This window comes from Myotis daubentonii, chromosome 9 (genome assembly GCF_963259705.1).
Source record: "Myotis daubentonii chromosome 9, mMyoDau2.1, whole genome shotgun sequence".
NCBI lineage: Eukaryota > Metazoa > Chordata > Mammalia > Chiroptera > Vespertilionidae > Myotis > Myotis daubentonii.
The window spans coordinates 29,787,681-29,931,859 of NC_081848.1; the positions used below are offsets into that span (position 1 = coordinate 29,787,681).

The window sequence follows — 144,179 nt, forward strand, 5'->3', positions numbered from 1 at the left end:
TATATGGTTCAGACAGCCAGAAAGCCTTCAGTGAGATTCTTGAAATGATCTTAGAACTGCCAATGGAAGCATCACCCACTGCGTAGTAGATGCGTCAGAATGAGCTCAACAGAGGATATGGGGAATGCAATGCACACTTCAAAGCATTAACATCTAAAAGGAAAGCCTCTGTGAATTCTTTGCATCTCTAAGTATCACATGAACAGTGCAATTTGACTATGGTGATCTTAGCTGTTGAGAATTGGGGTGGGGGGTGGGCATTTGGGACTTGAAGACCAGCTGAAATCAGAGGCCTGTGAAATGGGGGTGATGGCCAGATAAGGCAAGGATACATCAATTAGAAACTCCAATGAGTAAACAGTTACGACTCCTGAAATGAAGAGTAACCTTGGGGCTTTGTGTTCCCCTCCCAACCCACGTGTCACCAAGTCAGCTTTTTCTACTTCTCTCTTCCTGAATTTGTGTTTATGTATGCCTATAAACTTGTAGGCCCAAAAAAGAAAGTTTCCTTAGCCTGTTTGCCTCAGTGGATAGAGCATCGGACCATGGACTGAAGGGTCCTGGGTTCAATTCTAGACAAGGGCACATACATCTGTTGCAGGCTCGAGTTCCAGTCCTGGTTGGGGCTCATGTGGGAGGCAACCAGCTGATGTGTCTCCTTTTTCTCTGTCTCTCCCCCTCCCTTCCACTCTGTAAAAATCAATGGAAAAATATCCTCAAGTAAGGATTAATCCTGTATAATTAAAGTCTAATATGCAAATTGTCCCCTCTACCAGGAGTTTGACCTGGGGGCGGGGCTGGCTGGCCAACCATGGGGAGGCCCAGGCCGGCGGCAGGCAGATGGGGAGGGGATGGGAAAGGGAGGTCCCGGCCAGCAGCTAGCAGCTGGCAGCCACTAGGGACCCTACCCATGCACGAATTTTGTGCACTGGGCCTCTAGTAATAAAATAAAAAGGACAGTTGAAAATAACCAAGAGAGAAGAAGCTGACTCCATTTCCAGTGACACAATTAGGCTTTCTCATTTAAAAACAGGAAAGTAAACAGCACTTTTGGCTTTTAGTTTTGTAGCTTGAGGGAGGAGAGAAGGAACACATATCCACTAGGATCTCGAAGTAAAGGGCAGGGGGAGTGCAGGTCAGAGCTGGGCCCGCTGGCCTAAGACCACTGTTTGAAGAAGTACATGGTCTTGGGTTAACTGTGAGGGCCTGGAGTCCCCTAAGAGCCACCCTTCTAGGCAGAGAGCTGGACAAGGACACTCCACTACAGTTTAGAGCTGAAGAGGTAGGGTGGCCACTGCTCCTTCCAGGCATCACACAGCCTCAAGGAGCAAGGGCAGCAGAGACACACACCCAGTGATCTTGCTTCCTCCTGCTTAAGATTGTGATGCTCAGTAGACCTATTTCAGGTCTGTATAAGTCCCACCTCCCTCCTGTCCTGCCAGGTGGTTCTTGTAACATAAGAGGGAAGAGAGAAAGGAACTCCTCCAAATAACCGATAATGGGTGGGCGGGGGAGTCTTGAGTGAATCCTATATAATAAAAGCCTAATATGCTAAATGTCCAATCAACTGGTCGGCCATTCAACCAATCAAAGCGTAATATGCTAATGATATGCTAAGGCTGCTCAACTGCTCACTATGACATGCACTGACCACTAGGGGGCAGACGCTCCAACTGGTGGGTTAGCTTGCTGCTGGAATCCAGCCGATTGGGACTGGTCAAGAAGGGCCGAACACACCCTAGAGCCCTCCAATGGCTCCTCCCAGGCTGACCGACTTCCCATGTCTCTCCCCAGCCCTGATGTTGCAACAGTGGAGTCCCTTGGCCTGGCCTGCACTCTCTCACAATCCGGGACCCCTTGGGGGATGGTGGAGAGCTGGTTTTGGCCCAATCCCACAGGCCAGGCCGAGGGACCCCACTGGTGCATGAATTCATGCAAAGGGCCTCTAGTCTTAAATAAAATTGAGAAATGTAAATACATGTGATATCACTGCATTGGGAATATTGAGGAGAAGTTTGAGCTTGTGTTCTAATTTTGTCACACTTGCCTAAGCTGGCAGACTCCCAGGCTTTGATTTCTGCCAGAAACTGGAACAGAATATAGCAGGCTCTAGAACAGCCATGGGCAAACTACGGCCCACGGGCCGGATCTGGCCCATTTGAAATGAATAAAACTAAAAAAAAAAAAAAAAAAAAAGACCGTACCCTTTTATGTAATGATGTTTACTTTGAATTTATATTAGTTCACACAAACACTCCATCCATGCTTTTGTTCCGGCCCTCCGGTCCAGTTTAAGAACCCATTGTGGCCCTCGAGTCAAAAAGTTTGCCCACCCCTGTTCAAGAATAATGTCTTTTCATTCAATGTCATTTTGTTATAACATTGATCAGATGTCTAGGAACTTAAGTGTTGTTTATATCAATTAGCCTATGGTAAAATTGCTTTCATGATCCATCATTTCCTTTCATGTCTTAGAACCTATTCATGACTTGAAGTGAGTACTGCCTGTGCAAATATAAGGCAAGACTGTTCCATTCTGACTTAGCATTGCTTGGGGGAAGTCAATTGCTACAGTCATCTTTTCTCCAATTCCAGAGAATGTAGGAAGTAAGAATGGGGCTCAGATTTGCCTTCACTTCCTTTCCTCTGCTGCCCTTGTGGGAGCCAAATCTGAAATCTTCCATCGCTTTTACCACTGTGAGTGAACTGGATTTTCATTTAGAGTTATGTTCAGTCATTATAAGCATTTGTGAATATCAGTTGTCCTTTATTCTTCCATGAACTACCGCCTGGAGCAGAGGCTGTTGGTTGCCCCATTCTTCATCCTTGCCTCTTTCTGACACTCCCCTTTCTAGGACATGCCTCTGCAGGTCTACCCAAACACCCTGAGATTCTCACCTGAGGACATTCTCTAGGCCCCAACAGGCTGGAAGTGCTAGGAGTTGGTGCACCAGGAAGCAGCCCTAAGCCAAAAAGAAATGGGAATAAGCAGATAAACATACATCGTCCTTATCCGTGAGGACGGGAGGTGAACAATTCTGTGTCATGTTCTACATCGTGTTTTTGGGATTAGGCCTAGTTGCCTTCAATATTGCTTGATACAATATACTTTACTGGCTTTTCCCCATTTCTTGTTTCCTGGCTCCACTTTTGTATTGGTGATTCCTGAACCACCTCCCAAATATCTTATTTGCACACATCTATTCATCTTAGTGGCATCTTCAGGGAATATCCAACCAAAGACACCTTGGAATAGGAAAGAGAATGACCAATACTTAGTGGGTGACTAGGATGGAAATTTAAAAGATTTAATGTAGCCATAAGGTAATGGTTGTCCCACCAAAGGAGGCTTCCAGCTACCCTCCAAAACACCCTGGCCAGGGGATATGTATTGTCTTGATGAATTTTCTCCACTCTGAGGGCTTGCTGATCTTGTCAAGACAAAGAGCAGATGTATCCCTTGAGCAGGGTCATATCTACAAAGCTCATAGAACTGAGATCCAAAGCTCAAATATCAGTTTATGAATTTACCATAAGAAGTAATGACCACAGGGACCGGAATACTCGACCTCTAAGTGACCACTGTATACTGTTGCTAGAGGCTGACCTACATGGAATTCTAAATAAACAGCAGAGGTGGCATAGGTAGCATATAATTGCTGCAATGGAAGCCAGGGGTACCCAAGGCATTAGTTTTAAACACTCTGATCCTCACATCTGCAAGTAAGGGTAATAGTGCCTATGAAAACAAAAAGCCAACACTCCTTTGCAGGAAATCCCTCCAACCTTCCACCTTGGAGATCCTTTGTGCATAGGACTTGGAGATTATGGGCTTTGCAAATGCTTCCTTGTGGAATGCCTCTGAGATTCCCAATCCGTCCTTCAGAGCCTCACATTCTTTCTTTAAATGTTAATAAATTCCATCAGACTCAAACCAGTTTTGCTGAACTGTAAACTATTCAGACTTATGCATTGATTTTGCATATATTGCAAAATTTCCAAGGGGCAATCTCATTTCCCTAGTTTTTAGTTTTGGAAGGGCTAACAAACTACAGCACCCACTTATGAATATCATCTATATATCCAGAGTGCATTTCATTTGTTCTCACGACCAGTCTTTGAAGTGGATGTTGTTATTTTTATTTTCCTCACAGGGAAACAGAGATTTGGGTAGGCCTAGTTATTGTCCAAGGATGGAACTTGAGTTCAAGCCTGGGTCTGTCTAAGGTTATAACTCCTGGTCTTTCTTTGTCTTGCTACTGAAAAGCTGTGAATGGTATCAAGCTTCTCTATACAATATTGATATGAATACAGGCTTTTACAACTAGCACAAAATTTGAGAAATCCTAAGGGTCCATCTAACTCTAAAAGTGTATGATTTTTTAAAAATGTACCTGGCTTTTTTAACCCTCAGAATGAAGACCTTTTTTCCTAAATAATTCTGACAAAAATTACTGCTCTTGGTTATTCAGGGGCAAGAAGTTGTGTCTGAGTTATCTTTGTAATTGCCTCACTTTTTTACTTCACTGACCTTAGGATCATGTTATTCATTCCTGTTACTCACCAAGTCTCTTTACTAATGCGCATTGCATCTGGTATAGATGTTTCACAAGGAATGAGAGTAACTTTCTAAGGATTGTAAAAGATCTAATTACCTTTATTGACCCTGCCCAGAAGCAACAACAGATAATGCTGTAATTAACTGAGTTTCGCTATAAATGGGAAACATGTGGGTGATTTTTATTGTACAAGAAGAAAGGCCAGCTCAGTAAGTTGATGGGTAACTTATTTAGCATCCTGAAACTTGTTCAATGCTTCTGTATCTTTTTTTTCCTTTATTTTATTTTTTCCCATCACCAATTATCCTCCTTATACCTTCTTCCACCTCCTCCCCTAATCTATTGTCCCTGTCAATGAGTTCTTTCTATCTTTTTAAAAATTAAAAAAGAATTTTAAATTGATTTTACAGAGAGAGGAAAGGAGAGGGATAAAGAGAGAGAGAGAAACATTGATGAGAGCGAAACATCAACTGGTTGCCTCCTGCACACCACCTACTGGGGATCAAGCTCACAATCTGAGCATGTGCCCTGACCAGGAATCAAACTGATGACCTCCTGGTGCATGGTTGACACTTAACCATAGCCACACCGGCCAGGCTAAATATTTTTTATTGTTGACAGTATTACAGATGTTCCCCATTTCCGCCCCTTGCCTCTCTCCACTTAATCCCCACCCCACCCCAGGCCTTCATCAGACTATTATCTTTCTCCTTTTTTTTTTTTCTTCTTCTTTTGTGCTCAATCCCTCCAGCCCCCCAACCCCATCCCTGGACAGCTGTCAGCCTACTCTCTAAGAGTCTGTCTCTAACTGAACTAACAAGCTTCTGTATCTTTCTTTTTCTTCTTCCTTTCTTGCTTTCTATCATTTTCTCATCCACCCTTCCTAATTTAAAAATGTTTATTCTTCCAATTATGAAGTTAAATAGATGATCATCAAAGAAAATTTTGAGAATACAGAAATATGGAAAGATAAAAATACACACATTTTTGCTGTTCAGAAATGACTAAAGTTAACCTTGTGGTGTGACTTCTGTGTGTGCGTGTGTGTGTGTGTGTGTGTGTGTGTGTGTACAGACATGTAACATAAACTGATTTTCTGTTTTTTGTTTGTTTCTTTCTTTTAAATGTTATGAGGGTAGATGCCCTTTGGCCCTTTGGGGGATTCTGTCTATTTCAGTCTTCTTTTCCCAGAAAAGGTGAGTTTAGACAGGTGAGGAGGAGACAGCCAGGTTGAAGAAAGACAAATATTCATGGCAAGGTTGTGAGGAGTGTGAACACCGGGGACCGGGAGAAAAGCAAGCAGTGCAGGTATGAAATGCTGAGAAAGGAGTGGTCAGGAGGTGAGCAGGACCCAGATAAATGTGAGCCCTGAATGCTAAGCTAAGGAATGTAGATTCCAACAGGAAGGCCATGGGGAGGGGGTAATGCCATGATCAGAGCTCTGGAACAGTACCTGGCACATAGCAGGAGCTCAGTATATCTGTATCGAATGAATAAATAATAGTCATGTAGAGATTGGGGGACAATGACATGAACTAGAGGCAGGGAAGCCAGTGAGGAAATGCTCATTTCCTAAATTACTGAGGATTGGAACTAAGATTCTGGAAATGGAGATAACAGAGATAAAAGAATGAATTATGGAGAAATTAAATGTTTCCTCTTGCCCTAGCCAGTTTGGGTCAGTGGATAGAGTGTTGGCCTGCAGACTATAGGGCAGCGGTTCTCAACCTGTGGGTCGCGACCCCTTTGGTGGTCAAACAACCCTTTCACAGGGGTCGCCTAAGATCATCCTGCATATCAGATATTTACATTACGATTCATAACAGTAGCAACATTACAGTTATGAAGTAGCAACGAAAATAATTTTATGGTTGGGACACAACATGAGGAACTGTATTTAAAAGGCCAGAAGGTTGAGAACCACTGCTATAGGGTCCTGGGTTTGATTCTGGTCAAGGGCATTTGCCTCGGTTGCAGGCTGTGGGGGAGGCAGCCAACCAATGTTTCTCTCTCTATGTCTCTCCCCTCCCTTACACTCTGCCGGGGTCCAGCCCCAGCGGGTCCAGGGGTCCCCAAAGGTGTGGACGGAGTCGGCGAAGAAGGAATGACATGGAGACAAGCGTTCAGTTGATCAGAAGCCTAGCCAGGATCTCCAGCCAAGTTCTGGTCTGGATCTCCAGAGAGGTTCTGCCTAGGTTCTGATTCTGTTCAGGATCTCCGGCGAATTTCTGGTCAGGATCTCCAGCGAAGTTCTGGTTAGGATCTCCAGCCAGGTTCTGTAGCCATGTTCCCTCGCTAGGTTCTCCAGATTCTCCAGCCAGGTTCTGTAGCCAGGTTCTAGTCAGGTTCTCTTGCCAATTTCTGTAGTCAGGTTCAGTCCAGGATCGTTTGCCATGTTCTCTCCAGTGAAGTTCTTCTGTCTGTAGGTTCTGTGTAGGTTCTGTCTGTAGGTTCTCTCTTCTTAGTTCTGTGTCCTAAGTTCTGTGTTCTAAGTTCTGTTTCTTTCTGTCTTGTTACATCTGTATTTATACCAGTTGATTCAATCCTATCAATCTCTATTACAAAGGTTAGGGCGTTTCTTATCTCCATTCCAGGGAGTAAAGATTATGTAGCTTAAGCATGATTGTTCATAGTTAAAGTGATTAATTACCCGCCTGGCACTTAGTTGAGCGGTTTTATTCCCTCCCTAACTTCAGGGAAAAATCCCTACCTGGGGAAACAACCTTTCTCGGAGAGGTGACCTTGGTTAAAACACAGCACCAAGAAGGTGAGCAAACATATTAAGAACCGTATGCCATATATGCCAGGTCCCTTGAAACAGCAAGGATGGACCGGCTCCCAGCAACACTCTCTCTAAAATTCAATGGAAAAAATATCCTCTCTAAAATTCAATGGAAAAAATATCCTCGGGTGAGAATTAACTAACTCACTAAATAAATAAATAAATAAATAAATAAATAAATAAATAAATAAATAAATAAATAAATAATTCCCCCCCTCTCACCAAATGTTTCCCTTTTGCCAGATGGGTAGAATATCTTTGCTTCGTGCCTCAAGCTACTCTGTTATCTCACTTCTCAGACTGACTGTAAACTTTGGTTTAATTGATGATTAGTTGAATTAGCAATAAATTAACATGGGGAAAGTACTGGTGGCTTTAGCACATACACATAAGATAAATTTCTATCCTCTACACATCTACTCTATTATATTCCTATGTATGTGAGTTACCTGCCAGGGCAGTGCGTGAAATGGAAACACTCCTACAAAATGGAACTTGGAAATTCTAAGTAAGCAAAAGCTTACTCTTGTGCAATACAGATCTTAAAACTAATCCTAGACATTTCAAGCCATAAGGTCATGTCATGCCCTGTGTTTATTTTAAATCCAGTTGGTGGGAGAATTGTGAGCAAGCCCACGGGCACAGCATTTGCGGGATAAGTCTGCTCTAAACCACTTAGATCACACACACCTTTTTGTATTTTTGTTTTGATGATTCTGTCTTGTAAATCTGTATGAGTGCTTTGGATAGGATATTATTTCATATTTTGTAACTTCATGACTGATATGGCTAAGTAGCAACCAACTTAGTTGAGTAAGAAAATAGCAGTACAGGTAATACTCGCATACAGCAAAGGTTATGGATGTGATGCATGAATGTTAGGAAACAATCACTGTTCTCAAATGTAGGAAGTGGATCTGACCCTTCCTGTATTTCTTAGTTAATTCCAGTTAACATTTTACAAAGAATCAAAGTAACTTATTATTTTTTTTTAATTTTAGGCAGTTGGAAAGTTTTCATCACTAGGATTTGAGTCTGTGCAACCCTTAAAAGTCTCTTTCCTCCTCAGTGTGCACCTACTAAGTACCTACTATGGATGGTCAAGGAGCTTATAGGCTACATTGTTAGATTTTCACACGAACCTGTAAGAAAGGCATTGGTATTCCTGTTTTGAAAAAAGTTGAGGAACAAGAATGTTGGGTAAATTTTCCAAGGTCATGCAGCTAGTAAATAAAGAAGCTGAGATTTCTGCACAAATATGAATCAAAAGTCCAAGTTCTTTGCACAACACACCCTCCATCCCAACAACTAATCCTGTGGATTTCCCAGGATTTGGAGATAGAAATGCTATAGCTGAAATGGGGAGAAAAAAAATTGACCTGAGAAAATAACCAGGACTGGATACATAAGAATAAAAACAACATTTAATAAGACTTTTAAATCTGTATCATACTTCATTGTTTAAGAGCCATGTCACATACAGCATCTTTTTTTAAAAAGCACAGTTTATTGATTTTTTTTTAGAAAGAGAGAGAAACGTCTATGTGGGAGCAAGAGCACAACATCAGTTGGCTGCCTCCTGCACGCCACCTACTGGGGATCCAGACAGCAACCCTGGGCCTGTGCCCTTAAGTGGCAATCAAACCTGCAACCTTTTGATGCATGACTTGATGGGCAACCAATTGAGCCACACGTGCCAGGGCCATACAACATCTTTTTAACATAACCACATGATGTGGAAATACAGACCAGGGTTAATATTCTCCATGTAGATGGAGAAATAGAATTTTCTCAGGAAAATTACAGAGACTTGCCCACAGTCACAGGCTAATTTAAGGCAGGATTCTCTTTAAGAATTTAAAGCAGGATTCTTCTGAGAAGCAGAATCCAAGATTCCTGGTTTCTGACACGGTGCATCCTTCCTATGCACTGAGCAACCTTCAAGCAGTTTATACTTCAGTAGAAGGCTGGGCTGCAGACCCTGTAGGAGCAGTCGACTCTACAACCAGGGAGACAGCACAGGGGGTTGCACACAGGCTATACCGGCCCCCACAGGGGGGCAGATTTTAGGTTGGCAGAATTTCAACATCTTACCTATTGTAAGTGTATGCCCTTTTATTTATTGATCTATTTATCTATTATTATTACTATTATTATTATTATTCCTCTTCATCACCATCAACATCACTATCACTATTACTGTTGAAAAGCTAATTTGTGGGGGTACTATGCTAGTTATGAAGTTATAAAGTCAAATTATTATGTTATACAATGAACAGTGTGATATTGTTATTAGTATTTAGTCAACAATTTCACAGTGGTAGAAAGAGGTTACTGAGCCTTATGTATGAAACAAGCCACTAATAGGGAGGGAGAGTGTGATGTAGAGAAGGTTCCATGGAGGAGGAGTCACCTAAAGAATAATAAGTAGTTTGGAGTGAGGAAGTCCAAAGGTCTTTTCGGAAGTGAGGCTTGTACTAAGGCACAGTTACTAAACATTCTGTATGTTTGGAAAAGTGCATGTGCTTCCAAATTACTGGAGGATAAAGTATGAGAAAAGATGTGTAGAGTCAGGGGCAGAGATAGTCCAGGGTCAGAAGAGATTTCACAGCAAGAGGGAATCTAGGAGGAGGGCTGATTCAGTTAGAACGTGCATTATTAAATAGAAAGTAGGACAAGCGGCAATATTTGTGTGTGTGTGTGTGTGTGTGTGTTCGTGTGCGCGCGCGGGGGTATGAGCTCCCCTGATGTCAGTGCTCTAGATTCTGAGAATGGAGATAGAGAAAGAAAGGATCTCAGACCTCTCAGTAAGTAGAGAGATACATTGCTAGCTCTTTCAATATTCTCGGGTTCTTGTACATCAGCTGCTCTCCTGGCTCCTTAATGTTCGTCTTCTTCTTTCTTAAAATATTTTTTTAAAAAATTTCTTTTAGAGAGAGAAACATCTATAAGAGAGAGTAACATCTATCAGCTGCCTCCTGCACTCCCCCTCCTGGGGATTGAGCCCACAACCCCGGGCATGTGCCCTGACTGGGAATCGAACAGGGCCTTTTGTTGAATGGGACGGGGCTCAACCAACTGAGCCACACTGGCCAGAAGCTTCATGTTCTTCCTTTAAATAAAAATTTCAAGTAATGTAACTACTTATGGAAAACAAAACAAGACAAAGAGGCATATACACACATATATCACCTATGATCTGTTCTTGTATAATGTTTACTATCCTGGTAACAAGTTTGTGTATTTTTTGTCTTGTTTTTATATTTGTTGATGGTAATTTAAAGTTTGGGGAAAAGAGTCCTCCATAATCTACTTCTATGGAAGCAGTTAATCACTTGGTTCTTAAAAAAAAAAAAGAATGAAAGAGAGAAGGCAAGGTACAGGGGACCTAGAAGAAATCGGCAGCATTGACTGCACCCTCTCTGGCTCAGGACACATCTTCTCAGGGTCCTGGGATTACCCCACAAGAAGTATGGGACTCATGATGGGTGTGATATCCGTATTATTATTTAGTCAATAATTTCACATTAAGGAACTTTCTTCTTTACTTGGTGTTCTTAAAGGAGAGGCTACAGAGTCAGATTTTAGTGCATCCTTGAAAAAAGCAGGGTGTGCCCAGCAGCAGAATTGCCTCTTCTGGGCTCACCTTCCATCTTGTCATCCATGTTTGGGGGGGGGCGGCTGGGGGGGGTTCTCTTCTCCAGCTTAGGTCCCCAGGTAGGGACATCAGAAGCCCAGGTTTTATTCTTACTGGTTTCATTACTTCTAAAACCTTCTTATAAAAAACAACAAGAGCATGGTGATTATTGTCTCAAATGCTTGATCTTGCTTGGTGAGACAAAGCTTAGTAACACTAGGAACTAAAACATTCTCATATTCAGAACGTACTGACAGAATGAATATATGAGTTTGCTTTCTTATTCTGATGTATTTCATGCATAAAACTTGACATTTGTTCTGTTTTCTTTATCTCCCAAAAGGGAAGCATCCACAAAAAACATACGGATTTGTTTTTACCTATTATATGTATACATTTATATTTATATATATATTCTTTCAGATGACTATATATTGCTTCATAATTTACTCTATCACTCTATGACCTTTATATGGCTTCCAACTTTTCACTATTATAAATGAACCTCTATGTGCAAGTAGTTTTAGCCATAGTTTATTTTCTTAGCTTTGAGTCCAAGGAAACAAATAATGAACCTAAATATGTAGTGGTTAAGAGTACAGGTTTTGGAGTCAAATACCAAATATAAAATGATATGTGCAATTATTACACAGTCTCTGGCATATAAACAGCAGTGTTCAAATTCCCACTCTGACATTTACCTGTGACACACTTTATTTTTATTGTTGATCTTGACATTTTCTTCTGAAACGTTGGTGTAATGTTACCTAACTCACAGAGTTGGTTGTAACAAATAAGTAGAATAATCATTATATATAGCAATTTGAACAGTGCCTGGAATTAAGTAAATGCTTTGTTGTTGTCTATACTTAAATTTTACTAGGTTATGGAAATGTTTCTCAAATGATTTTAACAATATAAAGTGATACTAAGTCTGAGAGAGCCAACCTACTTTGAGTGTTATTCTTTCTGTAAATCTTATAGTCAGTTTCTTTTTTTAATGGACTTCCTTTCACATTCAGTTTACAAATTTAATAAATGAAGATACCAGAAGCCAAATTAATACTTATATATGAGCACCTCTATTTATTGTGGTTGCTACACTTTATATATAAATATAATGGCACGGAGATTCTATCAGGAGGCCAGATCACTTTGGCTCTAGAGATGAAGAGATGTTTTCACTGTAGTTATTTTTTTAATGTGAATATATCTGAGAGGAGTGAAACAGCATAGCCATAGCAAGCATTTTTTGAACACCATTGTATATATGCCAGAGATTGTGTAATAATTGCATATATCATTCCTACTATTCCAACCATCACTACCCGATGCATTATTCCATTTCTCAGATCACTGTACATCATTGTGGTTTATTTGCCTCAGTCACTTCTAGGACACAGGGCTGGTCGAATGAGGACAACTGTGGGAAAAGGGACCTGATGGGACTGAAGGGGCAGGGAGGCTACCAATGATATCCTGTCGCGATCAGTTTTGTCCCACAATCGGCTGAAACCAAATCCCCATAACTCCTTGTGCTGATTGCGCCCATTTGGGCAAAGCAAACTGTCCCATTTTACCATGGACACAGTGGGCTGGAAACCCGCCTCCAAGATCACATAATTTGTCCATAGAAAAGCTGCAGACAATCCTTCCCACTCAGTCTGCTCACACCCCTTCCTGTAGTTGATTCAGACCCACTCAGTCTGCTCACACCCCTTCCTGTAGTTGACGTAGGCCTCTTTGATGATCTAAGAAGCCTGGAAACCTCCATCCTCACAGTCACTGTTGCAGACATCGTCCTGGAAGCCCGCTTCCTCGGGCTGTAAGCGTGTGACCCCAGAACACGAGCTAATTAACGTTAAGCCAATACTACTTTGTCTCGCTGTAGAGGAGACTGATCAGGCCTGTCTCCTGTTATTTAATCTGTACACCCTTTCCAGTCATAACCCCGGGGCAAAACAATTACTATGACAAATGCAGAGACATAGGGCAATACCGACTCTGGGTGCTGATTTTGTATTAACCACTAATTCAGTGTGTGACCTCACTACTACGTTCCTTGACTGGCCTTCACATTCCTCTTCTGTGAAAACGAAGGGATTGGTTTCCTGCTTTCTTTTCTTTTTTTTTTTATTGCTTAAAGTATTACAAAGGGTATTACATATGTGTCCATTTTATCCCCCCGCCCTAGACAGTCCCCTAGCCTCCCCTATCCCCCAGTGTCTTATGTCCATTGGTTATGCTTATATGCGTGCATACAAGTCCTTTAGTTGATCTCTTACCCCCCTACCTCCTGCCCCCCAACCCTCCCCGGCCTTCCCGCTGCAGTTTGACAATCTGTTTGAGGCAGCTCTGCCTCTGTATCTATTATTGTTCAAAAGTTTATAATGGTCTCTATTGTCCATGAATGAGTGAGATCATGTGGTATTTTTCCTTCATTGACTGGCTTATTTCACTTAGCATAATGCTCTCCAGTTCCATCCATGCCGTTGCAAACGGTAAGAGTTCTTTGGTCCTTCCCAGCATCCGCAGGCATCATAAGGGCTGAAGTAATTCATGGGCAGGAGGCAACCTTCAGTTATCTGGGGTTCCACCTAGTGGCTGTGTCCCTTATTGCAGCTCTAAGTTCCACAGGGTATTCTCGGGCCTTCAAAGTTTTCTAATGGTTTTCTGTGGTTAGATGCCCCTCACAGAAGTTTTTGGTTGGTACATCATACAGTCCGTTCATAATCAGCAGAACAGAGGAGAATGGAGAAGGGCGGCGAGGAGCAGGGAGGCAAGACAAATACTGGAGCCTCACATTTAGTGAAACCTCAAATTTAGATCAAAATTAGAGTTCGATGTTATCTCTAATTGAGGTTTTAGACAGCCATAGAGTCGGTGAATGTATGCATTTAAGCATGAACTGGTTAAATGTGAACAGTTAAAAATATATACTTCAGTTTTTGAAGCCATGTGTCAGCATTTCTTCATTTAAAATAGAGCCGGAGCCTTAAATGACGGAAGTAGTTTAGATCATTCTTTTTGGGGGCCAATTTTATATGTAGAGAAAACTGTATGCCAAGCAAAGTTCTGCTGTGGTAAATTCCTTCAGGGAAAGATTCTTAGGGGAGATTAGAAAAGCATGTAAATCTAATTAGTCCTATAGCATTGACCATCATGGTTTCCCTTTGCACCTCCTTTGTGATTATGTTAAACGCCGGGGATAGAAATGCAGGAGACATGGTTCTGACTACTTTCAAGTGACAGATAATTCCGTAGGAGAGGACAATGTTTATAAACATATTTACAATGTTATATGTAAATAGATGAACTACAACAGAGGGTTTTTTAAGATGACTACAGTGGCAATATAAGCAGAGAGATCTATTTTGTTGAGAGAGTTAAGGAATCATTCACGGGATTGAAGACACAGAAGAGAAGAATAGAAGGAATCATCACTGAATAGAAGCTGGTACTTACAGGATTATCCAAAGTTTTCTAATAGAATGGGGAGAGCTCTTTGTAGATACTGAATAGCACATAAAAGTTCGTGGAAAGTGGAAAATGATTCAAATAGTAGTGTGGTCAAACGTGTAAGTGTTTAGGGACTGAGGAAAAGTTCATTTATCTTTTTCCTAATCCATTTTCTCTTTTTCTTGGACAAAAACCCTGCTCCCATATGCATTTTGTTTTCTAAAAAGACTAACATCAGCGTAGCCCTGGCTACAATGGGTGTCTGCAGTGAGTGTGCTGTGGTTGTGAAGAATATGGGCTTTGGAGGCCACAACCCTTGCTTTGAGTCCTGGCTCTGAGCTTACTAGTGAAGTAAACCTGGGCAACTACCTTGCTCTTTAAGGTTCACTTCCTCATTTATATATTTACTTATTTAAAAATATTTTTATTGATTATTAGAGAAAGGGAAAGGGAGAGAGAGAAACATCAATGCTAGAGCAAAGCATCGATTGGCTGCCTCCTGCATGCTCCCTTCTGGGAATCTAGCCCACAACCCAGGCATGTGCCCTGACTGGGACTCAAACTGGCAAACTTTCGGTGCATTTCAGTGCACGGGACTACACCCAACCAACTGAACCACAACAGCCAGGGCTTGTTTCCTCATTTATAAAGGTGAGAAAATAGTAATACCTACAACAAAGAGTCATTATGAAGATTAGATGTGAGCACAAATATTATCTAGAATGCAATTGAGGGCATTGCTATTATAAAATTTTGATAAAATGACCAAGCTACATTTAAATAATTTTTAAAAAATGTATTTTATTGATTTTTTTACAGAGAGGAAGGGAGAGGGATAGAGAGTTAGAAACATCGATGAGAGAGAAACATTGATCAGCTGCCTCCTGCACACTCCCCAATGGGGATGTGCCCACAACCAAGGTACATGCCCTTGGCCGGAATCAAACCTGGGACCCCTGAGTCCACAGACTGACGCTCTATCCACTGAGCCAAACCGGTTAGGGCCCAAGTTACATTTAAAAGCAATTTATTAAAAACATGTACAAGATATATTATAAAAATTTTTAAAATGCCTATATTTAATAAAGATATGTGTCTGAAACTTAAAACCTTCCCACAATGGAAACTTCAGGTACAGATAAGTGTAGTGGTGAAAATTACAAACATTTAAGGGAAAAATAACACCAATCTCATCTAAACTTTGTCAAAGAATAGGAAAAGAGGGAACACTTACAATTTTACTAAGCCAGTATAACCTTGATAATGAAACCTAATAAAGACATTATAAGAAAAAATATTACAAGATATAATCTCTCATAGACACAAACACAGAAATCCCAAATTCTTTTAGCTGAAAACTGAGTCAAGTGAGATCAAGGTGAGTTTGAGATTGTTTTAATATTAAAAAATCTATATAATTCACTACAGAAAGAAAGTAAAGGAGAAAATTATAGAATCACCTCAATAATTAAATAAAAGACATTGATATTTCTCAACATCCATCCACATTATAAACTCTTAGCACACTAGAAATAGAAATAAACTAATTTAATCTGTTAAAGAACATCTACCAAACCCTCACTCTGTGCCTCATGATTAATGGTAAAATCTTTTAAGTTTGCACCATGAGATCAGGGAGGAGATTAAGATGCCCATTATCACCTCTTCTAGGTAACATTATGCTGGAGATGCTGGTTAGAACAAATGGCAAAGTATTGCAGAGGAAAAAAGGACTGTCATTGTTTATAGAAAACATGGTTATAGAAAGAATCTCCAGGTAAACTATAACAATTAGCAAGTGAATTTAGTAAATTGAGCATACATATATCAACTTGCATTTTATATTCCAGCAAAAAGTGATGAGAAAAAATTAAAACTGCATAATGAATAATGTATAAGGTCTTCCTCTATACAGAACACTGTTTAAACATTGAGAGATTTTACACATATTGGGATGGAATCCAGATCAAAAGCAAAGCATTCATAGATTCCCATAAAACGTTAGCACTAATTTCACGTAAGCCCCAATAAGAAGGTCACAACCTCTTAGCTGCTCATCATAGGATGGTTTTCAAAAAACTGCCATGAAAACTTCAATGACTTCAAAGCTTTGATCATGCCCAGCAAGAAAGGTCATGGTATGTCTATGAGTGTCTGGAACATCAGAAAACTAAGGAAGATGATGTTAATGGTGATCTTCAAACTACAGATGACGGAGGGTGATGAAAAGGGAGAGGGTCAGGAGAATAAATTAATTCATGCATATAACGCTGCTATGCGGTTCCAAAGACAAGCAGCAGGTCACCTGATTTGCTTTTATAGCTATAGTCAAGGATCTGTATTAACTATAATTTCTGTCTTGTGATTCAACATTAATGTGTACCCAAATATGACTTTTTGTATACCGAAAGTCATTTTTCAGTCTGTGTTATAGCTAGTTTTACTTATCAGTGAAACTAAGGCCATGTAGTAAGAAATATCAGGGCAATGTTATTTAAAGCATGGGTAAATTTTCTGTGCCTACTGTTAGGCTTGTGAATTTATTGAGCATGACTGTGTCAATTGCTATAGAAGAGGCTTTACATATTTAATGTGTAACATATTAGTATACTGTTCTTAAAAATAAAAGAATGAGACTCAAAGAGGATCTGCAACTTATTTAAGGTACCCACATAGTTCAGAGTAAAGAGTCAGCTTTGAGCACAAGCCTACCTGACTCTAAGACATGAGCTGTTTTCATTATACAATGATGCCTACAAACTTGAGGTATGTGGTAAACTGTTCAGCTCAGTATCTGATACATCATTAGTATTCAATAAGTTTATTATTATTATTATTAAAATATGATTAAGTCTTATGGGAAGTCCCTCTTTTTTTAATGAAGTAAAACCTTAACCTCTTATTCAATAAATGATTGCTCCTTCTGGCAGCTCATCTTATGAAAAAGTATAGGATTGAGAATACAAAACATGGTAGATACAGATTTATGTAAGCTTTAGTCTCAAGATGTGACGGTTATGCTAGTAAGTTGACACTCAAATTGGTGAGCACATTCTGTCCAGTGGGCTATTTTTTCTCTGCTGTATCCCTTGGTGATAAACCCTTGCAAAATCTGTGACACTTCAAAGAGAAAGATATTTTGCTCCAAAACTTTGAGGACTGGTTTATCCCTGCAGTGTATTAGTCATCTGATAAGACCTTAATTTATTTACTAGGTAGTAATCCTGACAGCACCATAAACTACTAGTAACTGAATTAGTTCTTTCATGATTGGCTTACATTTCTGTGGTCAATAGATTTGCAATAAAGGGATCTTTTCCTGCCTTTTGAGTAGGTGACAGATTGTGCAGATCAAAGATTATTTCCTTTTAATCCTATACTAATAAAAGAGAAAAATGGTAATTGGCGTACAACCGATACCTTTTTCATTGGCTAATCAGCGAGATATGCAAATTAACTGTCAGCCAAGATGGCGGCTGGCAGCCAGGCAGCTGAGAATAGGAGGCTTGGTTGCCCCAGGGATGGAGAAAGTCAAGGATCCCCGCAGCTGCAGGGCTCTGAGCTCCTGAAGCAACAACTCCAAAAGATACAATGTTTCAATTATAGAAGCTAAAAGATGGCGGTTAATTTGCATACTCAGGCTCCAAGCAGAGCGAAGCCAAACAGCCCTGAAGCAGCAGGGCAGAGAGGCCTCAGGGCCTGGGATCAGCAGCGTCGAGAGGCCTCCCGGCCCCGGTGATCAGCGGAGCCGAGAGGCCTCCCGGCCCCGGTGATCAGCGGAGTCCAGAGGCCTCCCGGCCCCGGTGATCAGCGGAGTCCAGAGGCCTCCCGGCCCGGTGATCAGCGGAGCCGAGAGGCCTCCCGGCCCCAGTGATCAGCGGAGCCGAGAGGCCTCCCGGCCCCGGTGATCAGCGGAGTCCATAGGCCTCCTGGCCCCGGTGATCAGCGGAGTCCAGAGGCCTCTCGGCCCCGTGATCAGCGGAGCCGGATGCCCCGCAATCAGCGGAGCAGAGAGGCCTCCCGCCCCAGTGATCAGCGGAGCCGAGAGGCCTCCGGGCCAGGGATCAGGGGAGCCGAGAGGCGTCCTGGCTCTGGGATCAGCGGAGCAGGGAGGCTTCCCAGCACCGGGATCAGTGTGACAGGGTGCGGAGCTCCAACCCTCTGATCGGCCCTGCTCTGTGCATGACAGGAGTGGCGCTGCAACCTCCCTATGGACCCTGCCTTGAGTGTGCCAGGGGGTGGTGCCCCAACCCCCCAATCAGCCCTACCCTGAGCATGACTGAGGGTGGCATCGCAACCTCCCAATCCGCCCTGCTCTGTGCATGACAGGAGGCGGGGCCCCAACTCCCCAATGGGCCCCGCTCTGAGCCCGATCAGGGGTTACACCTAGGATTAGGCCTGCCCTCTGCCACCCGGGAGCAGGCCTAAACCAGCAGGTCCTTATCTCCTGATGGGTCCCAGACTGTGAGAGGGCACAGGCCAGGCTGAGGGACCTCCTCTCCCAACCCCGAGTGCACAAATTTTTGTGCACCGGGCCTCTAGTACTTGTATAAACTTTAGAGTTATACCTGAATAGGTATATTTAAAACAGTAGGATGATTATGGAAAGTTGCAACTTGTCTTAAAAATTTTACATAAGCTTAGAAGTGGGATCGCTGGGTCAAATGTAAGTTACGTTTTTGATCCAACTTCTAGGAATATATCCCAAGAAACCAGAAATAGCAATCAGAAAGGATATATGCACCCCTATGTTCATAGCAGCACAATTCACCATAGCTAAGATTTGGAATCAGCCTAAGTGCCCATCAGCAGATGAGTGGATTAGAAAACTTTGGCACATCTATGTAATGGAGTACTATGCCACAGTAAAAAGGAAGGAACTCCTACCATTTGCAGCAGCATGGATGGAGCTGGGAGAGCATTATGCTAAGTGAAATAAGTCAGTCAGAGAAAGATAAATATCATATGATCTCACTCATTTGTGGACTATAATGAACAACATAAACTGATGAACAAAACCAGATCTAGAGATAGAGAAGCATCGATCAGATGCTCAAACCTCAAAGGGAAGGTAGGGGAAGTTGGGGTTGAGGGGGAGAGATCAACCAAAGGTCTTGTATGCATGCATATAAGCATAAGTGATGGACTCAGACAACAGGGGGTGAGGGTGAGAACAAGACTGGGGGATGAGGGGGACAATGGGGAATAAAGACACATTTATAATACCTTAATCAATAAAAAATTTTAAAAAATTACATAAGCTACTACAGTGTTCAATATGGTTCAATAAAAAATCAAAAGGGAAAGGAAAGACATGTTATTTGATATTTGTTAATGCAACACATTGAAATTATACATTAGCTTTGTTCAAACAAGACCAATAAAATCTTCAAATTTAATACTTTATAATTACTCAGTTTTCCAGCAATGTTTCCTCTTTGTCACTTCTCATTTCTACCTGTTCTGATCCCATATATTTTCACTGCTTAGCTCTGCATCCTTAGAAATAAGTAGTAATTTTTTTCATGACCTGAATATTAAGGCTTGATTTTTGGTGATTTGTATGCATATCGTCTATATAAATATCTTTTGTTTTCCCTGAAAGGTACAGGCCTTAAAGACAGTGATTGTTTTTAATTTAATTTTTGTAATCCCATGAAGCCTAACACAGTGCCTTTAAAGTGCTCAATAAATGTTTTGTTATGGAATAAATAACAGAAATTACTTTTGAAAAAAAGCAATGGAAATTAGAAATTGAAAAGACAAGGTAGTCTTAAATTCTTCATGGGAATGAACTATTTTTCTTTTTGCTATTCTAGGGGGAAAAAAAGAGTCCAATGGAAATGGAAGAAGCCATTTAAGATGTTTGCATGATTAAAATGTAAAAATGTCCCTAGTTGGTTTGGCTCAGTGAATAGAGCATTGGCCTGAAGACTGAAGGAACCCGGGTTTGATTCCAGTCAAGGGTACACACCTCGGTTGCCAGCTTGATCCCAGCCCTGGTGCATGTGGGAGTCAACCAATCAATGCGTCTCCCTCACATTGATGTTTCTCTCTCTGTCTCTCACCCTCCCTTCCACTCTCTTTACAAATCAATGGAAAATACCCTCCAGTGAGGATTAACAGCAACAACAAAAAAAAGTAAAAAATGAATAACACTTCTAATTTACCAATTATTTTCAAGAAAAGGAAGAGGTAACTTTTATTTAAAATACAATTAAAAATATTATTCAGATATAAAGTCATATTGTCGGTTGTCTGTGACAAGTATTTAATCTTTAGCAATCTTTTTATTCATGATGCTAGGTATTCCAAGTAAGAGATCATTCCATTAGTCAGCCCATTTACCTGTAGGAAGTGCAAACTCTTTTTAGTTAAATTTAACCAAACTCACTTTCTATTTCTCTGACCATTTTTTTCTGGATCTGTTTCATCTCCCACAGCCTAACAGCCACTAAGAGCCCCATTCCCTATTTCTCATCCACTGTTGAAAACTCAATTAACACATTATATAGCAGTGTTTCTCAACCTGTGGGTCGCGACCCCTTTGGGGGTCGAACGACCCTTTCACAGGGGTCGTCTAAGACCATCGGAAAACACATATATAATTACATATTGTTTTTGTGATTAATCACTATGCTTTAATTATGTTCAATTTGTAACAATGAAAATATATCCTGCATATCAGATATTTACATTACGATTCATAACAGTAGCAAAATTACAGTTATGAAATAGCAACGAAAATAGTTTTATGGTTGGGGGTCACCACAACATGAGGAACTGTTTTAAATGGTCGCGGCATTAGGAAGGTTGAGAACCACTGTATAGGTAGCTGTTGCTTCAACACTCACCTTTATCCCCAGCTCCAGTCAAATATCTGCAAATGTCATCAGGCAGTGCCACATATAATGCTGCACTATTATAAAGTCTACTATGTATTGAGCCACCTATTGTGCTCTATGTGCCTTACAAGTTACCCTTTATACCAGAGATTTCTTTAATTAAAAATAAATAAATAAATAGAGGTAGGTGGTATTATCTTTACTAAAAATCTATGTATTTTTAGCCCAGCCAGCCTGACTTAGTGGTTGCGTGTTGACCTATGAACCAGGAGGTCATGGTTTGATTCCCAGTCAGGGCACATGCCCAGGTTGCGGACTTGATCCCCAGTGTGGGAAGGGGTGTGCAGGAGGCAGCCGATCAATGATCCTCTATCATCATTGATGTTTCTATCTCTCTCTCACTCTCCCTTCCTCTCTGAAATAAATTAATAATATATATATACATATATATATATATATATATACATATATATATATATATATATATACATATATATATATATGTATGTATTTTCATACTCAGAAAGTTTTGTGTGGCCAAGACTTCACATGATAGAGAAAGGATTCAAGCCAAGATTATTATGATTTCAAAGTTAAAGCTCTTTCCAGTACTCCTCACTGCCTCCAATTCTCACCTTCTTATTCTCAAGATAAAGTATAGTGGTTAAGAGCATTTACTGGAGTCAAACTACCTGAGCCTGAATTCTGGATGTTACACTCACTATGCTTTTTAACAGATCAAATTACCTTCTTACCCTCTGCCTCAATTTTCATATTTATAAAATGAGACTGTAAAAATACATGCATCACTGGATTATAAGAAGTAAATGAAATATAAAGCTCCTATTACAGTAACTGGCACATGGTAATATCCATATATATAAAACCCTAATATGCAAATAGACCAAATGGTGGAACAACCGAACAACCAGTCACTATAACATGCGCTGACCACCAGGGGGCACATGCAGAACATGGTGGGTATTGGCCTCGGTGGGATGGTGGAGCAGGTGAATGGGGGCTCGGAGGAAGGGCCGAGACCCGCCCTTGTAGACAGCCTCGAGGTCTACAGTTCTTTTCAAGGTGCACAAATTTGTGTACTGGGCCCCTATTCACAATATATTATCCCTGGGAATCATCTAATAGTCAAATTATGCTATCTTATCAATCCTTTATTCAAAATTCTTCCCTAAACCCCTTTTGATCTTTTCAGTCTTAATATCCACGGCCCAAATGTTGGGATCTATCATGGTTAGTGACTGGTCCATTTCCTATGCTTGTAACACACTCATTCCTGTACCTGCACCCTTTGTTTGGGCTGCACGTCCCTCCTGGAATAGCCTCTCTGTCCTCTGTCTAATCAGATCCTACCAACCTCTCCAGGCCAAGCTCAAATTTGTGCATCACCAAAATCTCTCATTAATCTAATTAGAAGTTATATACTTTTCTTCCCACTGAGAAATCAAGAATTGGCCTTGTTTTAGGATTGGGCAGGGTTTAAATTCTCAGCTCATCTTACCCATTCTTGTGGACCTCAGATAGACATACCCTTCCCTTCCGTCCACATAACAGTGTTATGACATTGTTCACTAAAGAACAGATTTGGGTGATTTTGTGATTCTCATCTGGCTTTAAGGAGAGATGCCTGTATACTTGATTCTCCAAGGAAATTATTCTCTACTTAATGTTAACACCCACTGATTAATCAGAATCAGTTGTGGGAACTATGCATGTAATTGCTAATATTGTCAGAATTTTATGGAAAGAGAGTTAGGGCTGTGTTGAGGAAAACAAACTGAAATCACAGTGGGTTAAAAAAAAATTAAAAGTTTATTTTTGCTCCTGTTACAGTTTGCATATGGTCAGGTGATTTGCTGAGTTTGGGGATGGTGCTGGCTTCCAAGCAGTGACTCAGGGATCTTGATTTCCTACCATGTAGCAAGATTCCCATCATACATAATCTCAGAGGCCCTCACTTTTAGGCATGATGTCAGGAGAAAATTAGGGAATTATTGGGGTGGTTTACTAGTATAGCCAGGTCTACATAGTAGCACATCTCCACTGACAGTTTATTGGGCAGATCCCAGTCACATTACACCAACCCAAATGCTACAGAAGCTGGGAAATTACTTTACCTATGTTCCCTGGAATTGATCAGCATCTAGCTGTCTTGACAGGATACCCACAGAAACAACTGTCTCCCCCTACCAATAGCAGCTCTTACAACTGCTACGATGCAGTTTCTCCCTGCTCCATCTGAAAACTAGCTCATGTGTTAAAAGACTATTTGAGTCACTCCCAGATAATAAAACATTATTTAGTTCTGAGAACACATTCAGTCTAGTAATTGAGATGTCCACTCTGAAAAACAAACAAACTATGAAATCCACTGGAAACCTAAGGTTTCTTCTCCAACATGCACCGACATCACGTTGGGAAGCCAGTTAATGGGGTAGGAAGCATGATGGACTTCTTCTCATGAACTCTAATTCTTGAATTCTCTAGGAACAGGGTAGGAAGAGAACAAAGGTTAGATTCAGGAAATGCCAGTCTTCAGTTGTGTGGTTGTGATCTGGAGCTAGTGATTTGGGACATGGTGGATGTTAAATGATTTTTATTTTTTCCCTTATGAGGCACATTTGTCAGTTCCTTGGGGACTTCCCAGTTGGGATCACCTGATTTCTACACCCTTGATGTCAGCAAGGTCTTTCTCTTGGCTGTTCACGCACAACCCCACCCCTTTCTTTATGAATCTAATAAACACATTTATAATGAGGCTGACTCTTGGACAAACACTATTTAAAACCTTTTTATTGATTTTATTTTAGAGAGAGAGGAGAGAGAGAGAGAGAGAGAGAGAGAGAGAGAGAGAGAGAGAAGAGAGAGAGAGAAGAGAGAAACATGATCAGCTGCCTCCTGAATGCCACCACAGTGGGTGGAGCACAAACCCAGGCATGGGCCCTGACCTGGAATCAAACTGGTGACCTTTAGGTGCATGGTACAACACCCAACCAACTGAGCCACACCAGCCAGGTCGACAAAGTCTATTTTTAAACAATTGGCTGGCTTCCTATTACACAATCCTTGTTGGATCTTTGACACATTTGCATCTTCCTCCTGTCATCAATGGAAACTAAGCTGCTTCCCAGTGTAGATATGACTTTTCATTCTGGAACTAGGACAATAGCCACAGCCATTCATCAGAGATTTCTCAGGCATTAGTTTCCACACTCCAGGGGTTGTATATCAAGTTGTCCAAGTGGTCGCCTTGAAACCTTTCTCAATAGGCCTGATGGAAAGAGAAGTACACCCTTTACTTTATTTGGGAGCAAGTGGTGAGGAAAATATATTACAACATTCTCAACTACTTTCCTTCAAAAAATTTCTCATCCTTCAATCTCCACTCAGGAGGTGGCTTTTTAGCCACATTTTTTGGAAAAAAAAATCAATCTACACAAATGGTCTGCTATCCCTTTGGAATTTGGGGGGAGTGGGTATTGGCATATATTGTTTTGTTTCAGTTATGGATCTGCCCTCAATCAATACTGAGAAAATTACCAATTTAAAATATTGTTAGCGTAATAAGTAAATTTTTCAAGGAATGGTTTATGTTTAAAAAATAAATCGTAATGGATTGACTAAATGACTAAATATCATCTCTCAATCATTTGCATTCTGATTGGGAAATAAAGAGGAAGAGTTAGAATATAGTGTCCTGAGAATTGTTGAGCATCATCATGAATGTAATGAAGACATTGTTTTGATTATAAGAATCTCATTGGTCATATCTATTTTTGCAAAATTGATGTTGAGAGTACATGTTGAAGGGACATATAAATTGCACCCTACTTTATGCTTTTCACAACATGGCCATCACACATATCTCTGAATGTAATTTGAAACCTTTTTTGGTCATTTAACAAATGAAGGTACCCTCCCACACTATCAAAAATATGAGAGAAACTGCTATGGGAGAGAGAGATGTGTACATATTTATTTAACCTAAAACTAGTCAAAAGAGCTGCTGTTACTACAGTAATGCAAGGTCAACTTTAGAATGTGGAATATCACCATGGATCAGGAGGGTCATCACATGACAATAAAGAAGGCACATCACTAGAAGCACGTAACAATCCTGATCTTGGGATTTGGATTGAGAGATTGGCACATTTTTGTCTCTTTAGTACTGAAAACCCATGGGAGATACAACTATGTCCTTCAGAGGTTTTCACACAGCTCTTCTGCCACCTACTTCATACAATTGCAAGATCTGGCCAATGTCTTGAGGGAGAGGTTGGTTGTGTATTTGAGACCAACCTCCTCTCACTGGTCTTTCTTTATATTCTAATCACCCTGAGACCAAGGAAGTTTCTACTTTTTCTTATAGAATCTTTTGCATCACTCCCAGCCTCTCTTCTGTCCCCAAATTTAGGAACTATTTTATGAGGGCCTTTATGACATTGTGATTTATAATAAGAAAGAATATATTTGGTCTTCCTCCCCTTTTCTGGCACAGAGCTCCCCAAACCCTTGGAATTTGTTAAGTGCTGAGAACAATTAAGGTGCCTTTTGTTGTGTTAATAGGGTGGCTTGGAAAGCACCTAAGCATGGGGGCGGGGTGTGGGGGTGTGAGGGTGTGGCTGGTTGCCAGAGAAGCCAACTGTGTGCTTTGAGGGTTGGATCAGTTCCACTCTTTTTTTAAATATATTTTATTGATTTTTACAGAGAGGAAGGGAGAGGGATAGAGAGTTAGAAACATCGATCAGCTGCCTCCTGCAAACCCCCTACTGGGGATGTGCCCACAACCAAGGTACATGCCCTTGACCAGAATCGAACCTGGGACCTTTCAGTCTGCAGGCCAACACTCTATCCACTGAGCCAAACTGGTTAGGGCATCAGTTCCACTCTTGATCACACAGAGAGAGAAGAGGATAGGGACTGCAGATTGAGTTCAATCAGCAATGGCCAGTGATTTAGTCAATCGTGTCTAAAGTAGTGAAGCCTCTATGAAAACCTGAAAGGTTGGGGTTGAGGGCTTCTAGGTTGGTGAACATGTGAAGGTACTGGGAGAGTGGTATGCTTGGAGGGGAAATGGATGCGCCCGACCCTTTCCTCATACCTCGCCCTGTGCATCCCTTCCATTTAGCTGTTTCTGTGTTATATACTTTTATAATAAACTAGAGGCCCGGTGCACAAAAATTTGTGCACTCAGTGGGGGAGAGGGGGTCCCTCAGCCTGGCCTGTGCCCTCTCGCAGTCTGGGACCCCTCAGGAGATAATGACCTGCTGGCTTAGGCCTGCTCCCAGGTGGCAGAGGGCAGGCCCAATCCCTAGGTGCAGCCCCTGGTCAGGCTCAGAGCAGGGCCAATTGGGGAGTTGGGGTGCCGCCCCCTGTCATGCACAGAGCAGGGTGGATCGGGAGGTTGCGATGCCACCCCTAGTCACACTCAGGGTAGGGCCGATTGGGGGGTTGGGGCACCGCCCCCTGTCACACTCAAGGCAGGGTCGATAGGGAGGTTGCGGCGCCACCCCTTGTCATGCACAGAGCAGGGACGATCAGGGCATTGGGGCGCTGAACCCTGTCATGCACAGAGCAGGGCCCCCAGGGGGGTTGGGCCTCCATACCCTGTCACGAACAGAGCAGGGCCGATCAGGGGGTTGAGGAGCTCCCCCCTGTCACTCACAGAGTAGGGCCGATAGGTGAGTTGGGGCACCATCCCCTGTCACACACAGAGCAAGGCCGATCGGGTTGGGGCGCCGCCACTCTCACACTCAGGGCAGGGCCGATGGGGAGGTTATGGCTCTACCCTGTCACACACAGAGCAGGGCCCGTGGCCGGGGGGGGGGGGGCGGGGGTGGGGGGGTTGGGGAGCCACACCCTTTTACACACACTGCCTCAGGGCGATCAGGGGTTGGGGCGCCTTCCCCTGTCATGAACAGAGCAGGGCAGATAGGGAGGTTGTGGCCCTGCCCCCTGTCACACACAGAGCCGCAGGGCAATCAGGGGGTTTGGGCGCTGCCCCCTGTCACGCTGATCCCGGTGCTGGGAGGCCTCACGGCTCCGCTGATCCCGGTGCTGGGAGGCATATTACCCTTTTACTATATAGGATAGAGGCCTGGTGCACAGGTGGGGGCCGGCTGGTTTGCCCTGAAGGGTGTCCTGGATCAGGGTGGGGGTCCCCACTGGGGTGCCTGGCCAGCCTGGATGAGGGGATGATGGCTGTTTGCAGTTGGTCACACACCCTTCAGGGTAGGGGTCCCCAGTGGGGTGCCTGGCCAGTCTGGGTGAGGGGCTGAGGGCTGTTTGCAGCTCGTCACACACCCTTCAGGGTGGGGTTCCTCACTGGGGTGCCTGGCCAGCCTGGATGAGGGGCTGAGAGCTGTTTTCAGGCTGGCGGGTGACTGAAGCTCCCAACCTGTCCTTTTTTTCTTTTTTCTTTTTATTCTGGGCCAGCTTTAGCTCTGAGGCTTGGCTCCAGCTCTGAGGCCTCTGCTGCTGAAAGCAGGTATCTGGTTTGTTTGGGTTCTATAATTGTAACACTGTTGCGGTCCTGCTCACTCCAGCTCTGAGATCCCGGGTGGCTGAAAGCAGGGATCTGCGTTTGTTCTATAATTGAAACAATGTAGCGGTCCTGCTGGCTGAAGCCCGGCTGGCTGAAAGCAGGTTTCTGGGGTTTTGTTTAGCTTCTATATTTGTAACAATGTTTCTTAAACTGTAAGCTCAGGGGCCGGCAGGGCAGGTGGGGAACGTTGAAGTCCTCCGTCACTGAAGCAAGCAAGCCTCCTGTTCACTTCAAGCTGCCTGGCTGCTGGCCACCATCTTGGTTGGCAGTTAATTTGTATATCACCCTGATTAGCCAATGGGAAGGGTATTGGAGGTATGGCTAATTACCATGTTTCTCTATTATTAGATAGGATTTGTGATCTAGTATGTGAAATGTTTTCCTCTGAATTTGATGAACTAGTCTCATAAAGTAATCAAACCCAAATTGGGTATCATTGGGACCTCCAATCTCTAGCTGCTTGTCAGGAGCACAGCTGATAACCTGGGCTTGTGACTTGTGTCTGAGTGGATGGAGGCAGTCCTGTGGGACTGAGGAATCTGATGCTATCTTAGGGTAGCATTGTAAGGATTGAATTGACTTGTCAGTCTGCCCAGCTGGTATCAGAGAATTATTGGTGATGTGGAAAACCCCCTCCCACACATTGGAAATTGGGAACTAATCTGTAGTCTTTGAGCTCCCTCAAGTTTCCAGTTCATTTTTATACCAGTCCTGCATGATTGCTAAAGGCTTTCTGATTTCTCTTTCCCCAGCAGAGATCCTAGGCCTGGGCTAACCCCAGTCCTCAGCCTGAAGTTAGAATGGGCAAATGCTCTTAGAGGGGAAAATGATTTGCGGTCAAGAGCTCACTTACTCAGGGTACTTCCTTCTCTGAAATTTTAATCTAATTTTTGTTTTCCATGGCACCTTGATGATGCCTTTAAAAATAATTAGGATTTGTAAAATTTATCTGACTTTTTTCTAGGCTTGATTATTTATGCCCAGTGGGAGTATGGGTAATATCCAGCTTATTACAGTTGAAAGTGGAAATCCTTTGCTTTATTAATTTCTAACACTTAAACTACATTTTATTATATTAAATCTTTTTAATTTTATGAATGTTCTCTTGAGTTTAGGAATTTCTTATATTTAGAGATACCACTGAAACATGGGGTTTGGGGTGCAGACTTTCTTCCCGTGTGTCCTCATGAAGTTTGAAGAATTAACTCATGGACAAAAAGGCTTCTTTAATAAAGAATGTAGAAGTTTATTGGAAGAAGATACAAACTCCATCAGGGCAGGGGTGTCTCCTGGGAAGACTCCCCTCTACCCCCCATGAAAAAAGCCTTCTCTCTCTCTCTCTAATGGGAAAATCAATCTAAAAAATGTGTCTTGTGTCCCTTAGTTCAGTTCTTTGTCTGAACCTGACCCTTTCTTACTGGTCCCTTTCCTTAATTTGGGACCCCCATGTTTTCCTCATTGGTCATTCTGCTAATGGTATTAGTTTCAAAGCTCAAAGCCCATGTGTTGCACCCCTCTTTCCCCCTTATCTTGCTGGTTGGAGTTGCCTTTGATCTCCCAGCTGCTCAAGCCAGAGATACTCCTGTCCATCCTTGGTTTATGGCTGTTTTAATTTCTCAGGTCAGAAATGTTTCCATCTGCCTGGACCTCCTCTTTCTGTGGCATTTCTCTATCCTCTGTATAAGATAAGTACCCTGGAGTCTTCAAGTCTCCATCTGTGCATTCCTCTCCTATGGACCCTCCTCATTCCTAAAACTCCCCAAACCTGCCTATTTTATCCCTAAAACTCCTTTCACCATCATTGATCCACAGTTTATCTAAGTAGATTATTTTCATTGAGGAGCAGTATGAAATTAAAAGGATTTCTTTGAAATTCAGTCTTTTTATATATAAACATGAACTTATATTTGCAAGATTGTGAAAATAATGCAATTTATATGGAAGGGCTTAGATAATGAAAAGGAATATACAAAGTGGGAGTGGTATTTTATTTCAATGTAGAGTTAAGGAACAATCTGAAAAGTAGGATGGTTTCCTGTTATATTATTTATTTTTGTAAGATCTGTAGAGATATGGTATCTAAAGTACAGTTCAAACACCCTTTTCCTAAACAAAGGCTTCACAGACGTATATTTAAGTCCAAAAGAGAAGAACACATGCCATTTTTTAGTATACATATTTTATTTAAATTACCTCTGAATTTTCAATGTCAAAGATATTACCTTTTACGTTCTAAAAATAAGACAAATTCACACTTCAAATGGTTATGAATCTTACATAGAGTCACACAAGTAGGAGACTGAAGGGCCAGCATTCAAACCTCTGGAAGTGAGTACAAACCTTGGCTCTTTGGGCAATACCAAAGACTCCCTGCCCCCTTTTTTTCTTAATCACAGTTCTAGTGGGAAGAGACATGAGATTAGAACTCAAAGATTCTCTGTAGTCTGTTCCAGTTGGAGCATAAAATAATACCCAGGGAAGCTAGTTTCTCCTATAATTGCATGGCCACCGAAGCTCATTTGCTTGGAGGTTGAAAGAAACCATTCTGGAAGTCCCCCTGTGATCTTTTGTCTCAACTACTAACCACATATTAATGATTACAAGGGGCATGTTAGACAGTCATGGGGAAAGCAGGATCCTTAGCAAAAGTTGGTTTCCAGAAGGGATAGAGACTGTTCAGAGACAATGGTATGGAAAAGGAGGATTTTGCTGGTAACAGAATGCATATGACTTCCTGAGGGCATAGTGGAAGGATTTCAAAAGTGTGGTCACATTAGGGGTCATAAGGGTGAGCGTTTCAGAGATTGATCTGGGAGTTCTGAGCCTAGGGAAATGACAGAAAAGAACAGGAATAAAGACACCGTGGAATTAGTTCTGAAGGGCCTCAGGGCAGATGGTGCAGGTGGAGCTGTGACAGTTGGTAGAGGGAGGAGTGGGTAGTAGATGAGAACAGGAACTAAGAAAAAAAGTGTGTCCCCCTGTAGGGAAGCCATAAGTGTTTGGTGGTACACAGACCACGGAATGCTAGGAAGACAGCCCCAGTGAGAGGGCAAGGAACCCATGTTCACTCATCAAAGAAGCTGGATGAGCAATGCCCAATTTGTCAGCCAAGATCCCTTTTGATTATCACTCAAAAGTCCTTACATTTGGCAAAATGTTGCAAGGTTTCAGTTTCATAGTTCCGGTTACTGGAGCTAAAGGACCGTCACATGATTTGTACTTTCTGGTTACTTTGTATTAAGGCCCTATTTTTCTTTAGCAGATGTCTACTAAACTGCATTCATCTCAGTTTCAATCCAGACACTAAAGCTTTGCTGAGTAATTTCATGAGCTCAAAGCTAAGGAACCAATTATTGGGATATTAGTTTAACTCTATTCACTAATAGTATGTTTTAAGATCCATATCTTTGCATTATTTGTGGTGAGCCTATTTTATTACACTAACTTTTCTGGTAACAGAAAAGTACAGTTCAAACACCCTTCTCTTAACACAGATATAAAAATAAATATGGCCTTAGCTGGTTTGGCTTGGTGGATAGAGCATTGGCCTGCAGACTGAAGGGTCCCGTATTTGATTCTGGTCAAGGGAGCATACCAAGGGAGCATAGGTTACAGGCTAGATCCTTGGTCCTGCTTGGAGCTCCTGTGGGAGGCAACCAATCGATGTGTGTCTCTCACATAGATATTTCTCTCTCTGTGTCTCTCCCCCTCCCTTCCACTCTCTCTAAAATCAATGGAAAAATTTCCTTGGGTGAGGATTAACAACAACAAAAAAGAATAAATATGATCAAAGTACCCAGCACAGAGGTAACCAGATGTGGTACATGTATATGTTAACTTCACTGTCCACAGAGTGCCCAGATTATACATGATTCCTGGGTGTCGCTGTGAGGGTGTTTCCATGTGAGATGAGCTTTGAATCAGTGGACTCAGCAAAGAAGATTGACTTTCCCAATGTGGATGGCTATCACCCAGTACATTGAGGGACTGAGTAGAACAAAAGGCAAAGGAAGGAGGAATTTGCCTCTCCCCCTTTTTTTCCCCTCTCACTGTTTGAGCTTACACATCTCTCATCTTCTCTAGTCTTTGGACTGGGATTTGCACCATCAGCTCCCCTAGTTCTCAAGCCTTCAGCCTCAGACTGAATCGCTGGTTTCCTGGGTCTCCAGCTTGCAGATAGTAGATTGTGAGACTTCTCAGTCTCCATAATCACATGAGCCAATTCCTGCAATCTCAGTCTATCTATCTATCTATCTATCTATCTATCTATCTATCTATCTATCATCTATCTATCTATCTATCTATCTACCTACTAATTCTATTCTGTTTCTCTGACTTGTACACCAGGTGAAGTGTAAAATCTTTTTTTAAAAATATATTTTATTGATTTTTTACATAGAGGAAGGGAGAGGGATAGAGAGTTAGAAACATCAATGAGAGAGACACATCCATCAGCTACCTCCTGCCCACCCACTACTGGGGATGTGCCCCCAACCAAGGTACATGCCCTTGAACAGAATTGAAACTGGGACCCTTCAGTCTGCAAGCTGACTCTCCATCCACTGAGCCAAACCGGTTAGGGCTGAAGTGTTAATCTTAATGTCCACCTTCCATATGAGAATATCTTGTAATAAAAAAATTTTCTTTTTTGGTTTCAGGAAGATGAGTTTAGTTAAATAAGTATAGTATATTTAACTAGGTAAAGTCCAATATATTATTCAATTTGAGTGAATGTAACATATTACTTTTCTAGATAGTTTATTTTGTCATAAAATTCACTGCTTCATTCAGTTAGATTTTTTAGAATCTACTATCCCTTGGCCTAGAATGATCTCCACAGGCTATACCACTTAGAAAAGTACTTTCAGTAATTAAAACAGATCTCAACCATCTCCTCTTTAAAAGTTTCCTTGACCCTTCTCCTTCTAACCACTACCATTCTGAAATTAATTATTCCATCCTTGGAATAATTCCTGGACTATATGTATATATATTTACCATATATAGTATATTTGCCATACTGTTATATAATTTATTTCTATATTTCTCAGTGATTATTCATGGGTAAATATTATATTATTTTCATTTGTACATCCACAGCATCTAGCGTAGTAACTGTTCTCAATACATAGTCAACAAATTTTATTCAATTGAAATATGTATGGCTTATGGACTAACTTTCCACTTCCTTAATTTTGACCAATTTTGGCTTGTATTTACTTAAATGCATATTGTTAAATAAGATGGAGTGCAAGAAAGTGGTGAATAAGATATGAAAACTTCCTTAAGGCACTTTAAGTCTAGGGTATCAATGAAAGGAACAATGCCAACCCTGAAGGATTCCCTTTCATTAAGGGTTTTTATGAATTGTCTAAGGCAGGGGTGGGCAAACTTTTTGAGTCGAGGGCCACAATGGGTTCTTAAACTGGACCGGAGGGCCGGAACAAAAGCATGGATGGAGTGTTTGTGTGAACTAATATAAATTCAAAGTAAACATCATTACATAAAAGGGTACGGTCTTTTTTTTTTTTTAGTTTTATTCATTTCAAACGGGCCGTAGTTTGCCCACGGCTGAGGTGTAAGGAATTTCTGGGTGGTCCATTTTCATCCTACAATCCTCCTCTACCTACTTCTCCCATTTCTCCTGGTACTTTTCCCATCAACTTGAGAATATCAGAAATGTAGAAGTAGCCCTCTAATTACACATATAAGAAAATGTTCTATATAAAATTATTTCTCAAACTTGAGTATAATATAGACCTCCCGTAAAATGAAAAAATTGTCATGGATTCCTAGTGTTGGTTTAACTTATTTTAATTACAATGTTACCAAAATATGTATAACAATAAGACTCGTTATGAACTCCCTAGCTCTTCAAAACTAAAAATCAAAACACACTCATAGATTAGATATATAAATCGAGGACTTATATAATTAAAAATTAAAATATTAATTAAATGTGATAGGTGATGTCATTTTTTTTGAAATTTAAATTCCAGTGTTGAGTTTAATCATACAAATAGGCATTTGCTTGGTTTATGTTTTAATTTTTGTGTACTGATTTTGTTCTTTTGAATTGCCATGGCCTATTCTTTGGATATTTTTCACTGTCACTATCATTTTAATTTAACTTTTATTAGAAATATTCTTGTAACTGCTAAAATACTATTTTAGTGGGTCAATACATTAATCAGTCATTATAAAATACAAAAGTGAAAAATTTAAAGAACCATTTAATAAAAATCCCTTTATTTTATATTTATAACGGTACACACTGCCAATGAATTTGTACAAGATGGTGGGTACAAACAAATGACCTACCCAATAGATTTGCTTATAATCTGAACTGACTGTCCTCATACCAGTCTAGTTTGAGTTCAACATGATGCTATAATTTTCAGCCATCACATAGCACCGAGGTGATGATAAACCCACAAGCATGCCAGGGCACATAAATCCGCAGTTCTGCAAATGATCCACTTCCTGCGTTTGCTCTCCCAGATTTAATGGGACTTCATTGCCGAGTCTTGGAAGTGACTAGGAAACCTGCATCCATTCAGACATTTTCTTACTCTTTGTCCTTGTTGGCTATAGCACACCGATGCTTAAGAAGCCACTTTATTTATTGTCTTGAAAAAAGGCTAGGTGGCATAGTAGCATTTGCCACCTGGTTATTATATTCCTGAAAACAGCCTTGAGCTTTGTTCTTGAATGCTGTTATGTTAGTTATAAACATTTTCATCTTTTCAGGACTTGCTTTCATTATTTATTAGGCAAGAGTAGAGAAACATTTAGTCTCTTCTAATTTTGACCCATACTTGAGACAAGTTGAATAGTTTCTTCATGCACATTTGCTAATCAGTACTTTGCAAAAAACACTTAAGGTGTAATCTCAGCATGTCTTCTGATTCCTCTTCCTGGGCAGCTCTTTCCTTTATAGTGAAGTTGACCCTTGACTGATGCAGGGGTTGGGGTGTTGAATTGCCCTACAGTGGAAAATCCGCATGTAACATAAGTTGGCCCCCCCAAAAGGTGACTCCCCAACTGTGGATGGAAAATATTACTGAACTCTAGCTGTCCTGGTGCCCCAGACTCCAATCTATGACTTCTTAATTCAGACAGTACACTGGGCTGTGCCTGAGTTCTCTCTCCCTCAGCCATGTCCTACAAACTCTCTCAAGGCAGCTGCAAGGGGCATACCTTGTTTGCTGTCTCTCAGTGATCATTGTTCTTCATTACCTGATGGCTATGGCCCTGAAAACCATTGTTTAAAATGATGTGCCCTGGCCCGTGTGTTCAATGGTTAGAGTGGCAGCCCATGCATGGAAGGGCCACAGGTTCCATTCCTGGTCAAGGGCTTGCATGTACCATCCCCACCCAGGTCAGGTGAGTGTGGGAGAGAACCAATCGATGTGTCTCTCTCACATTAATGTCTCTCTCTTTCTCTTTCCCTCTCTCTTCCTCCCCTCCTCTCTCTCTAAAAATATCGGGTAAAGATTAACAACAACAACAAAATGTTGTCCATTTTATTGGTTGTTTCAAGAAGGTGGATAATTCTTTTTCCTTTACTCCACCCCCTTTAGAAACAGAAGCGTCCAAACTCTACATCTTGCAGCTACTGCATTTTCAGCACACAGCTTGCAAGATCTCTTTTCCATCAGGCCATGGAAAGAGAAAAAGCATGAAGGATCACATGTAGGTAATTTTTATGAGTCAATTCTGAAAGTGGTTGCTCACGTCTGTGACATTGCCCTCACTAGCCATCAGTCACATGGCCATATCTGACCAAAAGGCCAGTGGCAAATAAGAGTCAAACTGTAATCCCAGGAAAAAAAATGGAAGTAGTTTTTGGAGAATGGTTAGCAAGTTTCTGTGATATGGTACCTTTATGGCCACCAAATACCACTTTTACTCTTCCACATAATTGAAGACACTTACTCCATGACAAAGAAGAGAAAATTATTTGCTCTCCCTTGCCCACCAATGAAAAGTATTGGGACAAAAATGAGATCACTGTAATTAAAACTTCCATTTAAACAAAGAAAGAAGTGGGATTCTGCCTTGGCTGGTGTGGCTTAGTTGGTTGGGTGTCCTCCCCGTGCAATGAACGTTTTGGGTTTGATTCCCAGTCAGGGCATATGCCTGGGTTGTGGGCTCAATCCCCGGTAGGGGGCATGGAGGAAACACATCATGTTTCTCTTTCTCCCTCTCCTTTCCTCTCTCTCTAAAAAAATTGTTTTTAAAAAACAACAAGAAGAAGAGAGGGATTCTGCTACAGCCTGTGGTCCGTAACAATGATGACCATGTTGTCAGGCAGGCGTTGTGAGGTCCCTTGCCCCTGACAAATGCAGGAGATTCCTTGATTAGATTTTATTCTACTTTCTGTAAAAAACCTTTTCATCTTTTTTTTTTTCTGCAGGTCCTAACTCCTCTCCCAGGAGGTACTTCCTATTAATTACCCTCCATTACCTTTCATGGCGATAGCTGAAATTAGTTTGGGGAGCAGTCCTTCCTCAAGGGTCACTGAAATGTCATACTTCTTTTCTATTCTTGAAATTTTGGGACTCATATGTGTTTGAGACGTGAATGGTCAAGGCATTTTTAGTATTGGTTCCGGCTTTGTTAGCAATTCATTTTCCTCGAAAATTAGTAGAACTATTTGCTTCCAGGCAATTTCACCTTACGGTTAATACACCATTGTTTTCTGAGAATAAGTCTGAAACCTGGTTCATTTTATGTTTGCTTTCTCATCACATACCTCTCATTCTCAACAATGGCTAGCTAGAAACCATCAGAAGGCATCTGTGGGAATGCCACACGTTTTTAGGGTTGCTGTGGTCTAAAGCTTTTTTTCACTCTTACCTTTTACTGTTTGAGGTCCAGAATAAGTCAACTTTTCCAATGCTTTGAGGCCCTGAATCCTGGAATCTATGTGTTACTTTTATTTGTGATTGAAAATGATTACCTAAGCTGATCTCTTTCTTGCAGTAAGTTGTTAGTATAGTTGCAATATATAGCTGAGATTCTGGATCTTTTCAACCACTTCCCCTGTGCTCTAGCCTCATAATTACCTTTCAAATTACTGAAGCATTTGTTTTATCAAATATTTTTCTATTGTACAATATGGATCACCAGCTTTTCAGCATGTTTTATCTATAACTAAATAACTAAACCATCTTTATAAAGTTTAGATTGTTCCTGGGGCATCATTCTGCTTCTGGTATCTGTTTTTTAAAATAAGTCAATAAAGTAATGCAATAGCTCAAATACTATAACTTCTTTTCCTGGGTGCTCTTCATGGGCAGGTGGCTCTCTTTCAATTGATGCCAACCCAGGCTTTTTACATGGCTCCTAAGACTGATGTTTTTCTCTATCTGCAAGTGGAAGGAGAAAGCATGGGAATCCTGCATGGGCTACACATGGAAGTAGACACATCAGTTTTGCCATCTTCTTGGCTAGAAGCTAGTCATATGGCCACAACCTGTCTGTAAGGAACGCTAGCGAATGCATATATTCCATTCGTGTCAACAGAATGAGCTAAAAACTTGGGTGCATAGCTAATAGTTTTGTCACAGAGGCCAATACTGTGGAAGGTGGAGTAGAAAGACTGAAAAAGTTGAATCCTTCTAGGTACCCTTGAGCTACTCAGTCAAGTTTTGCCATGTAACTAGGCTTTTCAACTCTGTGAGCTAACTTTCCTTTTATTGTTGAAAGCTATTTTAGTTGGATTCTCTGCTACTTGCTATGCCCATCTTGCTATTGTAATTAATATAGTTGCCCAGTGAATTGTCCATTAACAGCAACAAACCAAACACCTGCTGCTGCCGTCCTGTTATCCCAGTTGTGTAAAGCACAGTCTGAGTGTTTAATGCTTGAGTTCCCCATAAAGCATCTCAGGTATCAGGCCTGCATCTTGGGAGATTCAACTCAGCCCAGGTGATGAGGCTTCAAAATACATGAGATGGAGTTTGGGGGCAGGTTAATTCCAGATCTGAAGGAGCCTTTGGAAGGCATGCTTATTTGGGATTCAATCTTGTGGTAGGAATATGGTCTGTGAGGATCCACCAAGTCCTCAGAATCTATTACCACACCTTTGAGCTTCCCTAGAGCAGAAGAAAATACACAGATAAGTCACTGGTTTAAACCAACTTCTGTTGTGTGTGTGTGTGTGTGTGTGTGTGTGTGTGTGTGTGTGTGTGTGTCTGTTTTCCCAGCTTAGAGATCATCTGAGTCCAAATCACACTTTTTGGTGATAGCTAATCTGAATTTACGTTTTAAATTCAATTCGAGCAAATTTACTTTCTAAGCGAAATAGAGCTGAGTGTCATTCTCATCTTTTGATGTCTCCCTCCCTTTGTGTCCTCTATAAGAACAAAAACTCATTTTCCCATTTCTTCTGCTTTTGGGAATCATTCATTGAGTGTCTATTGGGTATCAAGCATGCTGCAGTGTGCTAGAAAATAGCCAGATTGAGCCGTTTCCATAAATCAGGCAGGAGGAAAGCTCATAGAACATTACGGCAACTTCGAGAATATTAGTGTGGTATGTGAAAAAAAATATATAGGCTTTGAAGTTAGATGCTGCAGGCATACCTCATTTTATTCCGCTTCACAGATGTTACATATTTTACACATTGAAGGCAAGACCCTCCACCAGCAAAAAGATCTGTATTCTTACAGGTTATGTTAATTGTGAAATTAAGCTGTTCTCCTCTGAGCTTCGATACTTCATTGTAAAAATATAGATAATACCATTATTTCAAGGTTAGACTGATAGCTACATGATACAATACCAGTGAAAATTCTTGGCCCAGAGTAGGAATACAAGTACTCCCTCTTTTACTGTTTCTTTCTCATCTTCTCTTTATGTATTTTACCTTCCCTTCTTCCCTCTCTTATTTCTGTTTTCCTTCCTTCTTTCCCAAATTTCTAATCTCCTAATTTCATTTTTTTTAGGTAAACATGTTAATGGTTAAATTTCCATCCAAGATTCCAAGATTACATTGAAATGTCATCCTTACACAAACACTCTAGATTACATGCCCTTTGAGTAGTCTAATGAATATAAATAAAAATATTCTCTATGAGAGCTGTACTTTTTTTCTACCTAGACTGAAATGGATAGTTTCTTCTTCTGACTCTAAAAGTAGCACATCCCTGTGCAATTGAGATGATGTCCATTGCCACTTCTTAGACATATTTTACAGGTGTTACTGATAAAGAGCAATTAGACATCCAAAATAATAATTGCAGGGGACCCAAAACTAAAATAATGGCAGAGGAAGATATTTTAAATGAAAGACAGAAAGACGTAATAAAGTTTTTAAAGCTATTTTTTTAGCTGACCATACTTGTTAAAAATTGCTATTTGTATTCATTTCATTTTAACAAATAATTATCACAGGTAAAAATGAAAATAATGGGTTTGTTTGATTCCATTTGCTGTATATTTATCTTGAAACAGAGCACTCGTTGTAGTGCTCTAGAAATTGAGTTTGTGGCCATATGCTAGAGGCCTGGTGCATGAGATTTGTGCATTGGGGGTGGGGGAGTCCCTCAGCCCAGCCTGCACCCTCTCACAGTCTGGAACTCCTTGGGAGATGTTCACCTGCTGGCCTAGGCCAGATCACCCCCTGCCCCCCGGGATCAGGCCTAAGCAAGTTGTCAGACATCCCTCTCGTAGTCCGGGACCCCTTGCTCCTTACCATCCGCCTGCAGCAGAGGCGGGAAAGGCTTCTGCCACTGCTGCTGCACTAGTCAGCTGTGAGCCCGGCTTCTGGCTGAGCAGCACTCCCCCTATGGGAGCGTACTGACCATCAGGCAGCAGCTCCTGTGTTGAGCATCTGCCCCTGGTGGTCAGTGCGTGTCATAGCTACCAGTCATTCTGCCATTTGGTCGGTTTGAATATTAGGCTTTTATTATATAGGATAGAATTTTATGAAGATTATTTTTGCAGAATTTCTTTGTTGAATATCACCCCAAATTAAGTCTTTAATTAAAAAAACTTTATTATGATGTGTGAAATGCTTTGATGTACTCAAGATAAGAAGTGCTAGTGGTAAGTATAATTAGATGTAGAAAATTCACATGTGCTAAAAGTTATGCTCAAATACCACGTTGATATTTTATGATATTTGTATTTTGGATGATCTCCCAAAATATATGAAAGATAATTTATATAACTCCAGAAAAATATTTTTATTACTTCCTATCTCATTTTGGGGAAAAAGACATATGTTTTATTCTTTTGAAAAAGGAAATGATATTTTCTTAACATGGCATTTCCAATGATCTATCACTTCATAATGTGTTATAAATAAGGAAAAATGACTCATAAGACTCTAGCAATATTATACATAAAAATCACTATCTGGTTTCAAAGGTGATAATTTGCTGAGCTTTATCTTAAATATACATTTAAGGGATAATGGACTATGACTAGAAAAATACATTTTATCATGTTTGAAACAAAGGAAATCCTCACTGGGGAAACAACCAGAATTAAGAAACCAAGGCACATATTATATAGTATTGTTATAATTATACATATCTACTTATACACATTCCAAAGAAATAAACATAGAAATAAATAACAGAAAAAGATGCAATGAAATGTTTGTAGTGAAAGACTTTCTAGGGAGCTAGGACTCCATTTCTACTTGGCAATGTTCAGTAGTGCTTTCTTAGAGAAGGTTGAATTCTTTTAGTCTTAGATTTATAGTATGGACAATATAATACTTTTAGCCCTACAGTGTAAGTCTTATGTTTAGTCTTGTAGTCGTATATTAGTTTTACGTCTTACAACAGAGTTCTTTTAGTATTACACTGGGAGACAATAGGAGTAGTGAGAAATTATAACTTACTTTTATATAGTGATTGCTTCTGTTGCAATAAACAATTGCTCAGTCATTTATCTGATTTGATTTTTGTGAGTAGAGAGGGTGGAAACTATTAATTACATTTTACTGATAAAGAGTCTGAGGCTAAGAGAGATCCAATGACTACGTAAGTCTCACTGCAATTAAGTTGTAGAGCTGAAACTAAACCCAATAATTTGGCTTTTAAAATTTATTCATTTCTTTTTATAGTGACAAAATACACATAAAATTTGCTTTCTTAACTATTTTAAGTGTACAGTTATGTGTTATTAAATATATTCACATTATTGTACCACCATCACTGCTACCTGTGCCTAAAGTTCTTTTATCTTGTAAAATTAAAACTCTATACTATTAAATAATAACTTTCCATTTTTCCCTCCACCCAGGCTCTGACAACCACCATTATTCTGTCTTTATGATTTTGACTACTGTAAATACCTCATATAAGTGGAATCATATAGTATGTCTTTTTGTGATTGGCTTATTTCACTCAGCAAAATGTCCTCATGGTTCAACCTCATGTTGCATATTGCAGAATTTCCTTCCCTTTACAGGCTGAATAATATTCTGCTGTATGTAGTATATACCACATTTTGTTTATCCATTTATCTGTCAATGGACACATGGGTGCTTCCATGTTTTAGTTATTGTGAACAATGCTGCTATGAACTTGGGTGTACAAATATTTCTTTGAGACCCAACTTTCAATTCTTTTGGTCATATACCCAGAGGTGGAATTTCTGGATAATATATTAATCCTATTTTTAATTTTTAATTGTTTTCCACAGTGGCTATACCATTTTACATTCCTACCAAAAGTGTACAATTTTTCCACATCTTCACCAACAATTGTTTTCTACTTTTTTAAAATAGTAGCCATCCTACTGGATGTGCTGTGCTATCTTATTATAGTTATGATTAGTGATATTGAACATATTTCATGTGCTTATTGCCATTCAAATATACTTTTGGAAAAAATGTCTATCCAAGTCCTTTGTCCATTTTTTAAAATATATTTTTAAAATTTTTAAATTACAGTTGACTTATAATATTACATTAGTTTCAGGTGTACAACCTCATGATTAGATAGTCATATAACTTATGAATGATCACCTTGATAAAGCTAGTACCCACCTGACACCATATTGTAGTTATTACAGTATTATTGACTATATTCCCTATGCTGTACTTTACATCCCCACGACTGTCCTGTAACTACCAATTTGTAGTTCTAAATCACTTAACTTTTTCACCCATTCCCCCCAAACCTCCTCCCATCTGGCAACTGTCAAAATGTTCTCTGTGTCTATGAATCTATTTCTGTTCTTATTTGTTTATTTTGATTTTTAGATTCCACATATAAGTGCAATCACCTGACATTTGTCTTTCTCTGTTTGCCTTATTTTATTTAGCATAAAACTCTCTAGGTTCATCCACGTTTTTGTGGATGTCAAGATTTCATTCTGTTTTATGGCTGAAACATATTCTATTGTATATATGCACAACTTCTTTATCCATTCATCTATCAATGGCACTTAGGTTGCTTCCATATCTTGCCTATTATAAGTAATAGTTCAATGAACATATGAATGGCTCTGTGCTTTCTGGGAGGTGCAGGCCCTGGTCAGACATCACCTGTGCCCTGCCAGGGCTACCCAACATGAGCTACAAAGTGATCTGCAGATGGCTGCTACTTGTGCTGTGCCTGGAGGTACCTCGAAGAGGCCAGCTGCCACTAGTGCCAGGCCTGAGGTCACTTAATAAGAGGTAAGGGGTATGCAGAGGCCAAATGCTGCTTTTAAAAGAGATCTTAGGAAAGTCTAAACCATGAGCTAAGAGAAGCTGTTTGTATAGAAAAGCCACTGGAAACTGCTTGGGTGGGCTGGAAAGTTGGTTGGGGGAGGGTCTCAAGGAATCACCTGGGTGGAGTGAACAGTGTTACCCAGGTTGGTGGAGTTTCAGATATGGTGCCATCTGCAAGCTCTTTGAGGAAGGCTCAGCAAAGGAAAATTGATATCTGCCAGCACTTCTGTCTGGGAGAAAGTTGCTCCTCCAGCCCTCGTTTTGAATCTAGACAATTCAGTTCCTCCTCATATGTCCGTGGTGCCTTTTGAGCTGCTGCCCCAGTGCTGGAGCTCAAAGCAAGTGAGTCTGAGTAATTCCTTGAGAACCCTTTAAAGGGAATGTGTGGGACTCCAGGAACCCTTGTCCTCACTCAGTCACAATCCCTGTTTCCTTCTCTCAGCCAGGACAGCCACGGCTTCCCTTTTCGCTGGGACCCAGAATTACAGCCTTTTCAGGAATGCTTGTCAGCCCAGTGTTCCCAATCTTGTTTTTCCTAGTTTTGCTCACTTCTTTGTATAATAAATGGCAGGCAGCACTCGCTAATTAGCAAACAGCAGACAATGCATGTTGGTACACAATCCTTACTCCTCCAAGGCCTCTATTACTGCCAGTGACTTGTGACCTCACTGTGAACCCAGGTGGCAGTAAAGCTACCACTGTGATTAGGGTTAGAATACAGTAATCTTCTTAGCCTTAGTTGAAACCGCGAAAATCCGTTTCATCTTCAATTATTATTTATTTGGCCCATTTCTCTGGAGGGCAAGGGGCTGTCTAATCCCCCAGGCTGAGCCTCAGCAGTCTGTACCAGCAGAAAAGCATGCCAGCCTCGCATACCAGGAGCTGGGAGACTGGGCCGAGGATTTGAGAGGCCCCAACCCTGAAGGGGTTGGAGATGAGGAAGCTTCAGGAACTTGCTTGTCTGATGGTTACTCTCCGAGAGAGCTGCTTTATAAATGGTTCAAGAAAAGCTCCTAGAAGTGTAAGGTTTTCCTAAGTGGAGAAGAATCAACCAACTGTAAACCCTTGTATTACCAAAAATACATAACATAAAGTAAACTAAGATACCACGGATGACTCAGGAGTGATTCAGCTGATTCAACTCTTTCACTCTCAAAGGAGCTCATGTCAGCAAGTGTGATCATTGGAGATGCACAGACTTTATCCCAGAACAGCTGAGAGAAGCGTGCATCCACAGCACAGGCCCAGATTGGATTACGGGAGGACCTCATCTGTGATGAGTCAATAGAAAAGGTTTGGTTGAAGAATTGTTTCATCAAATGGAGGAAGCATCCGCAAAAACTCAGCAATGGTTATCACTAGGAGCGTTAAGATGGTTTCAGTGGAGAGGAGGCCCTCTTACTTAAACTGTGGTAAACGCTTGTTGTAAACCCACTGTTGTAAACACTGGAGGTTTGGATACCTATAGCACTGATCTTCCTGAGCCTTATGGTGTCCAACAACCTAGAGGGCCTGGTTCCTTTTGGGGAACTTTTTACAAGATTATTAGCCTCAAGAAGCCTAGTAGACATGTCTGGGGTCTCTCTGGTCCTCTTTGTGTCTCTATTCCCTGTAACATAGGCCAATTTGTACAACACCATGCTGTACCTGGGGAAGATGATCCCAGCTGTCTAGGTAAGAATCTCTTCCCCAAGGCACTCAGGTTGCTACTACAAATTGTGCTACATTAATATCTTGTGCATAATCTTTGAAAGACTGATTATTTCTTTGGGGTGAATTATTAAAACAGTAATGTCTAGTTAAAGAGAATTTACTAGTTGTTGGAAATTATGCCTGTATGGAAGACTCAGTGCACATGGTCAGATTATCTTTGAGAATGTCCTATCCATTTAGAGAAGCTATTCAAAGGGGTTGGAGGGTGAGAGGTGAGGTGACCAGGCTGACTTGAGAGTTAGTGGCATAGTCAGAAATGGAACACAGCCCTTAGGACTTCCAGTCCAGCAGTCCTTAATCCCCCCTTCCCTTTGCTTTCTGTGGAAGCCTGCGGCAATGCTCACGTTCCTTGCAGGAAAAAAACAAAAAACAAAAAGCAGCTTATTGTATCCAGGGCTCAAAGTGGTTGGCAGTAACAGAAGACATGGTTTCACATGCTTCATATTTTCCATTGTGATTAAAACGTTTACTGAATGACTGTGTAAGTCATGACACTTAAATGCAGCCTCGCGTGAATGAGGACAGAGCATGTGTTGAGCACACAGGTGTGACACAGCAGGTACTGTGCCAGGAGCTAGTAGGGTATACCATTGGTAGGATATAGATTGGGAGGAAATCTACAGAAAAGAATGCTGGTGGGACATAGACACATAAACTGCTATTATATAGGCGTGCTAGGGAGGGAGAGGACCTCTTCCCGTCTGGCTCAAGGAGGCTTGTTATTTAGGATTCGGATTGGCCACATAGAACAGAAAATACGACTCAGTGAAGGATTAAATAAGATAGGATTTATTCCCCCTGCACATAAAATAAGTTCAGAGGTTGAGAGCAGAGCAGTGCCCGACTGAAGTAATTTATTTTTGAAGAATATTGATCCAGGAGTGGGAACACGGTCTAAGCAGGGGAATGGAGTCCGGGAGATTCTGGGTGAGATGGCACGAGGCACTGAGTGAAAGGACAGGCTGGGTGTGGGGGATATTGGAGGAATGAATGAGCAAATTGGTGTCAGAGAGGAAAAGTAGGGCAGGAAGGAGACAAAGATGGTATCACGGTTTGGGAACACCACGTCTTTGGAGGAAAGAGTAAGTGTCCTTTCAGGCACATGGCACTGGTGGGAAGGCTCCTGCCAGCACCTGGGCTGCTGTGACAGCTGCTCTGGGACAGAGTGGGGACCTGTATGGTGTTCTGAAGCGTCAGCCTGACTCTGCCACCAATGAGACGGTGTTGGTTCCCTTGGGAGGACAAACATCCCAGCACTGATAAGATCAGTGGAATCAGGACCTGAAAGTTTGGGTGAAAAATACTGAAAGCTGAAACCGTGATACTGCGCATGTGGTTGAGAGGCCTAGAAAAGCCACGTCGGTGCTGATCCCTGAAACCTGGAGCCCTAACTGCTGGGAATCCTCGTCCAAGACCCATTAGGTGCCAATCTATGTTTTAGAAGGAAATTGTTTTATTCTGTTTAAATCAATAATGTTCCCTGTAAAAATAAGAGAGGGAAGAAATATAAAAGTAGAAAGAAATGTAATACAGTAAAGCAGAAACCTCACCATAGAGAGTGTCTGATAACATATCCTATATGCAAATTGACCGAATGGCAGACCAACCAGTCGCTATGATGTGCACTGACCCCCAGGTGACAGACACTCAATGCAGGAGCCTGGTGGTCAATGTGCTCCCACAGGGGGAGCACCACTCAGCCAGAAGCCGGGCTCATGGCTGGTGAGCACAGTGGCAGTGGTGGGAGCCTCTCCCGCCTCCGCGGTAGTCCGACATCCCCCAGGGCTCCTGGACTGTGAGAGGGCACAGGCCTTTAGTTGGTATATAATTTTCTATACATTTGTGTGAATATACATATCTATATACAAATAGTACATATACATATATAAAGTGAAAATTATATATAACATTATATATATATATATAACATGTATATGTGTGTGTGTGTGTGTATATATATATATATATATATATATATATATATATATATGCCAAACTGGGTGTTAGAACATTTTATAATTTTTTTCAGTTTTTAAATATTGTAAAAATGAATTTTGAACATCTTTTCAGGTCATTCAACATTTTTCTTTAACATTATTTACAAAGGTTGTATAATTTGCCATTATATATTTATAGCATTATTATATTTAACATATTTAAGAAGTTCCTCTTTTTTTACAATGATAAGCAACACTGTTATATATGCTCCTGAAGTTAAATGTGTACAAACCTCTCTCTCTAATGGTTTTATTAGCATAAATTTCTACAAGTGGAATTGTTAGGTCAAAGGCACATGCATTTTTAAGTTTTCCATGCAGCTTTTCCCCTCCCACAGCTTTTTTCTTAAGTATAGTCTCACCAGGGTCCTATGATCGTCTATTTCTTCGAATCTTTGTCAATAGTGGGTATTTTTAGTATTAAAACAATTATCCTACTTCTATTACTAATGAAAACATTTTTTCACATTATTATTAGCATTTTTATTTTTCTGTGTGGTCAGTGGTTTACTCATATCCCCGTGACTCTATCTATTTGGATGTTTTAAAATAATTTATAAAGCCTTTTATATGTAAGGTATATTTCCTTTATGCCTGTCTTAAATGTGGCAAGTTTTCCCCCAGTTTACATTTACCATTTGTTTGGCTTCTGATGATTTATATACATACATTTAAAAAATTTTTCCTTTTATGATTTCTGCCTTTTTCATAATGCTTAAAAGTCCGTTGCCCGCAATACTATTGAGTAGGTATTCACCTCTGTGATCTAGTAGTACTTTCGTGGAGTACAGGACACACACTCAGGAATGTATCTGAGGTGGGATCAGAGGTCTCGGGCTGATGGGTTGGGGGGGGTGCTAAAGAGGGAGGAGTCAGATGTAAGCTTGTTCTTAGGCCTGGTAGACTCTGGTGAGGGTGCAACCACTGACTAAAACCAGGAGTACAGGAAAAGGAACAAGTCTGTTAGGGTAGATAATGAGTTCGGTTTTGCACACTTTGCCCTTGAAATGTCTGCCAGAAAGCCTGGCAGACATGCCCAAAAGGCAGTTGGAACAAGGGTATGGAACTCAGGGGTAAGGTTGGGGTTCTAATGCAGATATAGAAATATTCAGCAGACATTTGATAGCTTAACATTTTCTTTTCAGTGCACATCCTGGGCCCAACGCGATGCTAATAAGCACTTCACTGCATTACGTCATTTAGGCTTCCTGACAACTTTAAGAGGTAGAAATTATTATCCTCATTTTACACATGAGTAGACAGGCTTACAGAAGTTAAATTACTTTACTGAGGTCTTATCACAGGTTAGCGGTGAAACTCCAATGTGAAATCAAATAAGCCCTCCTGATTTCCAGAGTTTACTCTCTGGCCCGGTTTGCTCTGTTGCCACAGGAGTGGATGAGCTCCTGCAGGGAAAGCCAGAGTCCCCAGGATGGAGACTGGCACAGTTAGCAGTGGGCAGAGAAGGGAAGGGAGCAGTGAAGGGATCTCTTAGGAAGTACAGGGGAAGGGGAGGGAGAGTGGGAGGGCCATGTGTGTACATGCTGACTGACTCTGCAACCAGAATACAAACATTTTGATGGTAGGGGCTTATCTCTTACACATTCTTGTGCATAAATCCGAGACCCCACTCCTGATCCTACTCCTGAACAAAAAAATTCTGTCAGAGTGCTTTGCGTATAAATGTTTCTTGATTGGTGCCCTAAATGGTCTGTCAGTAATTTTCTTAAGTTATCCTCTGAGCTAGACCAGTCCATGTCCCCACCTGTCATGGACGAGGGGCTCATTCACAGGAGCACCTCAGTAGTTTTCAGCTATGGCCTTCTCGGAGAGCAGCAGAGGCGGACCCCTTGGCTTATGCTCTCTGCATATATGGGCAAGATCACTCCCACAGAAGCACATGCTGCGTTTGTTGCCTTTTTGCTAAGTTGTTGAGTGAGTGTGGTATATAACCCTTTTACCTTTGAATCATAGATTTTTGGTTTCCTCTTTTAGTGGATGTTTCCCTACATACTTAGGACTTTGTAAAATAGAATCAGAATCAACCCTTTTTCTTTACAGCCTGAATATGTAGTAGTGTCACAGGAATAACACTGGACCTGGATTTTACATGCTAAAGGAGTGTGGTATAGGGGGCAAAGCATGCAGTTAGGAATTAGAATTACAGTTTTTGTTCTGTCACTTCGGGCAAATCACTTAAATCCTTTGAGCCCCATTCTCCTCCTTATAAAAATAAGGGGTACCTACTAACAGGGTGGTTATGAGGGTTAAATAAATTAACCAAGATAAAGGGCGTGGCCCCTTGCAGGCACCCAATACAAGGAAGTTGATACTCTGAGTTCATATAGAATCATTTTGCTTCAATGCTCTTCTCAAATGACCGTTTGGTAGCTCATTTGTACTCATCCCTGTGGTTCGGTTAGGAGGAAAATGAGTCCTAACTCAGCCATGTCGATTTAATGCAAGTCTAATGTGTGCAGCTATGGCACATAATTTTAATTGGTAATAAATCTGCCGAAAAAGGTTGAGAGCATAATCTAATTTTCTTGGTCCAGACTAACAGTGGGTTCAGAAACTCACCTGCATAATAATCAGTAAATATCCTATTATAGCTTCTCTTTCAGGGGGGAAAAAAATCCAACATCAAAATTTTTGTGGACTGAAATGTGTTCATTTCAAGCACTTCCCATACGGAAGCTACCTTGGCCTCACTCCAAATAATCTAAAAAGTGTTGCCTACCTCCAGACGACTGCTGCAGCTCTGAATTAATTCTGCATGTAACTCTCACTGCAAGTTAGCACAGGCTTCAGACAAGCCTGCAGGATAAAAGGGGAACTCTTTGAAGACAACAGAGAAGTGAGCCGCAGCCTGAACTTGGCAGGCCTATTTATTAAAACGGTGATTTAGGAGATTTTTCAAATGCCACTCTTAGTTATAGATCTCATTGGAGAGGTCTGTCTGCTTCAGGAATACACATCCTGTGGAAGCTCTGGCTTGTTCCTGTGGTTTGGTGTAATTATTAATAGAGCCCCCTTTCACTCTCAAGAGTCTCTGTTTGTCTGATAAATGCTGTGGTCATTCCTTACAGGCCCTTTTCAGAGCAAAGCCCATCTCTTTGAAGATATAATCTTTGCCTTGATCTAAGAAAAATGACCTTCGTTTCCTACAACAGACTCTTTGGCGCCCTATCTTAGAGCCATTAAAGTATGTCTTCAGAGCAAAAATTAAGAGCCACATAAGCTAATGACTTTTTCCCTATGGCACTCTTATTGGTGAAAGCACGTGAGGTAAAGTCATAGGGACTCATCTAGTACAGCAGCCCTGGGCAGGAAACCTGAGGGTTTCACGTTTATGTTTACAAAGCAATTCCCAGTCATTTGTATGGGCAAGAATATGTACCCACATTGGACAGTGACTGTTCCTTCTGGAATGCCATTCCAGGCTTGAAGTTTGAGCACTTCGTGGTCTTACACACCTTTTGCAGACTTGAGTCATCTGCATGCCTCTCCTTCAGGAGAGGGTGTGCTGTGGCGTATCGATTTGGGGGCAGAAAGATTGTCAAAACATCATCAGAGATGCTCTGAGAGTTACTGTTGTAACAGCAGTGTGGCTGCTGGAAGGAGGAGCCACATGGCAAAACCCCAGCCATTCACTAAGGACGGAGGGAGGGCGGCTTGTCAGGGTAAAGCCAGGCATCCGCCTGAGGAGTCTGAAGCAGACGGTTTCACAGGCTGGGACAGATGGCTTCTTGGGAAGCCTTGTCATGTAGGGGTAGAGAGAGCAAGGAGGAAAGATGATCTACCTGTTTGCCAATGTCCTTTCGTCTCGACAGCTCCGGCCTGAATCTAGTTTCTATTCTGTCCCCCCCTGTGAGGCTTCCTCTCTGCAGCTCAATTCTGAGAGAAGGAAAGAAGGTCAAAGCAAGGCCAGGGAGCACGGAAAGGCTTGCCCTCTGGGGAAGAACGTGTTTAGAGAGCCCTTCTCCTGGGAAAAAGGTGCAACAGCTGAGGAGAGAACAGATCCATGGGACCAGAAGAGTACGATGGTATGATGCTTGCTTCAAAATGGTCCTTTCACAGCCTTTCTCCCATGTCTCCCATAGGGGGGCAGGTGGAGCTCAGGACAGAAAGTTTCACCTCATGGGTAATGGTGCCATGGGGGGTGGGATGATTAGAACGAGCGGGGTGTCCCTCCTTCCAGAGGGTGTCTAGAAGAGCCAGAATTCTGACGTCCTAGTTGAAAATACTCCCCAGAGATCTTGTGACCCAGCTCCCTCATTTCACCTGAGGACTTTCAGGTTCAGAGATCTTGAGTGACCTTTACAAAGATTTCACTGAACGGCTACCCTGGGTGCTCACCAAGCCACGGAAGTCTAAAAGATTTTAAAAGTACAAACCGAGAGTAATTTCTTCCCGCTGTGAAGAATTGTCATGAGACCTAAATGCATGACTCTGGAAACCAACTGCACATACTTCCTGCTGGCCAGGGAGCTTGCTCACCAGGGTCGCCCTTGCTGCCCCTGACCGGGATCTCCTGTCCCCAGGGAAGCAGTGAGCTGAAATGTCAGGAACCATTTCTTCATTTTTTGTATTCTTTTAAAAAATTTATTGATTAGAGAGAGAGAGAGAGAGAGAGAGAGAGAGAGAGATTAGTTGCTCCACTTAATTATGCATTCAATGGCTGATTCTTGTATGTGCCCTGACCAGGGATCGAACCCAAAACCTTGGCATATGGGAACAGTACTCTTACCGACTGAGCTACCTGGCCAGTGCAATTTTGTATTCTTTTGCTTAAAGAGTCTCCTTCCCCCTAATTTTTATAAACTTCAGGTCCCAGAAAACCTGAATCTTGGCCTGCCTGTCCCATGTAATAAATCTAAACATCTGATCATCCAACATCCTCCTGATCAGAAGAGATCAGGTGAGCCTGAGGATGACTCAGCTGAGGCCGCTGGGAAAACAGGCTGCGGCCTGTGAAAAAGTTGGGTCAGGCATAACATTTGAGGACTGGCTCACCTTATGTCTCAAACTTTCACCCCCTCCTTGTTTCTATCACCATTCCGTCCTCGCCCAGACCAGACTTGTCTTTCAGATCTACAGAACTGGGATTTTGGATCGGGCAAGATTCTTACTTTGTCGTCATCCCTGATTTTGTAGGTTCTGAGGATGGCTCAAGCACCTCAGGTTTGTGAATTGCCCTCCCTGCCAAGCAAAGCTACCGTGTTGGCCAATACGTCAGCAGGTAGGAAGAATACTTGGCTCATTTGTTAGATAGAATCTGCCTGGTGTGTCCCTGTGTGGGTGGAAACCAAGGAGCGATGACTACCTATCTCAGTATCAGTAAACACAAACCAGTGCAACTCTATACACCTTCACTGAGTGCCATTATGAACAAAGCTTCTGAGTTACCCTCTGAGAAGACAGATGATACGATATAGTGCCTGTCCACAGTGCCTATGCCAGAGAACATGGTATAAAAAGCGTGTCCCTCATTTGATAGGAATAGCAATTATCGAGCTCCTACTCTAGGCTCCACGCTGTATCATATTTTCTCTAGTCTTCTCAACAACTCGCTCAGGCAGATAGATATTAGCCTCGTTTTGTTGATATGGAAACTGAGGCTCAAAGAGCTGATGTGATTTGTGCAGGTCAGGCACCTAGGGCAGCCCTCAGCTTTTGTGGAGGGCTACATGTCAGAGGAAGACAGAAGTCAAGGGCGTTGCAAACCTTCCATTCTTGGTTTCACACAGGCCTGGGTTGAAATCCCAGTTCTGGCACTTGTGGGGCCTTGGGAAAGCGGCTCCCTGTCTTGGCTTCTTCATTTATAGACTGAACAAAATACTCCATAAGACGATTGGAAAGATGAAATGAGATAATGTGGGCATTGTTCATTTCCCCAGAACGTTCAGGCACAAAGTGACTCATTTTGGTAGAGCATGCTCATCCCCTGGATCCCCGTGCCACTTCCTCACCAACTTCAGGTTTTGACTGAACCGCCACCTTCTCGGTGAGACCTTGCCTGGCCCCCCTGTCTAAAAGGCCAACCCCACCCCAACTCTCCTGATCCCCTTCCCTACTTTATCACCAACTAATATATTAAAAATTGTACTTATTTATTTTTGTCTGTCTCCACCCACAGAAGGTGAAGTTTTTGAGACCTGGAATCTGTATTATTTCTGTATCATCCCAAGCACAAATATAGACTGGTTAAAGAATGAATGAAAACAAAACTAAACAAAAACCCCCAAACTTTTTGACACCAAAAGAATCTGGCTTTTTGAATTTGGCTTTTTCCTCACTACCTCTTTTCCCGGGGAACATTACTTTAAAAGCCTTGGTTTCCTCCTTTGTAAAGTAATGGTTTCTATTTTTAAGGCTGCTGGGATGATTAAGTGACATATGTATAAAAACTGACACATAGCAAGTGCTGAATAAATGCTGCTATTATCACTCAAAAGAATCTGACCAGTTGTTTAATGAAACTTCAATGAAACAGTCTGTCAATGAAACTCAAAGCTGAAGTGTCCAGCGGCCAACCTCAATGGTTCAGCCCAGTTGTGCTCGGGGTTGGACTATAAACAGTCGAATAGGAGTGAAACCGCTCCGTGTTCACAATCCAAGGCGGCTGTTAGGTTTGCTTCACCATTACCATCTCACCACAGAAGGAGGCTGGGGCAGCTCCAATGACTTGCCCAAGGTCACTGCCTCGAAAGCCAGGGCATGCAGGACCTGCACAAATCCTGCCTCTTGAAAGCGTATAATACACTGTCTCTTCTTCCAGGTTCTCTCTACAATGTGGGAGGGTGGCACCCGTCTTCAGCCGGGCTTGTCAGGATCATCTCCTGCCATTCACATAACTGTTTTGACACTCAGTTTTCTGGCTCGCATACATGGGAAATAAAATCCGCCCCTCACAGCTTTAAGGCCAGGATCACAGGCGCGAAAAAAACTTTGGAAACTGGGCAGCGCTGTATGCATTACCCCTGAAAGAGGCATTAACACGGAACCCCCAACTTTCCAGTCCCAGAGCTCCTCCTGCATGCACTCTTAAGGCCGTAACGAGGAGTAGAAAGGAGGATTAACCCCTGAGCCGGTCTGGGCGTTTCTCCAGGAGGCGGGAGAGGAGTCCCGCCCCCGCCCCGCCCCGCCCGCCGCCTGCCCGCCCTGCGCTCGGCTCCACGAGTCTCTCTCCCGCCCAGGCCCCGCTGCGCTCCCCGCCAGGCAGGCTCGGCACAGCACGGGCTGGCAGCCAGGATGCAGGCGGCGAACAAGGAGCACCTGTACAAGCTGCTGGTAATCGGCGACCTGGGCGTGGGCAAGACCAGCATCATTAAGCGCTACGTGCACCAGAACTTCTCCTCGCACTACCGGGCCACCATCGGCGTGGACTTCGCGCTCAAGGTGCTGCACTGGGACCCGGACACCGTGGTGCGCCTGCAGCTCTGGGACATCGCAGGTGAGAACCCGGGAAGGAGGTCAAGGGCGGGCGGGGGCGCCTCGCAGCCGGTTCCCAGCCCCCAGCAGAAGGGTGGCGGCCAAGGGGGAGAGCCAGGTCTCCGGGGGCGCTGCGCCGCCGAAAGAGACTCTTCCTGGTGGGTTGGAAAGTTGGTTTCAAAGAAAACAAAAAAGTTTCTCTCTGTCGCTGAAACTTGCAGCGCGTTCTCCGGCGCGTGGAGCTGTTGCTGTAACTCCCTCCCACGCGCGCTCCCGGGAGCCTTCTGCCCTGCGCGGCCTCTCCGGACGCAGAGGGGGACTATCTGGAGTTGCATTCAGTTCTTGGCCTCCAGCTCATTTTCCGGGCTTTGGGCTCCGGCAGTCCTGCTGGTGACGCGACCCTGAGTATCATGCCCGCCTTCCTTGGCCAACCCAGGGGAAGCCCCTAGCCTAGACCGGTTCACAGCGGGAACCCAGGGAATTCCCGGCTCCCGCTCACTTTATTCCAACTTTCTCAGTCAAGCGAGTATTAGGTTGTCTGCTTTGAGAAAGCCACAGACTTACAGAGTTACAGTATTATTTCTCTCCCCTGCACCTACACGCCATCTCTATCTCTCTGTCATCTCTCAAAAGGAGGTTGTGTAGATATTTTAGGGGCACTTTGGGCCAAGGGTTTATGACATTCACCATACGGTTTCTTGATTTTGGTCCTAAAATTTTCATTGAGAAACCTGGAAAATGAGACGTTTCCTTATAGTGTTTGAAATCAGAATTTGATTCCAAGAGTTTGTACCAGGAGTTAGGCACAGTGGAGTGTGAAGATGCAAAGTGTCTACTCCAAGAGTGAGTGCCTGGACTGAGGCTGTTTGCAACCTGGCCCCGTACAACCCCTCATTGCCGGTCCTGGCTCTGCCACTCCGTAACTTCAGACAAGTCCCTGCAGCTCAGTGCATCCCTGCTCAGTGGAAAGGGGTTGGACAATGACAGACAGCTCAGGAATCCTCCTCAGAAGTTATTTTAATTAATTAATTAAATTAATTTATTAAATCATTCTTTATTGTTGAAAGTATTACAGATGTCCCCTTTTCTCCTCCATTGACCTCCTCCAGCCCGCTCCATGCCCCAGGCCCTTACCACCCCATATATGCATGACCTCATCTGTGTCCATGGGCCATGCATATATGCATACAAGGTCCCTGGTTGGTTACTTCCCACCCACCCACCCACCCTCCCCCGACTTCCCTCTGATATACCACACTCTATTCTATGCTTCCATGTCTCTGGATCCACTCCGTTCATCAGTTTATTTTGTTACTTAGATTCCACAAATGGTGCTCAGAAAGTTTTAAGGTCCTCTGGGACTCTGGTTGAATCTCTTCAACCCCACTTCACCTCTGACTGTTTTATGGTCTGTGGCACCAAGATCCTCTTGAGGTGCTGGACTGAACTAGCTGCTTCTCGTTCAGAAAATAGGTTCATTTTAGCTGGTGCATTCAACTGGAAACACTCTATCATGGCTTGAAGCAAGAACAAATATGGAACCTTTTTGAAAGGGCATTTCTGATTCTTTGGGACTCCAGTGCCTCTTTAATCATCAGCTGCCAGGTCTTATGATAAAGTCTTACGAAACACTGCTGGCATGGAGACAGGTTCGTGCATTTAGAGTCATCTTCAGCAGCTTTCGCGGCACAGGGGTTATCAGAGACTGGAAGATGTCATCAGCCACTATCTGATTGGGCTTTTCATCCAGAAAATCCACTATGAGTCAAGCACTTTTGTTGTTGCATTTTTGTGTCTGAAAACTCTTTTGGATGAGCTGGAAGAGTCCAGGGTTCAGGTTTAGAATTAACTTCCTGTTTGAAAGAAACTGTTGCCATAATTATTTAGTGTAAGTAAGGATGTGACCCTAGCATGTTATAGAATTCCCATGGGTCTCAGTGTCCTCCCCTGGCAGGGAAGAAAGAAAGAGCCTAAATTCCAGAGTCAAGCTGCCTTTGTCTGAATCCCTTTATACCATATGTTGTGGGTGGTTTTAGGCGAGTTCTCTAACCTACTGGCCTGTTTCCTTATCTTAAATAGGCGAAATACTTTCTCCCAACCAATGAGAGGTAAGCAACTAACGAATGCTTAGCTAAAGATGCTAGACCAGGGGTGGGCAAACTTTTTGACTCGAGGGCCACAATGGGTTCTTAAACTGAACCGGAGGGCCGGAACAAAAGCATGGATAGAGTGTTTGTGTGAACTAATATAAATTCAAAGTAAACATCATTACATAAAAGGGTACGGTCTTTTTTTTTTTTTTTTTTTTTTTTTTAGTTTTATTCATTTCAAACAGGCCGGATCTGGCCCGTGGGCCGTAGTTTGCCCACGACTGTGCTAGACAGTACCTTCTATCTAGGGGAACTACAAGGATTATTGTTACAGTAGCTAGGAACATCAATGATGAGAATCATTGATCAGCGTCCTCCTGCATGCCCCCTACTGGGGATTGAGCCCACAACCCTGGGCATGTGCCCTGATCAGGAATGGAACCATGACCTCCTGGTTCATAGGTTGATGATCAACCACTGAGCCATACTGGCCAGGCATTTTTTTAAAAGCATGTATATGAATGCTAGGCAAGAAACACATGATATAAATGCGTTGATTAAATTCCAATAAATTATGTTCCTGGATTATAGTCCATATAATCTGTTCCAAAACACCATGTTTACCTTTGCCCATATTACAACATATTATCATGAGCAGTTCAACTCCCAACCTTAGAAATGCCTCCCCAGCCTTAGTTCTGGACTAAGGGTGTGTAGAGACCATAGTCACAGGAGCTGGGGTAGGTAAGAAATCTGAGAAGCCTTGGAAAGTCACTTCTACAAATACAGTGGTGTGCGTGCAGCATCTCAGTAGGCAAGCTTCTTGTCCCAGAGCTGATGTTCTACAGTAACCTGTTCTTGGCAGCCTCCATCCTTAAAGCCCTGTAGGCTGACTTAGAAGTTGGGCAACAGGCAAAGCTGGTTGGGAAAATTGGGCCATTGTGGGAAGGGATGACTGGGGCATAGCACTAACATGTTTTAGGCCTCATAAGTAGCCCTGTGAGGGATGAATTCATGAAATCCAGCCTCAGCTGCCTACCCAGACTCCAGTTAGCTAAGTATACTTTACTAGTACAGTACCTTCAAATCACAGCCTCTCTCTTCAAACATAGCAATGCTTATCTTTCTCCTTTGGCCTCAACTCTGGTGTGTACCTGGAAAGAACAGGTAGTGAAGGCTGGTGGGCCTTGCTTAGAGAGGGTTGCGGGTGTGGATGAGAGAGAGACCTGGTTTGTCCTGATGGGATGTCAGGTCAACCTGCTATCGAGGGAACCTTGGCTCAGTTACACTCTTGATATTCATTTGGTTCAATGCCAAGTGGGGTCCTATTTGTCCAACATATTCCCATAGTATCTCCCTTGTGGCCCCTTAGACTGGCCAGTCTGATCCCAAAAGACTCCAGGAAGTACCTTTCAGGGCGTGTGAACTTGGCCTTGAAACCAATGGGATAAATCCCACAAACCCCATAGGAGACTCCCAGGGATCCCACCCTAGAGGAGCAGCTGGGCCAGCTGTGGGTTCAGAAGCTCTTGCTAGAGAGAAAAATTGAGTCACTGTGCCCAAGGCTACACAGCTAATCAGTGGCAGAGCTGGAGTTGACCCAGTTCTGTCTGTCTTGCAATCAAGTCATGCTGTTTACGGTCATAGGCCTGTGAGTGCCTGGTGTACAGGTGGGCCACGGGGGTTATGCCCTCTTCCCCTCTTAAGGACTTGCTTCTTCTGTAGATGGGTTAGCTTTCCTTTGGCCTCCTATTTCTAATGGGCTTCTGGATATTATTCAGTGCCCCTGTGCAGACAGTGGCAGGAAATGGAATGAAAATGTGTTTATGAAGATTTGATTCGTAATTTTAGGTTTTATTCTTTTTAGAGATTTATCAGAAAAACAGTAAACAGAAAGTTCACACTTGAACTCTTTCTTTCCTTCTCCTCTCCAAATCTTAATGCTATTACCACTTTCAAAGAGAACTGTGCAATTTTCTCTAGAGCTCTTGACGTGCTTTGGGGCCTAGCTGTAGGGATTGGGGCAGAGGGATAGCAGCTAGCATTTCTTAAGGATTTATTCTTATAGTTGTCCACAGATGTTTAATTTTTAACTTCCCAGTAAAATAGCTCTTTAAATGGTCATGCTGGAATTTAAAAACTTGGCATTGAATCCAGCACCCAGGTTCCTAATTGCTTTGCTCTACTTCCCGCAACTTAAAAAAAGGAATACTTACACATGTTCTAAATTATAGATATTCTAAATATATAATACTTGACAGTGGGCAAGCCACAAAACGTGGCTGGACCTGAGTTGCCACATCTCTAAAATGGCGATTGTTTGATTTTTCTGTGATATCACATTTGCACTATGCTATCTCTGGCCATCTGTATCAGTTGTAATATATTCTACTATGTTCAGGGAGTGTGTGGTCACTTATTTCAACTTCTTATTCCAAGTAATTAGTGCAGGTTACTTGGCTTCTATGTCTCGGTGTCCTGTCTGTTAACTGGGGATAATAGCAAAATCTGCACCTTAGATTTGTTAAAGGAATGAAATGAATTAACTCATGTGAAGCTGTGCCTGACACAAAATAAATGCTGAATAAATGTTAGCTATTACTCTTATTTTAATTGTTATTACAAACTGCTTTCACCCACATTTTCCAGCTTGTTCTTCCCAGCATCCCTGAGGGTGTAGGCAGAGCAGGTGTGTTAAATCTGTTTTGTATTAGAGAAGATTAAGAGTCAGAAAGGCAAAGGACTTGCCCAAGGTCACATGAGCTAGCAAGTGGCCGAGAAGGACAGGAACAGCAGAAAACCCAATTGTAGATTTAACCAGTGTTGTGGGAAATGAATTAAGTTGGTAGATTATTTAGAGCACAGTTCTTCACTATGTAAACATTTCACCGCAAGACTCAATAATCAAGGCCTTTACATACTTAAAACCAGATCCAACTTATAAGAAAAACCTTTTCCTGCAGGGCAGCTCTGTACTAACTTTCCCAGCCTAGGCCGAGTGATGAGAAGCTTTGGAGGACATTACCTGTCCACCAGGCAGAGTGAGCAAGGGAGGCGGCCTGGACCTAGAGCTGGGACTCCCCACTCCGGAGGCCCTGAGATTCTGTGGGTCAGAGTGGTGTGTTGTTTTAGAGGTTATAACGCGCTTCCACGTGGGCTTGGGCTTGACCATCTTTTCAGTATCTATTTCAAAATACTGTGATTCTCCAAGGAGTTTTAGAAGAAGGATCTGAAATATCAATATAACCTAGAAATGTAGAAAGAGCTACGTTTGGAACCACTATGTCAAACACACACACACACACACACACACACACACACACGCACACGCACATCTAATTGGGGCTGCTCTCCGCTGAGCAGTTTACTGCCTGGCTAATGGCAGATTTTCTAATTACCATATAGACCAGCCATGGGCAAACTACCCATTTGAAATGAATAAAACTAAAAAAAAAAAAAAAAAGACCGTACCCTTTTATGTAATGATGTTTACTTTGAATTTATATTAGTTCACACAAACACTCCATCCATGCTTTTGTTCTGGCCCTCCGGTCCAGTTTAAAAACCCATTGTGGCCCTCGAGTCAAAAAGTTTGCCCACCCCTGGTATAGACTAAAAGGCTCTGTGCTTACAGGTGGATAATATGTACACTGAGCAAAAGGGTGAACTTTCAAAGTAGGGGCAGGGATGTGTGTGAAAGCACCGCAGGGCTTCTTGCAGGACAGTCATTAGAACACATGAGTACTGGGCACGTGGGACTTGTCCCCTCATCTAGAACTTAGAGAACTAGTTCAGACAGGAGAGCACATAGCAGACGGACCAAGGAAAGCTAAGTCCTTTGACGGAAGGAGGGCATGGAGAGGAGCAACTCTTATGTGTGTGGTTGTTTTCTTCAGCAGATTTGTATATTAAATGCCTGGTCATGTGTGCTGCGTGAGGGGAAAACAAAGTAGGATAAAGAATGGATTCCTGGCTTCAAAAAGTTCACAGTTTTAGTGGCCATGATGGCCCAAAGCAAGTCACTGTAATTGTGAGTGAAGGGTATCGATACAGGTAACTCCAAAATACTCTGGTGGGACACAGAGGGTTCTGGCCACTCCACACCCAGCCAAGTCTCTGAGATTAAACCTGAGTAGGCAGGACAAGCTCTAACTCAGCGGTTCTCAACCTGTGGGTCGCGACTCCTTTGGCGACCAAACGACCCTTTCACAAGGGTCGCCTAAGACCATCCTGCATATCAGATATTTACATTACGATTCATAACAGTAGCAACATTACAGTTATGAAGTAGCAACAAAAATAATTTTATGGTTGGGTCACAACATGAGGAACTATATTTAAAGGGCCAGAAGGTTGAGAATCACTGCTCTAACTAGTCTGATATTTCCTGTGCTTGTACCTAGCACTGGTTACTCCCTGTGACTGACTTCAGGCTGGACAGCTTGAGACAGAACTTCATTCTCTGGCCCTCTCTAATTCTGTCTCCTTCTCTTGAGGCTCTCATGCATTCTCATGGCTTTAAACACTATGCTGACAGCTCCAGAACTGTGCATCTGACCTTGACTTCTTATGAGCTCCAGACATATAGTTCTGTCTTCCTGTTGGACATCTTTTTTTATGATACCTCATTTATCTTGCAAGATCAATATGTCAATAGCAAGGTTGCATTTAAAAACAGGATTTGAGTTCTATTAATAAAGTAATATATGCTCAACGTAGCAAAATTGGAAAGTACAAAAGGATGCAACAACAAAGGAATACAAATAGACAATATCCACAATCACCCCTCTTAAGGATAAATAGTAAAGGGTGCTATTTGTAAGTCTAAACTAGACATTTTTAGCTTAGACTAAACCACACACCCTGGACTTTCTACTTTGTGTTAACTATACTTCTTTCTCCCACTCACTAGACTTGAAACCTTTGCCATCTTTTCTCCTTCTTCTTTGACCTGCACACACCATGAATCTCCAGATCAGACAGTGATTATGCCTCTTCTGCCACTCACTGCCCTGGCCTGGGGACAGCACCAGCCAATCCTGAACTGTTCTGCTGGCATACCACCTGGCTCCTGCTCTTACATGTACCAAGGTTAAGTTTATCTTCCCAGGACATCACTGTGGTGGCTATGCATTGCCTATAGATTATATACATCATGATGAGAAGAATTAAAGTGGTGGGGATGAGGGTGCTGGGAGGGCTGGAGATTAGAAGGAGAACAGATTCTAAGTCATGGAGCTATTGAGGGAGGAGTGTGTGGGGTGCTAGCAAGTAAGAGGTGACTGGAGTCCTTGAGGCCTGGCCATGACAAAAGGAAACCCAGCATCTGTCTCACTGTGGCCCTGTTGTCAGAAACATAGTTACTCTCAGGACAGGCAAAGTGGCACTGAAATCATTTTTCTTTTTGTTTTACTGCATTTTATTAAAATAGTAGTTTTAAAACTTGAGGATTTGAGAGGTATAACGTCTTGCCTGAGAAAAACGTTTTCATTCACTTGAAAAGCAGAGGAATTTGGGTGTGTGTGTGAAATGGATAAATTTTTGCTTTTATGGAATCTGAGTCTAATGGGGCATAAAGATATTATAAGCTAATCATGGAGATGATTGCTTAATCACTGTTTTTGATGAGTTCTCTGAATGGGAAGTATCAGGTGTTAAAAAGGAAGCAAAAAATGGGGCTTACCCTCGGCATGGGGTGGAAGTGAGGAGACATAGTGAGAACTGTGGGTAAGCTGGCATCGCTACAGATTACAGTGTGTGAGGAGGAGGTGGTGAGATAGAAACAGCAAATTAGGAAGGAAGGTATATGCTAAACTCAAGGTGAAGAGCGATAATTCCTTGCATTTATCAATTTGCCATAGCAATCTTTGTAGTTTTAACACCACAATTATGCTGGAAACTAGGTCTTACTATTTCCAGTTTTATCAGTGAGGAAACTGGGCCAAATGTAAGTAGAACATGATGCCTGGTCCATAGTAGTTGCTCAATAAAAGCTGTTTGGTATTAAGCAACTCCTGGGGTTGACATTAGAGTCATCACTTGCCTGAAAGCATTTGTTGAGGCTGGTTGTCCTGTGGTAGGCTTAGAGCCCTCCCCCCACCCCGCTTTTCTGATGATTAGCTTTGGGGAATCCTGCAAAGCTTTCCAACCATGGAAAACCCTTTTTATTTCTTTCACTCAGTTTGACTCTGAGATGGACATTCTCCGAGGAATATGGTGGCCCCAGTGCTCCTGGGCTGGAAATCAGGTTTATTGTGTCAAGGGAGGATTCTGATCTTCGACTTGGGTGTACTAGAGTCGTCTTTCTCAACTTGACAGGGTCATGTCGTGACGCTAGCCTGGGGTTCCAAACTACTAAGTTCCACTAATTTTTTTCAGCTGTTTAAGAATTTGGTTAAAGGTTATATGATCATACATTACTCTTTAACACAGACAATAGTGTGGTGAAGGTCTGGGAGGGGTGGGTGCAGAGTGGAGGGGGGTCAGTGGGAAAAACACACACAAAGGGGACATTGGTAATACTTTCAACAATAAAGATACATGAAAAAAAATAAATTTCTCTTTGAAAATAACTCAGGTTTTAACTCTCCCTCTTTCTTCATGCCCTTCCATTTCCAACTGTCAAATTCTGTCTTTTCTACCGTGAAAAATAACTCTTGTTCCTCCTTTCAGTAGCCATGTCTTCTTCACAACCCACCTGAACTGCTGTAGCAGCTTCCTAATAGCCATCCCTACCTCAAGCTTCCCCACCCACCAGTCTGTGATCCACAGAGGTGAGTCTTCTCAGCATGGGGCCGTTCTCCTGTTAGATATTCTCTGTTGGCTTCCTTCAGTGGATCCCCCTCACCTTCAGAATCCCACCTCCTTCAGAAAATCTCTATTGAGCCCATGTGACTGGGAGACACTGTTTCTCTGCTCCCATAATATCCCAGCCTTACCCCAGATTAGAGGTCCTCTACTACTGCATTGGAATGTCATTTCCTTCCAAACTGTAACCTAGGACCTGGCATAGTACTTGGTACTTAGTAAGTGCTCAATGAGTATTTATTCAGTATGAAGTTTTTCAGTCAACTCTTTCATCACTGCTTTTATTCTAAGGTATATCAGTTGCGTAATTTTTTTTTTCTATAAAACAAAATAAACTTAATTTTGTTCATGCTTAATTCATAATTTTATGAACAATAACATATAAAAGTGCATACATTTTGGAATCCATATATATGGTAAGCTCTTTTCTTAAGGGGGCATTCTATTTTATTTTTTCACCATAAAAACTGGGGAGTGGCTCTAGCCAGTGGATAGTGTTGGCCTGCGGACTGAAGGGTCCCTGGTTACAGGCTCGATCCCCAGCCTTGGTTGGGGTGCATATGGGAGGCAACCAATCTATGTATGTCTTTCACATTGATGTTTCTCTCTCTGTGTCTCTGCCCTTTGCTTCCACTCTCTCTAAAAAAACCAATGGGAAAATATCCTTGGGTAAGGATTAACAAAAACTAGGGAGTGACTTGAAAGACCATTCTTTTAAAAAAAATATGTATATTTTTATTTATTTTAGAAAGGAAGAGAGGAGAGAGAGAGAGAGAAACATCAATGATGAGAGAGAATCATTGATGGGCTGCCTCCTGCATGCCTCCTACTGGGGATCAAGCCTGCAACCCAGGCATGTGTTCTGACCAGGAATTGAACCATGACCTCCTGGTTCATAGGTGGATGCTCAACCACTGAGCCTCACTAGCTGGGCTAAAGACCATTCTTAAAAACTGTGCTTCCTCATTTGAGAAAGTCTTCATAATTTGAAGTGAAATGTGAGTCATTTGGAGGTAAAATGACAAAATTTTATGATTTTTGGAGATAGTAGATAAAGTAATGACTTAATGAAAGATCATTTTCACAGAGTTAAAATCTTGAGGGCCCAACAAACCAAATCCTTTATTTTACAGACGAGGAAGCTATGATTTGAAAGGGCAGGAGTCACATTAGTTTCTCAGGCTCATGGAGAGTTAATGGTAGAACGGGAACCAGTATGTAGGCTCCTGTGATTTATTAATGATGAGATTTGAATAATTAAAAACTATTTTTTAACACCAGACATTTTGGTGTTTTAAGTACTGGGGCACACAAATAATTGAGTTTGGTAGCCACCCCGCCCTGTAGGAGTTCATGCAGTGAAGAAGAGAGGATGATGGTACGGCACTGAGGCCACCCAGAGGCACCCACAGTCTGGCCACACGGGACATTCCTAATATAATTTCCTCCCACCCTCCATCATGAGGCTTAACATCTGGCCATTTGAACTCCTTGCTATTCCTTATTCACACCCCATGGTATTATCTCTGTGCCTTTGTTCCTGCTCTTCTTGCGGGTTCACATGTGAGCCCCTCCCTTTATTTCCATGTATCTAATTCCTACCTGATGTTTAAGACAATTCTGAAAGGGCAACTCCTCTACAGAGACTTCCCTAATTTTCTCATTCCAGTGGTAACTTCTTCCTCCCCTGAGACACATGCAACTTTTTAAATTCCCTTCTAGCCCTTCCCCCCTTAGCAATCAACATATTACATTATTTTGCACTTCTCTAAATATCTTTCTTTTTTAGCAGACTTCATTATATAATTTAATGAATGACTGTGGAGTCAGCAAAGAAGAAAAAGGGAAAACACCATGTAGGAGGAGACCAAGCCAGGGCAAGTTTTGAAAGCGAAAGGAAAACAGTTTAAGAAGAGGATAGTCCTGGCTCGGTGGCTTAGTTGGAGCCTTGTCCCATACCCCAAATGGTTGCGGGTTTGATTCTCAGTCAGGGTCCATACCTATTTGGGTTCAATCCCTGGTTGGGGAGACAGCCGATCAATGTTTTTCTCTCTCCCTTCCTCTTTCTCTAAAAATCAATAAAAATATATCCTCCAGCGAGGATTAAAAAATAAAGAAGAAGAAGAGGATAGGCAATCATTGCAAATGTCTGAAGGAAATCACTTTCTGCTCTGTCTCTTCTTTGTGCAGTCTGTGTTATCCTGATACATTATTTAACCTTTCTTCCCCATCAGCCTTGTCTAAATCTTCTTTCTCAAGACGAGGGGTGAAAAGATTTAGCTTCTTGTGTCATGTAAAATCTCAGCTTCGCTTTCTGAAAATGGTTACATTAGCTCCCTGGTTTAATGGTGACAGAGGAATTATCTACAGTGTCAGGGATTCAAACAAATTTTGATCGAATGTGTAAAGTGAAATTTAGAACAAATTAATTTAAATTACTTGTTGGGAGGACTGTTCTTCCTTCCCTACAATGGCATAAATAGCCAACGTGTATTGGGTGTCAGGCATGGCGCTATGCATTTTTATGTATTATTTCTTTTTGTTTTTAATATATTTTATTGATTTTTTACAGAGAGGAAGGGAGAGAGATAGAGAGCTAGAAACATCGATGAGAGAGAAACATTGATCAGCTGCCTCCTGCACATCTCCCACTGGGGATGTGCCCGCAACCCAGGTACATGCCCTTGACCGGAATCGAACCCGGGACCCTTGAGTCCGCAGGCCGACGCTCTATCCACTGAGCCAAACCGGTTTCGGCGTATTATTCCATTTATTATGCACAGTGAGCTTGTCATAGAGACAAGAGAACTGGGTTTAGACAGACTAGATTAGAAAACATAAACAAGCAAAAAAATGCATAAAACTTTTAAATGACACAGTAAGTGATAGTGCTGAGATATAAACTGAGACTTGTCTATTTATAAATCCCATTTTCTGACCTAACTGGTTTGGCTCAGTGGATAGAGCGTTGGCCTGAGGACTGGAGGGTCCTGGGCTTGATTCTGGTCAAGGTCATGTACCTAGGTTTCGGGCTTGATCCCTGGCCCTGGCAGGGGAACGTGCATCAGGCAACCAATTGATGTGTCTCTCTCACATCTCCCTCCCTTCCACTCTAAAAATCAATGGAAAAATATCCCCAGGTGAGGACTAACAACAAGAACAACAACAACAACAAATTCTCAAGTGAGGATTAACAAAAATAAATAAATAGATAATAAAAATAAATAAATCCCATTTTCTAACCACTCTATTCTAATATTTCCTAGTGGGTGATATAACAATGCAATAGTTTTCACAAGTGATAAATTGTTTAAGTTGCATTTAGAAGATACACATTATTTATTTTAAAGCAATAACTTATTATGTCTTTGAACCTTTTCACTTTTGGGTAGAGCTAAGACTTGAATCCGCTGTATTTTTTGCACACAGCACTGCTATGGGCATGTAGTGGTTTGACTTAATAACAACCATCTTAAATACTACTTTCAGGAATTCACAGTGACAGAGGGACACAAGTCTCTAGTTTGAGTATTAAAGATAAGAATAGCTATGATGCTTGATGGTATTGGAATAAAAATTGTCTTATACGGAAGAGTGTGGTATGCATATTTTTATTTTAAAGAAAACAATACTTTAAACTAGACATCACCACTCTCACTTCCTGCCTTTCATTTATCTTCACATGACTTTTGTTTGTTATTTCGCAAACTGTGAAAACCCAGTTTCAAGACAGTATGATCACATGAAAAGAAATGTAGCTTGATCTAATGTTAAAATTGTGAATTACCTCAAGTTTGTAGTTCCTGAGATTTTTGATTGATCTTAAGAACCACTGTGCACCCCAGAGTACCGTGGCTTACATTTGGGGAATTTTTGCTCTAGAGGAACCTGGAAATTCTTTAAGAATGACACTCTGGCCCTAACCAGTTTGGATCAGTGGATAGAGCATCGGCCTGCGGACTGAAGGGTCCCAGGTTCAATTCCGGTCAAGGTCATGTACCTTGGTTTCGGGCACATCCCCAGTAGGGGGTGTGCAGGAGGCAGCTGATCGATGTTTCTCTTTCATCGATGTTTCTAACTCTCTATCCCTCTCTCTCTTCCTCTCTGTAAAAAAAATTAATAAAATATATTTTTTAAAAAAAAGAATGACACTGGCCCTGGCTAGGTAGCTGGTTAGTGTCACCTGATATGTCAAGCTTATGGGTTCGATCCTCATCAGGGCACATACAAGAATCAACCAATGAATGCATAAATAAGTGGAACAACAAAAATCGATGTTTCTTCTCTCTGTCTCTTTTCTTTCTTTCTCTCTCTAAAATTAATTTAAAAAAGTTTTTTTAAAAGGATGAAACCCTTAGAGCCCAGGGCCTCTTTTAGTTACTTATAAAAGTATCTTTCAAGCTTACTTAGAGGTTATGTCTCAAATGCTAAATTATTCAGAATTAGCTCCCCCCTCCACGCCCCCTGCCAATACATTTGGGCTTAGAGTTCAGATATTTTTAGGTAGTTTGGTACGTATTTGTTTAGACTTTAATTAGTTTAATTGAAAATATAAGATGCTGATTTTTCTATATTGATTTATGTCAACCTCTTCTGTGGGTTGGTTTTATTCTCCCCACCCCAAAATCCAACATTGGTTATGACATTACAATATGATCTTATTTCTCCATCCAAGTTAGTTATTTCATTTAAACTGAGTAACATTGAACCCCAATCGAAATAAATTCTGATAAAAATCTCATGGGATACTGGGATGCTCATTTTCACACACACACACACACACACACACACACACACACACACTGCCTTAAATTTAAATATAAATTCAGAATTTAATGAAAATGCAGGGTGGGGCAAAAGTAGGCTTACAGTTGTGAGTATGTGAAACAGAGTTTATTTTTGTATTATTAATTACTAGAGTCCTGGTACACAAAATTCATGCATGGATGAAGGGGGTCCCTCAGCCCAGCCTCCACCCTCTCCAATCTGGGACCCCTCGGACATCCCTCTTGCAATCTGGGACTGCTGGCTCCTAACCACTCACCTGCCTGCCTGCCTGATTGCCCCTAACCACTCTGCCTGGTGGCCTGATCACCCCTAACTGCCCTCCCCTGCTGGCCTGATCACTCCTAACTGCCCTCCCCTGCCAGTCTGATTGCCCCTAACTGCAGTCCCCTGTCAGCCTGATCTCCCCTAACTGTTCCCTTGCCAGCCTGATTGCCCCTAACTGACCTCCCCTGCTGGCCTGATCACTCCTAACTGCCCTCCCCTGCCAGTCTGATTGCCCCTAACTGCAATCCCCTGTCAGCCTGATCTCCCCTAACTGCTCCCTTGCCAGCCTGATCACCCCTAACTGACCTCCCCTGCTGGCCTGATCACTCCTAACTGCCCTCTCCTGCCAGCCTGATTGCCCCTAACTGCATCTGCCTCAGCCCTCGCCATTGTGGTTTTGTCTGGAAGGAGGACTGGACAACCGGAAGATGTCCGGTCTATCTGGTCTAATTAGCATATTACCCTTATATTAGTATAGATTGTATTATTTTCTATATGAACAACTGTAAACCTACTTTTCCCCCACCCTGTATTTTTTAAATTTAACTTAAAAAACAGATCACTATAATCTATCCATCCTTCCTTTCTATAATGCTATTATTTATGGATATCTAAGAAACCAATTGTTACTTTTTGTCATCTTATTCTTTTGCACACATTACCTTAATTCAGTACACTGTATCTAGATTTACCTTCTTGTTGAATAGAGGTAAGATGTGCCTATGAGGGATGATAGCCAGTTGTAAGATGAAACGAGAACCATTGTTCATGGGGGAACTAAAGAAATTGCATAAAGAGCTTGGGTGGTTCTGAATTGGGGACAGATTTTTTTCAGAGTGGATCTTAAGAAGGAGCAAGTAAGGCATAGAAAGTAAATGAGTTGCATCAGAGATCTTGATTTATTCAATTCATTCCTCTCCCTGCTGGGGTTCCCTCTCCCAAAAAATAATCAATATTAAAAATTGTTGCTTCATTCTATAAAGAGTACTTGTATCACCAGTTCCATCCTATTGCGCCGCAAGTCCTTCCTGAGCATAAACTAAGAGCCTCTCAGAGTGCGTGTGCTATGGAGACAGTGACTGAGTGACGCATTGTGGGCTCAAGGAATCTGCAGTGTAACTGGAGACACAGGCTACAGAGGCGTACAGCACATCAGAAGCAGTGCAGGGCAGGGCAGGGCGAGCAGGTGATCCATGGCAGACCTGTGTGCATACAGAGGAGGAAAGTGTTGAGTATGGGGCCAAGTAGTCAGGACAGGCTGCCAGAATGTAGGGTTTGGTACAACCTTGAAGAAGAGGTAGAATTTAGGTAGAGAATAAGGGAGAGGTATGTTCCAATGGGAGTAGCGGTGCCATGGAATGAGTGGGCATGAAATCAGGAAGCAGGACTTAACAGAGCCTAGCAAGGCATAGTTTTGGGCAGTATCCTGATTTTAGTTTGAGAAGTATCCTTGACCTTGTAGATCAAGGTGTGTAACCTTGAAAATTCAATAGGAGTCCAGAGGGTAAAATAAAGGAACTATTTCTCTACTCGGCAAATGCTTACTTGTTTTCTTTTTGAAAGCTTCTGTTCTCAATACTAGACCCACCCAAGCTACTACTCTCTATTTTCCTAGGAAGCGCGAGCAAAGCTTCCCCCAAATCCTGGCTTCCATTTTGTTCCTCCACAAAATTCCACGTACAGCTGGATGATGTACTAGAACAAGGCTAAGTGTGTTAAGGAGTGTTTTGATGCAAAGAAACAAACATGGGATTCTAGGTAACCCTTTATAAGAGCCTTATGATAATAAAAATGAATCCGTATACATAATATACATTTCATTGAATACGAAATACTTTTTGTTAGACTTATTTTTCTAAAGTTGATATACATACACAAATTTAAAACAGTGTTTTTATGGTACATTACAAGGCAAAAGGAATAGCATCTCAGCAATTTTTTTTTCTTTATAATTGGGTGTTGTTACTAATCAGATCAAATGAACTAATACCTAAAGAATAGTCATATGATGTAGACCCTGCATTTCTGAATGTTCTGAGTTTTCAAGATGTTGCAGTATCTGTTTTATTAGAGGTCTCCCAATTTATAACTGTCGGGAAATAGGTTGAATTGCTCATGTGGGTCATATATGTTAGCAGCCCAGCCTTTGATTTTTTGGCATCGGCTGGAGGCATGAGTGCATCCCTGAAAGTGTTTAATTAGGGAAATGATAGGGTGAAAACAGGGCTTTGAAAGAGGCAGAGATGTACAGAAGTTAAAGTACAAGTTAAATTTCATCTCTGACCACTCCTGGAACTTCAGCCTGGAATATACAACTGCCTACTCAACATACCTGCCAACAGACATCTCATATTAACATGTCAGAATCTCAAAGGACTTCCGCAAAACCTTTACCTCCACAAGTCAACAAATGACAACTCCACACTTTCAATAATTTAGGCCAAGAGTCTGGGAATCGTGCTTGAATCCTATTACAATCTGCGTCCCATTTGTCATCTCTGTTTCCAAATATATCTAGAAACAACCCATCTTTACCACCTTCACCACTACCACTTTGGTCCGGAGTATTATCTCTTTCCTGGATTATCATCTCCCCACTTCCAGCAAATCATTCCTCAGTGCAGCGCTTGCCAACTGGTGGTCCGCGGACCACTGGTGGTCCATGAGGTCTGAAAGGTCGGCGACCGCTGCCTCAGTGGAGCAGCAGCCTTTACCATGTTCTTCTATCAGTTCATGTTTCTCATCTGCTCACAATCCTTCAGTGCCTTCCTCTCATCCAGTATAAAAGGCTGCATCTGCACAACATCCCTAACTGTCTGCAATCTGGTCCCTGTAATCTGCCTCATGGCACACCCAGCCGGCAGTCTCCTTCCTGTTGTCCAAACACTTGCCAGAACATTTGTGTCTCTGCATCTTTGTCTTGCTGTTCTCTCTGTCTAAAACCCTCTTCCCCTAAAGATCCTTGTGGCTGGCTCCTTTACCTCTTTTTGGTTTTTATTCAGATGATACTTCTCAGCGAGTCGTCGTCACTATCCATGCAGCTTAACATTGCCCTCCCACCCACGTACCCATTTCTTCTCTCCTGCTTAATTCCTCTCCATAGCACTTTTCACCAGAGAATGGAGTATACATGTATCTTACTTAGTTTTTTGTTTACTCTTATCTTTTCACTAGGATATGGGCTTCATAAGAGCAAAGATTTTCAATTGTTTTTTTTTTCTAGTTGCTAGGACAGGGCTTGGAAAATAATAAGCATTCAAAATCTGTTGCTAAGTGAAGGGATGAGATGAGATAGTCCTAACTGAAGTGATTTTAGTGGGACTGGAAAGAAAGTGATGAATGCAAGAGACATGACAGAGAATGACTTAGAGACTTGTTAAACCTGCCAGTAATCTACGGGGAGGGGATCAAGAATTACAGGTTATTTCTTCACTCAGCAGGGAGGCTGAATTGAACTCTTCCTGTATACAGAGGCAGTGTTTGTCATGGGGGCTGCAGAAACTTGGTTCTGGCGGCGAGTGATGTTGTAGGGAAAGATCACACAAGGTTCATTTCTGGATATAACCTTAGGTGACTTGGACAAATTGCAATTGATTGACATTTTTCTGTCAATGGATTGGTGGAGCCAAGAAGGAAAGAGAGAAGATGAAAGAGTTTCAGAATCATTGCCAGAGAGTCAGACGGGCTCTTAAAAATGAGAGACCTTCCTCACCAGGATGTTGGCCGACTCTGATTCTTGTCTGTGGGGTTCCCTGAGCCTTCAAAACCAGTTGAAGCCATTATACATTGTCACCATTTGACAATTCTATCAATTGGGTAGTTCGCCCCCACCCCCCGCCCAGATCCTTGTGCAAAATCCATGTTTACTTTTGCTTTTATGTTCCTGCTTTTCATACTATTGCTCCCTAGAAATAAAGACCATCTCTGTGGCACTTTTAGTTTTATTGATTGTGTCATGACCCCAAAAATATATATTCTTTGTAATAGAGTTAATTGATTCCAAGGAATTATTTCTTAAGATGATAGTGATTATGAAAACATGACATTCTGGTCTGAAACTTGTTGCAACAGATATGCACCAACCTGTGTAAGAATAATGTTAGTTTTCTCCATCTATTGATTACTTATGGGAAATTCATGTGGAATGTAGAGTAAGTGCATTCCTCTGCAGCACTAATTCATGAATACATGATAAATGTTGTGTGCTAGAGGAAGAAGGAATCTTAATTTCTGTTAATTTGTTTCTTAGTATCTTGAGCTCTTACTATATCCAAAAAGTGAAGAACTAGCCTTGGATTTACATTAAAACTGATCAACCTGCTCTCCAGGTTTTTACGATGTTGGAGACAGAAGCTTGAATACAGAGCATGATAAGTGTGAATGGTATCAGACAAAGGAAATGCTGTGGAGGTCTGAGAAAGGGGGCACTAGTTCCAGCAGGCAGGACAGGGAAGGTTGCAGAAATGTGTGGCATTTCAGGGCACAATTGAACAGTGAGAGGAGAGACGGGATGGAATTTAGGCTTTGGGAACAGAGATGCAAAAAAACAAACAAACAAAAAAAAACCCACACAAAAAACAAGACATCCAGGAGTGATGCAGGATGTGTTTTCGGAAGCACAGTCGTCCAGTGTGGTTTGGCCTTGGAGCACTTTGAAGGAAGTGGCAGGAGAGGAGTTTGGAAAGGCGGTTGGAGCCAAAGATTCCTTCTGTTTAGTGTCAAAAAAGGTGTCTGTTTTTGAAGCGTGAGAGAGAGCCATTGAAGAGCTATAATAGCAGAGCACAATGATGATATTTGTATTTTGAAAGTAGATTCTGGTAGAAATAGAGTTTTAAGACTTCCCCCAGGGAGTACTTAAAAACAGATTTCTGGACCCCACACAAAGTCAGCATAGTAAGATGGAGGGTGGCCCAGGAATGGGTATTCTATAAATAGCTCAGATGATTTCCTTTTTGAAAAATATATTGTTTTGAGAGAGAGAAGGAGAGAGGGAGAGATAGAAACATTGAGAAACATCATCTATCAGCTGCCTCCTGCGTGCTCCCGGTGAGCCAGCAACCCGTGCCTGTGCCCCAACTGGGACTCCAATTGTGACCTCTTGGTTCCTAGGTGGATGCTCAACCACTGAACCATACCAGCTAGGTGATCATTTCCCTTTTTCCCCCAGCTTTATTGAGATATAATTGACATAAAACATTGTGTAAATTTAGGGTCTACAGTGTGATGGTTTGATATACTTGTATGTTGTGGAATGATTACCACAGTAGAGTTAACACCTCCATTACCTCACACACTTACCATTTTTGGTATGTGTGGTGAGAGCATTTAAGATTTACCCTGTTATCAATTTTCAAGTTTATAATACAGTAGTGTTAACTATAGTCACCATGCTGTACATTAGATCCCCAGAACTTATTCATCTTATAACTGGAAGTTTATACCATTTGACCAACATCTCCCTATCTCCCCCCCTCAGCACCCGGCAAACACCATTCTAGTCCCTGTTTCTATGAGTTTGGCTTTTCAGGTTCACCATGTAAGAGATCATACAGCGTTTTTCTTTCTCTGTTTGACTTATTTTCCTAGCATACTACTCTCTATTCTGGTGTGTGTGTGTGTGTGTACACACTCCACCTTCTTTATCCATTCATCTTTTGATGGGTGTGCAGATATCTCTTCAAGGTAGTGGTTTCATTTCCTTTGGCTATACACCCAGCAGGTGATTTCTTCTGCTGCATGGCAACTGTTTGAAACCTGTTTTTGTCTTTATATTTTCTATTATTTAAAAAATATTTTTATTGATTTCAGAGAGGAAGGGGGAGAGATAGAAACATCAATGATGAGAGAGAATTGTCGATTGGCTGCCTCCTGCATGCCCCACACTGGGGATTGAGCCTGCAACCCGGACCTGTGCCCTGACCGGAAATTGAACCCGTCACCTCTTGGTGCATGGTTGATGCTCAAGTACTGGGCCACACTTGCCGGACAAGGGTGATTTTTTAACTATGGTCTTTTTTGTTTGTTTGTTTTAACAGTAAATTACCTGTGATAAACTCATCAGGTCTCTACTTTTCCCATATGTAGGCACTCACTAGAAATCACATGGTTCTCATTCTTTTAATAAGAAACAGCAGAGAGGGCTGTCAGCTGACAGGATAGGCAGGGTGAAATGTGCGCCAGAAATGCCCTGGTCTGAATGTGACCTCTTGCTGGAACGCCAAAAATACAAACGTCCCAAGCCTGTTGGCCCAGTGACCCCAATAAACAAAGGTCTTTTTTTTCTAGAAACAAACTTTTTTATTTCTTGTTTCTCATCACACACGCACACACACACTCACAAACTCAAACACATTTTCTTTTTGGAATTCCTATGAATGTGTTAAACCTATGTGTATTGCTCTAATGCACAGTCTTGAAAATTACCTTTTGCCACATATTTGAAATGTAAACTCTTTCTTTTGGAGGGCAGCCTTCTTCTGGACAAGTAGATTATTGAATAACCCATGACTTTGCCCTTCATCTGAATAGTTCCCTGAAAGGGATCATAAGACATCCTTCCAAAGCCTAGAGGCCTTCCGAGCCCTGAGTGATCACAGAGGGTTCCCCCCCACCCCCCACCGAATCCCTGAAAGGTCACGGCCACCCTGAATGGTATCAAAGGAAATCACTCTTTTGCATCAGAAACCAAAAAAGAAAAAAGAAATGTAAAACTAATTTGGGGAAACGGAGAGTTTACCTGTGAGTTGTGTGTCCTATGAAGAGTATTATACCCCTCTCTTTCATTGACTGGATGACTGTGAAAATACCATTAAAACTGCTTCTGTGGTATAACCTCCATAAGAAATGTTTTAGAGTCATCGTGCTTGGCTCTGACAAATGCTCCGAGCACATAGGCTTCCACACCAGGATGGGAACCATTGACCTTCATCCATTTCCACTAAGTGCTTGTGGTTTATGGATCATTTTCCCTTACAATCCACAGTGCAAGTGCCAATATGAACATAGCAGCCTCCAAGAGAGTGTGGTAGCTTGAGTGCAAACTGATCATCACAAAACCTGGAGCTCCAAGTTCAATGTAAAGTGTTCTCAGAGGTGTGCTGACCTGTATGTTTCTAGGTACATGCCAGGTTCAGCATTTTCTTCTAAGATGAGATGGCTCATTGAATACATACCTACCTTTGTTTTAATTTATTTAACTTTGTAAGACTCTGAAAATAAATTCTCAAGACAGAATAAAAGGCCTTTGTCTGATCATACACTTCTTGGATTTTTTTGTTCGGAAAATATAAACCCAGTTTTCATTAGCTGTCTTTAGCAACTACTAGTGGACAGAGTGACAAACAGTGGGATTTTGTTCTCTTTGGTTAATCAGCTGAAATACCTGTCAGTTTTTGTTATAAGCTCTGGTCTGCAAGTATGATTTTACTACCCATATCATATTGTCATTCATAATTTTTAACATGCTGGGGAAAGGGAGGGAAAACTTAAGTGGCAGGTATTCTAAGATACTGTTTTGGATGCTTTACACATGTTAATTCATTTCATCCTATGACAACCTTTTGAGCTGAATATTCTTGTTGCCATTTTGCCAATGAGGAGGGCTAAACTTAGAGTGTTTAATAATCTTGCAAATATTCATTAGAAAATTAAGAATCACAGCAAAACTGATTCTAGCTGATTGGTCTAAAAAAGATCAGTCATCCCTCCCTCCCTCCCTCCCTTCCTTCCTCCCTCCCTCCCTCCCTCCCTTCCTCCCTCCCTTCCTTCCTTCCTTCCTTCCTTCCTTCCTTCCTTCCTTCCTTCCTTCCTTCCTTCCTTCCTTCCTTCCTTCCTTCCTTCTTTTCTTCCCTCCCTCCCTCTCTCTCCCTCCCCTCCCTTCCTCTTCTCTTCTCTTCTCTTCTCTTCTCTTCTCTTCTCTTCTCTTCTCTTCTCTTCTCTTCTCTTCCCTTCCCTTCCCTTCCCTTCCCTTCCCTTCCCTTCCCTTCCCTTCCCTTCCCTTCCCTTCCCTTCCCTTCCCTTCTCTCTCTCTCTCTCTCTCTCTCTCTCTCTCTCTCTCTCTCTCTTTCTCTCTCATAAGAGGGCTTTTCTTATCCAATAGTTTGTACACTATTTACAAAAGAGATAATCTAGTTTGTGTTGCATTCCTAGCATGTTGTCCGGAGATTGGCATAGCCACATATGTACCTGTTATCTGTTCACTTGAGCTGGATGGGATACTCCTGGTACATTAACCTGGAGGAGAGCTAGTACAGACTATTAGTTGAGAACATTCAGTGTTCCTAAATAACTATGGGCTCTGGATTTAAAAAGCTTAGATTTGAATTCCGACTTCAAAAGTTCATTAATTTGTACAATTTCAACAAATTACTTAGCCTCACCAAGTCTCAATTTTCTCACTTTAAAATGGGGGTAATAATTGTACCTTCATGATCATATATGTAAGTTATGTTTCTGATGGTTAGTAACCATACAATAAATGCTAGCTATTACTATTATCCTTAATCAGAGTTCACTGTGGATACTTTTTAAACATACTACATTATTTATTATATTTATCATTATAATGTATCATCCCATTAAAATGTAATCTCCATGACGGCAGGGATTCTCATGTTTTAATCATTGTATCCCATGTATTGAGGACAGTGTTGTCCCGTAGAACATTCCATGGTAACAGAAATGTTCTGCATTGGAGTTGTGTAATACTGTAGCCACTAGCCACTGTGGTTGTTGAACGTTTAAAATTTACTAGATAGTGTGACTGAGGAACTGGGTTTTAAATTATAATTAGTTTAAATTACTCTAAACTTAAGTAGCCATATGTGGTAGTGGGATACCGTATTAGCACAGTTCTAGAACATTACATGGTTACAAAGCAGTTTCAATAAATACTTGTTAAATTAATGACTCAAAAATAAAAAACAAAGTGCTGAAGTGCCATGATTGTGTGTTTAGTTCATTCCTTAAAGAAAAATAATAAAGCTCTTAACTGAGTGATCGGCTCATACCAGAGGCCTTATAAGGTTGCCATATATAGTTTATAATTGCAATAAGGTTTTGATTTCTATTTCTTTTTGGTGATAGGTCAAGAAAGATTTGGAAACATGACAAGGGTCTATTACCGAGAAGCCATGGGTGCATTCATTGTCTTCGATGTCACCAGGCCAGCTACGTTTGAAGCAGTGACCAAGTGGAAAAATGATTTGGACTCCAAGTTAAGTCTCCCTAATGGCAAACCAGTTTCAGTGGTTTTGTTGGCCAACAAATGTGACCAGGGCAAGGATGTGCTCCTGAACAATGGCCTCAAGATGGACCAGTTCTGCAAGGAGCACGGTTTCGTAGGATGGTTTGAAACCTCAGCAAAGGTAACGTGACCTTAAATGATAAACTTATTGTACGTAAGAGTCACAAAGAAAATGGCATGTAATCATTGTCATCATCATCATCACGATAATAACATGTGTTTGCCACATGATTTATAGTTCCCAAACTGCTTTAAGCACTTTCTCACCTCAAGGGGTGAGAGGCAGGGCAGGAACTATTATCTGCAATTTAAGATGATTGTGGCTAAGGGAGTAAAGCATCTTGTACCTCATCCTGTCGATAATAGTTAATAAATGTTTTCGTTTTTTGAGTGCTTATGTGTCAGGCATGTTTTACAAGCATTTTTTCATTAGTCCTCACAGCAACCCTATTAGGTAGGCAGGATTTTAGAATCAATGAAAGAAGTGGGCCACACATTCAGTGTTTCTTCCTTATTCATGTATTAATTAATTTACTCCATCAACATGTAATGTTCTTTTGGATTGGGAATTGTGTTTTGCCCTCGAAATGAAAAGATGGCAGGGACACAGACTGTGGCATTGGGCATACTAGGATAGTGGAGTGAAAGTAGACAGCAAGTATATATGTGAAGGCCATAGTGTTGCTTGGCACTGCTCACTCTCCTGGGTGGCCGAGAGGAACAGGAAGTGGGGCAGGGGCAGGGCTGGAAGATGAAGCATTGGCTGTAGGTGATAAGGGTGCTGTACCTCTCATAATACCCCACACTGCTATCTGATTTGTCAGGTACATGATTCTTGCTCTACTCCCTTTTGGTTTTGTGTGTATTCTTGTATTTCACTATCAGAGAGAGAGAAAAAAAAATTTTTAAGTAATTTTGAAAGTTAAAAAATGCATAAATGATACAAATAAATATTTTGCTGTATTTTTGGATAATTTTTGTATGCATATATGTGTGTGTATTTTACATTATTAGGATTGCATTCCACACTTTTATGTCATGATTTTCCACTTGTATTGATTTGTGGAACAGGTATTAAATACTTGTGGAGCATCGGCACTGAGCTAGTTGCTAGAGATTCAGCTGTCCATAAGACAGGCATTGTCTCTGTACAGTTTCTAACTATGGAATTCACACTTAGGCCTCATTGTGAACATTTGTGCACCTCACTGGAGAATGGTCTGAAAATATAACTTGATGGGCATCATTCTAATAGGCTCACGGGCAGCTTCTGACAGACTTTACGCTGGGCGCTAGGGAAAGATAGATTCCAGGGAGGTCATCCTGGAGGCAGAGTGACTTGGTCATTATTGCATTCCTACAGGAAAATGACAAGCCTTTGAACTAAGCTAATGGCATTAGGGATTGAAAGGAAAACCTGATTTGAAAATATCACTGAAGTGGAAACACCAGCAGGATTAAGCAACTGCTTGGATTGGGAGATGATGGAGAAGAGGGTGTTGGGGACACTTTCTGTCCTGGTTGGGATTAGTTTTGTTGCCACCATTTCATGGGGAGTCTCAATTCCTACCTTCTCTCTGTGCCGTCTCTAAGCTGGCCTTACGTTTACAAGTGGTTACTTCTCAGTTCCTTCTTGGAGTCTCGGTGCACTTTTCCCCTTCCCCCCTTTCTTTCCTGTTAAAACTCCTTGTTCCATCGATTTCTTAAGATGCTTCCTTTTATTTAAGTCACAGCATCTATCATTTTCTACTTACAGGTTGTCACCGAGCCTTTTTGGTTTGCTTGTTTTAAGAATTTATTGTTGTAAAGAGAGACACGTAGAGCAAAACTCACAAGTGTGATAAATTGCAAATCTTTAAGAAATATTACATTTTTATAGTCTGATTTTTGGATGTTAGTCTGGCCTTTTAAAAATTCTCCTGTCTCTTAGCCCCACCCTCAGTTTCCTCTCCTGTCTCCAAACTCCTTTCTTTCAATAGAGTCCCTTTCAGCCCAGAAGTAGGATTTGGAGGACTCTTCTCAGTTGGATACTTTATATCTGAAGGGAAAACTCAATGAATGACTTATATTTATATGGGGGGAGGGGGGTTTTCCATCATTTATTCATTCAACAAATATCATTGAGCACTTGTTATGCAGCAGGCACTAGGAACAGAGGTATTTACAAAACAGACAGAACCCTGACTTCATGTACAGCAGTAGCAATAACCAAATATAAGTAAAATGTATGGGGTGTTGGGCAGTGAATACGTGCTAGCAGGAAAAAAAAAGAAAAGAAAGGAAGAAGCCTGTGAATTTGTGGGGAGGGTTGAAACTGCTTGTGGGACAAAGACCCTTCTGGACGTCTTTTCGCCCACCCTGACGTGCCTGCTCCACCATGGCCGTCCTGAACTCTGCTTAGGGGCATGGTGGTCATTAACTTAAGGCCCGGCTGACCCTCCACACTGATTTATATAATCCTCTAAATCCCTGCAAATGTAAACTTTGATGAGAAGCTTTCAACAGAGAGAGGGTGGAGGGAGTTTCACAAGCCTAAAGTGCACTCAACTGTTAATACAACCAAGAGGGTACAAGGCCTCACTGTAAAAGGTAGAACCAAGGTTCAACATTCCTGTTCTCCCCAAACATACGGCTATTGAAATCGCGATTCTGAATATCTTACTAGTGAAAATGGCTTCCCGGTGCCAGGTTGGTCTTCAAAGTTAACTCCTGGGAGGTCAGGAATAATAAATGCTGCAGGGTTGGCCCTTTTGGCATGTCAGGCTGTTCAAAAAGTCTCTTCTAAAGCATCTGATAAAGCCCTGCCTGCTTTCTGAGGACAGTAATACTGAGGCCAGGATCACACTGGCAGCCGGAAGCTAAGATGGCAGCCTTTGGAGACGCTGCCGATTCTTTCTTTGATTACATTGGGCATCAGGAACATTCCCCATAGAGACCTTTCTCTTAGAAAGTGAATCTGCTAACAATGAACATCCTCTGGAGAGACGTCACAATCAGTCTGGTGATAAACATCTGATTTCCTTTCTTCTGTGTCTGAAACTTCTAATGCAGCGAGGGCAGAAATCCTGTGGGTATCACCGCCAGCGTGGCCGTCTCTGAGCTGGAACTAGCAGGGAGTTAGCGGAGTTTGTCATTGAGGCCAGCCCCCATCTTGCCACTGACCAGGCAAACTGACCCTCTTGGTTCTTCGTCTTGGGGAGTAACTTTTTATGAGTTTGCATGCCCTGTGCTGTTGCTGGAACAGTCATCCTTAGCTTCTGGCTAGGAGTTAAGAGAGAAGAAATGAAAATTAAATATATGTTAGCATCTCTGATTTTTTTTTTTAATGTCATCTCTTAGAATATTAAAACCAAAGAGTAGAAATACAGTCTCTCCTAAGTCAGGTTTTTATTTTTTTTTATTTTCAGCCACTTTCTTTCCCTTTATCGGTCATGTTTACTTGAATTCTACTTGTGGATTCACTAGGGCTAGGAGATGTTTAATTGAGGGGATTCTATGTTCCATTTTCCTGGAACATTCTTGGTTTATGCCTATTGTTCTAGCATAATTATTAATAAAATTCCCATTCCTGGTTTGTAATTAGAATTTCCATGATCAGCCATGGCTGGGCGGCTCAGTTGGTTGGAGCATTGTCCTATAAACCAAAAGGTTATGGGTTTGATTCCGGGTCAGGCCAATACCTGGGTTGCAGATTCAGTTCCCAGTGGATGCATGCAGGAGGCAACCAACTGAAGTTTCTCTCTCTCTCTCTCTCTCTCTCTCTCTCTCTCTCTCTCTCTATCAATCAATAAAAACACCCTCAAGTGAGGATTTTTTAAAATTTACATGGTCACCCTATAGATCAGGAGCTCCGATACATTACACTGTCCACATCACACCTGAGCTCCACTAATGGCTATGTTACGCATTCCCGTGCCCGAGCCCCGTCCTTACAATGTGCTTTGGTAGATTCGTCTCTTTAGAACGAGAGCCTTGGCCTGCCTTTGTTAGTGCAGCCCCAAAGCTGTCATTCCTGTCTTCTGGGCCCATCTCAGTGGTGACGGGGCTCTGCCCTCTGCTGACCCATTTACCTGCTGCATTCTCGGTGTCCAGTGCTCCATTTAGATTCACTCTTTGATCATGGGCACCTGCCTTCTAGAGTTGCTGTGAGCAAGAAATGACATATGGGGCCCCTGGATGTGTTATGTCTGGTCACACACACACACACACACAGACACATATACTCAACATCCCTATGATCTATCTGTTCCCACACCCCATCCACTGGTCTGGGTGTCCGCATCTGCGTGTGGCTCACAGCAGTTGCACTTGGCACAAGGTCTATTTCTATATCTCAGCCTTTTCCAAGTTGCTCCATCCTGCTCTTAGGGTGTAGCGATTCGTATATGGTATGTTCAGAAACAGGGCGCCAGGAAAATACCAGTATAGATGGGACAACAAATTCTATCTGTTCACTAGTGGGGACAGGAACCAAATTCACAGAAAGAACTTCAGAGTCCTTTCTCCTGGGCCCTCCTCATCAGCCCTCCTCCTGGCAGATTTGCTAGGCCTGTGGTCGGCAAACTGCGGCTTGCGAGCCACATGCGGCTCTTTGGCCCCTTGAGTGTGGCTCTTCCTAAGCCTTAGGAGTACCCTAATTAAGTTAATAACAATGTACCTACCTATATAGTTTAAGTTTAAAAAATTTGGCTCACAAAAGGAATTTCAATCGTTGCACTGTTGATATGTGGCTCTGTTGACTAATGAGTTTGCCAACCACTGTCCTAGGCTGTTTCTGTCCTATTTAGTCTGACCTGTTAGGCCCACCCTCTCCTCAGAATGTGCAATGATCAATGGGTGCCCTAGGAAGAAGCTTTCTTACATTAAACTCCACCCAATTAGAGTCTTCCCTGATGCTACAAAGGAGAATGTCGATGTGTGTCCTGCAGAGAGAAGGAATACGTACAATACTGTTCTCTACAGGAAGTTAGTTTTCCAGGGGGATGCATAGACGTTTCACAGTGTAGTGGAAATCTTGCATGTGTTAGGCTTTCCAGCAATTATGAAACACATTTGCTGTCTTTGGGGGACCATCTAGCCATGGGAGGCTCGCCTCCCCAGGAAGAACCCATAAAACTTTCTTCCCGGACTTTCTTTGCAGCAAGGGCACGGGCATGTGGCCTAGATTCCACCAATCGTACTGATTCAGAAGTGAGCAACTAGGGCAGTGATGGCGAACCTATGACACGCGTGTCAGAGGTGACACACGAACTCATTGTTTTGGATGATTTTTCTGTGTTAAATGGCATTTAAATATATAAAATAAATATCAAAAATATAAGTCTTTGTTTTACTATGGTTGCAAAGATCAAAAAATTTCTATATGTGACACGGCACCCGAGTTAAGTTAGGGCTTTTCAAAATGCTGGCATGCTGAGCTCAAAAGGTTCGCCATCACTGAACTAGAGAAACAAGGGGCAATGCAGAATCCGTGTTTTCTGGGCAGGGTGGTGGCAGAACAGGCCCCTGTGCTGGGTAGACAAGCAGAGTTTTCAGGGTCTTGTGCTTGACACAGATACAGGATCACCGCTGGCCCCAAGGACAGTCGTATTCAGGTGAGTTTCTGGGAGATTCACAGGTGACAGGACCTCGTCATGCTCAGTGGTGGCTGCAGCCGTGTCCTCGTCAGGCCTGTTCCATGTGGGGTTTGAGTTTCTGGAAGCTTCAGGTTGGTCCTATTTTTCTACACGACCAAATAATTCTGCAAGCTCCCCAACATCCCTGAATCAACTATTTTCATCCTCAGCTTCTGTATCTTACAACTGAGAAACTGGATTCTTATACATGGTCAACCAACTTAGACACATGATTCCCTTACTGCAGGACTTCTTAGGACTTCTTCAGTCAGTGGTTCTCAACCTTCTGGCCCTTTTAATACAGTTCCTCATGTTGTGACCCAACCATACAATTATTCGTTGCTACTTCATAACTGTAATGTTGCTACTGTTATGAATCGTAATGTAAATATCTGATATGCAGGATGGTCTTAGGCGACCCCTGTGAAAGGGTCGTTCGACCGCCAAAGCAGTCGCGACCCACAGGTTGAGAACCGCTGTCTTCAGTGATAACAGTGCCTCTGTTTCTTCCTGCTTGCTATATATTAGCTTTGTGCAAAGATTTTTATGTGCATGAACTCATTCAATCCTTAGCAGGATCATATAAAGTAGGCATTATTATCATTACTATTTTAAAGAAAAAAAAAAGAGTTGAGACTTAGGTAACTTCCCTAAAGCTATATTATGTTACTACCTATTTCTTTGATTCTTTTTAAAAAATACGTTTTTATTGATTTTTAGAAAGAGAGGAAGGGAGAGGGATAGAGAGACAGAAACATTGGTGAGAAAGAAACATCATGGAACAGCTGCCTCCTGCATACCCCCTACTGGGGATCGAGCCTGCAATTCGGGCATGTGCCCTGACCCAGAATTGAACCGGTGACCCCTTGTTTCCTGGGTTGATGTTAAACTGCTGAGCAACACCGGCCAGGCTATTTCTTTGATTCTAACATATACTTTTTGCTCCTTCATATGTTAACATTTTTAAAGTCAGGATATGTCCTATGTCATTGTGGATTTTGAAAATGATGGTGTGTCATATACATAATGGCTTTTTACTGTTTCTTCCAAAAAAGAACTACACCATGTAGCAGTTCCTAAATGTTTTTGGCCACATAGGACACTTAATAAAACAGTGGAACACATTTAGGTTATGCTGGCCTGGGATTTTCATGTGGAGGGAAAATTTTCTGTGTTTTATTGAGTTTAGTGAGCTTTTATTATTATTATCATTATTTTTAAATTGCTCTGCAAAGCTGAAAAATGCAACAGTTAAGAAGTGGCTAGTTTCCTGAAAGCTGCTTAAAGAGAAGTATCACACATCATTTCTTTTTATAGGCTTTCAGAAAATGTGCACTTAGAAACATAATGTATTTATACCAACTGGAAATGCATAGATAATTACACTTGGGTATGGGTAGATAGTTATTCTAATTAATTTTTAATGGGTTGAGGATAGAACATTATTTTTTAAAAATCTTCATTATCTTTAAGTTGGGTAGTAGATGATCTCTGATTATTCCCATTTTTCAAATGCCAAACCATGAAAAATTCTCGACAGTCGCTGATGGATTCATTGATTCGACACAATTTGCACCGAATGACTGATTGTCTAGGTCTGTGCTCTGAACCATGTATATTGAGCCCTTGTTGAGTTCAGAGCATGCTATTAGGTGCCACTTCTTATTCTTAAAATGTTTTATTGTTAAAACTCCCGATGGGAAGTAGATATTCTAGGTTTTAGCTACCCATCTCCAAAGAATTTAGATGAGGTTGTATGCTGTGCTTCCGCTGATTTAATTGGTCACAGCACATTTAACCCTGCATTTTTAGCTGATCTGATGAGAGCTGGTTGAACTTAGGGTCATAAAATGAAGGGCCCAGCAAAGTTAGGAGGCAGCGTTTAAAGGAAATGTTTAATAGTCATGATCATGTACTAGGCTGTAGTACAACCATTTGAATCATCGCTCTGACAGACCCTTAATGCCCTACATGAAAAAATGTAATACTTTCTTGAAGGTGAGAGTAGCTTAAGTACAAGAGCCTCAAACTCAAGCTACGCCATTTGCCTAGGAATCAGTAAACCTTAATAACAACATTTGAATTTTTATCTTTAGTTTATTAGTTCTCCAAAGGTTATCTAGATCTATGTGTATAATTCACTAGATAATCTGAAATCCAGCTACAACTAAGACATTGTAGGGAACTAGAAATGGCCCCTCAGAGAATATAACCATAGCTAGGTATGCAGGAGGGAAGGTGTTGCATGTCACTCTCTTCTAGCTCCCCATTATATTTATTGCTGTAAAAATCTTTTAAGAAAAAATACGTATGTGCCTGTCTCTACAAATTTCAAGGAGGGAGGATGCTCCTAAGGCTCTATTCTACCTTGAGCTTCATCTGAGGCAGAGGTGAGTTGTGTGGAAAGTGTAGGTGATGGAAGAAGGAAAAAGCAGGTAGAGTCCTGTATCCTTTGGGAACGAAAACATGGCCTGGGTGCAGCTGGGTGCCGACCGTGACTCAGATGGTCCCTGGTCTTCACTAGTAAACCATGTCTCCTGGTCTCAGACATGGTTTACTAGTGAGGAATGATTACAACCAGAGTCTGCTTCTGAAGCCAGCCTTCCTCCTGGATCTCTGTCTCTGGCCATAACTACTTTCTCAAACTTCAGACTCCATATTTCCTGGATCTCTACCTGGAGCTCACTCAGACAACTCTTCAAACCCAACATGTCTGAAACGAACCTCATCAGCTTTGCTGCAAATCAGATAATATTGTTTGAAGATGTCACATCCATCCAGACATCCATGCCATGACCCTTATACACAGTTACTCATCCTTCACAAGCTCCTTGTTCCGGACAATAGAAATTCCCATAGTGAGGCTGTCCTCTGCCTTCCAAGCCTGTCTCTGGCTACTTTGTCCTTCCATTTATCCTCCAGTGACTCTACCCTGTTCACATCTTGGCCTCCTCCCTGCCTGGAACATGCTTCCTTCAGTTATTCACCTGCCTCTAATTCTTCCTTTATGACTTGGCTCAAGCATCATCTGTCACTGTTGGGTGGGCATTCTCTCCTGTATCTTACCACATTACATTCTCTCCACATTACATTAACCTTCTTTCTTTTGGAGCCTGACCCCTGCACTGTGCACAACATCCTCCCTGTCTTCTACGAGTACAGTGGCTTGCATAGGGAGGGTGATCCTAGTCAATGTTTATTGGATGGAACAGAATTGTTTGTTTCATTGCTTTTCAAGGATTCTTTCAGAAGATTCTTTTACTGTATTATTCTTTTCCCTACCCTTTGAGGGAGCATTTTCATCCTTAGAGAACTGTGTAGAAGCAGAAAAAATAATTCACTGCTGTGTTTCCCAAGAGGACTGCACATTATGTAACTCCTCTCATCCAGAAACCTCCCTAGACACTTTGCACAGCAGGGAGATTTTAGTGCCGCACAGCATGCAGGGCTCTACCATTAGCCTGTGGATCTTAACATCTCATTTATTCCTCCTCAGACCCCAGAACCAGAATTTAGCAGTTTTCTCCTCATTGAAATTCTCATAATCTTGTTTTACATGTATCTCTTATTTGTTTCAGCTACTGTTATTTGAGCCACACACAATGGCTAGCATATTTACCTTTTTTACTAATAATAAACTGGAGTTCCAAAGAGGCCTTTTACTGACTTGTATTGGAGAAACCAGGCCTAGACTTCAGAGCTAGTCCAGAGCTCTGTCCAATGACTGATTCTTGAACAGAGTTGTGTATCAGCAGCACCTGGGAAGCTTGTTAGTATTTTAGACTCCTCAGCCCTACTCTTAGAGACATCTAGAGGGGGGAAGAGAATGTATGTTTTTGGAAAACAATTTTTTAGTGATTTTCATAAGCACATTGGTTAAGATGCATTGTGCTACACTTGGTTAATTTGTTCGTTCATTCATTCATTCATTCATTCATTCATTCACTTCATTCATGAAGTATTCCTTGAATAACGACTGTTATTCAGTTAGCCAGTTTGCTAAGCCCCAGTCTTCAGGAAGAAAACTGACATAACTGAGTAATTATAGTATGAAGTTCCATAAAAACTGCTGGCCTCTCTGAGAACTGCGAGAGCACTTGAAGGAGAAGCTGTTACCTCTACCTGAGAGTATGGCAGCTTTGGAATGTTGGATCATCTCTTGACCCCTGATAACCTGAAGTTCCGCAATGCCCTGCCATTGTGAACTTTGGTTCGTTAACGGTGCTTGGCCCTCTGTGAGCTCTTTCAGCTTATGTTCTAAGAAATATTATTCCTTTTCTCCCCTTCATTCATTTATGTATGGTTCTTTCTTTATGGAACTCCTAGTTTGGTGTAGCCTCCTGAATTAAGTCTGTGCACCTACTATGCTGCCCTCCCCCTCATATGTTCATCACTTTGTAATTTTTATTTCATTTTCTACATTTTTTGAGTAACTTTCCAGTCTTTTGTTATAATTATTTAATTTTGGCAATCATAGTTTTAATTTTGAAGAGCTTTCCTGTTCACATTATTCTTTTTCATAGCATCTATTCTTAGTTAAGAACATAATTATTTTATGTAGGCTGTTCCTCTTATACATCTGATATTCATTTTTGGGAACTAGACCATCAAAAGCAGATACTAAGCTCAGTGTGCATGGTAGGCTTTTTGGTTAGGGGCTGTGTTGGTTGTTGATGAGTGGATTTCACTTTAGGTGGGTAGTCACTGAGGACTCCCAGATGTCAGCTATTGGAAGTCTTTTCTTTTTTTTTCCTAAAAAAGTCTTCTCTCCTGGTAGGGGTGAAGATGCCAGGGTTCTGGGAGGGGGAATTGGTAGTCCAGCTGCCATATTGGCAGGTTTTTAGTTGACACATTTTTCAGTCCTACAGCACCTACATAGGAAAAATGTTGGTGTCTCTTGAGTTTCAAGTTCCTTTTCTTTGGTTTACTCAGAGGATAAACTAGTGTTTGCCTAGGGGTGTAGATGGCTAGTGCTGGTATTCTACGAGAAGAAGTGGGGAAAGTGTCCGGCTGACATTCCCTATTCTGAACTTGAAGCAGTCCCCCTGACTTCAGCCACTCTCAGTACATGAGTCTTGGGTTCTGTGGGAATTACTGAGCTCTCTTATTGTCCATATCTCCCTTTACATACCTTTAGAACATGCTACGTACATGCTAGTAAATCCACTACTGTTCTCCATTGCTTTCAGATTTCAAAAAATGTGTTGAAATCTCTTGAATTCTGATGCACATTTTTTTTCATTATTTTTATTCTTGAGATTCTATTTGAAATATTTAGTTTCTGACTCAATCTTAGTTGTTATATATATTTATTATGGCTTCTTTTAAAAGTAGGATTATTTTATCCTCATTTTATAATGTGGAATCCAAAGAATAGTGGGATATAAGTAACTTACTCAGAGTCACAGCTGGTAAGTGTCAGAACTAGGATTTTAAATTCAGTTCTGATTGATTCTGGATCAACCTGGTGCTTTCTGTCAGCTTCTATTTGTATTTTATTTCATTATTATTTTTTAAATCCTCTCCCGAGGACGTGTGTTTCTTTTTATTGGAGAGAGAGAGAGAGAGAGAGAGAGAGAGAGAGAGAGAGAGAGCCGGACGTTGATCTGTTGTTGTCCTGTATGCGCCCCGACTTGGGATTGAACCCACCACCTAGGTATATGCCCTGACCGGGAATGAACTGGCACCCTTTTTATGTACAGAACAACGCTCCAATCAACCGAGCCACTTGGCCAGAGCTCAGCTTCTACTTTTTAAAGAAAAACAAACAGGCGAGGTTCATCGTTTAGGGCCACTGTCAGAACCTTCTGGGAAGGGTTGCTTCCTTGTTTCAGGAGGGAGTTTGTTACTAAGACATGCTTGACTTCTCCCTCCCCGTGTACTTCATATTTTTCAGTATTGATTTTGTTTGTCCCTGGATTTGTGGTCTGTTACCTACTTTAGTGTGCCTTGTTTGCCATCTTCGAAGCACCCTTAGATTTGTGAGTGACAGCCCTGCTCTCCCAAGGCCTTCTGTTCCATCTCCGTCTACTCAGCTGACTAGTGAGGTAGTGATTCCTTGGGGGAGCCTGCAGGGATTGGGGGGAAATCAATATCTCATTAGACATGAGTGAGAAGCAGCAGCAACAGCTCTTGAGCAGCCTCTTCCCTGACCTAATAAAACATTATTGTTTATAATTTTTATTTTATTTTAGAACAAGAGAGGGAGAGAGAAAGATCAATAAAAGAGAAACATCATTCGGCTGCCTCCTGCACACCCCCTTTTGGGGATCAAGTCCACAACCTGGTCATGTACTGTGACCAGGAATTGAGTCAAGGACCTCTCAGTGCACAGGGATGATGCCCAACAAACTGAGCCACACTGGCCAGGGCAAGGTTTAAAAATGAGGTTAGCCTGACATGCCCAGGGATATTATGAAGCAGTGATGGCGAACCTTTTGAGCTCGGCGTGTCAGCATTTTGAAAAACCCTAACTTAACTCTGGTGCTGTGTCACATATAGAAATTTTTTGATATTTGCAACCATAGTAAAACAAAGACTTATATTTTTGATATTTATTTTATATATTTAAATGCCATTTAACAAAGAAAAATCAACCAAAAAAATGAGTTTGCGTGTCACCTCTGACACGCGTGTCATAGGTTAGCCATCACTGTTCTAAAGTGATTAGATTGTCCTAGGAAAACTTTAGAAAAAGCCAATGACAGAAAAATCAAGAGTTGTCTATCCATTTCCTTGAACTAAATGAAGCAAAATCCTCTTTTGAGAATAATTTTGCCTATCAAAAATTGCTCTAGAGGAAAGAGGTTCTCTGATGAGAATTTGTCTAACTCTTGGTCACTGAATTTTCTAGTGCAGGCACAATCGTTTGAGATCCACAGGGCAAGTCTTTTAGCTTCCATGTTTTTCAGGGTTCCCAAAATAAAGAGAGAGTGTCAGCAATGGGTGCTGCCATTGTCCATGTAATATGTTTCTGAAACCTTGTGTTTCCCAAATGTTTATGCTACCTCACGGGGCTTATTATGGCAGCTGTCCCCAGATGAGTCCCTTTGAAAAAGAAGAGTTCTTCTGGAAAGAGAATTACCATTCTCTCATTCATTTGGTTATAACTTTTTGTGTTTCAGGTTTTTATAAAGAAGGGCAGACATGAGGAAAAAAGTCAAATTATCAAAGTCTAAAGAGATCTAGTTTTGCCATAGTAATAGAAACCCATACCTAAACCCCAAATTATCATGCTATAATGTCTTCTCTCACCATTGCATGGAAACACATGACAAGTATATAGCACTTCAAAATCATTTTATGATAGAACTAAATATTTTATAGTTTGATTCATCATTCTTCAGTAATCACTGAGCACCTCACCTCTATGTGACAGGCACTGGGACTATCCCAGTTGACAAAACAGATGAAATACCTTCTCCTTGGAGCTTGTATTGCAGTGGATGAGACAGGTAATAAAAAGATAAATTCATGCAACACATAGTTTGTCAGATGAGCTAAGTGCTAGGGAGATAAATTAAATAAGGGAAGAATTCTAGAACTTGTGTGGCATATATGGATGGGATGCAAGGAACAGTTCAAAAAGAGGAAAGCAATTTTAGACAAGTGACCAGGGAAGGTTCCAAGGTGAAGGTGTTTTATTTTCTAAATTAAAGCTTTGAAGGAGGGACAACATTGAGCCATATGGATTCCTGGGAAGGGAATAGTCCAGGGAGAGAATGTAGAATATGCAGAGGCACCATGGCAGGAACTGACAGCTGGGCTTTAATAGAATGATAAAGATGAGGTCAGAGAAGTGATGGGGTCATGTTGAGTCTTTAGAGCATTGTAACAACTTTAGGTTTTGCCCTGAGTGAGATGGGAAGACATTGGGTCTGATCAGAGATGTGATACAGTTGGATTTAAATAATCATGTTGGCAGTTGTGTCGAGCCTGGATTATACCAGTATTGGGGAAGATTGGAAACAGATCAGCGAAGACTCTCTTGCACTATCTAAGAAAGAGGAATTGTGGGACATAGTCAAACTCTACATGTACTTTTGAACCACAGCAGAGAGAATTTCCTGACAATTTGGGTGAAAATAATGAGAGAAAGATAGGATTTGAGGGTGGCTCCACAGTTTCTGAGTAACTGGAGCAGTAGAGTTGACGTTTTCTGAAGCAGGGGTCCTGAGATGTGAAGGAGTCAATGGAGAGATAGCCAACACTCTGTTTTGTATACAGCAATCTTCCCCTATCCACAGAGGATGTGTTTCAAGATCCCTATTGGATACCTGAAACTAGTATACTGAACCCTATAGATACGATCTTTTTTCCTACACTACATACCTGTGATAGTTTCATTTATAAAGCAGGCATAGTAAGATATTAACAACAATAACCAATCATAAAATAGAACAACTTAATAATATACTTTAATAAAAGTTATGTGAATGTGATCCATCTCTCTCAATTATCTTATACTGTGTTGACTCTTCTCCTGCTGATGTGAGATGATGCAATGCCTACCGGAGGAGGTGAAGTGAGGGGAGTGACAAAGGTATTGTGATGAGTGTTAGGCTACTGTAAGTGTTGCTTAAACACAAGCACTGTAAAACCATGAGTCATCTGATAAGACAACTACTAAGTGACTAATGGGTGGGCAGGGCCTATACCGTGGATACACTGAACAAAGAGATGAGTCATGTCCTGGGCTGTGGAGTGGGACAGCGCAAGATTTCATCACCATCATCAGAACAGCTCGCAAATTAAAGCTTATGAATTGTTTATTTCTGGAATTTTCCATTTAATGTTTTTGGACTGTAATTGACCGTAGGTCGTGAAAACCATGGACAGCAAAACCACAGATAAGCAGGGGATGACTGTTACATTAAAATCTAGAAAATAACTATGATGAGATGTCAGGTAGATAGTTGCTTGTGCTTCTGGAGTTCAGGAGAAAAGTCAGTTGCAGGTAAGAGGATCAAGGACTGAGCTCTGGGCACTCCCACATTTAAACGAGAAAGTGAGTCCACGGAGAGGCACGAGGCAGTCGAGGGCGCAGATATTTTGACTTTATCCAAACGTCTGATAAAAATTAGGTTAGTTCCCATCAGAGGTTTGAGCTGTGTGCCACTTCCTTAGAAACTAATCTTCTTGCTTAGTGTAATTAAATAATTAGTAGCCCTCGGCCACCATTGGAACCAATTAAATTTACCCATTTTACTTTGGAGCCAACCCATAGCCACCCTGTCCACAGGACAGTATGAGGAACTTTATTCTAAAGATTAAGATGTGAAAGGTAGTGTCCTGATTGCTCAACCTGAATGTTTATTACAAGAGCAAGTGAAGTGAGTTTGTGTGTGAGCTCTGCCTTGTCTGGGCCATCTGTTAAGGTTGTACCATATTTCTCAAGCACTAGTTTGTGCCTCTGTGATAATATTTTTGCTCCAAATAAACCCCAATACTATCATTTTCTGCCTGTAGCATTTTCTCTGTGCATGTGTTCTTACTTGGCTTGGATGAGTTCAGGCCACTCTGGAATCACCTCCCTTCTCCTTCTGTCTTTTGGATGTGTTACTTATAAACCGGATCTTACCTGAGATATTCCTGCAGTCAAACGGCATTCTCTTAGATCTCTCCTCTCTTTCTTCTTGGTTGGGTTACTCATGCTGGTAATTAGAATTTCTGTATTTGAGCTACCTGTCCTTATTTTTCTCCAGATTCAATCTTATAGATTTTTTTTTATCTGTGAGAAAAACCTATATAATTTTCCATTTATTCTTATATATTTCTATTTTACAGTTCATGAAATATGTATAGACACGCTGTTTCCTTCCTGTTGTCTGTGCTTGAGGGATAAGAAAAAGATGTTAGGACTTTGTAAACTATTTATGGTTCAAAATTAAGCACTCTTATTTTCCTTGTTTCCTACCTTTGAATATAAATGTTAATATAGTACATCTGCCTTATGAATAACTTAGAAAACAACCATAATTATAAATAGAAGATTAAAATTATCTGTAATCAAATCACCAATTGATTCATTAACATTTTAGTCTGTTTCCTTTTAATTAGGAATATGTGTATATTAAAAAGAACATCCTTCCGTTTTAAGTCATTTTTATAATTAAAGTGTCAACCAATCTAAATGACTTATTAGCTGTACACCTATAGCTACATATACATGATACCAGCAGAAGGAGGCAGAAAGAAAAAGTAAAGGGTACCCATGGTAAACAAGAATAGCTGAGTTGTCTTCTAAATAATAGTTTATAATGCAAGAAAGTAGTTTTCAGGAACAAAGTTGAGATTTTTTTAAAGTTTACATTTGAAGCAGAAATGTCCTTTATCTGGCAAAGTTATTGCCTTTTTCAACCTATTTAATTAGGTGGACTCCTGTAAAAACAACCAAAAAATCAGAACTAAGGTGAAGTCTAAAGTTCCAAGAAGTCTCTTTTATCTCTTTCTTTTTTTTTCCTGAAAAAAAAAATTATTCAGCAACTACTTTATGCATTTCTGAAGAGGCACTTTTTATCAGATCATTTGTGTTTCAACTCTGCTTTCCCCTTTTTGCATAATGGATATAAGAGCCTCCACTGCCCACTTATTCTGCATGTATAAAAGTCATCAGATGCCATTAGATATGTCTCTTTTATAAGCCGCACTTTATGAAAAATATTTTTCCATTTCTTTTAAAATCATAAATTGTTTATGTCTGTCTGAAATGTAAATACATACATCTTCACTAGTATAGATGATTACAAATGTCCATAAAGCAGTATAGTAAACATAACAGGGTTTTTTGATTTTGCAATGACCCTCCATGGCCAGTTTTGTGCTCCTATACCAGCCATTCCCTTTTAGCTCCCCCACAGGTTGTCCATACTCTGTCTCTCAAGTCATAGTGAACGGCCAATAGTTCCCACATAACCTAAGTGGGGTCCCTCCTGGTACCATTGTCTTCTGGACTCAGAGTTGCTTTAGTCTCCAGTGTGAACATGTGACTGAAGCCAGACTCATCAGACTCCTTCCCCAGGATTTCTTCAACACAGTTTGGGAGTCAGAGGCCTTTTCACTTGGGTGGCGAAGCTATGAGGATGTAATTCAAGGCTGCTGCAGCTATCTCCCTCTTTATATGCAAAAAGCTGCTGGGCAGATAGCAAAACGGAAGCTGAACTAATGGTGTTTCAGAGTCTAATTTTATTTCCTAAGTTCCTTGGAGTGGCCTGAATCATTCAGCCATTCCATCACTCCTGGGTGCTACCCTCCAGATGACCTAGGCAGTTCAGTGGGTTTCTGATTTGTGCAGCCAACAGATTATGGCTAATCATGTTGATAGAGTGCACTGGCAGTAGTAAATGATTGCCTAAATAAATGTCTTATACTTAAACTCTCAATGTGAGAAATCTTTCCCATTAAGGGAGCATTATTCTTAGGACACCCACAAGTTTAACTGCATTAGTCAACGACTGGAGATAGTCTCAAGTTACCTTTAATCTTGTTTGGAAAAAGGCAAAGTATAAATTCTCTCCTCTCAGAGCTGAGGAAAACGATGCCAGAGAGAAGACCTGATCTGTTTAGAGTGAATAAGCTGGTTTGTAGCTACATGGGGGCTAGGACCCACATCTATTAATTCTCTCTCTAAAGTTGTCTTGAATTTAAAAAACTTCCGTATTATAGACTTGAACATAGAACAACTCAGTATTTTTTGTGTGATTTTTAATTGGTATTGGTCTACTTTTCTTTCCCTTTCACAGTTTATTCATAAGTTTCCTTTTTAAAGTATGTTTTTATTGTTTTCAGAGAGAAAGGGAGAAGGAGAGAGAGAGATAGAAACATTAATGATGAGAGAGAATCATGGATTGGCTGCCTCCTGCACACCCTACACTGGGGATTGAGCCTGCAACCTGGGCATATGCCCCTGACCAGAATCGAACCTCGGATCCTTCAGTCCTCAGGCCAACGCTCTATCCACTGAGCTAAACCAGCTAGGGCTATTCATAAATTTCTTGAACACGTACATGCCGACAGGCCCTGTATAAGATGCTGGCAACACTCCAAGTACATAAAAGTGCCACTTCTGTTCTCAAGAAGTTTACTGTGTAGTGAGAAGGTGCATTTCTAAAAGTCTTTGCAATCGTGCATAACAACAGGTAGGGTAGGGTTTGCTGTGGAAGCACCTGCGAGTTACACAACCCAGACCAGCTCAGGTGGGAGGTAGGGCACTGGTCAGAGAAGGCGCATCAGGGTTGATAATGTCAGGACTTTATCATCATCTTGTCAGGCCCATGTTCCCAACTTTGTTATTAGCATGATCTCACTCTGCTCTGCTGAAATCATAGGAAAAGAAACACATGAACTTCATTTTGGGCTAGGCTCAGAAAAATGGAGAAAGGTAAAATTGGGGCTAGCACCACCTAGTGTAAGGGTAAAAAACCATAAGTATAATACAAAATCACTTCATAACTGTCTCTATTCCCCACCTCACCCCCCATCCACAGACACTCCCATATGTACCACCAGTCTTCCTGATCAGTAGTTGCCAAATTTTGCAAAGAAGAGCACCAGCCCAGGGAGACAGAGCATGAGATAAGAGTTCTGTAACCAGAGTTTATAAAGCTCATTCTGTGCTTGGAGATGAGAGGTGGGGGAAGGGGAACTGCTTGCTTTCCTCCAGCCTGAATCTGCCTTTCTTTAATTCACATTATTGTGGTGGATCTTTACCTTCTGATCCAAGTTCTTCCATGTTGCTTTGGTTCCCCGTGTGTGCTCCCACCAGAATGCTAAACCTCTTCTCCATTTAATGCAAGAATTTCAGTCGCATGCCACATTCTGCGAGCATTTAGGACTCTGAGGAACCTTGTGATAAAGAATTACTATTAACTTAACATTTCATAAAATTATTTAACCATAAGATACCTTTTTATCCTATCTATATACATAAAAACCTAAGTGACCAGAACGACTGGCAACCAGTTGCTGTGATGCACACTGACCACCAGGGAGCAGACACTCAACACAGGAGCTGGCCCTTGGTGGTCAGTGCTCTCCCACAGCCAACCTCCCACAGCCTCCCCCCCCCCCGCCCCCTCGCCCCCCCCCCCCTTCTCGGCTGGCCAACCTCCTGCGGTCCTTTCCCCTGGCCATGCCTTCCTCCCCTCCCCCCCGCCATAGACCTCAATCGCTGGCCAGGCCTAGGGACCCCACCTGTGCATGAATTCATGCACTGGGCCTCTAGTACTGTTATGAAACTTCAGAGCCCACTTTGAGATATGTTACTCTAACAAGGAAGTATGTTTGTCCCTCCAAACATTCTTTTTTTATATCCTGAGCCTGAGGATATGCTTATTGATTTTAGAGAGAGGAAGGGAGAGAGAGAGAAGAGGGCAGAGAGAGAGAGAGAGAGAGAGAAAGAGAGAGAGAGAGAGAGAGAGAGAGAGAGAGAGAGAGAGAGAGAGAAAGAGAGAAACATCGATGCGAGAGAGAAACATCAATCATTTGTCTCTTGTACACACCTTGACCAGGGATCAAACCTGCAACCTAGGTATGGGCCCTGACAGGGAATTGAATGTGCAACCTTTTTGGTCCACAGGACCAGGCTCCAACCAACTGAGCCACTCAGCCAGGGCCAAACATTCTTATATATAACTTAATAATATTAATGTAATGTTGCATTATTTCCCAAGTGTTATATTTTCTTTTCAGGGCCTATTTTATGTCAACATTGTTGCTGAGTTCTTTCACATTTCTCATCCCATTTTATGCACATCCTCAACAACTTTATGAAGTTGGCATTATTTTTATCACAGATTACAGGTAAAGAAACTGAGGTTGGGAGGGAGGTTATGATGACTTCTCTGAGGTCACACAACTAGCATTTGGCAAAGCTAGGCTAGTTCTGAGTCCTTCTTTACCTTTCTTCTTAAATAAACAAATGAACAAATAATACAATTTTAAGATGACCAGAAGATTCTGAAACTGGGAAATATACCAGAATTACAGCAAAAAGTTCAAAGCAGAGCCTGATTGGTGTGGCTCAGTTGGTTGAGCTTTGTCCTATGCATGGAAAGGTTGCCTGTTCGATTTCTAGTCAGGGCACATGGCCAGTTTCTGGCTTGATCTCCAATAGGGGGTGTGCAAGAGGCAGCCGATCAATGATTCTCTTTTATCACTGATGTTTCTATCTCTCCCTCTCCCTTTTTCTCTCTCTCAGATAAACAAAAAAACATTTCAAAAATAAAATAAAAGTTTAAAGCAGAATAAAATGAAATCCTTGTGAATCAGATATTAGTAGCTACTAGTAAACACTTCCAAATGAAGTCGGTACTTAAATTATCAGGGGAATCACTTCATAAATTATATAATTGTCTAAACCCTACGCTGAAACTAATGTAAAATGATATTGAATGTCAACTATTTATTTTTTTAAATAAAAAGAAAACCAGATGAGATATGTTCACTCTGAATGGGCAGAAGATCTACAGATAGAGATGGAGTAAGACTAACCTAAGCAAAGCACCTCGAGGGAATGGCCTGTGGTTTAGTTCAGTTGGAAGTCAGCCGAGTAAGGGGGGCCAGTGGAGATGAGCCAGGACAGTTGAGTTGTGGCCAGATTGGTTTGCTCTCAAGTTTGCTGGTTTGGACTGATTCTGAGCAGGCAGTGTGAGCCAACAGAGTCTTTAAAAGATATTTTTATTGATTTCAGAGAGGAAGGGGGGAGAGACACATACACACAAGAACGTCAATGATGAGAAAGAATCATTGATTGGCTGCCTCCTGCATGCCCCACATTGGGGATCAAGCCTGCAACCTGGGTATGTGCCCTGACCTCCTGGCTCATAGGTTGATGCTCAACCACTGAGTCATGTTGGCCGGGCCAACAGAGTCTTTTTGAACTGGGAATTGGGGATGACATAAGATTGTAGCTACACTTAAATTAGAGTAGCCAGGAGACAGTCTAGAAAAAATATATAAGATGATTGTCATAGGGGGAAATGGAGGCATGTGACTGGAGAAGAGAACACACAAGACCTGACCTAGGATGAAATGCCACAGTGGTTGTGAGAAGGTGGGAGCTCATCACCATCATGATCTCTAAGCGGAGGCCGGAAAATGCCTGAACTAATAAGATCATCACCTAAGGGTTGACTCCATAGCGTATTAAAGCAAGGAGTGTAAAGACTGATGAATAGTGCCTGGTCCATGGAAAATGCTCAGTGATTATTAGCTGAATTATAAATGATTTCATTTAGTTACATGGTATGTATTTCAATATTACATGATGAGAACTTCAAATTGATGTATCGCCTCTTTCTTTGCTATTAAAAGTTTGTGGAATGAAAAAAAGGATGGTGTTAGTCCATATCTGGAAGAAGTAAATTATATAGCATGTGCTAAGTGAGGTTGCTCAGGCTAAGAATGGCTTGTTATCTGACTGAGGAATTTAGGAGTTAGACATCAGGGATTTGGTAGGGAGAGGCAGACTTAGGTTCAAAGGTTGATGCCAGAGTTCTTGTAGTTAGCTAGTATCATGACATTCCAAATACAAAAAGGTGATTATAAAATGGTTTTGTTTAGTTTTAGCAACACATTCATTTTTACACATAGTTTGGGTTCCTATATGCTTTCACTCAAGCGATGTTTTTCTAACAATATTGGCAGAGTTTAATTTATGCTGTCTTGGAAAACAAGGGTTTCAAACTCTGTAACAAAGAGTTAATTAAATTATGAACAGAAGAGTTTTTATATAAATAAAAGATAAACTCTAGTTCTGAAAAGATATTGTTAAGCTAGAGTTGACCATTCAGTTTCATAAACATTTTTAAGAGGAGCCCTAGCCAATGTGGCTCGGTAGTTGGAGCATTGTTTCGTACACCAAAAGGTGGTGGGTTCAATTCCCAGTCAGGGCACATACCAAGGTTTCAGGTATGAGGCCCTGAGACTATAGAAAAGGGGAGAAAGAGGGTTTGAATGGACTTTGACATTAGTGCTTAAAGGACAGTGGCTGAAGTAGGACTATGGTGGAGACAGGAGAGGTGTTGTCAGAGGGGAACAGTCTTTAGAGCTGATTTTATTTGTGAACTTTTATCTTCTTTCCCTATATCTCCATGATGACTCTGTCCTGTGACCTTATGGCTCCTTCCCAGTGCATATCACACAGACTAAAGTCTGGGAACTTGCAGAGAGTAGGGCATCATTAGTACCTGGTTTGAATGACTCATACTCTTCTTTCCTTCATGGAGAAAGTGTGGCATGGGCTTTGGGTTCAGGCAGACCTTCACCTGGGCACTAACAAATTGTTGGCCATAGACCCTAAGAAGTCAGCAGGAGAAGAAAAATGAAGAACATATGGGAACTTTGGGGACTGAAGTTGGAAATCAGATGCTACCCCTTACTGAGACCATGTGTATGTCATTTAACCTTGCTGAACCTCGCTTCTTTTCTCATCTGTAAAATGAGGGCAGCACCTCCCACCTCAGCTTTGTCATAAAGATTAGGTGAAATGCCACCTTCTGAGAACAATTTCTGAGACATGGGGCTCAGTTTGGAGGAGCCCCAGTAGAAGCTCATTATCACAGTGGGAGGAGGCAGTTACCCAAGGAAATGGAGCGCGATATTAGAGATGAGGGGAAGTGCTAAGCAAAAATATAGGTGTCCACTATGCTCACCCCATGTTAGATAGGAACTAAAGTAAAGGAAAACCAGCAAAATGTTCGGCACTTATATGCTCAAAAAATAAATGCTGAATCTTAGAGTAAGGACTTTATGACCCCTGTTCTGTGCAAGACTTCTTAGAATGGTGTTACTATCCAGTGGACCATCTACTCTAATGAACACCTCACAGGGCTGAGGAATTTAGTGCCCTAACCTTGGAGCCGCTGGTACATGGTGTTTTGTTTGAGGTTGATGTATTTGGAAATATTAACGGAAGATAAATTATTTGCCAGTTTCCAAGTAGGCAGATGTGAAGGTTTTCTGTTAGGATATTTTTGATCTCTGGCACCAGCAGTCAGAGATGAAATAATTTGCCATCAGACAGATGTTCTGAAGAGCTAATTAAAAAACTGACAATTACCCAAGACCTCAGATAGTTAGATTTATATGCCTTTATCTACAGGAAGATCAGAATCAGTGCAACTTAAAATCACTGCCTTAAATGATATTTCCAGAAAGTTCACTATTGAACTAAAAAGGAGTGCCTTTAAAGATATTCCTAATTATACAAGTGTGTCTCAAACCTGGATGCCCATTTCAAGAAGTGGAGAACCTTTTAAAAAATAGCCATGTTGGGCCCCATTCCAGATAAATTATAATAATATCTGGGAGGAGAGCCCTGGTACCAATTATTTTTAACTTTCCCCAGTGAGTTGAATATGCAGCCAGGATTGAGACCTACTGATTTATAAATGAAATTTATTTTCATAGCTCTTTTAATCCTGGGAGACACAGTAAGGTAATGTATGGGAACTGGATAGGAAGTGGAGTTAGGCCAGGCTTCGTTGGAATGACAGATTGACCAAGGCCTTGTTCTTCTCTGGGCATAATTTTGTTAAAGGTTAAAGTCTCCTTTCCTTTAACACATGGCTATTCACTCTTTAACAGATTTTTGTGAGGGTAGGATGTGAACATAATTTCATAAGTCAAGCACCTACTCTATGCCCGGCGTAGACACTTAATAATAACTGGTGGTTACCACCATTTGTTTTTACTAAAGTGCTTTATTGGGAATTTCAAAGCCTGTTTCCCAGGCATGCTCACTGATATAAATGAAAAGATTCTGAGCAGAGGCACAGAGATGAGCATACATCAACCTAAAGCAGTCTGCACAATAGACCATCTTGTCATGATGTAAATATGTAAATAAATCACAGGTTCAGTCTAAATGTACTTCTCTTGGAAGTCATAGAAAGTATGAATTTCCTTTTTAGCAAAAGATGTTCCCAGAGATGGTATTACTACTTTCTAGAATAAATGCAAATAAAAATCCCCAGGAAGTATTTCCCACTTAAGTCAGCAGCTCTATGTCTTCACAATCACCTACAAATTGTGTGCTTGTTTGTGTACTTGGGTGCCAAACAGCTCAATCAATTATATTGCAATATAATTGCCCACCCAATAGGTCTGAGCCTGTAGTTCTATCAGGTCAGGTTGGAGGAACCATGCTGGCCTTGGACAGAGGGAGTGGGACGTTGGTTCTATATTGCTATTCCCTTTCCTAGTCTAGGCACATGGCTGTGACTTCCGTGGTGTACAGAAGGATGAGCAGTAGGAACCAGCCTTGCCTGAGGCCCTGACTACATGCTCCTATTCTGTTTATACTGGAAACGTATCTCCTGCCCATGCTGTTCCTTTATTTGGGGAACTTCTTCTTCCTCCATATCTCCATGCTGACCATGTGACTGTCCTGTGTTGAAATCAGTGACAATGTGGCTCCTCCCCAGTGCATATCTTGGGGGAGCTGAGACAGGGTCTGGCTCAGAGCCTCTGCTCTAAACACTATGCACCTGGCTTTTTGTAGTAAGTATATGGTGAATGTTAGTGTTTACTCTTCTTGCTGGGCTCATAGCTGGCAATCCCACTTCCTATTGTGTAACTTGGGGCCAGCGACTTACCCCTTCCCAATCTCTCTCCTCAGCTGCAAAATGAAGGAATAGAACACACACATAATGGTGTTCTGATGATTAAATGAGAAGAATATATAGATAACATTTATTGAATGTATCCTCTATGCCCTTGTCTAAGTATTTGTCTAAGCATTTCATATGTGCTATTAACATTATTAACTTACAATCACCTTGAAAGTAGGTCTCTTAGTTCCCTTTTTACAGATGAGGAAACTGAGGCAAGGAATAGCAAAGGAATATTTCCAAGGTTATACAACCAGAAAGTGGGAGAGCTGAGAGAAGAGTTTGACTTCAGGCCTGTGCTCTAAACACTGTACACCATGCCTTTGTGTAGTTTATATGTGGTAAGTGTAGTGGTATATAATGGGTTTGCTTTTCTTTCTGGCTTCCTCTTGAAATCTCTAATCTAACATAGGACTACCACAGCAAGCAGCACCATGGTACACATGAGAAGTATTTACTAAATACTTACTGATAGATGAAGGGATAAAACAGAGTGCTAAGCATCGTATAGTTTTGTCTGGTAATGGATTTGTAACCTGGTATTGTGTTTATTGACACGTCACCTGCAGAACAACCTCAGTGACTACCTGGCCAACTTAGGATCCAAGCCTCTACAGTGATCTGGCTCAAGATGCCATTTCCAACATTACTCTTCTGTTTACCTAAACCTTGATAGGGTATAAGCTCAGTCAAGGACAGGAATTATTTTATTGTGTTTTTCTTTATATGTCTAGTACTTAGTGGGAATCTAAAGAATATTAATTGAATGAATAAATGTGGCTCAGTCATCATGAACTGCCACTTGCTCCCATATACAGTCTGAAAGCAGGCTCTGATAGAACTAGACATGGCCCCATGTCCTAGTCCTGACACCAACTAGCCTTTATTCAGTGTGTTAACCCATCAGTTTTATTTTATCTTTTACCAAAGTGACTGTCTAGGCTGCCATTAATTGGGCTTAGGTTTTAGTTGTTTTTCTCATAATGATGATAGATTTGTATTGATTTGTCTACACCAGCATTTTACTCTCCGTGTTATTAGATTTTGCCACTTTGCATATTAATGAAAGAAAACCCCATTTAACTGGCATGTTATATGTGAGTGGAAGTTTAAAAAATATGACTACCAAAACTAACTTATATTGTACATGAAGGAGGGCCCTTTTTAATGCTTAAAACTAGATTTTCCTGTCATAGAAACATGTTGTTTTTTTTTCCCCTCTAACATATGAAGGAGAAAGGAACTAAGATTCATTTAGCATCTTTTGGGCCTAATGCTGGGGTAAAAACTTTTTATTTGTTATTGCACTTGCTCTTTGAAATAATCTTGAAAAGGAATATGGCTTAGAAAGACCCAGGCTTTGATGTCAAAAAGACTGGGTCTGAGTTCTGGCCCTTCAACCCATCCACTGTGTGATCTTGGGGAAGTTTCTTAATCTCTCTAACCTTCAGTTTTATTTTCTATAAACTGATGTGATGATAACTCATGGTTGGTGTTTTGTAAGGGATTTTGTTGTCTCCTTCCCCAAATCACAAGCAATATTCAACTGGACGCTAAAATATTGGTTTAGTAATGGCTGGGCCAGCACCCCATAACCTCCCAAAGGTGAGTCTTATTTAGGGGGATGTGCTGGCCCAGGAAGCCAAGGCCCGGAAGGCTAAGTCAGACTACATGCACTCCCCACTGTCCTTGCATCTGAGGCATTAGAGGACCTGGTCCTGGCTTCCAATTGGTCACAACAAGTGACTGGACTCAAGAGCAAAGCATTGAGCTGGGTGTGCCCCGACCTTGGAGAGATTACTGTCTGGGAGCAGATAATTCAAGTGTGATGTGTGGGCATGACACCAGGAAGAGGAAGAGTGCCGGAAAGCATGCCAAGCATGGGCCGTGACTTGAAGGCATGGGAACCTGCACAGCAGAGAAGAGGGCGGAAGGCAGCTATTCTCTATGGACCAGCTTCCCCAGCATGAGGCAGGTACTTGAGCTGAAGGCAGACAGGCCCCCTCCCCACAACCCACCCCAACAATAACAACAAAATCACTAAGAATAGAAAACAAACCCTGGGATTTTAAAGATTATGTATACGAAGTACCCAGTACATTCACACTGTGAAGGGAAGCAACTTTTTATTAGATAAGTATTATTAAGATGATTGTATGGATGAGGAAAGGGGAGGCTCAGGGACATGAATATTGGTCTTGTAAAAAGACAAGGACACATCACAAAAATGCACAAAAGCAACCAGAACTTAACCTTGTTTTAGATATATGACCATTAGGCGTTAGTCATAAATATCATTTGGAAACAATCACTGCCTCTTACAGTTTCCATGTAATATGACTTCATACAGTGACCTAAAAATATCGGTGTCCCCCCCAAAAAATGTATATTCACACTTTGAATAATTATAAAGGCAGTGTTGATTAAAGTACGTATCATTTTCAAAATTGAACCATCAGCTGTCAAAGTGTGTATACACTTTTGGGGGGACACCCTGTATATCAACAACTTTGACACACATACACAAATTAGGGATAAGTAGTTATACTTCAGATTGGACAAGGTTTTATAGTAAAACAATTAGACAAGGACGTCCTTATCTGCTTACACTGAATATGAGGAAACACATCAGAGAAGTTCTACAAATTGTGATAAAAACAGTCAAATTTGACTTCACTCTAGATCCAGATTTTGTGTTTGGTACACTGGAAGTAAATATTTTGCAATATGACGTGATAGTGTAAGAGTATGTGAAAAATAAGAAAACTGCCCTCTAACATACATTCAACCTACTAAGTGAGCCTACAAAACACTATCTCTCCTGCCTGACAGACCAACAGAAGCACGTTTACCTTTGTGAAGGTCTCAAAAGCAAAGCGCTTTGAAAGAATACATGAAAGTGAAGGGAAGAGAGAGAGGGTGCGTGGGCAGCCTATAGGAAGGGATGTTTAAATGAGTTGCCAGAAATATTGCCCTCATGTCACATAAAAGTCTCTGCTCCAGCATCATCTAGAATACCAAGTAAGAAAAGCTGCTTTGTTTTGTTTTTTCCCTTTAGGAAAACATAAACATCGACGAAGCCTCCAGGTGCCTGGTGAAGCACATCCTCGCCAACGAGTGTGAGCTGATGGAGTCGATCGAGCCGGACGTCGTGAAGCCGCACCTCACGCCGCCCCGGGCGCTCAGCTGCTCCAGCTGTGCCAAGTCCTAGTGGGCTCTGTGCTGGCACGTGCTGCACATCACCCCATTCTCTCAGCCGTGGTGCCTCAGCTTTTACCATTTTGGGAAAATGTCATGATAGGGACACACAGGTGACATGCCAAAGATCTATGCCTCTATCTTTCCTATGTGAGAGAAATAGCAAATGTGTTTTTAATGTCTGCCTCCGCCCCCGCTATTTCCACCCCCACCACTCAGCATCAGCAACTGTGTTTACAAGCATTTAGAATATTTAGTGTGTTAAAAAATTATGTCTGGTAGCTGACCACCCTTCTGCAGGACGAGCTTGGGCCGTGCTATTTGCTTCTTTGCATCAGCCAAGGCCTCAGGTTTTCAAGAGAAAGGGGAGAAGGGTAGACTCGCTGGCAAGTTGAGCATTGGCTTTCGCTTTGCCGTTAGTATCTTGCCCAGGCTTGAATATATTCTCTTCTGCTCTGACCGGCCTCTTAAGTCAAAATGGTCTTTTCTCCAGACATGACCTCCATTCCCAACAAGCCTAGGAGTTTCCTCGAATTTAGCTCTTCGGAGTCATGCACACAGGCTTCCTGTGCTGTTGTTGCTTTTATTGTCTCTTGCCATGCCCAGAATGTTGGTTTAACTGGAAAATGTATGAAAAAGATCTGCCCCCTGTTTGTGCCATTTTGTTAGCTTTCTCTGACTCATGCTGTGGGACTCTGTACATGTAATATATATTGTATATATTTTCACAAGTGAAAAATAAAACATTAACGGACTCTGTTTCCTTATTTCTGAGAATGCTCCAAGTTTCGTAGTATTGTGAACTTTTTTGGGGACTGGGTATCCATGGTTCTCAAGACTCATTTCTAAAATTCTGTTTCAAACAGGAGATGGGACATGTGCATTTAAAGGAACTGTTGAGCACTATTAAAACTGAGATGAGTCGTTCCATCTATACCTACTCTTTATATCGACATTTAGGCCAAGAAAGTAAGTAGTGTATACAAATTTCTTTGGTTAAGCAGAGAAATATAGCCTCAGATAATCTGATCAATAAAGATGCCAGACCAGTTAACATACACACACACACACACACACACACATACACAGCTAAAATATGCATGGTGATATCTTGCTTTACACAGTGGCTGTGGTGCTGATATGGTGCAGGTAGCTACTACATTTCAATGGCATTATTTTCCATTGATGTTCATCATTTACTCAGGAGTTTTATCTTTTGAAACAGATGTTTTGGTGTGTCCTACCCTTATTATTGTGGCATTCACTGTTTCCATAAGCACCAACCACACAGCTTCTTATTGTGTTTGTGACCCTTTTCACAAGGGCATTCTCTGATCTCTGGAGCACCTGATCCCAAGGCAGGTTGACCAGAAGTTCCAGAGAGTTCATATCTTCAGGAGCAGCCCTCAACTTATGACAGTAGGAATTCTGGGATAAATACCCTAGGTCTTTGTCCCTCAGGAAAGACGATCCTGGAGCATGCGCTATGCAATGTCTCAGAACTTCCCAGGGGTAATAAGTCCCTGGTTCCACAGGGGAAACCTTCTATCCTACTCATCCTTTATTAGCTTCCTTTCTTTCTATCATCACTCCCCCACTCCTCTACTGGTGTTTTCTGGATTCACTTCCAAAATAAACTACTTTCTCTCAAATCCTTGTTCAGGGACTTATGGAGGAACCCAAGCCCAGCCTAAGTTATTCAGAACGAGATGGCTTAGGAAGCAACTCCTCAATACCAGCTTCTTGAAATGAATCAAGCACCACCCAGGCAGTAGCAAGGACCCCCTTGCTGGTGCATAATGGCATGGGGCTGATCCCTGGCAAAATGTAGCCCCATAATTACTAAGACTCCTATCAGGGATAGAATATAGATGGAGGAATTCGCTTGCTCTTGTGCTGAAAAGATATGGAATTGTGGAGTTAGTTAACCTCCATAGAAATTTGTTAGGAAAAAAAAATTACAGACTTGGTTAGTCAACATTCAATTCAGGATTTGAGGTGAAATCTTGAAAACCTCCAACCAATTATCAAAATAACCCTCCTTTTCTGAGCTACAGGATAGACCATGCTAAAAACCCCGCCTGAGATTTCACTTTCAGAGAAGCAGAGTTGTATAGGAGGTTGAATTCACAAAGCTAGTAAGTCTTAGCCATTAAAATCAGGATCCTTTTCAGGAAGGAGTTGGACACTGAAGGAGAGGAGATAGTTGGGTGCATGATCTTACGAAGACAGCCAACAGACTCATGAGAGCCGCACCTCAGTAGGAAGTTTGATACAGTGGTGCTTTACCTTGTTAAGTTCTACTCCCATCTCCCCTCATTGCTTCTGGACAAATAACTAGAATCAATTCTCAGCATGACCTGAGCAGAAAGGCATGACCTATGTTGCAGGGTGAAATGGGTCATTCATTAATCAAGTGAACTATGGAACCTGGCTGGTAAGAACTAGTAGGACTCTGAGAACATTCTAAGAAACTAATCTTGAGATGCTGGATAAGGGAGGACAGAATGTAAGACCAAATAATAAATAATCTTTTTCTATAAAACTACTCTTTCATGAGTTAATTTTTAAGAGTCTGACAAGTACACTTGGAGCTGATCCCAATGTGCTACTGGAATAGCTATTTAAAGTTTGGAAACAATGTTCGCTTAAAATAAATGATGTAGAGCTGCCAGAACTACTTCAAAGTACTGGAGAAGAGCTCCAAGGTCCCCGAGAGGTGGGCATGTTATAATGTGTTTATGTTGTGATGCCAGAGAAATTACCAGCTAATTATGTTCCCCAGGAGAGACCAAAAGACACTCCCTTCACTGAAGCAATAAGGAGCTCAAAAAGAGGGACACCAGCCTCAAAGAGAAGCTCAGTGGTGACTGTTCTCTGTAGACCAGGTCTGACATTGTAACTATGTTGCTGTTTTTCACTTGGAATGATACCCTGCATGTTTAAGGCTGAAGATGGGGTGCTATTACATGCTGTTAGTATATTTAGTTTTGTGTCCTGGATAGCTAGCTTCGTGAAGTGGAAGTAGGCGTGATGCCCATCACCCCGCCCCCTACTCTCACTTTTACTAATTCACTTAAGAAAGTGAGCTTCCCCTTTTTACAACTTCAGGATCTACAGAGTTAGAAGCTTAGAAAGCTCTACCAGGGAACATAATAAAGGTTCCATTAAATCTACAGCTTCACCTGCCACCTGGTTATTGTTGGCTCCCCATGCCCACAGGCCAGGAGTTAGAGAAGACAGTTACTCTGCAGGCAGAGGTAGTTCATCCTAATTGCCAAGAGGACCTACGGTGGCTGCTAAATAATGGAGCTGGGAGGAGTATGTCTGGAAATCATGGGACTCAGTGAGGCACCGTTTGATGCTTCCAGGCCTGGTGAGAACCTGAAGGGTGATTGCAAGAACAACATCTATGATAAGTGGTGTTTTACCTTGTTAAGTTCTACTCCCATCTTCCCTCATTGCTTCGGGACAAATAACTAGAGAATAAGTAACTGGGTTACAAGGAGGACAGGTAACCTGAGACTCAGTCCCTCAGGTATTGAAGACTGCATTATTGCACCAGCGATGAACCTAGACTAGAAGCAGGTTGGTCAAGGGATAGAAGTGGTAAAGGATGGAAATGATAAATATCAATTATGGTCTCAAGATTAAGTACAACAGTGGAGACTAGGTTGGCCCACCAAAGTACACTTTGTAATCTCAATCTCTCTCCCCCGCTCCCTTCTCACTAGTGACTTCCTTAAAAATATTGGTGAAAGCACAGAAAGTCCAAGGTGTGCACTAGACAATAGGAGAAGGAATGTCTGTATCCTCTCAGCATACGTCTAAAAGCTTTCTATGAATGCGTGGAGTGTATTTGTCTTGCATGCCGGACAGGTCAGAGTGCTATAAAGTTAACACCTCCAAGAGCAGTTGCATCTAAAACTGACATAAATCGGTAAAGTCCAGCTTCCTCGCCCCTCAGATGGGATAATCTGAGCCTTGCTCTGTACACTCTTTCAGATGTCCCCAGTGGGACTGAGGCAGTTTCACACAGTGCTAACCTGCTCACTGCACAACTTTCTGGGTTTCCTTCCCTTCCCTGTCTCACTACTCCTCTATCCTTGCTTCCAAGGATCACCCCCCAGTGAAGCGCTTTTCATTCTTGAGTGAGCTTCAGCTGTAGGTAGTACTTAAGACAGTGCATCTGAACAATAACTTTCATTCCAATGGAATCTCTAATCTACTGTTTTTCCCCCCTAAATATCCACTGAAATGTAGTTCTGAGATATGTATTGTGAAGTCAGAACTAAATGTTTTTTAATCCTCATCCACTACAGAAAAGTATGATTTGTTCAGTCTTCAAAGTGAATATTCACTGATTCACGGATCCCTTTAATTCCTCACTAAGTATTTGTCGAATAGTTACTATATTCCCAACACTTGGCTAGGCATGGTCATGGAGACTAAGTCATGCTCTCAGGTCTTAAGGTGTTATGATCAGGAAGGAGACTCAAACATGTAAACAATTCCCCAAGTACCAAGAGAGAAGTCAAATGTTCAAACCAAGAGATCTCTTCTGAAAACAAAATTTGTTTCTAGATTCAGAGACTGCAGCTCCAATCATGTTTAAGGAAATACAATATGTTCCTACCATTTTCTTTCTGACATCCCAACACTGTGATCTAGCCACACTAAGCTTTTTGTTCAGCTACCTCTTCCTGCTGTTTGCAATATCCCCCTACCCCCCTTTTTTTGGCCTGGAAATTCTATTCATTCTTCAAGGATCAGCACAATGGCACAGCCTTGCAGTCTTTACATCTCTGTAAGTAATTCAAATTACTTCCAACACTTGCACAGCTCTTTTTACAAAAAAATAAATAAATAAAAATTTTAAATTAAATGTGTTGGTGACATAGGTTAATAAGATCATATAGTTTTCAAGTGTATATTTCTATGATACATGTTCTGTACATTGCATTGTGTGCCCACCACCCAAAGTCAAATCATCTTCTGTCACCATATATTTGACCCCCTTTATTCTTTACTACCCCCAACCCCTTTCCCTCTGGTAACCACCATACTGTTATCTGTGTCTATGAGTTTTTGCTTGTTCTTCTTTTTCTTTCTTTCTTCTTTTTAATCCTCACCCAAGGATAAGTTTATTTATTTCAGAGAGAGAGGAAGTTAGAGAGAGATAGAGATAGAGAGAGAGAGAGATAGAGAGAGAGAGAGAGAAAGAGATAAAAAATGAGAGAGAAACATTGATTGCCTCTCACATGTGCCCTGACTGGGGATCAAACCCACAACCTAGGTATGTACCCTGACAGGGAATTGAACCCACAATCTTTTTGGTATACAGGATGATGTTCTAACCAACTGAGCCACCTGTCTGAGGCCAGAGACAGGAAGATGACTGGTTACCTAGGCTTGAGGGGATTGGGATGACTGCTAAAGGGTATGAGTTTCTTTTGAGGGGTGATGAAAATGTTCTAAAATTGATTGTAGTGGTACTCGCACAACACTGTGAGTGTACTAAAACCCATTGAATGGTATATTTTAAACGGGTGAAATGTATGGTATATAAATAAATAATAATAAAGCTGTTACGAGAGATAAATGGAGCCACAGGAGAAATCAGTATGAGTGTTTCCTGTTTCCCCAACACATTATTTAGCCCTGCCATGGGTGCTATTCCAGTGGTCGGCAAACTGCGGCTTCTTGAGTGTGGCTCTTCCACAAAATACCACGTGCAGGCGCACACGTACAGTGCGATTGAAACTTTGTGGCCACACTCAAGGGGCCAAAGAGCCGCATGTGGCTCGCGAGCCGCAGTTTGCCGACCACTGTGCTATTCCATAGGAAGGAGTCCTTAGAGGTACTTTTTAGCACTGCTGTCATCAGCGTGGTTAGTCATCATTTCCGAATTCATGACTCTTAGATAGTGGAACTAGAATAATGCATGTGTTTCAATTCAACTTCATCTGTGCTGTTTCTGTATGAAAATGTCCTTGGATTTATGCACTCCCCAAGCACCAGAAAACTCCCCAATATTGGAAAGAGCCTGAGAAATCTGGATAAAAAGGGCAGAAGCACTGATGGGCTAAGCCTGTAAGTCTCAAAGATGAGGGCAAAGGTTCCTAGGAAGTGTGCACGCACTGCTACACTACAGTGATGAGCCTGGGATTTCCTAGTTCAACAAACCAACTTATTTTGTTCAATTTGATTGATTTTCAGAATCAGTATTAATATTATTGATATTAATACCTAGGCAGAGGCCTTAGTATCTCCCTAAGGACATTGTACTCACTGAAACTATAACGGTAAACATCAGACTCCAAAATTCAAAATCCCAACTTACCCAGATTGTACTTTCTATTAGAACAAAAATTTCTTTCAAAAGAGTTTAAGGAGACCTTACAAAAGTGTTTTTGTTCCAAATATAAGTTGCTATTACGTGTAATACAATACAATTTTTCTATTTGGTCTTGAACTGATCTTTTAAGCAGTTACCTTATGCCAAATGTGTAACATCAATTTGTATTCATTGAACTTTTTAATCAAACAGTTATCAAGTGACTGCTCTGAGCAAGTTGCTGTGTTTGTTGCATGAAATAGATCACATGTCAAGGTTTCTACTAAAGTGCATAGTGCTTAATATATGTTAGTTTCTTTCCTTTCTCTGTGATAGCTGTTGTCATGGAAACATGAAGAATACAAGTCATGGGTGCCTGCTCTTTAAGTTTGCTAAGTCCTTGGGGAAACGGAGTAGGTTAACAAGACAGGCAAAACATTTATGGATCAAAAAAAAAAAGACGGTTGTTTCTGTTTGTACTACATGACATTCTTCATTTTTATTATTGTAATTAATGTTAATAGTTATTTTTTGCTTAGGTACTTTATCACATCTTTTCCAAACATCATGTGATTTCATCATCGTTATCACTCGATTCAGGGGGTTGATTTCACATTTATGGATAAGAAAACAGGATGATAGAAAATGGGTATCCAAATGCATCATGTGATTCTGGCAGGGCTTCTAAAATAAAGACTGTATCTGCCCTTCTGACCACAGTGGGCTCATCAGAGGATACCCTTCCTTCTAAAGTGATAAATCTAGCCTGGCCACCATGGCTCAGTGGTTGAGCATTGATCTATGGGCCAGGAGGTCATGGTTCAATTCCCGGTCGGGGTACGTGCCGGGTTATGGGCTTGATCCCCAATGTGGAGGTTGCAGGAGGCAGCTAATCAATGATTCTCTCTCATCATTAATGTTTCTATCTATCTTCCTTCCTCTCTGAAATCAATAAAATATTTTTTAATTAAAAAAGTAAAATAAAGTGACAAATCTGGGGTTGTGCTTGTGAGCCAACTGGACCATTCAGAGTTTACTCCTTTGCCTTTCCCTGTCCCCATCAAAGCTTTAAGAAGAGGGAGGTGGGGAGGTCATAGGAAATGGCCATCATTTTCTCATCCCATGTGATATGTGACAGGTGAGCATATACCAATACACAGAGATGATGAGACAAGTAGTGAGAGAAAGGACCGCAAGGAGAAATAAAAACCCCATCTGTGTCCCTACATGTGGCTTTGTATGAGTTCTTTTTTTTTTTTTAATATATTTTATTGATTTTCCACAGAGAGGAAGGGAGAGAGATAGAGACTTAGAAACATCGATCAGCTGCCTCCTGCACATCTCACACTGGGGATATGCCTGCAACCAAGGTACATGCCCTTGACCGGAATCAAACCCGGGACCCTTCAGTCTGCAGGCCGACGCTCTATCCACTGAGCCAAACCGGTTTCGGCAATGAGTTCTGATTTAACCTCTAACTTCCCAGTTACATGAGGCAATAAATTCCTCTTTGGGCTCTTCGTTCATCTGTTCAGGATATATTGAGTTGATTTTCTGCTACTTGTAATTAAGATTCTCCTGACTAATATGTACACAGTCATTAACAGCGTGGTTAGACTTGCCCTGAGTCTGTCCGTATACATGGTCCTCAAGGTCCATGTTTTTGGACATTATGTTTATTTACAACTAGAGGCCTGGTGCACGACATTCGTGCACTGGAAGGGGGGGGGGGTCTTCTCAGTCCAGCCTGCGCCCTTTCACAGTCCAGGAGCCCTCAGGGGATGTTCGACCAATGGCTTAGGCCCACTCCCTGTGGGCCTAAGCTGTCAGTCAGACATTCTCCACGCTGCTGCGGAGGCGGCCACGGCGCTCACCAGCCGTCAGCCCGGCTTGTGTCTGAGTGGTGCTCCCCCTGTGGGAGTGCACTGACCACCAGGGGGGCAGCTCCTGTGTTAAGCGTCTGCACCCTAGTGGTCAGTGCACGTCATAGCGACCGGTCGTTCTGCCAATCAATTGATTTGCATATTACCCTTTAATTATATAGGATAATAGCTCCCACTTCAGTGGGAGTTTTTTATAAAACTAGAGACTTCAACTATTCTACTACTAGGAAAATATTTAAAGATACAGCTGATGGAAGGACAGGTGGTTTTTGCTAATAATAACTAAACAGTCAATATCCTAAGAATAAATAGGCAAGAGTAGCACTATCAGGTGTACATATAGCATTTATTCTCTACCAGGCACAGTTCTGAGTACTCTACTTGAGACAAACATTATGGCACATAGTAAGAACAGATGTTGGCTATTGTTATTTTCTTATTTTCCCCATGATTCCCAGGTTCATTTTACCTTCTCTGTCTGAATTCATGGGAATGATAATGCAGATTGTCCAATTTTTTTCTATATAAGCAAATAACTGTATAAATACAGTAGTATAATTATAAATATGAATGCAAATCATAAAATTTAAGTAATATAATTATGTATATTATTACATTTCTTTGTTGGCCAGCTGTTGAAAATATTAGCAAGCTTATGTCAGTGGGAATCAAAACAATATTTTTTGTGGTATGAAAGAGTAGCAATGTCTTTATAACATATTTCTTCTTATAAGAAGAAAATAATTAAAATTAATATAAAATGTATGCATGATTCCACTATACTAAATAACCAGCTCTGTCTAAATAGAATTGCTCTAAACATGGTGTCTTGGGACCTAATTTCTTTCTCTTAATAATTGATCATGAACACCTTTTAATTCCTTAATTCTTTTTATATAGCATACATTTTAAGGATACATTTTAAGGATGAATAAAAATTGTGTTGTATTGCTATATATCATGTGTTGTTTTCAACTAAACAACTAATGCTGGACATTTAAGTTATTGCCAATAGTTTGCCTTTAACTAGTGCTACAAAGATAATTTTTTTGCACATCTATGATTGATTCTTCAGAATAAATTCCCAGTAGTGAAGTTATCGAATCAGACACTATGCAAAATTTTAAAACAATCCAAAAATTACTTTCAGAAAATATATTACCAACTTATACTCTCATCAGTGATGTATGATAATATCCAAAGAGCATGGCAATTTATGATCATCTCCCCTACATGTACTCATAAAATTGCAGATCTCCTACAGAAGTCTTCCAATGTGTGTGTTTGGGGGTAAATCAGTAGTAAATATATGAGAATAGAAAGCTTTGTGAACACTGAAAGCAAGATGCTACATACAGCAATGTCACTTTTAATCGGAGATCAGGCTAAATTCAGCGTTCAGTCTCTTTTCTCTCCCTCCTTTGTAGTACCCTTGGGAAAGATTAGTTTGCTCTCTATGTTGAAAAGAAGTGCTATAGCAGTAAATAAAAGATAAGTTTACGAGAAAACAGGGTTTCTTAAGAATTATTTGTCTACTTGAAAGATGAAACCTGGACGCCTTTGCAAAACCTGGTTGCGCATAATAATCCTAAAATGAATAATTCAAGTCTTTGTGTTTTAAAGTTAGTATTATAGTACATCTATTTCACCAAAAGTATTATTACAATATGACTACTAATGGAATTATCTTAGTAGTTTTAAATTCATGGCAATAATATGTATACTGAGGTTGTTTACACCATAACTTTGTATAAACTAGAATTCTAATAATAGGATAAATACAGACATGGCATTTTCTTCCAGAAATATTGCTTTCTATTTGAATTCAAAAGGGAACCAGGTTCTTTAATATGTTGGATTGGTGGAATATAAAATATCAAGGACTATTGGACAGTGGATTAAAATTTAATATGCTGTTATAAAGTAGTTTCTTATACTACTACTTATTGTTGTTTTAAGGTTACACTCCATCTCACTTCTTTCTTTCTTTCTTTCTTTCTTTCTTTCTTTCTTTCTTTCTTTCTTTCAGAAGAAGAAGAAGAAGAAAAATGTTAAGCCCCTATAAGGGGACATTTCATAAATGTTTTTCAATTTTCCTTAACTGACCTCGATTCAGAGTTTATGACATCTGTCCTAAATTGTACTACCCTCATTCCTGGGGATTGGGTAAGAGGATGAGGTGGTTTTTGTTACTTTTTACTTTATAGTGTGTATATGTGTTGTTTTATTTATTGTTAAGGAAAGCCATCAGAAGTCACCCATAATTAAACACTTTGATAAAACTGTAAGAATATAATTCGTTATTATCAAATTGCTGACTGGACTAAATGAGATAAACAATTTGAAGCATTTAGAGGAGTCCCTGGAATCTAGAACTGAGGAAATGTTAACTTTTCTTATTCTGATATGAATTAAAATTTAACTTAACACAGGCAAAAGTTCTCTATATGCCGAGGGCCCGTTCTGCAGTGACCATATATTTAGATTTAGAATTTAGAGAGATTAGACCACAACTTCTGTCCTAAGAGAATGTCAAGCACTACAAGTATTGGGGGCGGCTCATCTGGCAAACTTTAACAGATGCTCCCATCAAGTTGTACATCACATCCCTAGGACTTATTTATCTATAACTGGAAGTTTATGCCTTTTGAAGACGTTTCTTTAATCCCCCCACCCACATCTGGTAACCACAAATCTGTCCTTTTCTCTGAGTTTGGTGATTTATTTATTTACTAGAGGCCAATACACGAAATTCGTGCACGGGTAGAGTCCCTAAGCCATGCTGGCAATCAGGGCTGATCTATGGGGCAATCAGCAGGGTGATTGGGGGGTCCCCGTTGGTACCCACCTTGGCTGGCCTGGGGCCTGAGGGCTGGCTGCAGCTCCTGCATTGAGCGTCTGCCCCTAGTGGTAAGTGTGTGTCATAGTGACTGGTTGTTCTGCTGTTCAGTAGATTTGCATATTAGGCTTTTATTATATTGGATTATTATTTTTGATTCCACATATAAGTGAAATCATATGATATTTCTCTTTCTCGATCTGACTTATTTCACTTGGCATAATACCCTCTAGGGTATCTATGTTGTTGCAAATGATAGGATTTCCTTGTGTTTAGGGCTGGGTAATACAGTGGGGCTTTGATTTATAAGTGTTCCGACTAATGAGTTTTTTGAGATACCAGCTGTCTCTCAGCCAATATTTTGCATTGAGTTGACAGAGTAATTTGAGTTAACGAGCTCCTTAACGAGCTCGGTCTCAGAAAGAATTAAACTCGTAAGTCAAGGTCCCACTGTATTCCAGTTCTGTGTCTATCCTGGAATGGGAGAGAATGGTGCTATATTGGTAAACCTGGCTTCATTTCTTCCCTCATTCACCCAGAGATGCCCACTGTGTCGGGAGTGGAGATGTGAACACGTATAAAACACAGGTCCTACTTCTGCAGGGCTTCTGGCTAGTGGAAAAGGACATAAAGCAGATCTTCAGCCCTGGCTGGTTTGGCTTGGTGGATAGAGTGCCGCCGGAATTCGATTCCGGTCAAGGGCACATGCCTGGTTGTGGGCTTGATGGGGGGGGGCATGCAGGAGGCAGCCGATCGATGATTCTCTCTCATCATTGATGTTTCTGTCTCGCTCTCTCCCTCTCCCTTACTCTCTGAAATCAATAAAAAATATATTAAAAATATTCAAAACAAATCATCAAAGCTATATCTTAAGTGGTCAGCTGGCCATGGAAACACAGTACAGGCGTAGCTCGTTGGATTTGGCAGTTGGAGAAACCTTCCCAGGTAGCAAGGAAAGCTAAGTATATCTTTCAACATAGACGAGGAGGGTACGGCGTCTGGCAGAGACAGAGAATGTATGGAGATGAATGAAAGGTGAGGGAGGAGTTCATTGGCCGGTGCCCAGGCGCTTCCTGTGTAAGTCCGCAGTCCCCCTCATCCAGTCTCCCTTCCAGAGTTTCAGTTACTTCCCGTCAACTGTGGTCCAAAATATTATGTGAAAAACTCCCGAAATAAACAATTCACATGTTGTTTTTCACTCTGAGTAACGAGATGAAATCTCGCGATGTCCTGCCTCGTCCCTGCGTGACTCCTCCTCTTTCCCCGTCTCCCCGCTGTACCTGCACCTGCACTAAACACTCCCACCTGTAGCCGCTTGGCAGCCGCCTTGGTTAGCAGAGCGGCTTGCTCCTCAGTAACCTGTACTTTACTAATAAAGGCCCCAAAGCGCAAGACTCTTGGAGCTGGCAATGCGGATATGCCAAGGAGAGTCAGTGACGTGCTCTCACGAAGTGAAGAGGTAAAAAGAATCCCGTGGTGAGATCTACGGTGAGAACAGATCTGCCTGTGAAATTGTGAAGAAGGAAAAATAAGTAAGTGCTGGTCTTAACTGTTGTACCTCAAATTGCAAAAGTAACGGGCACAGTGTGCGACAAAGCTTATGGAAAAGGCACTGAATTTGTATGAAAGACATGACATTGTCACGGCTCACGACCCTACGAATCGTCAGGAGGCCAGGAGTCGCCCAACCCCAGGTCCCCATGCCTAGATCATTCGCCTCATTTCATCTCATCACGGAGGCATCTTATCTCAAGAAGGGTGAGTACAGTGCAAGAGGATATTTTGAGAGAGAGACCACGTTCACATAGCTTTCATTACAGTATACTGTTATAATTGTTCTATTATATTCATAGTTAATCTCTTACTGTGCCTAATTTAGAGATTAAACTTTATCATAGTTTTGTATGTATAGGAAAAAACATAGTATATATGAGATTTGGTAGTATCTGCATATTTGAGCATTTACTGAGGGTCTTGGAATGCATCCCCTGTGAATAATGGAGACTGCTGGAGTATAGGAGCTGTCAAGCTGGGGCTGAAACTATGGGTTGAAACCATGGTAAGGATGTCTTATATTGTAATCAGCTGGAGTCACCATTGGTTTTAAACAGGGGAGAGACCATGAGTTCTAGGTTTTAGAACAGGGGTGGGCAAACTTTTTGACTCAAGGGCCACAATGGGTTCTTAAACTGGACCGGAGGGCCGGAACAAAAACATGGATGGAGTGTTTGTGTGAACTAATATAAATTCAAAGTAAACATCATTACATAAAAGGGTACGGTCTTTTTTTTATTTTTAGTTTTATTCATTTTGGCCCACGGGCCGTAGTTTGCCCACGGCTGTTTTAGAAAGTTTCTTCTGGCTGTAGCCTGAAAGGTGGATTGAAGGCACTGGAGTGGGAGCAAGTTAGGATGCCGTTATATAATCCAAGAATTGGTAAGCGCCTTAATCAACAAGAGGAACAGTTGTGAGAACACAAAGTTGCAGCAGACACTTTTTAAATATAATGAAGTGTTTTCACTATATTTACAAACTTATTTGATGAATGAAAAACAGTCTGTTTTAGAACATTGTTTTACTCCTGAAAGAAATCCCGTAGCCATGAGCAGTCACTCTCAATTGCCACCAACCCCCATCCGTGGCCCATCACTAATTTTTGCTTTCTACTATGGGAGTGATTGTCAACCTTGGCTGCACATTAGAATCACCTGGGAATCTTTTTAAAACCCTGATTTCTGGGCCTCATCCTCCAGAAATTCTGTTTCTTTGTTACTAATGTTGTGGCCCCACCCCATAACAAAGAAGCAGAATTTCCGGAGGATGAGGCCCAGAAATCAGGAATTTTAAAAGATTCCCAGGTGATTCTAATGTGCAGCCAAGGTTGAGAACCACTGTACTATGGATTTGCCTATTCTGGACATTTTATATAAATTGAATCGCATAATATATTGTCTTTTGTGACTGGCTTCTTTCACTTAGCATTCATGTACAAGTTTTTGCGGACATATGTTTTCAGTTCTCTTAGATATATACCTAGGAGTGCAATTTCTGGCTCATACAGTAACTCTATGCAGCAACTATTTGAGGTTCTGCCAAGTTTTTTTCAAAATGACGGTATCCCAACAATGTATGAGGCTGCCAATTTCTCCACATGCTCACCAACACTTGTTATTGTCTCTTTTTGACAATAGTGGATGTGAAGTATTAACTCATTATGGTTTTGATTTGCATTTATCTGATTTCTAAGGGTGCTGAATATCCTTTAATGTGTCTATTGGCCATTTGTATATCTTCCTTGAAAAAATATCTATTCCGATCATTTGCCATTGTACGTTTTGCACCTTGTCTTTTTATTATCGAGTTGTAAACTATTTCTTTATATAATTCTATATAGAAATATCCCTTGTCAGATATGTTTTGTAAATCTTTTCTCCCAATATATGAGTTGTTTGTTCACTTTCTTGATGGCATCATTGGAGCATAAAAACTTTATTTTTATGATACCTGATTTATCTTTTGTTTCTATGGTGACTTGTGTAGTTGATGTTATATTTAAGAAGGTATTGCCTAACCTGGGGTCCTGAAAATTTAGCCCTGTTTTCTCTCTAAGAGTTTTAAAACTTTTAGCTCTTATGTTTATGAAACCTTTTGAGTTGATCTTTGATTATTAGCTGAGAAAGGGGTCCAACTTCACTTTTTTGCATGTGGATATCCAGTTATAACTAGCACCTGATTTTGACTGAGAAACTAAGCCCTCATTGACCCCTGACCTCTAGAGCTGTGACCCATTGTGTAGTCAGCCTCATTGCCCTCAGAAGTAACTCCCTTCTTATGGCCTAAGGGAATGTTGCTACTGCTGCAGGGGAATGTTGGAAAAATAGAAATGGAGATTTGTGGCATAGAAAAGGGGGCATGTTCAGGAGTAACACTCTCCATGCTTCCTACCTTCATCTGGGTGGAGGTGGTGCAGAATATGTTAGCCCAGGAGATAGATGGATACGGGAGAAAATGAACATTGAGATGACCATATGCCACTTGGACACATCAGTGGAACTAATGGACCAAAACCCAAGCCCCAGTGATCACCCATCCCTTCCAAGATGGAGGTTTCTCTAAGTAGGAGAGGACAATCTTAGAAATTTCCTGGATTGGGTCCTTATTTAACTGAGTCCCTTTTTACTGTTCCATTTGCCTGCCCTGATTTGGCCCAATTTTTAATTGTCTTGTCTGCATTCTACTTTGGAGTTTTAAAATTCTTTAAATATTCTGAACAACTGGACCTTTATCACTTTTATGAATTGCAAGTATGTTCTCCTAATATGTGGCTTGCATTTTCACATTATTTTTAGTGTGTTTGAAAGACCAAAATTTTTAATTTTAGTTGGGGACCAAATATTGTTTTTTTCTTTTATGTCTCATGTGTTTTGTGTCTTAAGAAATGTTTGCATAATCCAAATTTATAGAGATTTTCTTCCATGTTTACTTAGAGTTTTAGCTTTTATTTTTAGATCTAGGATCTAATTCAAAATAATTTTTGCAAAGGGTATGAGGCAAATGTGTAGAGGAAGCAAATCAAATATGTGACAAAAAGTCTTTGATGCAGCAGACAGTTAAAATAAGACACTGTAACATGTATTGCTGTAGATGATAGAAACCCTGCCGAGACAGCCTGAGGAGGAAAAGGCATTTCACCAGACTGGGCCTCCTGCTATGTCTTGGTGGGAAAGGAGCAAAGTGGAATCCTTCTCCCAGTGTCCCTAAGTACACAGATGTTCATAGCAGCCTTCTTTGTAATTGCCAAAAACTAGAATCAACCTGAATGTCTTTTAGGCAAGTGTTTAACCAATCTGCGTGCTATAGCCATACCGTGGAATACTATTCAACAAAAAGGGCCATACTATTCATACTATTAAAACACAGACCTTGGATGAATCTTTAAGAAATATGCTGAGTGAAAAATACAATCACAAAAGGATACATACTGTATGATTTCAATTACATAATTTTTAAAGGAATGACAAAATTTTAGAAATGGAGGACACATTAGTGGTTGTCAGGGGTTAGGGATGGACATGAGGTAGGTGAATGTGGGAGAGGTGGGACTGATTATAAAAGGGCCACAGGTGGACCCTTGTGGTACTAGAGTTGTTTAGTATCCTAACTGAGACTGTGGAAACACAAACCTACACAGGTGATAAAATTGTAGAGAATTTAGCACACATACACAAATAAAACTGGGGGAATCTGAATAAGATTGGTGGACTGTGCCAATGTCATATGCCAGTTGTGATATTATACTACAGTTTTGCAAGCTGTCAGAAACTAAGAAAATTTTACAAGGGATTGCTGTATGTTATTTCTTAAACCTGCATGTGAATCTATAATTATCTCAGTAAAAATTTCAATTAAAAAATGAGATAGTTGAGCCAAGGATTTGAATAGACATTTATTTCACAAAAGATATACATATGATATGTAAGTACATGAGAAGATAGCTAGCATCATCAACAGATCTCTCACACATTGCTAGTTGAATTGCAAAATGGTACAGCTACTTTTGGAAAACAGTTTGGTATATATTTTTTATAAAGTTAAATGTACAGCTGTCATATGAACCAGATATCTTACCTAGAGGTATTTCCTCCAAATTAATGAAAACAGGTCTAGATAATAAACTGTATTTGAGTGTTCACAGCTACTTTATGCATAATAGCCCCAAACAGGAAACAACCCAATCATGCATCTACTGATGAATGGATACACATAGCATGTTTTATTTATAGGATGGCATACTACTAAGCAACACACCAAATGAATCAACTATTGATAAATGCAGTAACATGATAGATTTAAAAATCATTATGTTAAATGAGAAAAGCCCGACTACATGCTGTAATGATTCTATTTATATGACATTTTAGAAAATACAAAACTACATTGACATGAATCAGATCAGTGATTACCAGAGGCTGGGATTCACTGTAGAGACACAGGACTTTGGGGGTTGTTGGTGTTTCTATCTTGATTGTGGTCATGGTTACATAACTATATGTATATTTTCCAAAGAGTATTGAAAAGCACACTGAAAATGGGTGGAATGTATTGTATGTAAATTATACTTCAACAAAGCCAATTTTAAAACATCTTTTGGAGGGCCATGAGTAGATGCTTTTACAAGTTTATGGGGGGGGGGGGTTTCTGAACTATGCCTTTTTAAAGCTCAGTTTGCTTTAAATCTTAATATTGGAAGAAATCTTAGGCATATATATATCGGGGTCACCCTCTTGTTTTACACAGAATGAAATAGAGGTTTAGAGGAAAATGTCTTTTTCAAGGTCTCACAGCTAGTTCATAAGAAGCTTGGGCTAGAAGGCACTCCCCTGCATTTTGATGTGTATTCTGAGCTTCTTCATTTTTATGAGGGGACTGACCATGCCTTACCAGTCTTTTCTCTTGAACTCTCAGCTACTCTTTCCACCTGCAGTCACTCATCCTGGATTCTTTGTATATGGCACTCAGTGCTGTGTATGTGGTTGTATTAATATTGGAGCCTGAGAGACAGAGCTGGAAGAAAGAACACTAAATGGGGAAAAAAAACAGTGAATCATCATTCATGATGCATGTGGTACACTAGTGGCACAATTTAATGAAAAGAAAGGTGTCTTATCAGTTCTATTTTTAAAACTTCAATTAATTTAATTTCAGATATTATATATTTCAATTCTAGAATTTTCACTTATCTTATAAAACCAATTTTAGTTAAGTTTTTAAAATCTTTTTGTCATTTCTTATCTCTGTCCCTCACCTTAGTCATGTTAATCATAGTTAAAGTCCCCATTACCTACTCCAACAGATAACTGGCGGATCTATTTCTGCTGTCTGTTTTAATTTTCTATTGTTTTGTGGTCAGGTGGTCTGTATGTATGGGTCTAATTAATTTTGTAAAAATTTTTATTGTCGCTTTAAAATTATAGAGACTCCAGATGGTGCCATTTTTACTCTTTCTAGGCAGAGAGTAAGCCTTACTCCAGTCATGGGCATTTGTGATTAAAGGCTGAGTTGCAGCCCTATGAGGTTCCATTTATCCCTGGTTCTCCCTCTCCTCCCAGAGTGTTCAACTGGGAGCCTAATTGACTCCTTACTTCTCCTCCTCAGAAGTGCAGAAATCTCTACTTTGTTTTTGAGACTACTCAAAATCCCTTGCTCAGCTCTTTTCCTTTTTTGTTGTTAATCCTCACCTGAGGATATTTCTTTCCATTGCTTTTCAGAGAAAAGAGGGGGAGAGAGAAGGAGAGGGAGAGGGAGAGAGAGGAGATGGAGGAGAGAGACATATAGACTGGTTGCCTCCCATTGGGGAAGGTGAGCAAACTCGGGTACATGCCCTAACTCTAACCCTCAACCTTTCAGTGTGTACCGAAGCTCTAACCACTGAGTGGCACTGGCCAAGGCCCCTGCTCAGCTTCTCAGAGGCTTTTCGCCTGCCCTTTAGCCTTCCACCCCATGTGGCCCAGTATTCTGCACACGTCCCGAGGAGAAAGCTGGTAGTGTGTTTGAAGCTCCTCAAGTTGCCTCCAACTACCCTGCTAGTTCTTCTGTCCCCCACCCACAGATTCAAAGCCTGAATTGTCAGCCTCCTGTCCATGCCCAGAATCAATAAACGTCCCGCAGGGTAAAGGAAGTAAAAGGGGTCTGTCCACGAGATTGAGGCTTTCCTTTCCAGAATTTCAGTCCCTTAACTTCCAGTTGCATCAGAAATTTTCTGTTACTTCCTAACAGATATTTTCTATATTTTATTGTGTTGTGTTTTTTTCCTCTGTTTTCTCTTGCTAGGAGCATTGACCCTCCATTAGTTATCCATTGCACCCTGAAATGTAGGTCTAACCCAGTGAAGTAAAAAGTTCAACAAGAAAAATGTCTACAATTAATAAACTTACAGAAAACTGAGCCTGAGATTTAGGATTTAAAAGATAAATCTAGTGACTTCCCATTTTTTCATAAATCAATATTTTGTTGTTATATATATTAACAATAATATTTATCATTTTGTTGACATTGATTACATACCTGGCAGTGTTTCAGGAACTTTATATACGCAATCTCTTTTAATCCTCTCATCAATACCAGGATGAGGGCCAATTATTCCCATTTTTCAAAGAGGTTATTGAGACACAGAAAGGTCACACAGCTAGTGAGAAGGAAAGCAGAGGCTTGAGACTGAATGTTCTCTCAATCACTAAGCCACACTACCTCACGTGTGAGCCACTTTTACAATGAACTGCCTGTTGTGTGTGTCACAATTGCTCTCCCAATGACGGAGTAAATTTCCTAGGACTCATTCATGTGTTGCAATATAAAATCACTCTTGAAGTTATAGTCCTCGGGGCATTTGTGGTTGATTGGTCACATTGGCTAAAAGCTGTTTTATAACTCAAACCTCAACACGCAAGCCTAAGGAGAGGTTGTTGATCACATTATTCTGGAATGTGTCCATCAGAGATTAGCCATTCCAGGAAGATGGGCTCTGAACTTTGATGCCTGGTGGAAGGTTCTAGTCCACAGGGCCCTGTGTTTCTATAACAGAGTACAGTGAGGGGATCCTCAGGCTCACTATACTCTTGTGGTGCGGGAGCAGTACGTAGAGCAGAAACAGTTGTGGAACAATCAGGGCAGAGGGGCCATAGACAGCCTCCCAGAACTGAATGGAGCCAAATGCTTTACCACTGGTCCAGAACTGGTGCGTCTTGTTCAGAATGACTGTCAGATGTGGGAGTAGACATATTTTGAATTAACTTATGGATAGATGCTTGTACCAGGGTCCCAAATAACCCTCTGACCTCTACCCATACACACATACACACATACATGCACACACGATGGCCACGTTAAACAAACTCGGGGCAATGGTGGGTGAGAAATGCTGATTTTACTGAAAAGACTGAGAGATTAGGATTGTGTTAGAAGAAGGATAGGAATTTGGTAGAGAATGTCAGTCAGTATAGAAGAATAGTTATTTTTATTCAGACCTGAATTCATAACCTATGAACACCATATTGCTAAACTTCTAGGCTAGATAGACTTAAGCATAAGACACAACTAGGATTCAAGAAAGGATTTTCTGATGGGTAACTTAAGCAAGGTTATGAAAGAGAGAAGACTTAGTCCTCTGAAGAAGAAGAAGACACAGGACAACAGGGAAAGAGATAAGCGTTTAATCCTATGAAAGTCTATGAAATGGCCCCATTTCATATGAGAGTGACTAGAGTCTCAAATAAATTAGGCAATTTGCCTGGATCTCAGATCTATTGAGAGTTAGAACCAACAATCACTTCTGGGTATATGTAAATTGAAAGGTGTTGCCTTGTACCAAACCCCACTGCTTCTCTAGCCATGAAAACAAGGGGGTAGCCCTTGCTGAACTGCAGTTATAGAAAAGGAAATATTTTGTTTCTTTTTTCCTGTGGTTATTTTTTTTAATAAAAAAGATTTATTTTTATCTCTGTCACAAGTTTGAATATGATGGACCTACGTGTGTTTACTTGATAGATTGTTCTTATTTAACATTTAGTCAATCAGCTTTGGGTTCTCAGAGGTTCCTAGAATTTGGCTTGTAACTAATTTTGGAAGTTCTTAACCATTAAATCCAAAATATTTATTTTTATGACTCAGTTTCTCTCTCTTCTTATTCTAGTACTTCAGTTACATGTATGTAAGACCATTGATATTGTCTTACAGCTGTGATGCCTTGTCCTCTTTTTATTCGTTCATGTTTATTTCCCACTGTAACTGTTAAGCAATTTTCAAGTATAATTATTGTTTCATCTGCAGTGTCCTGTCTACTGATAAACATGAAGAGGAATTTTTCGCCTCTGATTTTGTGTATATTATTTCTAGCAATGCCATTTCACTCCTTTTCATACATTTCATCTTTCTTCTAAAATTCCCCCATTGTTCCTTTAACATTAATCAAACTATGTTAAAGTTTCTGTCTTATAGTTCCAACGTATAAATTATCTCTGATTCTCATAATATAGACTATATTGTAGACAATGGGATAGTTTCTCCTTGTGTTTGTGTGTGTTCTGTCATTTTTTTCATTAAATTTTGGACAGTGTATATATAGGAAAGGGGAAGTATAGGCAAATTATATCTATGCCCTGCAATGGATATGTCTCCCCACTGAGCTTGTAAATGAGAGGTTGAGTGATTCTAATCAGAAATGGAGCTGGTTTGGGTTTTGTTGTTGCTGACGTTAGTCTCAGTGCACCGAAGCCTTCCAATGCATCCACTTGTGTGTTTAGTATAGGGTCTGGTGTATCAGAGGGCTTATTCCTGGCAATCCCAATCTATCTTCAGCTTTCAGGCATCCCTGAATTTGCACAGTGCCTCAGGGTTATTTCTCCTTGCTCTGGCTCCTCTCAGCAATAGACTGTGCCATTGCTTGTTCCTTGTGGTGGGACTGAGGGGAGAGTTTCAAATCTCCTTGCCGAACCTCAGTTTTAGGTAACCCTGTGGATCTCAAGGTGAGGATATGGATCTTTCTCAATATTCTCACTCTTTCAAAATGGCAAGCACTGTCTTTAAGTGTAGTGTGTCTCAGGTGGCAAAGATTTTCCTGCTGCACCTGCAGTGGTAGGAGAGCTCTGCTTTGAATTGGTGTAGGATCCTAAACCCTAGAGAATTCCCTGCTCCTTTACGAAGGTCAGATGGCTTTAGCTTCTGCCACTCTCCGAGAAACAAGAGATCTTGCTTGCCCTGCTGCATGTGAGAGGTGGATTTTTTGTTTGTTTGTTTTGTTTTAATCCATCCACTACAGGAGATGCGTTTTCTTTCTATCTCCTTCTAAAGTGGTATATCTATGCCTATGCCCAGGTAGGTGTTTGTGTCTGTGTGAAAAGTTTTCTGCCCCTCTCCCAGTGGATTAAAGCTTTGACTTCTATGAGAGAAGTATCTTGGAGGACAGGGAGATTTTTTTAATGCTTTATTGTTTAAAGTAAGTCTCCTTTTCCCCCAGTTGACCTCTCCCCAGCCGCCCCCAACCCCCAGCACATGCCCTCACGCCCCTACTCTCTGTTTCCATTGGTTATGCTCATATGTATGCATACAAGTCCTTTGGTTGATCCTTAGTCCCTTACTGCCCCCCCCGCACCACCTTCCTTAATAGGTTGGACAGCTTATTCGATGCTTCTATGACTCTGGTTCTGTTTTTGTTCATCAGTTTATGTTGTTCATTATATTCCACAAATGAGTGAGATCTTGTGATATTTATCTTTCTCTGACTGGCTTGTTTTGCTTAGCATAATGCTCTCCAGTTCCATCCATGCTGTTGCAAATGGTAAGAATTTCTTCCTTTTTTACAGCAGTGTAGGATTCCATTGTGTAGCTGTACCACAGTTTTCTAATCCACTCATCTGCTGATGGGCACTTAGGCTGTTTCCAAATCTTAGCTATCATAAATTGTGCTTCTATGAACATAGGGGTGCATATATCCTTTCTGATTGGTGATTCTGATTTCTTGGGATATATTCCTAGAAGTGGGATTACTGGGTCAAATGGGAGCTCCATTTGTAATTTTTTGAGGAAACTCCATACTGTTCTCCACAGTGGCTGTACCAGTCTGCATTCCCACCAGCAGTGCAAGAGGGTTCCTTTTTCTCCACATTCCCGCCAGCACTTGTCATTTGTTGATTTGTTGGTGATAGCCATTCTGACTGGTGTAAGATGGAACTCATTGTTGCTTTGATTTGCATCTCTCGGATGACAGGTGACTTTGGGCATGTTTTCATATGTCTCTTGGCCTTCCTCATGTCCTCTTTCAAAAAGTGTTTATTTAGGTGCAGGGACATTTTATGCTTATCCTCTGCTGAAGAAATCATGACCTGCTTGCTTGCACCACCTGGCAGGGCTATTTCCACTCTCCTGCCCTACCAACAGTCTTCCTTATGAGCATCTAGTCAAGGCCCATGAAGAAGAGCTTTTGAGTGTGTATTTGTGAACTCCTCCTGAGTCTTTTCAGCTCCCAGTTATGTTAAACTTTTATGCTAGCACACATTTGTCCTTTAAAAATCCATTACAGTTTTACCTGATGTTTTCTTAGCTTTATGGCAGACACTTTTCCTCCCCTGTTCTATAAACAGTGACATAGTTCAAGTGTTCTGCCTCTCCTTGGAGGAACTTATCACTCATTGAAATTCAATCCAGGTCTTACTGCCTTGCAATTTCAGCTATCTGATGGGCTATGAGAAAAGTTATAATTTTATAGATTGCTTGTTTTCCTTTTCTTGCTGTTTTGGTGGGAACAACATTATCATCCAGCTTTCACCATCTAGAGTGAAAAGTGGAATTTTCTTCCATTTTGATATTCTGATGTCTGGTAACCAGAGAGTGACCTCAGTCTTCAGTCTCTTCTCTCTCTCTCTCTCTCTCTCTCTCTCTCTCTCTCTCTCTCTCTTCTCTCCCTCCCCCTCTCTCTCAACACACACACACACACACACACACACACACACACACACACATATATGTATGTGTGTATATATATATATGATATTCATATATCTAATATCTAATTTCTGGGAAAGCTCTTAAAATAGGTCAGGCCCATGTTACTTTCCAGTGCCCTACTCAAGATAGCTCTGTGTGAACTGAAAAAATTTTCTCACTATATTTATTTTCATTAAATTAAAATGGTTTAGAGCTGGGTTTAAAGGTCCTTTGCCTTCGGTTGAGCCCCTAAATTTCTTGATTTTTTAAAATTTCTTGATATAGATATCAATACATTGTTTAGCACAGCCTGATTGAAAAGCTTGACTTTTCATTTTAGGCAAAGTATAAGCTTGTAATAATATAAAGTGCTAATTTGAGTACATATCTTTATGTAATAGCTTAACAAAAAATATTGGCTTTTAATATGAAGTGCCTCTTTACATGGTTTTGGTCAAATATTAATTGAATGAAAAGGAAAAAAATTATGACTGATACAAAATGATAGGGTGTGGGAATGCTAAGTCCTTTGTTGCAATCCCAGCTTGCATCCTAGTCTTAAAATTTACTGTTTTACATGAGATTTGTTAAAGTTATATAAGTCGTTGCTATATTTCTAGATCCCAGGATCAGACAACACCTTCGTATACAAAATAGCACACAGAATTTAAAAAATAGCTCCAAAAATTTAGAGTATAAATCCAAAGTGAATAGAACCCAGTTAACAACACCCAGATAGTTTATGTAAACCCACCCATGTTTAAAATGTATATGTAATAAATAAGGGTATATCTGCCTATATCTAACATCATACCATGTTTCCAACTTTAGTCTTTGACCACATTTTAAACCTCAAATCTAAATATCGAAATATCAGTTGGCCCTTTTGTGGAGTGTTTCGGGATATTTGGGGCCTGATTTAACCCAAGTATTCCTGCTTTTGATAGACAGTGGGAAGATGTTATTTGAAGTTAGACTAAAATTTTAAGTATGATTCTTCAAAAGTAAAGTGGGGAGAAAACTAACCTCTCTGAAGATTAGATGAAATATCGTATGAAAAGCACTAAGCTTAATATGTTGCCATTTTAAGACTTAATATTATTTTTCTTTCTCTTTATATGTCTTTTAATATAGGGATCATTGTGATCGATTAAAATGAGTGTAGCTCTAGAGTTGGACAGAGGCTTGAATCACAGCCCTGTCATTTATTAATTAGCTAGTAATATTAGGAAGCTACTTAACTTCTCTGGGTAGACGTTTCTTGGCCCAAGTCTTTTAACAGGGGATATGTAAAAGCGAAAACGAGAGAACGTGGACACTGGCTGTTGACTGCAGAGCACCACCACTGCCTTCGTGGTGGCTTTCACTGGACTTGGGATGGTGAGGTTTGTGGGACGGGTTACTAGCAGGTTTTTTGGTTTGAGTAAATCTGTGCTGGTAGGAGCAGGGCAAGGAGCAGCAGCCCCAGTGGATGGGTTGGTACGTGGAAGACCCACTGCTGGCTCTGGGAGGGTGCAGGTGAGGTGGGTGCACAGTTTTTTATAGTTTGGGTTTTCTTGTTCACAACTTTACAGTGATGTTTAATTGTTCCCTTGCTAACTGTATGTCTGAAAATTGGCAGTTAGATGTAGAAGCTTAGTCATATTCCAGTTCACTTTTTTTGGAAGGAATATGACGTAGGCAAACCCTTGGGTGATCTCCAATAAGTACGCCTTGTGTAATCTCTTATGGCAACTCTGTGAGCCTCTGGAGTCTTAGTCTAGTTCAGTGGTCGGCATACTGCAGCTCGTGAGCCACTTGCGGCTCTTTGGCCCCTTGAGTGTGGCTCTTCCACAAAATACCCACTTCTGCGCATGGGCCACAAAGTTTCAATAGCACTGGACGTGCACGCCTGCACGTGGTATTTTGTGGAAGAGCCACACTCAAGGGGCCAAAGAGTCGCATGTGGCTCGCGAGCCGCAGTTTGCCGACCACCGGTCTAGTTCAGCTTTTTCCGTGCTCAGGTTAAGTAGGGCAATTCCATTAAATAGCAACTGTATGTTTATCATTTTTTAGGTGCTACCTTTCATAAGAAGTGTAGAGATATTTCTGGAGAGAAGAGATTTACAAAACAAAACAAATAAAATAGAGACAATAACTTAGTAATGAACTAAATAAGTAAACAGACAAAATCACAGCACTGTAAAGTTAGTATTTAACTGCCAAATCTATTTCTTTATTTATTATTACTTTAATTTTCTTTATTTATTGAATGTTCCTCCTTTTTTCTATTATATTCAGTAATGGAAAAATATGAGGATATGTCTACCAGACAATTCCAAGGAAGTGGGAGCCTGAAAAGAAAACTTTATTCTAGAATAGCAAAATTTAAGAGAATATTAAAGAGAACAAAATTTTACATATAAAATTTATACCAAGCTAATTAGTATAAAATGTACCTCATTTGAATTTGTAAAGTTTATGATGGGGAACAGGTTTTTCTTATATTGTTTGGACAATTTCATTTCTTTATGTGAAATTCTTTCTTGTATACTTTGTTTTGTTTCTGTTGAATTATTTGTTCATCTTTATCTTCCAGGTTTATGAAAGCTTTTTACATATTACTAGAGTCCTGGTGCACGAAATTTGTGCACTGGGGGGTGGGGTTCCCTCAGCTCAGCCTGCCCCTCAGTCCAGGAGCCCTCAGTGGATGTCCTACTGACAGCCACAGTCTGGCAGCAGAGGCTCTGAGCAGGCGCCGTGTGTGTGTGTGTGTGTGTGTGTGTGTGTGTGTGTGTGTGTGTGTGTATGTGTCTGCTGGGGCCTGCTACCAGCTGCGCCACGGAGGCTTGGAGCAGTTGCCGTGTGTGTGTGTGTGTGTGTGTGTGTGTGTGTGTGTATGTGTCTGCTGGGGCCTACTCCCAGCTGCGCCACGGAGGCTTGGAGCAGGCTCCCCTCTCTGTTGATCTCTCAGGCTCCTGGCTTCCACTGCGTGTTGTACTCTCCCTTGAGCTGTGGCCAGGGTGGGGTGCTGCCTGCAGGCCACCCTTTCCTGCTCTGGGATCGCCACAGCAACACAGGGGCAGGTGCACACAGGGGCTGCCTGCAGGCCACCTTTTCCTGCTCACCAATTGCTGGATCGCCAGGGCACCTGGGGTCAGGCCCTGCTGGGTGCTGCCTGTGGGCGGCACTTTCCTGCTCTCTAATCGCCATGGGGTCCCGGATGGGGGTGGGGCTTAGGCGATACACGACGGTCCCGGGTGGGGGTGGGGCTTAGGTGGCACACGGGGGTCCCGGCTGGGGGCAGGGCCTAGGCAGCGCGGGGCTTAGGCGGCACACATGGGTCCCGGCTGGGGACGGGGCTGCACACAGGGCCCGGATGGCGACTCAAGCTGTTCTGCTCTGCCTGCAGTATGCAAATTAGCCGCCATGTTTGTTGGTGGCTAATTTGCATATCACACTGATTAGCCAATGGGAGGCATAGCGAAGGTACGGTCAATTACCATCTTTTTCTATTATTAGATAGGACTAGTGTCCCGGTACACGGATTCCTGCACATGTGAAAAGAAATTAATTAGAAGGTGCCTGGTGGGGTGGGACTGGGTGAGACTGGTTATGTGCCCTGGAGCCAACTTCCTATGGTCCCTCCCCAGCCAGTCACACCTGGGGCGGCGCAGTGGCGCCAAGGGTGTCTGCAGAGTGAACGGGGTCCCTCTGGCAGTTGAGGTCCCTCTGCCTGGCCTGTGGGGATTGGGCTGAAACCAGCTCTCTGACATTCCGCTAGGGCTCCTGGATTGTGAGAGGTCAGTTCTTGAGTTATGCACCCTGGAATCGGGCTCCCTCCTCTCTGGTTCTGGGGTGCGCTCATCACCTGAGAACCACTCCTGCCAAGTCACCGCAGCTCCTGCATTGAGCATCTGTCTCCTGCTTCCCCCCAACCCCCCTTCCCCCGTGGTCAGTGCATGTCATACCTACCGACTGGTCTGACGGTCACTTAGCCTTTTATGTATCTATAGATAAATCTTGTGTCCTTTTCAATCATGTGTTAGAAATATTCCTCAAATTTGTTTTATAGTATACATTTCCCCTAGTACTTCAAACACTTTGTATGGCATCTGTTTAAAGGATAAGAAAGTTCTTTCCCTCACCAAAATTATAAAAATGACCCTGTTTCCGAGTGGACTGAATCCAGGCTTCCTGAGTTGAAGACTTGCTGCCATATGAAGAGGACAGCAAAGTGAGCCTGACAGGTTTCCTCGCGCTGGGACACCTCGGCATGGTGCCAGGTGGGCTCCCAGAAGAGTGGATTGGCAAGTCTTCCTCATGAGCTTCGTCTCACATGAGCGAAGGTTCGACCTCACACCTGTGCTAACTCCTACAGAGCAGGTCTCTAGAGCCTAGGGCAATTTCTCATATGCAGAGAGAGCAGAAAAATCTCCAGAATGGGTTCTATCTATGAACAAGTTGAAATAAAATATTCTCATTTGATATTCTTTTCCTGCAGGCAATTAAGGTTATGTTAAAAAAAAAAATCCTTCCCATTGCCTCAATGTTCCTAATTTTCCTCTGGTGTAATATGTTACTAGTTAGAATCATCCCTCTTTTTGAGGCAAATAGATATTGCAGTTTGATTCTTAAATGATCATTAAATGAAGGGATGTCTTCATTTATGGTATATAAACAGGCTAATGTCTCTAGACACTTGGGATGTCTTTTTCAAATATGCATGACAAATATTCTCATTTGGTTCTCATTCTCTGCAACTCATGCCAAATTTGCTCTTCGCACTTCACTTCTGAGGCTTCTCCCAGCCACTTGCACTTGGGTCTTTTGTCACAGCATCCGTGACTGCTCACTGTTGGTGATCCTCTTGAATGCTGGTCAGAGCCAGATAGAAATAGATGCCCATCCTGGCCTTCCCTATTCACAGTGCTCAATCTGAGGCAGGCTACTGAATTTCTCTCAGCCTCAGTTTCCTCACTTATAAAATCAGTAAAACGCTCAATATCACAAATTTACTGTCACTGCTGTGAATATTCCTATCCACATTATCATCATATCATTATAGGGCATTGATAATGATGGTCAGGTTAGTGAACAGTACAGTAAGTTATTGTCCCCACACACAAGCCCAACTTTCTTTCCTTGATTCCAAAGCCTGTTTATTAAGCTCCTTAAAGATATTTCATGTACCTTTGCATTCCCTCAGTCCTTAACATATTGCCTTATGTACTTTGATATTTCAATACTTTTGCTGGAGGACAGCTTCATTAGGTTGGATAAATGGTTTCCCTTAGTCTATTATAAGGCAGTCTTTTTTAATGGAGAGATGTTTGGCCAACTCTGGAGAAATGTTTGCTGTTACAAATAGAGAGTCCTGTTGGCAGCTAGTTGGTATAGGTCCGGGATGCTGCTAAACATCCTAAAATACGTCGGACATACGCACAACAGAGAGTTATCTGGTCCAGAATGTTCCCTGTTCTAGCGGAAAATATGGCCTTGGTGTTAGATCCAGCTTCCAGTCCTGACTTAGTTGTTCACATACTTGGTGATCTTGGAGAAGTTGGTTGACTTCTGTGCACCTAGCTTCTGCATGTATAAGATAATGGCATTATTTACTTTTATTTTGGAAACTAAATTAAATTATAATTATAAAACATTTATTTCAATGCTTGATCCATAGAAGGTACTCAAACATGAACTTTCCTTGTACTCCCAAAGTTCTGTCTGGCATAAAATATTATAAAACTAGAGAGAGCGATGAAAGCAGGTATTCTTGTCATAATAAGACCCAGGGAATCTTTGGGTCTTAATAAGACTCAGGGATCTGGCTGGTCTCTGGAAACAAAAAAAGGGACAGTTCTAACCAAACGTGCGCTCGTGGAGAGAGAAGGAAACAAATGTTAAGGCTTCTCTTCTCAACTGCTTCGGCCTTGGCCTCCCAAACAGAGACCACTTTAAGAGAAGCTGAAGCTTGCCAAGCACGAACAATTCCACTCATTTCCGGAGCTCAGTAAGCATCCACAAAATTGACTATTTGTGTAATTGATTTCATAGAATCACAAAGGCTTACTTTACCAAGATGGTTATAGTGAGGTTAGCATCTCCAAAGGAGATGGTGAGCATCCAGGGAATCAGAGCACGGCCCAGTGAGGGGGCACATGCGTGGGCACGCTGCAGCCCACTGGTCCCACTTCAAGGCCCTGGGCCCACGCAGGCAGTGAGCTAGACTGGGCTCTTGGAATGCATGGGCTGTTCACAGGGGTTGGAGCATTTGAAGTTTAGGAGCTGAGGAGCCGTCCTGGGGCCCTGTGAGCACGGGTCCTTTTTGTTCACTGTAACAGTTTCAGGATCAAACACAGTCCCTAGCACAGGGTGGGTGCTTAATAAATGATTACTGAGAGGCCTCACAGAAACGCCGGAACAGAATGCTCCTGAGTGGGCCTGGTGACATTTGACAATGAACCCTGAGGGGAACACTCTGGGCAGAGACCAAGGCAGTCGCATCCAAAACAGGGCAGGTGTTGTGTGGAGGCTTTGGAGCTGCGTAACTCATGACCATGTTAGGAGCATTCCTGAAGGATAATGCCTCCTCCAAGAAGTGAGGCTTAGGCTTCCCATCAAAGGGAAAACTGCAAAATCAAGTGCATTCCATGGCTCATGTTAGCACAAGTACCGAAGGGAACCCCAACCAGGGAGGAATAGAAATGACAAATCAGAGGGAAATATAATCGAACTCAAAGGAAGGGCACAACTAGTTGAGAGAGTTAATGAATTTCCCCTTCAAAGCGTGTGTTAATAACTAACATTTTTAAAATGCTTACCATGTCCTATATACTGAGCTCAGGACTTCTCACACATTGTATTTTAACCTCAAAACAACCCTTATGATATAGAACCTGTTGTTATTCCCATTCTATAGATGAGAAAATCGAGGTCAGAGAGGTTTAGTGATTTTTCCCAAGGTCACAGAATTAATAATAAGTAGTTAAGTCAATATGAGTCCAGTCTGGATTCGTAACCACTGTGCAGTGCTGCTGATCTACCGTTCAGGGAACAGGTTCTCAAGGTCACAGGTGCTCCATGCATATCAAATTGGCTCCGAGAAACCAGTGTGTTATGCAGAACTGTCTGAAGGTTATGCTCTCTGCTTGTTCCTCTACATCACTGATGGCGAACCTTTTGAGCCCAGCGTGTCAGCATTTTGAAAAACCCTAACTGCAGCAAGGGAAGCATGTGTCTAAGTTGGTTGACCATGTATAAGAATCCAGTTTCTCAGTTGTAAGATACAGAAGCTGAGGATGAAAATAGTTTATTCAAGGATGTTGGGGAGCTTGCAGAATTATTTGGTCGTGTAGAGAAATAGGACCAACCTGAAGCTTCCAGAAACTCAAACCCCACATGGAACGGGCCTGACGAGGACAGGGCTGCAGCCACCACTGAGCATGACTAGGTCCTGTCACCTGCGAATCTCCCAGAAACTCACCTGAATACGACTGTCCTTGGGGCCAGCGGTGATCCTGTATCTGTGTCAAGCACAAGACCCTGAAAACTCTGCTTGTCTACCCAGCACGGGAGCCTGCTCTGCCACCACCCTGCCCAGAAAACACGGATTCTGTATTGCCCCTTGTTTCTCTAGTTCAGTGATGGCGAACCTTTTGAGCTCAGCATGCCAGCATTTTGAAAAACCCTCACTTAACTCTGGTGCCATGTCACATATAGAAATTTTTTGATCTTTGCAACCATAGTAAAACAAAGACTTATATTTTTGATATTTATTTTATATATTTAAATGCCATTTAACACAGAAAAATCAACCAAAAAAATGAGTTTGCGTGTCACCTCTGACGCGCGTGTCAGGTTCACCATCACTGCTCTACATACTATAAAACCTGTCTCTAGCCCTAACCGGTTTGGTTCAGTGGATAGAGCGTCGGCCTGTGGACTGAAGGGTCCCGGGTTCGATTCTGGTCAAGGGCATGTACCTTGGTTGCAGGCACATTCCCAGTAGGGGGTGCGCAGGAGGCAACTGATAGATGTTTCTCTCTTATCGATGTTACTAACTCTCTATCCCTCTCCCTTCCTCTCTGTAAAAAATCAATAAAATATATTGCAAAACAAACAAACAAACAAACAAAAACCTGTCTCTAGGTTGCAGATGACCAGTAGGAATGTCCCTAGGTTTCATGGTGAGGCCTTTCTGTTGTGTGCTGTATTTACAGCAAAGATGCTCTTGTGGGCATTGTTAATTAAATTAAACAGTGTCCTCTTTGTGAGGCCCCAGAGAAATGGTTCTTTGATTTTTAATACCAGAGATAATTGTGCTTTTCCTAATGCCGCTGGTTGGCCTTCCTCTTTCCACATCAAATCATGTAAATACATTTCCTCCTTTGTTTTGGCTGCCAAAAATGTATGGCAACTCACCTGGAAATGTATAAGACCTTACACTGCAGGTGTCCACTGAGCAGAGATTTGCCAAGCAGTGTTTTCCATCTGAGAGGACGTGCCAAGAAATTCCCTGGCCTCCTGCTGTTTCTATATCCTGTTCATGGGAAAAGTCTTGGCGATTGAGCAGGGGTGGAGGTGAAGGGGGGAGGGGGGGTAAAAGGTTTTAAGCACTAGGCTAAGGCAGGGCTACACAGACACAGAGGACACATTCCCTATCCTCAAGGAGTTCATGGCTTTGTGGGAAAACATGCAGCTTTAATTTTTAAAAGTTGCATTGAAGTTCCGTTGGGAACACGAAGGGCCACCCCATATTCTGCCAAGGGAAATTAAGAATTTTACTACAGGACCTGACAGTGGACAGGACCTTAAAGCCAAAGGAAACAGAATTTATTGAACACTGCATACTGTGCTCTTCTTTAGGCAGATTAGTTTATTGAATCCTTACCACAACTTTAAACGACAGCTATGCCTTCCCCCACTTTTTGGATAGATGATGAAAGTGAGGCCCAGGGAATGAGGCGTTTACTTAGGGCCCCATGGGTGCAATGTCTGAGGCTGAGATTTCACCTACATGCATCTTCCACATGATCTCTCCTTCATGCCTTCGGGCTACCCAGGCCTGATGAGGCCTTCAGATTGAGAATGTGTGTGCTGTGTTTGGTTTGGGGAAGTAGGGCAGCAGGTACCACCCAGGAATGCAGGTGAATGTTGGTGTCCTTTGTGCGGGCAGAGGAATGGGCTGAATGGTTTCTCAGGGTGTTTCCCAGCTTATTTTCTGGACACGCTCCTCCCGGAGCACGGTGATCAATGTTCCTGTTGGTGTTACTGCCTCTCAGCTGCACACTGGAGAGTTTAGATCAGCTACATTGAAGCTCAGTGAGGGAAAGAATCAGGTCACTCATGTTCTTTCTGTACACACAGTGCCTGGCCTATAAAAGGCAGCAATATTCATTAACTATTCACTGGGTGAACACATGAATCATTCAATAAGTGTATTAGAGTTGCTGGTTCTCTTTCTACTAAATCAGCATCAAAATTTTAGGTACTCATTAAATATTTTTAAAATAGATTTTGTATTGATTTCTGAGAGGGAGAAGGAGAAAGTAATAGACACATAAATGATGAGAGAGAATCATTGATAGGCTGCCTTCTGCATGCCACAATGGGGATTGAGCCCGCAACCTGAGCATGTGCCCTAACCTGGAATCGCACCATGATCTCCTGGTTCAGAGATGCAACCACTGAATCACACCAGCCAAGCTCATTAAATATTTTGAATGAAGAAAAAGCCCACTAGAACTGCATTTAATCCAGGAAGACTTCTTGACAAACCTAACTCCAATTCTTGCCCATCCCAAAATAAACACAAAATTTCTACCAGGCGATTACTATAGTTCTGTACGTCTCCTATCAGAGGGGTGATGGACCATCCTGCTCACCTGGCCATCTTCCCAGTTCCTCTGGAAACATCCTGAAGGCAGAGGCTGTGGCTCCCTTATTCACCCTTGTATTCATGGTGCCAGACAAGTGCCTGGCATAAAGTAGGGTTGTTTAGTTAACTAAGAAAGAATTAATTAATTAATTAATTATTTTAGTTGTTTTTGATTATCATATCAGGTGATTTATAGGCTTTTTTATAGAGAATTAACAGTCCAGACAAAAGGTAAAAAAAAAAATACTTTGCGATGCTCTTATAGAAGATTATACACACAAGCTAACCTCCCCCTCCACGCACAGAGATGAAAAGGCATCACAAAAGTTCCGAGATGGCACCTAAGAAGCAGAATGAGGGCTTTCAAAAGCAAAGCAAAGCAAAGCAAAGCAAAACTAACTCAAATAGGTTGGTATTCACCTGGGAGCCGCCTCCTTCCCCCCGCCCAATGCCCTGGTTCCTTCTTTCAGTATTTCTGGTGCCTTCTCTTCTGAGCTGCTGCCCTCTAAGGGTCAGACCTCTCACTCTGGGGGTTTTCTTTTTTTTCATCCACTACTTTCCTTCATTCTCCCCAGGAAGCTGCATGGCTTTTACCTCCTATTCCTCATAATCCTTTGGCTAGTCAGTGATGGCGAACCTATGACACACCTGTCAGAGGTGACACGTGAACTAATTTTTTGGGTTGATTTTTCTTTGTTAAATGGCATTTAAATATATAAAATAAATATCAAAAATATAAGTCTTTGTTTTACTATGGTTACAAAGATCAAAACATTTCTATATGTGACACAGCACCAGAGTTAAGTTAGGGTTTTTCAAAATGCTGACACGCCGAGCTCAAAAGGTTTGCCATCACTGGGCTAGGTTTTCCCAACTCGCAAACTGCTTTATATTTTCATCCTAAAATTATCATGTTTTTTTTTTTTAAATGCGTTAAGCATTGTAATTGTTTTCTCAAAGGACATGAGGCGGCTTAGACTGGAGTAACTAAGGAAGAGGACTGGCCAGGAAGTAAGGCTCAGGTGCTAACCAGCTGTGTGGCCTGGCAGGTCAGTGAGTTCTCACAGCCCCACTTTAAAGGGAGAAATATTTCTAAGTAATAGATGATTTATACATGGAAATTTAGAGGTAACAGTGTATGACCATTTCATTTACCAATAGGCATAAGAGAACATTTAGTAGAATGAATACATAATATTCACTTTAATATATTTACTTTTTAAATAATCACCTGTTACAAAACAAGGTATAAACAATGAAATGATATAAACAATCCTAGCATTGAAGTTCCTATTTGGTTAATGTTCAGCAGAAAAAACATGTGCATAGAAAGATAAAGCAAACGGGTAAAATGGCAACATTTGGTAAATCAAAGTAATGGTGTATATGGGTGTTTACTAGTTGCAACTGTTATGAAGGCTTAAAATATTTCAAAGTAAAAAAGTTGGTGCAAAATCAGATTTCTGTTTTAAGAAGAGAGATTTTACTTCCCAACCAAGACACTAATGTAGTCCACAGATCCAGGGATATACAGCGAAGGCAGCAGCACGAAAGGCCACGTCTGCGTCCCACCCTACCTAATCTAACAGAAACCAGATCTTCCCATAAAGAGCAGGATGCAGCATATTCAGTGCTGCCAGGCCTTGTTCTAAATCCTGGTCACCTGGGAAGAACCATCCTAACTCATAGAGGGATGTGATCAAACAAGAGTCCAGCCAGCGCAGTTCTCACCTTGATGTCAGCACCAGAGAGGTCGTCCTTAGCCATGATCAAGTCGTCCAGTGTCACGTCATCAGCCAGCGTCATTCTGCTTGTGTGGATCTGAAAGATGCGCTTCTTGGTCTTTTCATCGGGCAGGGGGAAACTCGATCTTCCTGTCGATGCGGCCTGGTCTGATTAGTGCTGGATCCAGAGTTTCTATTCGGTTTGTGGCCATGATGACTTTCACGTCTCCCCTTGAATCAAATCCATCCAACTGGTTCAACAGTTCCAACATTGTTCGCTGAATTTCTCTCTCACCACCAGAGTTTGAGTCATATCTTTTTGTCCCAATGGCATCAATTTCATCAATAAACACAATCAATGGTGCATGTTCTTCAGCAACTCGAAACAATTCCCGAACGAGCTTGGGCCCATCGCCTAGGTACTTCTGAATAAGTTCAGAGCCAACCACTCTCAAGAAAGTGGCTGAGGTTTGGTTTGCTACTGCTTTAGCCAGTAAGGTTTTACCTGTGCCCGGTGGCCCATAGAGAATGACCCCCTTAGGGGGCTTTATACCCATCTCTTCGTAATACTCAGGATGAGTGAGAGGAAGTTCCACAGATTTCTTAATTTCCTGGATTTGGTTGTCCAACCCCCCAATGTCGGCATAGGTCTCCTGCGGGGCCTTTTCCACCTTCATCACCGTGACCAAGGGGTCTGTGTCATCCATCAGCACCCCTATCACAGCATGCACCTTGTGGTTGAGCAGGACGGAGCAGCCTGGTTCCAGCAGGTCCTTGTCCACAAAGGAAAGAATGTTGACGTAGTGCTCTGAGCCCACAGATGTAGACACGATGGCATGATTGTCATCAATGACCTCTTCCAAGGTCCCCACTGACATCGGAGTGCCCCTCAGGTCATCTACCTTTGATCTTTCCTCCTCTTGCTTTTCTTCTAAAGGCTTCATTTGTTCCTGATTTCTAATGAATTCTTCCTCCATGAGAAGATAATCTTTAATTCTTTCTAACTTCAATAATTTTAACTGGCACTGAGTGTGAGGTGTCACCAGTGGCAGTTTGCTGGCAGCATCTGGTCCCTTGGTTTTCTTCTTCTTTTTCCCCACTCTGGTTGGCACGGGAGGTTCATATTTCTTCTTCTTGTCCTTGTCATCCTTCTTGCTACCTCCAGGACCATGACCACCACTCTGACTCTGACCCATCTTGCCTCGGCTCAAATTATCATGTTTTTATTTAGTTTTTAAAATATATTTTATTGAATTTGTACAGGAAGAAAGGGAGAGGGATAGAGAGTTAGAAACATTGATGAGAGAGAAACATCAATCAGCTGCCTCCTGCACACCCCTTACTGGGGATGTGCACACAAACAAGCTACATGCCCTTGACTGGAATCGAACCTGGGACCCTTCAGTCCACAGGCTGACACTCTATCCACCGAGCCAAACCAGTCAGGGCCTAATTGTCATGTTTTTAAAAATAAACCATCTATGTGAGCGTTTTCTTACTTTTTTGCACTATTTTACTTTTTCCATCATAAAACCTCTTTCATGCTAAAACATTTCCCCTACACTTTGCAGATGGGAAGTCATAATATAAATGATTGATGTTTCTCTTCCTAGTCACTAAATATTTTGAAAGTGATTTGAAAATATCTAGATCTCTTTATACCTATCTCAATTCCTAGGATATTTTAGTGGTTGCTATGTATTATATGTTCATATTATTCATAGAACTGAGTATCTGTTGCTTTATAAATATAGCTATTAAAGATTAATATGGATTATTTATAAATGATCAGAGCTAAGAAATATACATAGTATTTGCCATTAATTTAGATTTACAATTTAAAGAAGACTATCATATCAACAAATCCTCAAAACAGACTTAAGAAGTAGTGACTATCTTTAACTCATCTATACTAATAAAAGGGCAAGATGCTAATTAGACCAGATAGACCAGATGTCCTTCCTGACAAAGCCGGGGCCCGGGTGGTGCTGCCCAGGTCCCAGGTGCCTGCGGCCAGCCTGGTCAAACCCACCAGGGTCCTGGGTGCCTGCGGCTGGCCAGAGGGAGGAAAGCCCAGGTCCTGGTTGCCTGCGGTCCCAGGTGCAGGGGCTGAGGCAGAGGTGGTTAGGGGCAATCAGGCAGGCAGGTGAGCAGTTAGAGGTGATCAGGCAGGCAGGCGAGCAGTTAGGGGCATCAGGCAGGCAGGCAGAGTCGTTAAGGGTGATCAAGCAGGCAGGCAGGTGAGAGGTTTAGGGGGTGATCAGGCAGGCAGGCAGGTGAGTGGTTAGGAGCCAGCAGTCCTGGATTGTGAGAGGGATGTCCCTGATTGCAAGAGGGTACAGGCCGGGCTAAGGGACCCTCCCCTTCCCATGCACGAATTTCGTGCACCGGGCCTCTAGTGTTTATAGAGAAAACTAATGCTCAGAGTGGTTTGTTCAATATGCAATGGTCAGCCTAGGTCTTTTGTCTACATATTATTTCTTACATTGTACCACTTGGGGGACATTTAGAACCAGACAGTCCTGACTTTGGGAAAAAGGATTCTTCCTCCCCCCATGTTGTCTGGAGCATGGTAATGTGAAGGAGATCTGATGATTTCCTGCCATCACTTAGTTCTGTGCCTTTGCACACATCGTCCCTCCTGCCTGGAAACCCTGTTCCCACCTCCACTCTGAGAAACCTGCCTATCACTGTGTTCAGAAACCACTTTCTGTGAAGCATACCTGTCCTCCTGGACAAAGTTAGTGCCTCCTTAATGGTCTTTCAGCTTCTTGTATATCTCACCATTACTGGACTTATCACCTGGAATGTCTAGTGGTATTTCTGTCTCCCTAGGTGTGCTTTAGGCAGCAAAGATTATGTCATATCCAATTGTTGCTCAGTGAATCCTAGTTGAACTGAGCTCTCAGTAGGTTTCTTAGCATTAAAACCATATTTGAAGAATTTCCTTGTGATATTTATTTCTGTCTTGCTTTTTTCTAAAATTCATACTGACATTTCAGGTGACCTACCTGCTTCAGCTAAAGCCAGGAAGTTGAAGTATTTTGTGTTTTATTTATATAATATGTAAAAATTGGGGCTGATGGAATGCAGAAAACTACCCAGAGATGTAGCAACTCAAGGAGACCTTTTTTCATCCTAGCCTTGGTTCTTCAGGCTTTCATAGAACCAGGTGAAAATGGAAGGCCTCTCTAATGTGAGTGACTGCTATTCCATGTACAAGAAAAAGTGTCTCCTTCAGAATACCCAGCCATTTAGAGATGTGGCCTGGTTGGGCCAGACCCTGCACATGCATTAATTCTTACAACAATCTTGGGAGGAAGCATTACATCTTCAGTCTCCATCGTTTATGAAAGTGAGGTCAAGAGAGAGTTAAAATGATTTTCCCAAGTTCACGTGGGAGATATGAAATTTACAAGGATTTCTGATTCAAAGTGCATTTGCTTTCCACTATCCCAATGGCCTTTTCTTGCTGTATGTGCACCAATGATATAACTAAGATTGCCTTTCTCATCTCAGTCATTTATTCAGATTTTTTTTCCTCTTGGCCAGTGGCTTTGCTGTGGGAAGAAAATGCTTAAACCCTGTTCTCTAACAGGGCACCTGGCTGAGAACTAAAGTGGCTATTTGTCTTTGGCAAACCTTTCGGTAATGAAGGCTTTTAATAAAACTCATTTAAATTCCCTGGCCTGGTCTCATGGCCCCAACCTCCTGGTCTCATTTGGTTTTAACCTTGCCTTTCTGTACCAGTGTGGGTGAAGTTCCTGCTGGTTTTGATAAATGCGCCTTTCTCACTGGACACAGCTTTCTGGTGACTTCCGTGCTTGTTTGTGGTTTTCGCATAGGCAGTGGTGGGAGGTATATAAAATTCACATTAACCCCCACCCCTTTTTTTGTCAGCCAAAGGCCAAACCTGTAAGAGCCCCGTGCACTGAGAGCACTCCATGCTGATTTCGCAGGTGACCTCATTTCTATTAGGCCACTGGGGAGTTTCATCTATAAAAAAAAAAAAAAAAAACAGCTTTGAGGAAAACTGTCCAGAGCTTGGTTGTCATTGCAGCATTGGGAGTTCAGTGTCAGGAATCTTGGAGGGAAGAGGAAATTAGAGAGCCAAACAGCACCCTTCTTTTCACGTTTAAAAAAGGAGAATATCTGTTTGATAGAATTCAAATGCAGATCTATGGGAGCAGACGAACAGGATCTAAATACGCTTTTGAGTAAGAGAAACACTGGTTTGAAATCCAGTTCTACTGTTATCTGTTTGGTTTAGAGGTTATATAATTTAGAACATGAATTAAAATTTTTAGGAAGTTTTCAGCCATTCTTTCTTCAACTATTTTCTTCAGCATCAAAATTTTTCTCATCACTTTCTGGGACTCTGACAACACAAATATTAGAACTTTTCTATTGCTCTACAGGTCTCTGAGACTTGTTTTTCAATCTCGTTTCTCACTGTTCAAAGTGTATAATTTTATGTATTCATCTTAAAGTTTTCTGACTTTTTTCCTCTTTTCTTCTCTATTCATTTCCACTTCATTCCTGAGCCCAATTAGTGAAGTCTTTATTTCTGTCATTGTATTTTTCAGCACTTAGATGTCCATTTGGTCCTTCCATACATCTTTCAATTCTTTGCTGAAACTTTCTATATTTTCATTTTGTTTCAAAGGCTTTATTTTAAAGACTTTCTCAGATAATCGTAACATCTCTGTCACCTCAGCCTTGGCATTTGCTGATTTTGTCAATGTGAGTCGAGGTTTTCTTTGTTCTTCATC

The 144,179-nt window shown here is 41.5% G+C and overlaps 2 protein-coding genes across 2 annotated transcripts; one reads left to right on the top strand and one right to left on the bottom strand.

Moving 5' to 3' along the window:
- The first annotated feature begins 53,426 nt into the window (after positions 1–53,426).
- Positions 53,427–105,055, top strand: RAB38 (RAB38, member RAS oncogene family). Its single transcript, XM_059708195.1, has 3 exons — positions 53,427–53,693; positions 76,705–76,985; positions 104,149–105,055. Exons 1-3 carry the CDS (start codon positions 53,492–53,494, stop codon positions 104,299–104,301), a joined length of 636 nt encoding a protein of 211 aa, XP_059564178.1. The 5' UTR covers positions 53,427–53,491; the 3' UTR covers positions 104,302–105,055.
- Positions 105,056–139,324: 34,269 nt separating this feature from the next.
- On the bottom strand, positions 139,325–140,612 carry LOC132240696 (26S proteasome regulatory subunit 4-like). The gene is given in 2 exon segments (XM_059708196.1): positions 139,325–139,546; positions 139,548–140,612. Coding segments are annotated over 2 exon segments (1,236 nt in total). The 5' UTR covers positions 140,604–140,612; the 3' UTR covers positions 139,325–139,366.
- Positions 140,613–144,179: the final 3,567 nt, after the last annotated feature.

Coding starts and splice junctions, on each gene's coding strand:
- RAB38 (XM_059708195.1), top strand. CDS start 53,492: ATGCAGGCGGCGAACAAGGAGCACCTGTACAAGCTGCTGGTAATCGGC. Junction 53,694..76,704: donor GCAGCTCTGGGACATCGCAG/GTGAGAACCCGG, acceptor TTTTGGTGATAG/GTCAAGAAAGATTTGGAAAC. Junction 76,986..104,148: donor GGTTTGAAACCTCAGCAAAG/GTAACGTGACCT, acceptor TTTTCCCTTTAG/GAAAACATAAACATCGACGA.